The sequence below is a fragment of the Stegodyphus dumicola genome, chromosome 4, assembly GCF_044657685.1.
Source record: "Stegodyphus dumicola isolate Sdum_Otavi_A_Nest chromosome 4, ASM4465768v1".
Lineage (NCBI taxonomy): Eukaryota > Metazoa > Arthropoda > Arachnida > Araneae > Eresidae > Stegodyphus > Stegodyphus dumicola.
In genome coordinates, this window is record NC_140771.1 from 68,459,769 (window position 1) to 68,603,947 (window position 144,179).

Consider the following 144,179-nt stretch of genomic DNA (forward strand, 5'->3'; position numbering starts at 1 on the left):
TTCTTCAATTTCACCAAAAACTCTAGAAAACATTTTAATTGCTAATTGTTATGACAGGAAATTTTCCAAAGAATTTTTGGCTAATGCCAAAAAATGCACTCTAAATTCTTTGCAATAATTTTGTGTAACATTACGTTTTTGTTTTATGTTTCCTAATAAATTTTTTAGTTACTACTTAATTAAGATTTACTAATGTAATTTTTTAGTTACTACTTAATTGAGATTTACTAATGTAAGTACAATTTTCTTTTTGTATAAATTGTTTTTTTTTTAATATCAAAGTATGATATTAATTCTTCGTGTTCTTCTGAATTTTTATCTTTAGAGGTTGGCAGTTATGCATTCACTGTAGTAAATTGTAGGAGATCTTTTTTATCACAACAAAATTTCATATATCTTTTCCTCATACTTAAAAGCATATCAATAGTTATTAAGTCTGAATTAATTTGTACATTGAATATTGTTTTCTAGAAATTTAGCATGAATAAAAGAATATAAATAAAAAAATGTACCTTGCACTTTTTACAAAATGCAAATTAATCAGATTTTTCAAAACATGTATAAATCCCATAAAACTAGTTTAAGGAATAAGGCTGGAAGTAATATGAAGAAACAGTCTTTATTCTTTGGAATAGATTTTGTTTTTGACATCAACAAAGGGTAGGGTTACAGGATAAGATGATTTAAACTATCTAAACACTCTATAACATCATGATATACATCTGACAAATTTTACACCAACACGAACTTGTTACAAATTTCAACAAAAAAGGCAGTATTTTTAATACGATAGGAATAGATTCCCAGCTTAAATGGGATGGCGGAAATTTGCTCCAGCATATTTAGCAGCAGCTCCCAGTTCCTCCTCGATACGAAGAATTTGGTTGTATTTAGCCAAACGTTCAGAACGACATGGTGCACCTGTTTTGATCTGTCCGGTGCTCAATCCAACAACAAGATCTGCAATAAAAGCATCTTCGGTCTCACCACTCCTGTGAGATACCATTGTTCCCCAGCCATTACTTTTAGCCAAGTTGTGCCTAGAAATAAATAAGCAAAATTAAGGTAATTTGAACTAATGAATTAAGGGATTCTATTAGTCTCAAACTACACATGTGCCAAATATGTATGATTTCAAAAAATCTGACAAGGCAAAACTAAGAAAAGAAAATTACATAAATTTAAAAAAAGTTTTTTTATAATTTTTTCTTTCGTTTTTCAAACAGATTCCCATCTGTCTGAATTATTTGATTATTATTTCCCATCTGCACTTAAATTTGCACTTAAATTTAGATCACCCCCTCTCTGCAAAAACCCAACATTTCACTAATTATTTTAAATGGCATAATAATTTCTGTAATTCCTTTCCTTCTCATTTCAGTTCCACAAGTATTTGAGCCAAAAGAAAATTTCTTCCAACTTCAAAGAGATCATCTGTCAATAATGGAGACATGAAAAAACTATCAGTGTGTAAATGGTATCCTTCAGCAGAAAGTTCTTCAAGCAGGAGATTTAAATACTCCCCATATAAGCCTGAAGTTTCTTTTCCTATGTAAATGATAAAATTAAAAAAATAACTTGATTTAGACGATATAATTTGTTGACAATTTTCTATGCTCTGACATTGTAATGCACTAACATAAACATTTTATATAAACAAGGTATACTTCCTGATTAGAAAATGGACTGCAAACCCAAACACCAAATATGCTCTGGAGGGGGGGGGGAATCTGCATCTCATTTATCGATGAGTAGGTCACATGCACATTTTAATAAGCACCTAATATTATAAACCCTCCCCCCCCAAAAAAAACTCAGGCATTTATTAAAAAATATCTGCACATTTAAAGAGCTGTCAGAAAGCTTGAGTCAAGAACATGTCTTATGTCAATATAATGAAAATCCAAGTGCATGTCCATTACCCTTGTCTCATTTCGAGTAGAATATGTATTTAAAACATCAAATCTACAAGTATCTCAAATCCTATGGACATATAATGTCATCATCTGCTAAAAATAATAATTTCTAAAACGTTTCAAAACTGACACAAATGCATGACAGGTAGGGATGGACAAGAAAATTGTGTCACTTCAGCATGCCAGCTAGGAAGTCGGCTCGTCTCGGTACATGCAAACTTGTAATGTCCATTACCTGAACGACGGATGTGGAGTTTCAAAGAAGTTACACAAAAATGTTATCATTTACTAAAACTTAAATTTTCATAAGATTAATAATAATAAGATTGAACAAAGTAAAACAGGATATGAAATCAGAAAATTAAAGAGCAGTATAATCTGCAATGCTAGCTGAGCTTCTCTTTTTGTGGTGCCAGCAAAAGAAAACCAATATGTGCAATATTCTAATTCAAACAGACATGGGTCTAAGGGGTTCACTTCCTAACAAAAACAAAAATTACTGCACCCCCCCCTCCAATTATTCAATAACTGAAAATGAAAATGGGTTGCTTAGCTGACATGCATTCAATGGCAAAACAACATGCGAGATGATTCAGTACTGATACAAATAATATTTCATCTAAAAGAAAGAAATATTTATGACAGTCTAGCTTCTTTTGAAAATCATATTCTCCACTTCTACAAATAGGAAAAAAAGGTTTCTTGAAAAAAGTTATGGGAGGTCCACATAATATTTTTGATTATCAGACATCCAGGTTAATTTAAGTTAGGTTCACTGATTAAGGCAAAGTACTCAAGTGCTATTTGCATAAAGGAAGTGAAGCCTTCATGACGACCCTTTAAGGGAAATTGACTCGTATCCACATTACACATAGGAGAAACCAACCATGCAGCCAGCCCATTCGCCGGGATTCGATCCCAGGTAAAACTACCAGTGTTAAACAATGTTACTACTCAGCTACTGGTGGGCCATTAACATCCAAATTTCAGATTTTATATTGCAATAATTTAATGATCTTTGCATTCTTGTTAAATTTTGCATGTTTCTAACAGAACTTAAAGTATACATGGCATTCAAAGTCTTCCAATGGCTAAAATGGTCTTTGTGATTATCGATACACACAGAAAGAAACAAAAAAGAAACAGTTTTCACAGACGATTGAGTATTTCTCATTCAATTAATTCAGTTCTCACTTCGCGAGAAGGCAAAAATACATAAAAACTCAAAATATCTGTATTAAAAATTACGAAGTAAATCTTAAACACTTACTTCCTCGAAAAAATTCCAGAAAGGATTGAGCATGATTTCACAATAATAAATGAAGGCGTTATCTTTCTCGTTGTGAAGCTTAGTTTCTCTAGATTGGCAACAAATCTACTATTCTGCAGTTTCAGATGTAAACAAATATGTTTGCCATGTTATTTAAAACTTAACTGCACTTAAACAGCTTCTAAATTGTTGATAATTGTACAAATATTGCTTCCAGATTTACGGAACGCATAAAAACCTTGATCGGAAAATAAGAACATAATTCAATGATTTTTAAAGCAAAAAATGTACAATTTACATATAAGAGTAAAGAAACTGAGATCACTGAGCCGAGTAACAGAGTGGAGATATATATAAATATATTTATATATGTTTGGTGCGGCCGATTGCAACCAAAATACGAGGTGCACATCTACATGTTATAGCAGTCCTATATACAAAATTTCAACATTCTGAAGCTACTCGTTTTTGAGTTATGCGAGATATGTATGTACATACATTCGTACAGATGCCACAAAAAATTCTCTTCAGAATTCATTTTAAAGCGGTTTTATAATTTTTTTTGGAAGAAAAAGTCTTTTATTCTGTCCTTACGTACAGATGTCACGCAAAAACATCGTTAAATCGCATTCGATAGCGGTCAAAAATGGATATTTTCGTTGAAATATGCTGCCTGAAACTTTTTGCAATTACAATACTTATTTTACTTCGTACAAGGAAGTAAAAATGCAGTTCTACCACGTGGAAAACAGGAAGTGCAAAGTATAGACATTTTTTCGATGCGAGAACACAAAAACAAACATTCCAAATTAAAATTAATACTTACGCTTTAATTGCCTCAGTAACACTACCAATCTGGTTTACTTTCAGTAACAAGCAGTTACACGCTTTCTGTTCAACAGCCATCTGGATACGTTTAGGATTGGTAACAGTAAGATCATCTCTAAAAAGTTGAAAATTAAACATGAACATGTAATTACAATATGCCAACATTAGATATTAAAAAGTGTAAATAAGGAATAATTTAATAAATTTAGAATTTAAAACTTTGCACGCTTAGTAACGACTTTAAAGACTTCATAACCATACTTCATTTCTAAATCGAATACATGCACATCCAGAATGTGATCTGCTTATTAAAACTGTTCAATTAGTGCTATATATTAATTATTTCACAGTCACACTTTCTGTACTTTTTACCTCTATTGAAACTCAACTACCTGCCGTTCTGAGAGAGACGATGTTACAAACAGACGCGCAGATTATAATAGTATAGATACTAGAAATCAGTAATCCATTACACTGACAAGTTGGCTAAATGATAATGTAATTGCAATTGTTTTTCTTTTAACTTTTATTTAAAAAAAATTATGGTAACTTATTTAAAAATATGCAATGGGGATTGCACAACTTTCTCTTACAGCTTATTAAATCATACAGACTTTTTGCTGCATGTGCAAATATATATTTTCAATGAATTGCCAGAAAATATTCCACCAAAATATTATTTTACATATATAGTAGTAATAAAAAATAGACAAATGTCAGATGATTAAAATTAAGGATCCTTTGCCAATTCTGGCCGAAATTAAGGACCAAAAATCACAAAAAACCCAAGGTCTCATAAAGTCCACATGAACCCTCATATTTTGATTGAAATACGATACCCAAAATTTTTAACAATTACAATATTTCCTTTATTTTTCAAAAGGAAATAAAAATAGTTATGCCCTTAATAATTCAGAAAGAAATCTCCAATATCGAAAAACTGGAAATGAAATGAAAATTAGCTTAATTGATTGAGCTGTAGTTCTTTATTAAAATTTAATAAATTGTAACAATCTTCAATTAGAATAAAGTTTTTTATTACATTCTTTATCCTTAAAATTACACTAGCAAAAATCTACGTTCCATTAAGTGTTAAAATATTCATTATATCAATTAATTTCTTGCTTACATAAAGCATAAAAACTTCAACTTACCCAACAACTTGGTTTGTAACTTGAGAACAATATTTTGTCCAAGCCTTCCAGTCATCCTGATCAAAAGGATCTTCAATGGAAACTATCGGATATTCTTTGATCCAATTTAAGTAAAGCTGACCCAGTTCATCGGGTGTAATGAATTTTGATTGGTCTGAGTTAGGATTTTTGAAATCCAAGTCATATTTTCCATTTTTGTGAAATTCTGAAGCTGCTACATCCATGCCAATTTCAATTTTCCCAGTGTATCCTGCTTTCTCAATAGCTTCTTTAATTAATTCAAGCCCTTCTTTGTTTTCTTGGATATCAGGAGCAAATCCACCTTCATCTCCTACACCGGTTGCAGCAAGACCAAACCTGAAAAGAAAAGGTTACGTAAGATACAAAAACACAAATTTAACTTTGTTGAACTGTTTTATTATTTTAATGAATTCTAGAATTTTATCAAAATCCTATAAAAAAGCTTGGACAAATTTTAAATACATTAAGTTAACAAATATGAATACACAGCAGTATTATAAATATTACCTTATTTTTTAGTAAAACAAGATAAAATTAACATTCTTTATATGAATAAAATAGTTTTTACATAAGAATAATGTAAACTTTAGCATTTTTCTAATCTGCATACAAAATTTATAACATACACTAAAATGATATTGAGATAAAATTTATTCTTTCACTCACTTGACAGCATTTCTTTGATATTTTTTAACAGCATAAAAATAAGTCAAATATTCTTTAATAATAAGGCAGTTACCAGAATCCACTATACTTTTTTCATACTTAAAAAAACTTAATCTAAAAATTCCTCAAAAGGCTGATGGTACGACAATCTGTGAATATCTGAAATCCTTGGTTTTTTGGTGTTTGCAATGCTGTTCATCAAAACTAAGACGGAACTTGCAAAAGTAGTTTTCTCACCAGAGCCAAGACTTAAGGCCACTGACAGACACTTTCAGCCCTACTCGTGAGCATTTACAAGATCATTTAAAGGACCGTATAGCCCTACTTAAGCATAAGCATCACAATAGCATTAAACTTATAAAGATGCTTAATGCAGTTTTCAAATGTGTTCAAGAATACAGGTCTATTTTTAAATACTGTCTCAAATACAAAAAGAATAATTCACCTCCTCTACAATTTAAAAATTTCCCAGTTCCCCCCCACACACACACACACACTTGCCTGACAATGGTCAGTACAAGTCTACGACATTCATTGTGGCAAGGAGTCAAATGCACCTCTCGTTGGCATGAGCCTTGGAGCGCCATATAGGTCACAGCCCAACTTTAGCTAAGTTCTGCCCCCAATTTTGAGGGAAAACACCCCGAAGATACGAGTCTGAACGTCTCCCACCCCTCTTGCACTGACACCAACCTCTCAAGAAGACTTTTGGCTTGTCATACATTTACAGTATTCTTATGCTGCATAGACACTATACATTTACTAACACATATGCCTTCTACGATATTCGAACTTGGGTCCTTCGGTACGGCAGTCAGAGTCACTAAACACTATCCTGGTAAATGGTAGTTCTTTTGTTTCTTTTTTAAAATCAGTCTTTGATAAAAGATTAATATTTGAAATGTTTGTTACAATTATTATTTCTCAATACACTTTTTGAACCTATATATAAAAGCAACTGAACTCAAAATGCTGCTAAATTGAGAAGTAATAAGAAAGTGGCACATGAATAATAAGAAACTGCACAAGAATAAAAACGTCAAAATTTTTTTTTCTGCCATATAAAATAAAAGGAGGGATGAAAAATTTAAATAATCACATTTTTATGATTTAAAAACCTGTTGAAAGTTGATCAAATTATTTCATATAAATGTGTAGATGACTTACAATTCGATAATATTAAGAAAACAAACACTATTAAAAACTACCAAAAATTTAGTTTCAAAAACTCAACAGCCAGGAATTATTTTTTTAAATAATGCTATTCATTCAGCCATTTCCATCATAATGTGAAACACTCATTTATTATCCAGAATAATAATAATAAAAAAATGGGTTGCTGAAAGTGGCAAGTTAAGTAATTTCCTTTTAATTAAAAAAGCACATTAAAATTTATTTATATAAAATATATTAGATAAAAGATTACTTCTTTTTGATGACATTCTTCAGATGGTGGTAAACTTCACTTCCCATTTTCATTGCTTCAGTAAAAGTTTTAGCACCGGTAGGTAAAATCATGAACTCTTGCATAGCTAATTTGTTGCCAGCATGACTTCCACCATTAATAACATTGAAGGCAGGAACTGGAAGAACAATATCTTTGACACCAGCCAGATCAGCCAAATGCCGGTACAAAGGTACTCCCTAAAAAAAAAGTTTTTATGAACAAGTATGTATAAACCTAATAGAATTTTACAAGATATCTTGCAAATGTAAGAAGAAAAAAAATTAGGGGATAAATTATATCTGACATTCAAACACTCAATATATACAAAAATGCACTCTAAATACAAATTGTTTATCCAATTCTACTGTAATTAGAATTTACATTCCAAGTATTGCTAAAAATTTCTCCGAAGCAGAAAACTTAAATCGGTACTTTTCTGTTTCGCCAGCGCAAATCTCGTCAAGCAGACTATATTGTACAGTACAGTATAGACATAAAAATGTTAAGAAATGTTAGTTCTAAGAATTTTTTAATTTGAAGGAATAAAGATTTTAATATAGTTTACAATTTTGTAAGAAGCTAATAAATAAAGACAAATTTGTAAAAGGATATTAATTTTAGAACCTACTGCACTTTCATGGTTCAACATCCTGATTCGCCGGTTCATATCACGTGACCCCAAGTGATCTCATCTCGTGTAAACTATGCTACAAAAATCTAATTCTCTCAGTAATTATCCTACATTAATTTCAAGTTAAATCTTAATTTGGGATACAAGTTTAAATGCAAGAATTATTTCAATCTGTACGAATAGTTTACTCAGAAATTATGTAAAACCGTAATGCTTCACTTCGCTAATGCAGTCTCATTAGAATTGACGAATTTAATCCTTAACTTTGCCTTTTCTACGAGGGCCATCCAGGAAGTAGATTACGTTTCCGTCTGTGTCCGCTAGGGGCGGGGCTAGCGCGGCCATCTTGGGGTCAGAGCGTTGCGCAGCTCAGTCTGCATCTAGCCGTGCTAGTGAGAGGTTCGTGCTGTGCTCCGTTCAGATACTGTGACGGTTTGAAATGTCTGCGTTAATTGAAAATCCCGCGAGCTGCGAGGTGCGCTCAGTAATAAGGTTTCTGACTGCAAAAAACTGTAAACCGATAGAAATCTATCGGCAGCTTCGTGAAGTGTATGGGGACAACATTATCACTGAAGGTGGAGTGCGTCAGTGGGTCATAAGATTTCAAAATGGCCGAACCAATGTTCACGACGAAGATCGAAGTGGGAGACCCAGCATAGTGACCGCCGAACTTCTCGAAAAAGTCGATGCTAAAGTCCGTGAAAATCGAAATTTCACAATAACGGAACTTTCTTTGAGTTTCCCACAAATTTCGCGAAGTTTGTTGCACGAAATCATCAGCGAAAAGCTTGGTTACCACAAGTTTTGTGCAAGATGGATTCCAAAAATCTTGACAGAGGACCACAAAAATCAGCGAATGGCTGCAGCATTGAACTTTTTGGACGCTTACCATAAGGATGGTGACTCTTTACTCGATTGCATCGTTACTGGTGACGAAACATGGGTGAAACATGTGAACTGTGAAACGAAATTGCAATCAATGCAGTGGGGGCACACAAGTTCTCCCCAAAAACCCAAGAAATGCATGCAAACAATGTCGGCAAGGAAGATGATGGAGACTGTTTTTTGGGACAGAAAAGGTGTAATTTTGGTGGACTTCCTGGAAAGAGGCACTACAATAAACTCTCAAAGGTATTGCCAAACTCTCCAAAAACTCAGAAGAGCAATTCAAAACAAGCGCAGAGGAATGTTGAGCTCTAAGATCTTGTTGATTCACGACAACGCCTGGCCCCACACGGCAAATGTCACTCGTAAAGTTCTTGAATCTTTTAAGTGGGAGTTGTTTCCTCATCCGCCGTACAGTCCCGACCTGGCACCGAGCGACTTCCACCTATTCCCAGCAATGAAGAAGTGGCTGGCTATGCAGCGTTTTGATGACGACGCACAGCTGCAAGAAGAGGTAACGAAGTGGTTGAAAGCGCAGGCGGCCGAATTTTTCGACGAAGGAATTTCCAAGCTCGTACATCGCTACGATAAATGCCTTAATTTGTATGGTGACTATGTAGAAAAGTAGTATTTGAGTGTGGCTTTCATCTGTATATAATAAAATTTGTTTCCTATACTTTGTTTATTTTTTTATTCCAAAACGTAATCTACTTTCTGGATAGCCCTCGTATATTTTCACCTTCGAGTGAGCAGTGTGATTGCATCTTAATTGGCCTAATTACCACGAATGGCCTCAAGGTATAAAATTGAACTATCTGGTAAAAATTCTATATATGCCAATATTGAAAGAAATGCCAGTATTCTATGTGTATACCAGTATTGAAAGAAACAATCAATCTGATAACAGCTGCTACTTGTTTCGAAAATGAGGCATAAAAGGTTTCCAGCGAGGATATTCCATTTGCCACCAGTTGTACCATTATTGATGATTTTATCGTTTGCGCCGGCAAAACGGAAAAGTACCCTTAAATCATACTAATTTGACAATACATCATTTCTTTTAAAATATATTAGCTTCTTTTTCTTATCTCAACAAATCCCAAAATTTCATAATTACTCTTCAAAAACCGCACAGAACATAATCAAACTTTAACTAAAGCAAACAACTGCATATTAACAGCTGGATTCGCCATAACAAAATAGCCGATTTGGATATCAGAATCTGATAAATATATTAGAATACGCAGGTAATACAATAACTATGGTAGATTTGAATTCATTAAAATCTTTAAATATGTAAAATCCATAAAAATAAAAAAGTTCCATATAAAACAATCTTATTAGTCCTTAATAAAAGCCATTTTGAGTTTTAAGAATGTTACTTATAAACATAATATTCTCACAAACGGTTTTCTATGATTAAAAACAATTTTAATTTCTTTGATTTGATTCTTTTCTCTTGAGCACATGAATAAAATGAAATGTTTGAGAGTCCTTGAATAACTGAGCATATGCAGCTGAAGAGTTCAGTTTAAATTCAGCCTTGTAAAAAAACTAATTTTAATACACTTCAAAAGAATGGAAATTTAATAAAAAATTACCTTTTGTGCTGCTCCAGCTTTGGCTACAGCAATAGAAACACCTAGGATGGCATTTGCTCCAAGTTTAGCTGTTATAATACACAAAAGTAAGTAAATGTTAGTTTAATTGGTTTTCAAACATACTGTAATATAATTTTTCAATAATTACACAAAAATCTTTTACAGTAAATAAGTGAAAATAAAAGAAGCTAAGAAAACAGTCTTTCAAAAATTATATAATCATAAAATACTTACATTTGTTTTCTGTTCCATCAAGTGCAATCATCAAATCATCGATTTCCTGTTGCTTGGTTGGACATATATTCTATATGAAAATGAAAAAAAAGGTAAAACACTAAAATGATTTTAAAATTAATTTAATAAAAGCAATTTAGAGAAGAAAGAATATATGGCTACACCTAATTCTATGCTCTCAAATGAAGCATTTAAAAAAAACTAATATTCATATTATGGTGCAAGAATACAGAATAGGGCCTCTTTAAAACAAACTTTCTAAAGAATTTCATGCACCGATCCATGTAAGAGTAGATAAATGATATGTTGATAGATAAATGATCTTTCCATAAGATATGTTGAAAATACCTCATAATTACAAGCTGTGTTTTAACAGCTGTTATAAAGTACTGGACAAACTACAAATATCTTTCAATAGGGGAAAAAATTTTTGATTAATAAGGGAAATGCAAAGTGAACTTGCTAACACAATCAAATCAATTTTCATTTAGGGAAAAAAATCAACATGGATTACCTAAGCTTAATATCTTAATTATGAGCTAATGCAATTTAATGTATAATCTTGACAGATTATCTTGATTAAAGGCATTAATGTAAACTAAAGAACACTGTAAAAAGTAATAATTTTTCTCAAGTTCAAAAATGCATAATGTAATTAAACAGAATTAATGAAACTTTATCTGGCATGTCCATGATGAAAATCCTTTGTTGTGTGTAAGAAACCAAGAAAGTAAAATTTCATAACAATATGCACAATACATGACATTAGAAACCATCTAATTAACCAAATTAATTAAAAATTAAGATTTTGCCAATATTTATAAAATTAAAAATATTATAAAAGAAATTCTTGAAACTAATATTTCTAATATCAGTACTTCATAACACATGCAATGTAAACATACAGGAATATTCTGTTACAAACTGTGCGATCTGATAATCTGAAGTTATGCTCACTCACTGAAAGATGTATTCTTCAATAAGAGAAAGCAATATTCTGTTTAAAAAAAAGCAAATATCATCCTCAAATATTTTACATTTCACCTGCTACTTTCTATTTATTAACCCTATTTAAAATATATTACAGACATTTAAAAACATTTTTAAAAGATCATTTTTACACACTTCTTACATGCTTGACAATAATATTAGGCTTGTAGCAGATTTTCCAGCATGCATATACTTGCATACAAGGCACGGCTGATTTGTAATTTTCCAGTTGTAACTAAAATCTGTTATCATATAAAACCCAAACTTCTTGTACCTTGGAGTACATTCTAGGGTACCGTAGGAATGGTGGGCATATTTATTTTTTCAAGATAAACTGATAGGCTGACATAGTTCATTATATATATATGATATACAAAAATTATTCCAAAATTATAATTTTAAGACATGCAAATTACTTATTATAGTCTTACACAAAATAATCACCAAATAACTGACAAAAGTTTACATATTCTTAGGTTTATTCATTAACAAAAATTGTTTTTACAATTAAGTAGGAGATACACATACTAAAAATATGAAGATTTTAACTTGCTATAAATATAATATAGCATATATGGAAATACCTATTAAGTGAGGATTTTTCTTCCTATATGACAACACACACTGGTGTAAGAAATTAAGAGAATTTTCATATTTGATCTACGATCTCCAGAACTACTGGACAGATTTTAATAAAATTTGGTGTGAACATAGGTTGATATAATACAACCAAAATAAACAGTAAACAGTTATAATAGACACACATGTTAATGTGCAACACTCACAGGAGTCTGAAAGTCTGAAACAGCAGTTGCATAAGACACAAAAGAAATGGGTTAATAGGGAATATGGCCCCCTCTTACAGCCATATAGGCTTCGCAGCATGATCTCATTCTGGAAATAAGGCAGTTCATAAGTGCCTGTGGCAATTGGTCCAACTCATTCAACAACGCTGTTTTCAGTTCCTGGATGATTCTTGGAGGGGGGTTGCAAGTTACAATTGCCCACCCCAAAACTTCTCAGACATGCTGTATAAGGTTGAGGTTTGGAGAGCTGGCTAGCCAATCCATCTGACAAATATCCCCACTCTCGAGAAATCAATCGACCAAAAGAGCTCCATGTGACCTCACATGATCGTCCTGTAAGATGAATTCGTGGCCCACTGCACTCCGGGAAAGGTGACCATAAGGCTCCAAGACCTCATTCCTATACCTCACACCACTCACACAGCCTCTGTCAAAGACGTGGAGAGGTGTGCGGCCTTCCAACATACCAGTCCAGACCATTACACCAGCACAATTGTTGATTTCGTAGACATTGGAGGGTAGGTAGCGAGTCCCTGCCTCTCACCGTATGAAAGCACGGTGAGAATCGGTGTTTAGGATAAAACAGGACTCCTAAGTTAACAGAACTGTCGCCCATTGCTCCGTATTCCAATCACTATGCTGCCTGCACCATGCTCATCAGACTCTCCTGCCATAGATGTGAGCAGGATGCAAACAGCCGGTCTTCTGGCAAACAATCCTCTCTCATTCAGACTTTTGGAAACAGTCACCCTTGTTACACGGGTTCCTGTAGCTGCATACAGGTCCCAAGAGAGCTGAGAAGATACAGCCCCTCTGTAATGCCTCGCTAAAATGGACAAATAGAGATTTTCTCTGGCCACTGTAGCTCTTGGACGACCTTGCCCAGGCTTTCTCTCGATGGATCTAGTATCCTGGATCTGTTTCTATAGGTTACACACGACGCTACACAAACTCTCTGCATAACTGGACTTGCTATTGGCCTGCCTCTAGCCTCCCTACAATTTGCCACCTCATTCTATCATCTAAATGGTGGTTACTCATTTTTACTGTTCTGATGTGAATTTAACCGATTGCTGCAAGATAACATCAAGAAATTCACCGAGCTATGCTAGCGAATGCAATTCGGCTTACAGTACATGCGCTTATAAAGCCTGTTTTTCTGCTGGCTCCGTCTACACACATGTGCATGCTTACATATTTGCCATACAAGATTTGCATTTTTATCTGGAAGCGATGGTTTTCCCTTCAGTTCAGTTCTTTTCATGCAATTCAATAAAATATGCAAATTCTCTTAATTTATTTCACCAGTAAAGTTCAGAATACAGTGTGAATCATGCTCTGCCTATGAGGGCTATCTACAAACATTGGTACTGTTATTTAAAAGTACAAAATATTCCCCCACTCCACTAAAAAAATTTTTTAATCAAATTAATTTCATTCTCAAGTTCAATATCAGGCTGTCTAGCAGATCTTGATTCAATTTCTGTTACAACAAGAAGCTTTACTTGTTTTCATGGAATTCAAAAGAGATATATGCAAATATAACTGACTGTTACAACTTTTCTCCTCACAATAAGTTATGCCATTCTAAAAACCTTAAAACATCTACATTGCTCAAGCACTATTACTCAGCACTCTCTAATATTAGTTTGTGATTTTGAAGCAATCTCTCTCCTTCCCCAACTTAAGTATGATGGAATTGTACTTAACATCAGAGGAGAAAAGTTTAATTGGGTTTTCATATCTATCCACATCTGGAAATGACTTGTGGAGATCTGAGGTTTGTTTTGTCTTGTGCAGATTCTCTTTTACTGAAACAGAGAGGGGGGAATGTTTTTGTTTGCTTGATAATCCATTTCTAAAGAATAAATATTCTGTATTGGTCTTACGTCACTGTTTCTTGTTTTTACTTGAACAACACATTTACATATCCATCATTCCCTGCATACAGCTTTATTATTCTTCCTAGCTGCCAATCAATCCATCTGCTGTTTACATTCCCAACTCTCCTAATATCCTAATTTTATCTGTTCTTTGATTTTACTGGCTTCTTTGAAATTTTCGAGTTGGCCTAAGTATACAAATCTGAATCTTTTTCTTAAATCTTCTTGCAATTTTTGAAGATACTGCCAACATTTACTTAGCTCTGTTCCATTTATGTTATCAAATTCAATTGCAGAGCCTTCTACACTGTTCCTTAAAAACACGTTTGGAGTTAAAGGCATTAAATCTTGAATGTCTTCTGATATGTATGTAAAAGGATGAGAGTTAATGACATTTTTTCAACTTAACTGAGTGTGTATCTTTTCACAATCCAGGCTTGTTCTCCCTAAAATTCTCAATATATCTTTTATAATTCTAATCAATCTTTTTCATCATGCCAATGTTAGAGAGCTGAATATCCATTTAATATTCTTAAAAATGTCATTTTCCTTCACTTCTTTCCAATTTATTTTTTGGAAAATGTTACTAGTTCCTATAAAGTTAGTACCATTAATACTACCATTAGTACCATTACTGAATATATCATACTTGATCTTTTTCTCTAAGCTACGAGTTTCTTCAGTACAAATGCTTCTGTGAACAGAGTAGTAACAACTTCAATGTATATTATTCAATAGATTACGCATATAGAAAAAACGTTATCCATGCCTCGAAGGAATAAAGGTTCAATTTAATCGAAACCAGTAATCTAGAATACTGCAGAATCTGCTACTCTTTCCTCTGGTAAGGATATAGGGTTCACATCAAAACTGGTTACCTTAAAACACTGACCACAATTTTTTATCACATGACAAATCGCACGCCAACATTTGAGAATCCAGAATTGTTTTCTCAGAACTGCAATTAAGGCTTGAATACCTGTATTAGAAATTAACTCGTATTTTTCCTTGATAAACAAGTTAGTAATATAACATGGTTATTGGGAGGAATTATCGGAAATCTAAAATTTCTATTGTCGTTTCTCTGGGAGATTTTTGGCATAGTCCGTACAAGTCCCTTTCTCATTCACAAAAGGTTGCAATGATACAACTGTCTTGTCTCCATGAGATTTCAAACTTTCTTCTTAAATTAGTTTTAAAAGAATTTTTTCCACTTATATATTCATATATTCAAAAGTATTGTTACCAAACACAAGTTCTTTAGGTAAATTGTAGAATTATTTTGTTCAAGCTATCATGTTTACTATCCTTTTATACAAAGAACATCTGTTGTAGAATGAAATCCTCGTATTTATGACGTTAGTAGCTGTTATAGTACATTTTCTTTTCTCTGACTTTATTAGAGTCATCAGGTTGTACTAGTTCATAACAAGTATCAATATTTAAGTTTTCTTTCTAGCCACTGTGGTCCATTTCACCACTGAGCCTTCACCAATTGTTGTATTGTACATCCTTGTGAAGCTGCATCTGTTGGTTCTGTGTACCCGAAACATGATACCAATTATTTGCATGCCTCAGTTTACTAATATTCATTCACTCTATTGGCCATAAAAGTAGCCCAAATATCTTCTTGTTTAATCCAAAAAAGAGCATTAGGGGAATCTGTCCAGTAAAAGATTTTAATGTCCATTAAATGTAAACCTCTCCCTACCACTGCAGCTAGTAAAGCACCAATAAGGCAAGGTAATAATTCTGAGTGAGGTACTGCCACTTTTATTGGAGCTGTTCTGTACTTAGCTTGTACTAGCTGGCAATGTAAGTCTTCATTACTTTCTATCCTAAGAAATATGCATGTTGCATAGGCCATTTTGCTAACATCACAGAATATGTGCAAACTGCATTTTTCAGGTTCATAATATTGAGCGTTTTGCAATCCAGCAAGGAATGTTTTGATTCAAGAATGTTACTATGCCATAAACTAAACTTCTGAGCTTTTCTCTGGTACTTCTCGATTCCATGAGAGTTTCATTGTGCAACATTCTTGCAATAGTTATTTAGGAAGCACAAAGGAAAAAAGAATCCAATCGGATTGAAAATTGCTTGAACTAAGCATAAAATTCTCCTTACTGATGGTACTTCTTGTGCTGGACTATTCTTTGTATTACAGCTGAGAATACCTTCTTTTATGTCCCATACAAGGCTATATAGAAATACAAATTTTTGAATTTTCATTTTCCTTAAAAGAATGTGTAGTTTCTGAGAATGATCTAGACTTTCTCAAGTGTATTGTACTGCCAGCCCCAAAGATCAAATTTACCCTCTGACAATTTCCTTTTCGTTAAATTTATAAACTTCTTCAAAATTGTCAAAACTAGTCATGTATATCTACCATCTTCATCTCGTTCTATGGCTTCTTGAAATTTATCTAATTTTCTCATTACTGTCCATCCTAAATAAGTTCCAACTGCCGTCAATCGACACTTCAGTTTTCTCACTCTGCCAGTCATCAATTTGCTATCAATATTTGTCCCAATAAGAAGTTGTATTTTTGCAGATTGCCTTAGAGGATTCGAATCATAATTATAATCATTCAGCCATATTAATTGTCATCTAAGTTCTTTTATCCACGTTCTTTTTATCACACTTTTTACTGCAGCCTCCATTTTTTTTTTTTTTTGGTCATCAACTTCAAAATTTCATTTACATGTACCCTTTATATTGCTTATTATCATTCAGTATTTTTTATGCCCCTGAACTAATTCTTTACCTCTAAATTCCTACCTCCTACCAACTAATCCTTATCTCTTTTTTTTCTTCACATACTGGTTCATACCTCATATCGGAACTATCTTAAACCCTTGTCTGACCAAACCAGCTATCCTTCAAATATTCGATAGCTTTATTAGTTTTCAGAAGTAGGTGGAAAACTCTATACAAGATCTCTAGGTTTTGATCCAAGTTCTGTACCACTGTAGTAAATACTGGTATTTATCATCCGTATATTCAATATTCTGATCTTCAGGAATTTTTCTAAATATCCTCCAAAGATCCAACCATTCTTTTACTTTGCCAATAAACTTTCTTAATTCACTTTTAGGAAGTTTAAGTTTGTTTAACAGCTTCATTTTTATCTCTAGAAAAAATATAATATCCCTTTAATTAAAGTTCTGTTCAAGCTTAGTTACTTTTGTTTTGAAATATAAAAATTTATCACTATGATTCAATGGTTTCGATTTATTTTTCAAATTAGTCTTTTAGAATATTCGCCGTTTTACTATTCAATAACCTGTTTATACAAAGTATTTATTTTGGTGCCATTTATCATCAAGTTGATCAAAAAGAACTGTAATCTTGTCTAAATCTAATGTATTAACCTTTAAAATTTCATTTAAATTATATGCAGTCTTGGTAAAATTCATTCTTAAACAACCTCTGAAGCATTTAAATCCCTCCACACTTGAAATCGAAAGAAGTGTTATTACTTACTGTCCATAAAGCAAATTCAGACTTCAACAAATATTCATTATAGAATCAGTCATTCATCTTTTAAGAGTAGCACTTTATTTCCCTTCTCTAATAAATTTCATATCAAAACTACCTGGCATCCTGTCACGGACATCATTTTAATGTTAATAAGAGTACAAAAATATATAAAAACGTTAAATCGAATTTACTTTGTACTTACGTTCAATGAGGTTCCTGAATAGATCTTAATCAATCCATTAGTTTCTGTTACAACAAGGAACTTTACCTTTTCCCACAGAATTCACACAAACACACACACACAAAAAAAAAAAAAAAAAAAAAAAAAAAAAAAAAAAAAACTGACTGTTGCATTTTTTTTCATAGTTAAATTATGTCATTCTCAAACCTAAAAAGATCTACATCACTCGAACACTGTTGCTAAGTCCTCTCTAACATTATTTAAAATTATAAACAAATAAATAAGTTTATTTTTCTCCAATTACTAACTACAAAACATTTTACATATCTCATTGAAAACTTAAATATTGTTTTAATCGTGGTCGTACAGCAGCAGACACATATAAAACCATTGGCAGGTGCAATGGTGCCTGTGGTCATAAGGTTGAAAACACCTGATGTAACATAGATTCCCCAAGAGATAATGTAACATCTCTATTACAGTTTCCAAGTTGCAGAAATTATCTGAAAAATGGTGTAAAGGGTTAATACTTTCATTAATATTTAACATAAGAATCCGAGTTTTATTTTCTTTTAAAAAATTATGCACTTTATAATGAATACAAAATCACACTTTAGCTAATTCACACGTAAAAGTAAAGGTGACAAATAGTAATGTGAATTGAAAAAATTAAATACACAGGAACATTTTAAAAATATTAATATGCTAGTGAATTAATAAATCCAAAAGGTACTTTTCTGTTATCAGGGCCACATTCAAAAATATATGTATGCCATGTATGCACACAGACACATACGTGCATATATATAGTTTGACTGCCTCACTTTCTTGCCCTCGAGCATATAAATTATCTCTTTCCGGAGAAGAGAAGACTCGAGCATGACCTTTCACATCACAACAAGCAATTAAATACATTTACCTGATGTTACTTTAATTAAAATAAATTTATTATATATTATAATAATATAACATACATCATAAAATTTAGTTACCTTTTTTATTAATTCAGGTGCAATAATATCATTCACATTAGCAACAGCTTTTAGAACACTTTTGCCGTGATAAGAATTTTTATCTCCATCTCTCATTTCTAAGGCTTCATAAATACCTGTTGATGCACCGCTAGGAACACCAGCACGGAATAATCCTAATTTAGAACATTTGCTTTAAAATCGCATAAAAAAACTTTCTTATAAATCTGATTGTTACTGTTAAGCATCTGAAATATTTCAATAATGCAAACTTAAGATAAAATGATATATAAAATAACAGATTAAATTTTAGCATAATGCTTATAAATAAAAGCCAATCATTAAAACAGATCAATAACAAACAAAATGCAATACTTTTTTAAAAAATACTTTTATGGATAAATGTCATAAACCTTTAATAATTAATATTTTCAAAACCTCCAAGAACAAATTAGAAACAGAACAATTTGGATAATTTGAGTCTGTTTCCCAAACTGTGTTCAGCAACAATGTATGAAACTATGGCTAGAAAACTATGCAACATTGTCTGCTTTTATATATTTAACACAATTTAAAAGAACTCTTAAGAAATATTTAAAGAGAAAATAACAATTCTACTTCCTTTTATGATAACGTATTCGTACCAGACAGGTTTTTCATATACTACAACAAAATTTAAATACAGAAACCAACTTACAGCTGCATCTGATATAAGAATTCAGATTTTTCACCATGTCCTGACATTAGAAGAATTTGCAATTCAAAGGCTCAAATACATCAGCGTCACTAAAAACTAAAAAACGTTCAATTTTTTCGGCACTATTCTTATATATGCCCTTAGATCACCAAATATATTGATATGTGTTCTGCGCTGGTTTTTGGAACAATGTTGTTTGTACGGCAGCCCTTTTGACATTGAAACGATTTTGCTTTCCTGGTTGGTTTGGTGGGCGTTTTGAAATGGCTTATGGCTGTCACCAAAGTTCAAGATTTGGATCATAGTTTTCGTGTAGTAAGTTAACTTTGGAGGAAATTTTGAATCTCAGAAAGGCGTGCGATATAGAAAAATCATGGCACTTTTGTTCACAGACATCGTACGACTGGCAAAATTTTATTCACAAATGTATGCTATTTGTCTTGGAAGATTGGGAGAAAGGGATAAAATGGTGGAAAATTGTTGAGTTTTGTTGATGTTTGAAATTGATATTTCTGCTGTTCGAAGAAGCATTCACAATGGTAAGTGCATTTTATTTTATTGTTCTTATTTTGTAGAATGTTATGTATATTTTTTTTTTAGCTATGAATTTCTGTAGTTATTGTTGTTTTTTGAATTGTTTGCAATTTATTTTATTTTTGATTTGTGCACAATGCTGTGTGCGATGCCTAGATTGTGGAATTCGCTGATGTTTTTTTAAGTTACAACAGAACGCTGTGTACATTGGATTGTTTGAAATTTATTGTTATATTAGTTTATTTTAGCAAGGTGTGCTTAGTTTGTAGATTCCTTTGCTGCATAGATTGTGCAATTTGTGATTTTTTTTAAGTTAAAACATGTCGCTGTGTACATGGATTCTTGTCAAATATTTTTGGTTAGAATCTTTACGTTTTGGATATCTAAATTTTTTGTTTCGGATTTTTGTCATAAATTGTGTGTTAAAAATGTGGTTTTTGCAGACATTTTAGGCTTAGTAAGTTAACTTTAAAGTTGTCTGCACTTTTGAGTTAGTAAGTTAACTCAAAAGTGCAGACAAAAAATTCAGATAGTAATATGCTGCCGTACAGTTTCTCATAAAAAATGTTTGACGAGGAATTTGTCGCCAAATAATTTTTTTTTTTTTTATTTTGCTTATCTATAATATTTTGTTAGCATTTATTATAATTAAAAATATAAATTTACCAAGTTTCTAAAATATTTCAGAATTTAAAAAGTGTTCTGCGATGAGAAAAGTTTTGGAAACGCTGTTTTAAGTATTTTTTTTTTTTTTTTTTACAATAGAAGAACAACACTAGGATTCTTTACTCAGTGTACAAACGCCATTAACCCCTTAATTGCCACGGGCGTATATATACGGCCTTCCATAATGCTATCATTTGCTTTGTGCTGCTACCAGTGAAATTATTCGCAAAGCTTTGTAATGCAATACCACAATGACCTTGACAAAGTATGCAAGGAGGATACTATTTCTAAGAAGGGGGGAGACCTAGAGAGGGGGACGTTTCTGAAATGCTGAAAGTAATGACTGTCCAGTTATTGGTCGTGTTCCTGTTTGAGTGATACGCATGTTTTTATCGAGTCTTCAGTTTTTGTTTACTGTTTGTAGTAGGTGCTTTTTTTTTAATGAATATGTACGACAGTGAAATAGACGATTACTTCAGAATTGGACACCTCAGAATATGATATTATGTCGGATGAAGAGTGCCGAGACTATTCTCCGCATGATGCTCAACGTTGAGTAGGACTTGATATGAAAAACTGGCTTATGCCGCCTCCATACTTTCCATTTAGGTAGGTATACTAATTTCCCAAGGTATATCATGAAAACCTGATATTACACATTACTGGTTTAAAAATAAATTGATCGAAACTCCATTTTGGGAATCTTTTAGATTATCTTTTTTTGGTACTTTTCCATTTCGCCTGCGCAAATCTCGCCAAGCAGACTTTATTGGCGACAACATACAATATCGACAAATAAAAAATGTTAATGAATGTTAGTTCTAAGAATTTATTTTAAGGACAACATTTTGGGGAAATTGCAGAATTGCCCACTGCTTGGCACGTTTTTAAGAATTGCACACTTGATATCCATGTACACATCGATTTGTTTTCACTTTAAAAAAATATCCCAGAATTGCACAAAAATGGCATTGTGCACTCCCTTGACGTTATCCATGTACATATCGACCTATTTTCACTTAAAAAGTCGAAGAAAATTGACACAAATCCAATTCTTTGTACTCTTCTAAAAAGCGGCAACCAAACGCCAAAAAAATATGTGGGCGATTCTGCACTTTATCCGAGCTTTCATACAAATATCATATTTGCGTATTCTTTTCGGTAATTTTCTGTTATCTGCACCAGATTCAGAACTGTATGTATGTATGTATACATATGCCAAAAAAAAGTCAAAGAAAATGGACAAAAATCCAATTCTTCTTACTCTTTTAAAAAGTGCCAAACAAATAAGTGGTCAATTCTGCACTTTAGCCAACATTTTAATACAGTTTAAAATTTTGTAAAAAGCCAATAAATTTGTAAAAAAGACGTTAATTTAAGAATTTACTACGCTTTTATGGTTCAACATCCTGATTTGCTGGTTCATATCACTAGTCCCCAAGTGATCTCATCTCACATAAACTACACTACAAAAATCTAATTCGCTCAGTAATTATCTACATTAATTTCAAGTTAAATCTTAATTTGGAATACAAGTTTAAATGCAATAATTATTTCAATTCGTACGAATTGCTTACTCAGAAATTATGTAAAACCGCAGTGCTTTACTTCGCTAGTGCATCCTCATTAAAATTGATGAATTTAACCCATGACTTTGCCTTTTCTATATTTTCACCTTCGGGTGAGCAGTGTGACTGCATTCTAATTGACGTAATTACTGCGAATGGTCTTGGGGCATAAAATTGAACTATCTGGTAAAAATTCTACGTAATCGTATGCCAGTATTGAAAGAAGAAATCAATCTGATAACAAATAGCTGCGATTTATTTTGAAAGTGACGCATAAAAGGTTACCAGTGAGGATATTCTGTTTGGCATCAATTGTACCATTACTGGTGTAACTATTGCTTGCGCCATCAAAAAGTACCCCTTTTTTTTTATACTTGCATCTTTTTTATCACACTTTTACTCTAAACAATAAATTTTGTATTTTCATTTTTTCTTTTATTCTTTATTTTGTGGAATTACTTGGAAGTGCAGGAAAACTTGCACTTATTTCCACCCTAATACATTGCATAACTATGTGCACCTGTGTAAAAAAATGGTACTGGGGAGTGAATCTTTTATGCTTTCTGCAGCAGTTAAGGGGTTAAGAAATCAGCCAATATCAAAAGTGTGAGAAGTGAGAACATTACTTCTCACTCTTTTGAGAGTGAGAACATTACTTTTTTTTTTTTAATTTGTAATACAAAGAAATCTTGCAAGATGATAAATAATATCATTTAGCAATGATGATAATGTAACACAAAAGGTTTGAAAATTATATGAAATATCTGATAAATGGCTTAGGATTGGACATTCAAATCAGTCCCTCTAATCTTGGAAAAAGATTCAAACAGTCTAATATTTGTATTTTTTGCATGTGAATTCAAATTTTAACTTAAAACTTTAGAAAGACTACTTTGTTAAATCCAGCAGAAATATTAATAAAAAAGAATACGAATACTGAAATTTCAGTGGATCTAAATCCATTATCTTGTGGCTGCCAGAGCACACTTTCATTTTCCGGAGAAAACTCAGCTGTTACTTCATTTTTTTAAAAATTATATAGAGAAAATGAACTTCAAGGATTTAATTATGTACTTCATTTACTAAATTTCATTTGTATCTTAATAAATATAGTTGTATTTTGGAAACTTTCATTAAAGACATTTGCTTTAAAACCTTTTATTTAAATTATTATTATTACATGAAGATTTCCAGAGAAGATTCGATTTGAAACTTAAAACCTAACTTAAGCATTAGCAATCACACATGTGAACATAATGAAAATTTAAGAATGTCTACAATGACATTAAATTATTCAAAATATATGATATGAATAAGTACTACCTTAGTGCAGCTAGAATTTTTTTAATGATATTTTCTAACATCTTTTTATTAATATATTTCATAGATTAATTTCATTCCATGGGAATATATATATGTTCTATCTATGGTAAATAATGTTAATTACATAATAAAACTAATGTTAGGAGCATAGATCCTAGAATTCTGAAAATCTGTAAATTTCATTTAACCTTTGTTAATACAAAAATCTTTACCTTTTTCTGTGACAACATCAACTTCAACTGTTGGGTTACCACGGCTGTCAAATATCTGCCTAGCATGAATTTTTGAAATTGGCATGATGAATAATCTAAAAATAAGATTTAAATACTATAATAAAAGACAATTTTACATAAAACATTATGTTTATCTGGAGTAATATATATTTTCAATGCAAATAGCTTTTAAAATAATTTTATGATAGAGACATACGAAATAACCAAACTTATATTTTAAAAAATAATTCAGTTGACTATATGCAATACTTATACTTTGTAGATCTACTACAAAAATAATTATCCGTGAATAAAAAAAACTGGGTTTTCTGCATAATTAAGGTTAAATGCAATTGCAGTCAATTGCCATGAAATAGCCATGAAAATGGAACTGATTAAATCGTGACGACAAAATTTCTAATCTGTGCTTGTGTTAACATTTTTTTAATTCATGAAATTTGTTGCTGTTAAATAAAGTTTTTCATTGCTAAAACTTCCAATATGTTTACTATTTTCAATTTCCTATACAGCTAGCTTCCCCCCCCCCAAGAAAAAGGCATTTTATCTTTTGAAAGAATTTGTGAAAATAACCATATTATGCAACCATGTTGGGAATGAAATAGTCTGGAGATAAAAAATCAGCAGCTTCAAAAAATAGGAAGCTGCCTATTTACGTGGCACACAGTTTCAGAATATTTTTTATAAGAAAATTTTCCTTTCCAGCATTACAGATCATGCATCACTGGAGTGAAAATTCGATTTCAATTCGATGGTGTGACAAACAATTTATCTTGTTATAGGTAAATTTGTACTTAATTATATGACTCCTTTTAAATGAATTTATTCAAACATATAATAGGTAAAATCTCTCATGGTTGATTTTTATTTTTAATACAACAACGAAACTGCTGCACACAGAAAAAAAAAAAATTTACATGGCTTGGAGCATCACGCATGTATTAAAAAAGCAGTCATGGATGCAATATCACTTCCATCTTTTAAATGAACGGCATTACAATCAAAACTTCTATTCAACATCAGTATAAATTAATATAAAGTACAACTGTTCTTAGCATACCAAATAAATATACCAAGTTACACAAGAATAATATTAAATTTTAATAAGCCAGAGTTCACATCCAGTTCTACTGAAATTTAACAGGTAATCTAACACTGCTACAATTTCTAATGGTTATCTCTCATGGCTGTCAGATTATTTGGAACCAAGGGATGTTCTGACTTCAAAAGCAATGACAGTCAATATATCTAGATCAGAAACAGTCAGAACCTGTTGTATGGTTGGTAATTTTGGATCTGAAGTAATAGCAGTGTCAGTATCAGAAAAAACTGAATTACATTCTATCTCCAATGGATATATTTTCCAAAGCGGTTGAACTATCTCTTTAAGTTTCAGTTTTACCACTCGGATGTTACCATCTTTACCTGAATTAAGCTCTAATGCCTCTGCCAGCGGTCAGAAAGTTTGCCTTTCGAAATCACTCTCAATAAGAACTATATCACCAATGTGGATTTGAATACATTTTTCACCCTTTTTGCATTGTAGCAGTTGTCCGAGATACTCCAAATGAAATGACTTTCCAAAATTGTCTCTCAATACTTGAAGGTACCTTCATTGTTTCTTTAAATCATGTTTGTTAATCAGATCAAGTGTGTTACACTAGCTGTCTGAATATTCTACAAACACATAGAAGGCATCAGTAGAATCAATTCATCAGGATCTTCAGAAATATATGTCAAAGGCCTTGGATCAACAACAGCATCACATTCGCATAAAATACTCATCAACTCTTCATAATTTAATGAAGCTTTTCCTAAGATTCATCTTAAAAGACTTTTCACAATTCCAGTGAGGCATTCCCAACACCACCACCAAGCAGCTGAGGAAAAACTGAACTTCCATTGTATTCCTTTATGCATTATGTCTTATTTTATAACAATAAATAAATTGAAATAAATTTGCTATGCCAAGAAAATTCAAGCCATTGTCACAATAGATGATTTTTGGATCATCACATTGAGCAATAAAATTCCAAAAACTGAGGGGAAAAGCTTGTTGATAAAGATGTGATTAACTCTAAATGACAGAACGATACTTGCAAAAGTTTATAACACAATTCATGCTATCAAATTATTCATGCAATATCAAAGGTCCAGCAAGATCAACTTCTGTAGCTTCAAAAATTGAAGCATCCATAATTTAGTCCTCTGGCAAAGGTACTAGTGCAGTTTTTAGAGGTTTGGAATTGTGTCTTACATTTTACACATCTTTGGACTGCTTGGTAAACTGATTTTCTTCCATTAATAATCCAGAACTTCTGTAAACAAGATAATAAAATTTATATTCCAGGTACATCATTTTCAAAAGCATTTCCCTGATAAAAAGCTCTACCATTTGATGCTTTACCAGAAATAATAGGAAATTCGAAGTCTTGTGCATTATTTCTCTCCATTGCCTTAATTCTATAAATTCCTTCTTTATCCTTGAAGATATTTAATGACTTCAAACAGCTCTTAAGACATTTTGGATTTTTTTAATACTCTTCTCCACTTTATTTATAGTTAGATCACCTTTTCTTAGATCATTTCTATTCTTTGAAATCATTCTCAAAATCAAGTGCAACATTCTGATAATTTCTGTATAACTTGAAAAGATAAAAATTTGTCACATTAAATTCATTTATCACCAAAGTAATATGTTTCAATTTTTCTTTTATGACTTCATTTTTATCACATTATCTCTAATTTCAGCTAATTCTTCTCATCAAGTCGAAACCATATGGGCCTTTCCCACCATTTTGACAAAAGGAGTTTTGTTGCTGAACATCCTCTTGAAAATAAATCATCTAGATTATACGGTTCGGGAATGTGTTTCCAATCAACCTATCATACACTTTTTTGTACAAATTTTCCCCAGGCATTACTTTCGGTTATCCACTGTAAGCTACAGTTGAATCTGTCTAGAAATATTCAATGATGTTTTGATGTTTGACGCTTGTTTTCACAAATTCAGCTATACATGAACTGAAACAACAAGATAAAAGTTCTTACCTGAATACAGGTATTTCCTGCAAAAGCACTACTTTCGATTTTGGCAACAATAACTGTGCAGAAACTCTTTGGTTATGATGACATCTTAAGTAAACAACAGCAGCACAAGAAATGCCACAGGCATTTGAAAAGTTGTGTAGAATCACTTCTGAGCACTAAGTATGAAAGACATAGCAGATGTAAATTCTCTACCTATTTTAGAAGTTTTGTTTTAATATCATCAGGTATCTCCGAATTCCACCCAGCTCAGTTCAGATTTCTAGACTGCCTGAAGCATAAGTTTCAGGGTACTTATGTATTAACAAGACCGCAGCTGCAGATTTGGCGGTTTTTAAGTGCCGGCAATCTATACCTAAAATTTTTGCGACAAATCATAAATTAAAACACTTTATTTAAAATAGAAGTAGTCAATCAAATTTCGGTGGAAAATGGGCCAATATAGAGTTTAACATGCATTCAAAACAGTTTTTTTTTTTTTTTTTTTTTTTTTTTTTTATCTGATGCTGTCGCCATATGAACTCTGCTAAATAAAATTCTAAATGATGTCTCTTGTTCCTCCATTTAGCACTGCCCCAATTTCTTTCATCTGTTTGTGTATGAACTCCTGTATCAGAATCAATAAAATTGTATTCATGATTTAGCATGTAGGAATCCTTTTTCTATTCTATTTGTTTGCTAACCTTTCCAACTGTCAGAAGAAATTTTTGTGCTACCATCTGCAATGTTTTCAATAATTTTATTAAGAAGGTTAGAGCCAGTTCTATTAGGAACAGTGAGAACAAACGAATCTTCTGTTTCTGTACATATACCACCAAACACCCACTGTTTTGGTAAAACTCGACCACAATTATTTTTACGCTTAGTAAACAAACTTTTATCAATTTCCACAATGCAAGCTGGTCCACCTACCTTCTTGTTTCATTTATTCTCCATATCCAAGACACATAATTCATGCAGTAATTGTTCCAATCTATAACAGTTTTATCCAAAAAATCAAGTTGCTTTTCACAAAATTTAATCGACATCAACTCCTCGCACCAGCAGTATATGAATATCAAAGCTGAACAAAATGGAATTCTGCTTCCTTCAAACCAGATATCTTTTCTAAGTCCCACTTGCTGATCACACTGTCTTAAATTACATTTCCAAAACGTACATTACCAAAATAAAGTTTCATATCATGCGAATTGGTACATTTTTGTTTTTTTGGTAAAATATTTTGCTCCTGAAAAAATAAAATTGCATTTTCTTCTGTATTAGGCAAATCCCAAAGATGCATTGTCATAGCACTAAAAAATGACATCAAAAATCAACAAACAAGGGAAAAGAGAATCCAAATGATAACTGCGAGTGAACAACAGGATTGCTCTTTATTGGCACATCAGCACAACTTCTGCGGCAGTGGCATTAATAAATAAGTGCAGTGGCCTTAATACGTAAGTACCAGTTTCAGTAACAATGTAACTGGACAAAAAAATCCAACTGGATCAAAAATCTTTTGTATGAAAATAAGTATGCTCTATTTTGTACCAGTGCTGATTTTTATCTATGGTTGTAAAGCAAAACAGCATTGAAGACATCTTTGAATTAACACATAAATTATCAGAAAATCCTTTTGATTCTTGCATACTGATTATGCTCCCACCCTCTTAGGTTAAATTTAGCATCTGTCGTAACTTTTGTTGAAATCTTTAAATTGCTTTAATTCTTCTCTTTAACTGAGGCAACAAAACTGTACATATAAAAGGAAGTATCAAACTTTGAACTTTACTAGGGAAAGATATCGAGTCAAGGGAGAAACATACTTTTTTTAAATGAAATTGTAAAACTGTACTTAATAGAAAACCGACTGCTATCTAAGCCAAAAATAACTCTACAGTGTTAAAACACCTTTATCTGCCTATCTCCCATCCACCAGAGAAATTTCCCACATTCAAGATTTTGTTTTGCTTATTAAATTTAGACAAAAGCTTTCTTCATACCAGATATCACTCCAAATTCCTCTTGATGAAACTTCACGAGTACTTCGGAATTGGTTCTAAATAGATATGGCTTTCAATAAATAATAATTTAAAGACTTTCTTTTTGTTTGTTCAGAGGATACACTGAACACAGGGCAGACCTTTCTTGCAAAATTTTTTTTTAATACCTCACAGTGAGGCAAATTGTACCCAGGACCTTTTACACCTTCTTCAATAACATCATCAGCTAGTTACGGTCTGACTACACTGTCATACTGCATTGTATTTACCATCTGTTTTCAACTTGGAAGTAATAAAATTTAAAAGATTTTCTGTTATTTCTGTATTACTTGCTAGGTCCACTTTACTTTCTACCCAGAGAAAGTAAGGTGGAAGACTTTTACACCTTCCATCATTAATACGAACAGTACTTAAAATGTTTATTTTTCTGCTAATGTGGATTGATAATATCCATTGCTTCAAGATTTCACAAATTAATGATATCATCACTTCGAACTAAGAGATGCGACAACAATCAACCCACTTCTCTTCTAGTTATCCCATTATCAAATGTGTCTTGATAGCAATAAAGCCATATTTTAACTGAAATATCAAAATAGAGCAAAAGGTTTTCCTCCATAATCACTCCTTATCAACAGTTCTATATGAGGAGAATTCATACCATTCAGTCCATGGAATTTTTAGGCATAACATTTATGATTTCTTCCTAAAATATTACCACCAAACACTATTATTTAGAAACTCTTATCTTTACGATTTTAAGTTTTCCAACCAGCAAATTCAGGATGCAAGACTGTTGGGCACCATTGTCAATAAGAGCTCTGATCATTTTCTACATACTTCTACTGTAATTAGCAACAATGGCAGAAAAACCTCAGCAGAAGCACTACAATTTGCGAGCATTAAATCTGAATCACATTAATGCTCATCTTCTGATTAAGCTCTCAATTTATGCTTCATCTCCGATCACATAATAGACCAGTATTTCTTACCACAAATAATGCATTGAACATGTTTTTTAGTTTCTTGATAAATGACCTGGCTTCAAACATGAAAAACAACTTTCATTTCTCTTCAAAATATTTTTTTCTTTTAGTAAACAATCTTTCATCTAAAGAGACTTACCACAAAATAAACAATGCAAAACAATTCCTTTCTTTACATTAGAAAGTAAATCATTAGCTGCAAGACATGATTCAACATCTCTCAATTTTACCTTTCTCATGGAAATATTCGGTTTAATCCTTACTTATGTAAGTGAAATCAATTCTTTGCTTTCAACTTTTGTACAATGAAACACCAATAACTGTGACAATTTATTAGAATAGCAACTTTTACATTTGTTCAACACGGAATTCCTCACCCAAACTCTAAGTAATTCTCCCCAAATTCAAGATTCAACTACAATGCATAACAAAAACTTTTCTCTTGCCAATGGCATTTTCTCTGTATAACATAGACTGCTATGAAACGAAACTGTCAATATAAACATTTCACTAGAACCATGCTTGTAAGACAAATTTAAATAGCTGAATATCCACAATACAACAGCAAACAAACATACAAATTTTCATTTAATTTCTTCTTTCATTCATTAGAATGTTCTCAATACAAGAAGTAATAAGGAAAGGGCAGCATTTTTCTATTTTATCATTCTATACTTGCATACACAATAAATGAAGCCTGAAGACCTACATTTTAAGTAGAATGTTACATATACAGACTTTTTTTGGTAACATAACAATGAAGAAAGAAGTAATGCGCTGACATGATGCTGCTAATTTTGTTCAGTTTTATTAGAAATCTTATCAAAATAAATGCTTTAATAATCAATCATTTTTCCTTTAAAATGGAGTTTTTTCATTCAGTTAACAGACATCAGAATTTTACGTACAGCGAACTTCAGATATAAGCCATTTTTTTTAAACTGATGCAGTAATGAAACAAAATAAGAATTCTTGAAATACTTTAAAAAAAAACTTGTACAGGCTCATGAGAGGGCATCTGAAAGATAATGAAAGAAGCCTTGCTCATATCTTTTTAAATGTTTAGCATAATTTATAGCTAGATGACACATTTCAAGATGGTGATAGTCATGAATTTGAAGGTTTTCAGACATTAAAAGTAAAAAAGGAAAATTTTTTGATTAACTGGAGATTTGAAGAAATGTCATATGAATGTGATATAATTGAAGTTTCACAAAGCAATAACAATGCTCTAATCATCAGTCAATTAAAAGAATGGCAATATCTGTCGAATGATATTAAATCTACAAAACAGAGCCATTTCGACATCAAGTTGCATTTTAATTTCATAAGGAGGTTAACTTAAAAACATAATTCTGCTTTTTAAGGAACATTTTTTCCTAAAAAATAAGATAGCTACTTGTTCATCTTTAGGTAAATCTGAAATCGTGAAAAAATGCATTTAGGGAGACCCCTCCCCCCCCCCTAAAAAAAAAAGAAATCACTATTAGATGAAAAGGGGAAAGTGCAGAATCACCCACCGCTTGGCACGTTTTTAAGAATTGCACAAACTCTATCCATGTACACATCGATCTATTTTCACTTAAAAAGTCAAAGAAAATCGACAAAAATTCCATTCTTCTTACTCTTATAAAAAGCGCCAAAGAAATAAGTGGGCGATTCTGCACTTCGTCCGATGAAAAACTTTCAGCATAAACCAAATTGATGATACCTGAAGCTGAATAAGTATGCCTTCCTCCAAAAAAAGCTCATGCAAATACAAGCCCCAGGCTAACCTTTTTATTTCAAACAAGGACATAAAATGGTACTGCTGGTGCAACCACCTTATGCCAATTCTGATAAAGCACAGCAGTAATTTTAAATTAATAAATAACTTATTACAAGTTTAGAGATTAAGTTGCAAATTTTGCTGCCAGTTAACTTATGCACTTTTACAGGGAAGTACCAGTAAAGCACGCTTTACATTACTGCAATAATAAGAAAGTCCTCAAATTAACTCTTTAACACTTTCTTTTGTTATCAACAAGCATACCGAACTGCAGATTATACAAACTCTTAAGAGTTCCTCCCATTTTAATTCTAGCCCTGGAAACTAATTATACAACAACAACAAAAGAATAGTTTTTCACTTAATCTTAATATCTGCTCACTGGCTTCTACAAATCTAAAGCTCCAACAAAATACAGACTATACCTACACTACCCGAATTTCTTCAATCTCAAATTTAACTTCCTTCAAATAAGTCTTATGCTATATTACAAACATTCGATACGATAAAGAATCATATAATTTTTAAAGAAACAGGTTTCAGTTACAATTCTGATACACTTTTTACCCATACATATCACTGAAATGCCAGAGACACAAATTTCATGAAAAGGCTTCTCTTCTTATATTTTAATTCTTAAAATTAATTAATTGAAACAGTTTCTATTAACGCTGAGCATTTTCAAAAGCATTCATCAAGACATTAAGGTGCTTAATGTAAATAAAATACAATTAACTTACTAAGAATACAAACAATGCTTAACGAATACAATTTAGCCAAATAAATTATAAATTCGGACAATTTAAACGATTATATCATTTAAATGATTTATCTCACGTGCACTACCAAACACAGCAACCGGTAGTGTCATTCGCAAGGTCATACAAAGTCAATCATACAGCCGCAATATGTCTTAAAGAGTACCATAAAATTTAAAAACAATGCATTTTAGACAAATTTCTTTTTATAACGGCATATTAACAAAGAAATTTTAAATTCGGACAGTTAAAATTCTGCATATGATGCCTTACAATTGCAAACGCGGGATTTCACCTGAACTCCGAACGACGTACAACTCTAACACCGGAAGAGCAAATGCGAAACTTGAAGGGCAGACAGCAAAGAGGTCGAAATTGATTTCAAATAAATAAAAAAAAGGGAGATTTCATGTTGTCTTCTTACATGTCGTCTGAGATGCGTGCTGCACTTATGATAGAGGAAGAAGGAAATTAAAAAATGTATCGCATAATTATAAAAAACAATGACATTTTTTAGAATACTAACAAAATCTTAGTACCTTTTTTTTTAAATTTTTACACTTAAATGCATTTTAATATTGATATTATACTAAAAGAAACAACTAAATATGATAAAATCATAAAATAAATTCAGCGTAAATAATAATAAGAAATACAACAAATATTTAAATAAAGAATTTTTTAGCACTTGAAAACTAGAAACGTTTGTCTTTATTTGTTGTCAAATCGAATTGTCTAGCCGTCCCGACGTCAGACGGTTAACCAATCCAAGAACTCCGAAAACTACACCACTAACACTCACTACTGCGCCATTCGTTCACGAGCCGCCGATCAGTAATGTTGCTGCTTTCTGGTAGTTCTGTTCTGGTTCAAATCCCGGGAGAAAAAGTTGGCTGCATGATTTTCCTTATATGTAGCAAGTATGGAAGCCAGTTTTCAGAAAGTCCAAAACGAGTGCAACTCTCTCTGTAGGCAGATAGTTCTGGAGTGCTTTTCCATAATTAAATAAATCAAACTAAATCTCCACGCTGAAAAATAATCCTAAAACTTTTGTTAGGAAAGAAAGCGCATGCGCAAATTTCAAAAATATATCTCTGCGCTACTAGTCGGACGCTTTACTTCAATAATTGCGTGGCTCTCACTATAAAGAAAAAGCAAACGCCTTTGCAGAACATTTTGAAAATCAGTTTAAACCGAACGAGAGTCCTTGTGACATAGACTTCGCCTATGATGTAAGATTCTGCATTAATGACTGGTTTACCTCACAGGAAGACTTAGAAGACAATCTGGAACTCACCTCTCCACATGAAATCCAAGAAATCATACGAAAACTAAAAAACAGGAAGGCTCCGGGCTATGATGCAATAACCAACCTAGCGATCAAGAACTTACCGAAAAATTGTATTGCAAGATATGCCAGTATTTTAAATGCTTGCATAACTATCAGATACTTTCCGCTTGCCTGGAAAAGAGCCAAAATGATTGTCTTACCTAAAGCCGGCAAGGTTACCACTCGCCCAGAAGGAGTTAGACCTATCAGTTTGCTTCCCGTTTTGGGGAAAATTTTTGAACGCATCATTTATCACAGAATCCATCCATACTTAGAGAAACTACCAGAAGAAAAGTTTGGTTTCTGAAAAACGCTTTCCACCACGAAACAATTGGTCAGACTTTCTGAGTTCATCGGCAGTGCATTACATAACAGACAAAATGTGGCTTTACTCATGCTAGACGTGGCCAAAGCTTTTGACCGCGTCTGGCACGAGGGTCTAATTTTCAAGCTCCGTTCCCTTGGCTTCACCAAAACTTTAACGTGTCTCATCTATTCATTCCTGAAAGGCAGAAGTTTTCATGTTTCTATTGGAAATGAGATATCTGAAGTCAAAAGAATTCACGCCGGTGTCCCGCAAGGGTCAATTTTAGGTCCGATCTTATAACTTTTCTTTGTGACTGACTGCTCTAAAACAGGCTTTAACTACAATTACTTCATTGGCTGTTATGCAGATGATACGGCGTTTGCTGTAAAATCTATGTGTCCTAATCAAGCTGTCAGGAAACTTCAACAAATCATGCCGCAAATAGAATTTTGGTGTACCAAATGGCGTATTTCATTTAACGCAGATAAATCCAAGCTGCTCATTATCCGAAAGAAGAACTCTGCCACTGAAATCACGGAAAAGCTTAAACTATTTAATACAGAAGTTCCTGGAGTACGCAAGGCGAATTACCTTGGCGTTATTATTAATGATAAATTTTCCTGGAAGGATCACCTGACTCATGTCAGGGGAAAAACACTAGGAGTCATTCAAAGTCTCAACCCACTTATTAACGAGCACTCTAAACTGGACTTAAGAAGAAAACGGCCCTTATACATCTTTGTTATACAGCCAATCTTCACGTATGCTTCCCCTGCGTGGGCATCAGTTAGAGACAGGGACATATCTAATTTACAAATTACACAGAAAAAGTTGCTGCGCACCTTCACGAATGCGCATTATTTTGTATCTAATAGGACTTTACACAAAGATTTGAAAATTGAAACTGTCATAGAGCATCTTCATCGCCTAAACTCCAGTTTTTTCCAGAAAGCAGTTATATGCCCTCACATGACAAAATTACATGTATTTAACTACATTCCACTACCGGAAGATAAAGAGTTACGACCGCTGGCAGTCCACCTAGCCAGAGATCTGAACTATCCTACATAAAGTAGAACATTCCTGTATATAGTTGTACATATTGTATATAGCTTTTATGAATACTTTTCTTATTATTTCATCGAAACTTCTATATGATTTCTGATCTTCCAAACTGCATTTTTGTCACTGTAACTCTATATTTGCAAATGTATGCCTTTGAGAGTTTGTATTCTTACAAACTCGTTCTGTCATGTAGTATACTTTCACAGAATCTTATCTTAAAAACTCATTATTGCTTTACCTTGCACAGCTCCGTCTGCTGCACGTCTTCTTGTCTGGCCTAATTCCTAGGCTTGCGGCATCTTTCTCGCCTCCCTTCTGCCTCACCTCATTCTCTTAACTCCTACCACGTCAGACTTCCTACCGTCATGTGCCTACTGGCTCTCCTCATGAGCTGGAAACAGCGCGCTTCGCGCGCTACTCCAGCCAGCCATACTTGTTCGGATCGGATCGGACTAGTCGGACGCCTAGCATATCCCAAAGAATCTGTAAGGATTACAGATTCTTTGCATATCCTCTGTGGATACTCCTTGGGCTAATCGCCCGACGTCGGACGTGTAGACACTTTAGTGAAATTGCTGGCAGTGTGACGTACGGTGTAAACACTATTTGCAAAAGTACTGTAAAAATTTCTTTATCAGAAATATCTTTGATAAAAATAATTTAACACGCTGCATCATAATTCCGTCTTGATCCCTTTCATTTATCATATATCTTATTTATTTTCTTACTGTAACTTCTAATAGTTAAATATACGTATTAAACATACCGGTGTATGTATGACATTTAATTTTGTGTTAGATACTGTAAATTGTTTTAATAATTTTTGCTTTTTCTGTAAGTGAGCATTTTATTAATGCCTTAAATACTAATAGTATTTGTGTATTTTAAGAACATGATTTATTTTTAAATGTGCTTCAGACTAGCTACAAGGGCTCGCATTTGTTTTCCGACACTTGTGTTTTTGAGTTTTATTTTCAAAAATAAGCTATTAAATATTTACGAATGGCGCTTTGTTTTTCTTTCACATATACCCTTGATCATCTTTTTTAAAACCTGTTTGTTTTCAAAAAAGTCATTTAAAATGTTTTAGGTATAAGAAATAGTTTATTCAAAAAGTTCTGAAAAGGAATTAACATAAGTATTTGGACACTTTGAACAAGCATTTTATATTTAATAAAAAGATAAAAATAAGGGAATATTCAATACTTCATTGCTATGCTTCAAATGAAACTACATTTTTAATGCAATTTAGCATGCATTTAACTAATTTTTATGTGAGAATGTTCCATTCATCTTTAAGAACTGTATTTTATAAAGTGTTTGGGAAAAGTGCAGAATCACCCACTCCTTGGCGCGTTTTTAAGAATTGCACATAGTCGCTATCCATGTACACATCGACCTATTTTCATTTAAAAAGTCAAAGAAAATTGACACAAATCCAATTCTTTGTACTCTTCTAAAACGCGGCAACCAAATGCGGAACAGTTTTAGTATTGGTCCTTTTGGCGATTTTTTTATTTGGCGACAAACTTCGGTCGCCAAGGTAGACCCGGTTTTGAAGATCGGAAAAAAATGGCGGATTATCAACAAAACCCGATCTAGACTAAATAACAATACTAAAAAATAAGCTCTTAATCAGAATAAACAGTCTTTCTCTAATTTTCAATATTTCTAGTACTGCTATGATAAATTCTTGAAACACTACCGTAAATGAATTTATGACAATTATCATGTTATGACTAATGAAATTTACAAAATGTTAATATTTTTAATTACAAAATATAATGTATTAAACATTAATATTTTTAGTAGTTAGTTCATATTTATATTTTATTATATTAGTACTTAACTAATATTTTAAATTTACAAAAGGTTAATTTTTATGTTTATGAATAATGAAATTTACAAAAGGTTAATAAATGCATTTCAAACTAGTATATGTTACTTTAGTTTCTTAGATTCTGTTATTAAAAGAAAATAAAAAAATATTTCAAAGTGAAGGAAATCAAATTCAATTATAATGGGCAAGTTTTGTACCAGTGTTAGAAATATTTTTTATGATTAAATATTGTAAATGGTAAAAATATTAAGAAATGTGTATTTTTTAATCCCTCAATTTATTACAAGTAATTTATGATTATAATTTAAAAGCTAAAATTAAATTATCATAATGAGTAAATTTTGTACCAATGGTAATAATACAACAATCATCGTAAATGATGATTTCTGTGAAAAATTCGAACAGTCATTGGAATCCACTAGTGGTGGAGTGATAGCCACTGAACAGTGGTAGTTCAGGCTGGCTATATGGGAGTTTTAGTAGTTTTCCGTAGATGTAATGTGAATCTGAGCCAGTTTCTCTTAAAAAGTACTTTATGAAGGCATCCTTCTTCTGCTAGCCAGCATATGTATTTATTTTCTATTCATAATTCTCTCTTATTTCTTAATTCTAAATCTTACTTCTGAAGAGAAGAAGTGTTGCATCTATAGGTCAAAAAATATGGTCAATATGTTTGCAAAATCCTGTCAGTTTTGGAAAACATTTAAATAAACTAAATAATTTGTATATGATGCAAACAAAAGTGCATTACACTATTTCATGTACTGAATAATTAATCAAGGAACAAAGTATATTGTAACGTTCCTTTATTTTGTAACCAGAGTTATTTTATTCTTGGGATCTTTACTGTCAATTTCCTCCATCCATTTTCTCACCAGAATCCAAATGAAGTTTTTATTTTATAAAACAAACCGTGTTTTGCCTTTTGAGGCCACATTAATAGGCTGCTAGATAAGAAAAGATTTGTAGTCTTCAGCCTTGCATTATAATTGCTGATAGTTGAATTCCATGCCAGTTAAGTTTTTAACCAACTTTGCATTAAATAGATTTGTGCAGCCTTTGGGCTACAAATTTATTTGAATTTAAATTTTACATTTGAACTTAATTGTTATCATAAGTTATCTTGCCACAAGTGGTTAACCGAGTCGTAAGTACAAAGTGTGCCTTCTGTTCTGTACATCTAAACTTTATAATAGAATAAAAGTATATCTTAACTTAATAAGAATATATCTAAACTTTATGACAATAACATTTAAAGACATTGAAATCAGTATCTAAGTGCTTGCCATGTAGTCAAATTTTTATATATAAATTGTACTCTTACTTTTATTATAGAGTTTTTATTACAAAAAATTCAGATTTCTGTTAGATAAAATGTTTAAGTAATGTAGAAAATTTGCATAAAATTTAAAATAAAAAGTCGACTGTTATGTCAATGTACTATTAATGAAAGTAATAATACTCAGTGAAGGTTATTCATATGCAGCTGTTAGGTTGTAAGATTTAAAAAATTAGAGAACTCTAAATTATAAGCAATATATTCCATAATCTAAGCAACATTATATTTTTTATAGTCAGACAAATTATGAAAATGTTATAAAAGCAATAATGAAACATGATTTAAACCTATGAATTCATCAATTACACATCCATATAGTTCTAATATGAGGTATACAAGTATTTTTAGACCATGGTAATTTTGATCAAAGGAAACACCAAGAGTTTACCTCATGCTACTGAAAATGTGTTTTTTTTTTCCTTGGGGGGGGTGGCGTTTATAATAATATGCAGAGTTGACATATGAAAAAATGTCAAGATTCATGTGATGTAATATTAAAAGCACTAGTTTTAACTATCAAAAATTTGGCTTTTTAAAAAATATTTTAAATGTTGTGCTTTCCTAACACAAAAGTAACATTAAGAAAAACACACAATTTATCCCTCCTGCCATCAAAGCTCCGATACCTATCAAATTCGTTAAAGTTACGTGGACAGAAATGGCAGCTCAGTATTTAGGGTTACCAAGGTTATCATAATTTTTCATTTATCGCTCCATAATGTCGCCAAACAAATTTTTCGCCAAAAAGGACTAATACTAAAGCTGTGCCCCAAAGGCCAAAAAAATATGTGCGCGATTCTGCACTTTATCCGAGCTTTCCTAGAAATATCATATTTGTGTATTCTTTTCGGTAATTTTCTGTTATCCGGACCAGATTCTGAACTGTATGTATGTATACATATGCCAAAAAAAAAAGTCACAATTCTATATCTCCCGTTCTACTGGGCCGATTGACAAAATTCAAGTTGCGTTTTTCATGTCTCGAAAGCGCGAATTAGTACAGTCAAAAATCATTAATCCGGACTCGTTGGGACTTCGGCGATTCCGGATTATAGATCATCAGTTTAAATCTGGTAAAATAGCATGCAGAAATTATAAAATTAAAAATATGAAACCGTAATTTATGAAATAAAGATCAATTATGATCTAAAGGGTATCAATATTTACAAAAAAAAAAAGAGCTTAATATTTATTTGTTTACTTTATTAAACATTTCTTTCAATGTAAGTTGTTTAAGTTGCTTCGTTTTTTTATGTGATAATACATTCTCTTTAATTCTATAAACAGACATAATTTCTTGTTCAGTTACAAAGTTCCGTTGTTCAAGTCCTATAATATAATAGAATACCGACTAATTTGTCAATCGAAATTTTTTCGTTTTCAATAACCTCTGTCACTCTCTTCGCTATCGGAAGCAAATTATAATAACGAAGAATTTGATTTAAATCATATCAAAGACGGAGTACATTGAGATGAAATACAGTCAAAAGTCTTTAATCCGGATTCGGCGATTCCGGATTATCGATTTTTCCGGATTATAGATCATCATTTTAAATCTAGTAAGATGACATGCAGAAATTATAAAATTAAAAATATGAAACTGTAATTTATAAAATAATGAGCAATTATGATCTAAAGGGTATCAAAATTTGCAAAAAAAGAAGCTTAATATTTATTTGTTTACTTTATTAAACATTTCTTTCAACGTTCGCATGCGTAAAGCATACCTTACGTATAGCCGAAATTAGAAAATTGCAACCAGGAAACTATTTCATTTGTATTTGTGATATTTATAATGATGAGGAATTTGATTTAAATCATATCAAAGACGGAGTACATCGAGATTAAATACTACATTTAGTAAGGAATTATAAGCCGAATAAAATAAAAACATCTGCCCTGAAGATAACGATAGTGCTGACAGATCAACTTCCAGTTCATTACATGCCGGGACGTCCCCCCCCCATGTGCAGAGCAGCGTGAAATTGATAAACAGATTTCGGAATGATTAGATAAACAAAGGATATGCCTTTATCCATTTTTTGTAGCAATTCGTTTTTTGTTTGATGGACATCGAAACATACTTTCGTTTTCTAGATCCTTTGGTAGCTCCAGCATCGGAAATTCTATTTGACATAATCGAAAGTTCAAGCTTACTTTTATAAAATTGCTCTTACAGTCTGCAAAAAATAATAAGCCGGATCCAATTCGAAGATTAAGGAACAACGCAATCATCAACATTAACTGAAATAGATAATTAGATAATTTTAGCTTATAACATCCGTTATACATTAAACGCGCATGCGAAAACGTATTCTGCGCTTGCGTAGACGCTTATGCGCAGTCGTAAAGGTCTTGCATGCACGTGTAAACGCCTAAGCGCATGCGTCAACGCGGCACATGCACAGAAAGATTTTAACTTTGAGGTCCGGATTATGGGTGTCTGAATTAACGACTTTTGACTGTACTACATTTAGTAAGGAATTATAAGCCAAATAAAATAAAAACATCTGCCCTGAAGATAAGGATAGTGCTGACAGATAACTTCCAATTCATTGCGCGCCGCGGCGTTAAAGATAAACATAGTTTAGATAAACAAAGGATATGCCTTTATCCATTTTTTTCAGTAATTCCACTTTTTGTTTAATGGATTTCGAAACATACTTTCGTTTTGTAGATCCTTTACATATTAGTAAATATATATCAGAAATTCTATTTGACATAATCGAAAGTTCAAGCTTACTTTTATAAAACTGCTCTAACAGCCTGCAAAAAATAATAATCCAATTCAAAGGTTAAGGAACAACGCAATCTGCAACATTAACTGAATTAGATAATTTTAGCTTAGCTTATACCGTCCATTATAAATTAAAAGCACATTCGTAAACGTATTTTGCGCACGCATATTCGCAGCCGTAAAGGTCTTGCGTCAAAGCGACGCATGCGCAGAAAGTTTGTAGCTTTGAGGTCCGGATTATGGGTGTCTGAATTAACGACTTTTGACTGTATATATATTAGATTTAGCATAGTTCTAACATAGGTATTTTGACACAAAATCGGACATTTTCTGAAATAACATATAAATTGTTTCCCATATTTCCATTCTACAACTCAAATTATGCCTAGATATTAAATTTTGTAAAATTTACGGAGAAATTCAAAAATTTATCTTGGCACAAATTTTTCAGTTTGCGCCAAGAATAGTTCACTTGGTGAACCTCTTAATATGTGGTAACCAATTTTCCTTTTCCTTCTGTTATGCTGGAGCAGAAAAAAAGCACCTCGTTCTTACCTTTTTAGATTGTGCATGAGCGGAAAAAAAGTCACTACATTTCTAGTTCCAAATAATTTTAGCAAAGTGTCTAAACCACATTTGATGTTTTATCATTTTCAACAAATATGCCAAATTTTAAAACATACCAATGCATAAATTCGCGTATATCTTTTTTCGCGTATCGGAAATTTGAATAAAAAACTAATTTTTTGCAGGTATGCTTAGAAATGCATCTTCTTTAAGATGATGGTAAAAATTTTATAGATTATAATTCAAAATTTTTTTTTTGAAAAATTTATAAAAATAAATCATAAAAAATGGGTAAATTTTATTTGGAATGAACCTAAATTTCAAAATGTGAAAGGAAGAATCAAATAAGTTTAATAAAAAAAAGAGAGATTAATAAATATATACCAAACTCAATTAAGATGAGGAGCTAAAATTTTGAGAGCTAATTTTTTAAAAACTATCTATAAAACTTGGCAGTTTGAGTCATAGAATCGAAGTATGGAAAAAAAGTGTATGTTATTTCAGAAAAAGTCCAATTTTATGTCCAAATACCTATATTAGAACAATGCTATATATAAATCTAATACATATCCTAAGTCCATTCGAGACACGAAAAACGCAAGTTGAATTTCATCAATCGGCCCAGTAAAACAGGAGATATAGAACTGTCCCCCCCCCCTTTTTTTTTTGCCGCAGTGTACATATAGATACATATATACATACACAAGTATTCTACAAATAATAGCAAATCTTCCAACTCATTTTATAGCAAATGTTGTAAAGCAAGGGGATCACACTTAAAGAATAAGCAGAATCTACCTGAAATAAAATTAACCTGAGAGATAAAGAAAAAAAAATTAGAAAGGATTATTTTTAAAATTACCTCGTATTTGTGAATTTTAGGCTTCTTTGATGGCGATTATCTGCTCTAAAAGTTACCAGTCATGATAGCAATTGGCAGAAATGGAATTTTTCGCAATTTTGTTTGTTGCTCTGAGGATAATCCTGTGGCAGACAGTTTTAAATCGATTAAATTATTACACACATAATATAAGAAATCAAATTACCTAGTAATAAAGAAACATGTCATTGCATGGTTTTTCTTTCAAAAAGGAATTGCATTTAAAAAAATTAACAACTGTTTGTTGCAAACAAGTTGCATTTCAGAGAGCAAAGGGCAGCAAGTAGCTCGTGAGCCACATTTAAGGTGCCGAGAGCCGCAGTTTGTTCATGTCTGCTATATAAGAAGAAACTTCATGTTCATTGGAAGATATCTGTTTACGAATTTCTTTCCTCTTGCATATCTCCATGTTGGAATTTCCTTAGCAAAAAGTTCAAGAATTGCTTTGTTACAAGGCATGTTGATTTAGGTGTTTTTGATAGACAGTATATTGATATATTTTTTGAGAATAAAAGTTATGACTAACTGCTCACTGTAATTATGAAATCCGTTGTTTTACCATCTTACTTTCCATGAGCTCATCATCTTTATAAGTTACTAACTAAAGAATGTCACAGATACAGTCCATAATCCAGACTCGTCGAGACTTCGTCGATTCCGGATTATAGATCATCAATTTAAATCTGGTAAGATGGCATGCAGAATTGATACAATTAAAAATATGAAATCGTAATTTATAAAATAAAGAACAGTTATGATCTAAAGGATATCAAAATTTACAAAAATAGCTTAATATTTATTTGTTTACTTTATTAAACATTTCTTTCAATGTTAGTTGTTTAAGATGCTTACATAAAAAGTTCCTTTGGCTAATCTTTGGAATATGGTAATGGGTAGTTTGGCGACATTTTGGTAAGGTGATAAAAGTTACTAACTTGGACTTTAGCAGTGTACATAAATAAGTCAAGAGTGTGCGCAATGCCATTTTTGTGCAATTCTGGGATTTTTTTTAAGTGAAAATAGCTCGACGTGTACTTGGATACCATGTATGTGCAATTCTTAAAAACGCAGCAAGCAGTTTGCGATTCTGCACTTTCTCCCAATTTCGCACCTAATCTTCGTCATGATTAAGCACTTTTGTACCATAAAAGTTCTAGCATAAGCGTAATTCGGCTAACAGATTGTTAGAAAAAAAAATTTTGATTTAAAAAAAAAAAAAAAAAAAACATGCCTTTACTTTGTGAAAACAAAATGGCGTCCAAACAAAAACTAGCAGGTTGCTGTAGCAGGGTTGGTCGCCAAAAAATCGCCAAGTTACCATAATCTAAAGATTAACCGTTCCTTTTTCTTGTGTCATATATACTGGACTTTCCAATGCCGTACATCTCGCATAATTTTGAGACAGATAAGCCTTTATCCATTTTTTGCAGTAATTCCACCTTTTGTTTAATGGACATTAAAACATGCTTTCGCTTTGTAGATCCAGAATTGGAAACTCTTTTTGATATAATCGAAAGTTCAAGCTTAATTTTTATAAAATTAACCTTGAACTTTCACCACGCCGCACTATGAATTGGAAGTTGATTTGTCAGCACTATCCTTATCTTCAGGGCAGAGGTTTTTATTTTATTTGGCTTATAATTCCTTACTAAATGTATTTCATCTCGATGTACTCCGTCTTTGATATGATTTAAATCAAATTCCTCGTTATTATAATTCGCTTCCGATAGTGAAGAAAGTGACACAGAGGTTATTGAAAACGAAAAATTTCGATTTACAAATTAGTCGGTATTCTCGACACAGCAATTATAAGACTTGAACAGCAGAACTTTGTAACTGAACAAGAAATTATGTCTATTTATAGAATTAAAGAGAAAGTATTATCACGTAAAACGAAGCAACTTAAACAACTTACATTGAAAGAAATGTTTAATAAAGTAAACAAATAAATATTAAGCTCTTTTTTTTTTTTTTTTTTGTAAATATTGATACCTTTTAGATCATAATTGTTCTTTATTTCATAAATTATGGTTTCATATTTTTAATTTTATAATTTCTGCATGCTATCTTACCAGATTTAAACTGATGATCGATAATCCGGAATCGCCGAAGTTCCGACAAGTCCGGATTAATGACTTTTGACTGTATATATTTTCCTTTTTGTTGTAGCTACACTCTTGTCCAAATTCATCTCTAAATACCCTGAAATATTTGAGTAATTTCGGCAATGCAGCTTTCAATTTCAGTGTCTAAGGACTCAAAACAATTTGTTGTGCCTCTGAAGTATCATTGGGAAGAATCTGTGAAGTGGCAAATCATCGGCCATTTAGAAGTAGGGTAGCCAGTCGTAGAAACAGCAAGATGTGTAAATATTTCAGGACAGTATGTATGCTATCGAAATAATTTGAAGACTTTAGAAATTGGTGTAAAGAGGCCTGGTCAAGGCTATACGCAAATAACTTGTGCTTCTTAAGATCAATATCTGACTATGATTGCCCATTGTAACAAAAAGTGTGCTCAACAGTTCAGACTTTGCAGACGCCACTGAAATTGTAGTATCGTAGCAAACTGTATACAGAAGCTTTTTTTTATTACTGTTTTTAATTTACAACTGCACTCATCTTGAATCCTTGCTGGAAATTAACAATACATAAAAAATAATTTTAAAAAAATTAATGTATTACCTTTTTGCAGAAGTTGAGCTAGGCTGACAGTTCTTATGTGTGTTGCCATTTTTAAATAATAAAAATTCCTTTGGAAAATCCTCTGTAAACAGGTAGTTTTTAAATACTTTATAATGATTTGAATATTAGATCTGGGTGAATCTACGGAGTATGGTAATTTGGCAACCAGACCTGCTACAGCAACCTGCTAGTTTTTTTTTTTAATGCCATTTTGTTTTCACGAAGTAAAGGCATTTTTTTTTTTTTTTTTTTTTAACTCAACATTTTTTTCCAACAATCTGCTAGCCGAATTACGTTTATGCTAGAACTTTTATGGAACAAAAGTGCTTAATCACGACGAAGATTAGGTGTGAAATTGGGAGAAAGTGCAGAATCGCCCACTGCTTCGCACATTTTTAAGAATTGCACATACGCGGTATCCATGTACACGTCGACCTATTTTCACTTAAAAAATATCCCAGAATTGCACAAATATGGCATTGCGTACACGCTTGACTTTATCTATGTACACATCGACCTATTTTCACTTAAAAAGTCAAAGAAAATTGACAAAAATCCAATTCTTCTTACTCTTGTAAAAAGCGCCAAACAAATAAGTGGGCGATTCTGCACTTTAGCAGCGAAATTGTTTCTAAGTGCTTATTAGCTAAAATCACGATTGGAATTTTCCGGAAAATGTCACGTGACATGTCTCATGATATCTCATGTCTCTGAGATAAAATAATCTGTGATTAAACTGTGTACTTCTCAGATTATTGCTAAAGTCCTACCTAGTAACCTTTATCGCCTTACCAAAATGTCGCCAAACTACCTGTTACCATATTCCAAAGATTAGCGTAGATCTGCTTAAATGACCCTTAAGTAATAAATTATGTCTGTTTTAGAAGGGCTTGCTAGTTTGACATCATATTTTAGTTTTCAGATACATAATGTATTACTTTTTTAATTAATTCATATTTTTCATATAATAGATAATGTCAGAAGAAGAGCATGTCATTGAAACTGATGAAAGTGAAGAAGGTAAGAAACTGCAAATTCAAAATTTAAAATGATTATGTTAAGGATATGTTTTCTGTTTTGTTTGTTTAATACTTCTTTGTACAAAGTAAAGGAAGTATTGTAATAACAAAATAAAACTGATTTAAAATGGATTCAGAAGAGATTTTTTTGTGGCGTCTGTACATATGTATGTATGTATCTCACATAACTCAAAAACGAGTAGTGTGAGAATGTTGAAATTTTCTATATAGGACTGCGATAACATGTAATTGTGCACCTCCCTTTTTGGTTGCAATCGGCTGCGCCAAAAGTATATACCTTACTGTTACTCGGCTCAGTGAGTTCAGTTTTTTTAAAAATTCTTATATATTGGAATATCTTATATATTCTTATATATTGCACATTTTTTGCATTAAAAATAATTGAATTATGTTGTTCTTATCTTCTGGCTAAGGTTTTTATGCCTTTAGTTAATCTGCATGCAATAGTTGTAGAATTATCAACAATTTTAAAGTTCTTTAAGTGCAGCTGAGCTTAATTTTTCTTGCCATACACTGAAGTGACAAAAGTCATGGGATAGCAATATGCAAATATACAGATGGCAATAGTGTTGTGTAGAAAATGTATAAATGCGAAGTGCTTTGGCAGGGCTTTCATTTGTGTTCAAGTTATTCATGTGAAGAGGTTTTGACGTGATTATGGCCGCACGACGAGAATTAACAGACTTTGAACGCGGAATGGTAGTTGGAGCTAGACACATGGGTCATTCCATTTCGGATATCGTTAGGGAATTCAACATTCCGAGATCCACAGTGTCAAGAGTGCGCCGAGAGTATCTAATTTCAAGCATAACATCCCACCATAGACAGTGCAGTGGCCGAGCACCTGCACTTAACGACCGAGACCAGCGATGTCTGCGTAAAGTTGTCAATGTTCACAGACAAGCAACACTGCGTCAAATAACCACAGAAATGAATGTGGGACGTGTCCGATAGGACAGTGTGGTGAAATTTGTCTTCCTTGGACTATGCCAGCAGAAGACCGACTCGAGTGCCTTTACTGACAGCATGACATCGCCTGCAGCGACTCTCGTGGGCTCGTGAGCATATCGGTTGGTCCCTAAACGAATGGAAATCCGTGGCTTTGTCAGATGAGTCACGATTTCAGGTGGTAAAAGCTGATGGTAGGGTTCGAGTGTGGTGCAGACCCCACGAAGCCATGGACCCAAGTTGTCAACAAGGCACTGTTCAAGCTGGTGGTGGTTCCATAATGGTCTGGGCTGTTTTTACATGGCATGGACTCTGTCCTCTGGTGCAACTGAACCGATCATTGACTGGAAATGGATACCTTCAGCTACTTGGAGATCACTTACAGCCATTCATGGATTTCACATACTCAAACAACAATGGGATTTTTATGGATGACAATGCGCCATGTGACCGGGCCACAACTGTTCGCGATTGGATAGAAGAACATTCTGGACAATTCCAGCGAATGATCTGGCCATGTAGATCACCCGACATGAATCCCATCGAACATTTATGGGACATAATCGAGAGGTCAGTTCGTGCCCAAAACCCTGCACCGTCAACCACTTTCACAATTATGGAGTTCTATAGAGGCAGCATGGCTCAATATTCCTGCAGGGAACTTCCAACAACTTGTTGAGTCCATGCCACGTCGAGTTGCTGCACTTCGCCTATCAAAAGGAGGACCGACAAAATATTAGGAGGTATCCCATGACTTTTGTCACTTCAGCGTATTTTTGTACATTTGAAACTTTGCAGGATAGAGAATGAAGTCTTTCTGCACCTACAGTGTCTTTTTGCAGAGTGGGACCAAAAGGAAAATTTAGTTTTGTACAACAAAAAATCAGCCTTCTTGCCTGCAGGCCGAATTGCTTGTTTTTGCATAGAAACTCTAATTTTAATTGTGCAAAAAGAAGTTTGTTTTTAGCTGTATTTGGTGTTAATTTAGAAGTCAAAAAACAATTTTTGTTGTTTATTTTTTTTTCTATATCTTTAAAATTTTAATAAAGATATTTTGAGTTTATGTATTTTCGCCTTGCTGCGAAGTGATAACTGAATTAATTGAATGAGAAATATATCTGTAATGAAATTCAAGGAAATAAGTATAAATGAAGTACAGGAAAAAGTGCGTATAATATAATATTCTGTACAAGGAATTCACGTGGTGTACACATCTTTTTTTTTTTTTTTTTTTTTTTCTGTATAGATACGTATTTTATACTTGATTGTTAAATTTGTTTTATTTTTCAAAAAAAAAAGTCTTTTTTATGTAAAAACATTTTTTTAATCCATTTAATTAAAAAATATGTATCCTTATTTTTTAAAGATATCCATAAATAAATATTTTTTTTAACTCTTTTCTCAATTTTGTTTAGCATAATCTGTGATATAATAAATATCTGATATGTATTAAACCTGCTTACAAATAAATTAGCTATAGCTTTTGAATTTCTGCATTTTTTTAAAAATGAATGCTGATGTAAAATAGTATATTTACTAAAAAAATCATCTGTATACACTATTTAATTTATATTTCAAATCAACTGTTCTTGTTTTCATAAGATCAAAGGTAACAGTTTACATTTTGGCAAGAAAGAAATTGTTGCCAGTGGGGGAAACAAAAAATCTTTCATTTATTTTCATATGTTTATTGTAGTGTAAAGTGTACAGCGTGAAAAGTGAATCATTTAAATGTAATCTATGCTTCATTTTGCCTTAAGTCTTATTAATGTTTATATTTTTATTATAATTGTAAATGTCATTTCCAGCCCCATATAATGTACCTGAATTTTAAAATTTCTAGCTATGCTGCTTATATACTCTCTTAGACAAAAAAAAAAAAAAAAAAAAAAAAAATGTACCAAGAAGATATGAAGCAAATTGGACACAAATTGATATGCATACAGGTTTCGATGGAAAGTGCAAAATTTTACATTTCGGCTGCCAATGAATGAACGGTTGTCACTACAGCACGTCTGATCTGCACAACTGGCAGGATATTTAGGAGGAGAAATTATGATTCCAGGTCATGAATTCTTCATGGATTTCATTTCTTGTACTCTGGTAGACAGTAACTATGCCTCGCATACAGGTGCACGAACGATATGCGCAGATGTCAGAATTTGAGAGAGGTCGTGTAGTTGGGCTCAAAGAAGCCGGTTGGTCTTATCAGCGAATAGCTCGACATTTGAGCAGGAGCGATACCACTAGACAATGTTGACAGGAATGGGTGAACCATGGCCGCACACAGCATCAAGAAGGAAGTGGTAGGCCTAGAGAAACGACAGATTGTGAAGACCAAGCAGCCCCAGATGCAACATTATCATCAATTGTACGTGCAGCTAGTGCTTCAGTGACCACAAAGATTATTCATAGACGGCTCACAGAAAAGGTGTTGAGGTCATGGCACCCCTTGTGCTGACTACCATTGACATCTATACAATGTCAAGCCCGTTTGCAGTGGTGTCGGGGTCATTCGCACTGGAATGTCACTGACTGGAGTAGAATAGTTTTCAGTTACGAGTCCCGCTTTGAACTGAGCCCCGATGACCAGCGAATGCAAGTCTGGAGACGCCCCGGACAGCGGTGTGTTACCAACCTGACTGTCTTCCGGCAGACAGGCCGACAACCAGAGTGATGGTCTGGGGTGCCATTTCATTTCATAGTAAGACCCCTTTGGTTGTCATCCATCATAACCTTACAGCACAGCGGTACGTCGACGAAGTTCTAAGGCCCATTGTGTTGCCCTTCATGTCACACCACCCTGGGCTTACATTTCAACAAGATAATGCCCGCCCCCATACTGCACATGTTTCTACTGCTTGCCGAACATTACCTTGGCCGGCCAGCAAGGTCGACAGATCTCTCTCCCATTGAGCACATTTGGAGCATAATGGGCAGGGCTCTCCAACTAGCTCAGGATGTTGACGATCTAACACGACAGTTGGACAGAATTTGGCACGATATCACTCAGGAGGACATCCGCAACCTCTATCAATCGATGCCACGCAGAAAAACTACTTGCATAAGGGCCAGAGGTAGACAAACACGTTACTGACTTTTTCACTTTGTGAAGCTCTATTACTTCAATAAATCATCCAATTTTTCTCAAACTGTAATCATTTGTTTTTCTGTACATGTACATCACTTCTACCGATTTTCGTCCCATTTGTATGACTCCTTGGTGCTTTTTTTTTTTTTTTTTTTTTTTGTCTAAGAGTGTACATTAACTAAGCATTTAAATAAAAGCTAATGCTAGTGATCAAATTTTCTAGTGTTCTGTAAATTATAATTGTATACTTTTTCTTCTCTAACAGTAATGTGCTTTTTAATTATACGCTCACTTCTAAAAGTTAAACACAAAGATATAAAATGCAAAAAAATCAACAAATACTGCTTTGATTGACACAAAATTCAGCAGGAAAGTAGCATATATATTTATGCATAAAACAAAATCAATAATTATATACAGAAATGAAAACAATAATAAATTTTTGTAAGTTATCAGATAATGACATACTGGAGACTGTATAAAACAGAATTATGTATAAAGTGGAAATAAACAGCATAAAATGAAAAAAGGACATTAATATTGTATGTGATCCCCCCTCAACTGTATACAAAGTTTACACTTTGGGACCATGCTTTCAATTAGAACTGCAGAATTAAGCAATTGCCATTCTTCTTGTAGAGCAGTTTCCAGCTCAATAAGAGTGGCTGGAGGTGGGAAATGTGAAGATACAGCACGGCCAAGAGCATCCCAAAAATTTTCAGTGGGATTAAGGTCGGGCGAATATGCGGGCCAAGCCATACGCGCAACCCTTCACTCTTCAGGTAGTCATCGACAATGTCAGCTCTACGGGGACGTGCATTATTGTCCATTAAAACAAACGTAAGGCCAACTGCTGCAGCGTACAAACTCACAATGGGTTCTAGGACTTCATCTCGATGCTGGACAGCCGTCATAGAACCCCGTTTAAAGATGTGCAGGTCGGTGCAGTATCGTAATGAAATCCATGCCCACACCATAATGCTTCCGCTTCAGAATGCATGATGTTCGGTGATGTTTTGGGACTGATTGCATTTTCGTTGTTTATGCAATATCCTTATACGTTTATCATCTGGCTCCAGAGCAAATCTTGACTCATCAGTAAACATGACATTGCCCCAGTCAGACACATTCCAATTGACATGTTCCCGGCACCACTATAATCGTGTCCTTCTTGACTGGACGAATAGAGAAACACAAACTCGAGGTATCTGGGCTTACAGTCTACTCATATGTAATCTTCGGCTTACAGTACCTGCGAATATCGGCTTACCAATGGACGCTGTAAGCATAGATTTCACACATGTGGAGGTCGCTCTGCGATTCCGCTTGGCTACAATAGCAATATATCGAACTTCCGTGGGGTTGTAACCCTTGGGTGACCGGCTACAGGCCTTCAGACAACTGTCTGTGTGGTTTGGAATTGTTTTCATAAATGTGAAATTACGGAATGATGAACGCCGAAGAAAAGAGAACATCTGTGATCGACTGTCCTGCTTCAATGCATCCCACAGCATGCCAGCACTCGGAATCTTCCATTCGTCTTCTGGAAGTAATAAAAAACAAATTGGAATGTCTTGAAAACAAATTGTACGAAAGTTTTAAACACCTTCTATCAGCACTTACAATCAACTTCTGTAACCATTCATAAAGCTGGCTTCTTATAAAACTGCCTTTTTTTGCATATTTCTTCACAATGAAAGCGCGATTGGCTGTTACCTAACATATTTGCATACTTCTATCTACCTCTGCAATGAATTGCATCCTCTTTAATTCTGACTGACTTCCGGAAATTAGCATTTTTTTCTCCGTGCTTAGGGTTTATGCAGTTCTTAGGTTTTTTTTTTTTTTTTTTTTTTTTTTTAAGTAATGTTTGGTCCTTAAAAATTCTTAATTTCAACCAAAATTGGCCAATGGTCCTTAATTTTACTTATCTGATATTTCTGCCTGTTTTTTATGTCTGCTACTTTGTATGTGAATTAATATTTCGGAGAAATGTTTTCTGGTGATTCATTGTCAAATATGTATTTGTTGTGTTATCATTTGAATTTGTTTCTGCTTTTGATATAAACTGTGTTAAATCTGTACCTCGATCGAAACATAAAACATTTTGAAATTATTTCTTTTTTACTAATGGAGGGTTCATAAAAATTATATCCAAAAACAACATTTTCCTTTTTGGAATATGAATTCTTTGCTATGTGGGACTCAATTTAACAATTTATCACAGCATTATTGCAATTTTAAGATTAGTATATAAAATTTTTGATTCGGGGATTTGCGAATTCATTGCCAATTTTTTTAAGCAAACATAGCATTGATAAATATTATTAAAATAATGATAATTTTAATTGTATTTAAGAAATATTAAAATAAAACATTTTTATTTGCACCTGTCAAATTTTAAAGTGGCATTACTTTCCATTTTGTTGACTTCAGAATATTTTGATTCTGAAAAATAAATGAGATAATAAAAAAAAAAAAAAAAAATCTGAAATGTTTCAGATTTTAAATTACGTCCAAAGGGGCGTTTTTTTAACGTTTTGAGTGTTACCTTTATTTATTAAATATCATGTTCTTTCCACTTAAACCATAAAATTCAGTTCAAGAGCAATATCGCAAAATAATGTTAAATTAAGCATATCTTTAGAATTTCCGATATACACAGTCTCGCGAGCTGGAGATAAAAGTATTTTTTTTCTATATAATGTTGCCATTTCTCGCTTTTAAAGCATTGAGTTTGTAAATCAAAAATTCGTTAAAGTTTTACAAAATATAAAATCTATAATAAAACAAATTCCAAATTTGGGATTTCAGATGCCCATATTCGCAGTAGGATTTCGTCATTCAAAATTTGATGGCTCTATGTACCATTGTTTTATCACAATGCGAGAAATAGACAATCATTTATGCAGATTTTTCATTATTTAATTTCTTCAAATATAATGCAGGACTTTAACATTTTGTGGCAACAGTTTGAAAAGTGAACCGACGTTTATGAGTCCGACGCAAAATCGCAAAACGAAAACAATAGTCCTTCAGGGACAAAGCCCCTTTGGAATAATAAATGCTGTAACCGTTTCTGAAATACTTATTAAATAAAGCAAAAAAAGCTACTGTAATTATTTTTTAAGTTTAATTGGATTTATCTTTTTTTAATATTTTTTCATGATAAGAGTATTTTTCCATGTAATTACGTCAGAATATTCAAACATGTATTAGTTTCCTGTGTAAAATTCACTTGACACTTTTTTTTATTTCCCAAAATAATCTTCTGGCATTTTGTTCTAACGGGGAAGATTCCAGAGAAATGTGACAAAATGAAAGGTGTCTTCATGGTATTAACACCTAGACATGTTTTACAAAAAGTTTATGATGGTGATTTTTTTTTCCCTTAAATTTTTTGTAAAACAGTGAAAACAGAATTATTTGAATTTTAACTTTTGAACCTAAAAGTCTTACACTTGACATGCTTATCTTTCTTCTATTTTCTCTATTTTTTGCCAGCTATAAGCATAAAAACTTGCAGAAATGTTTCTAATCTTATTACATAAACTTGCAGCTCTAGAAAGGGATTTTTCTATCAATACAGAAACTGAAAATGGACAGTTTAAGCTAGGGATCACGAGCAAAAATTAATTCAGATACATGAATTTAAAGAAACATTAGTCTTAACCCCTTCATTAGCTTTTAATTTATTATACTACATTATCTGTACAACAGAATTATAAAATTGTAATAGTGTATAATCATACGCTCTATTGAAGTTTAGCGACAAAGGTAATTATGCAGACGGTTATGCAACAGTCTGTTCAAGCAGGACCTAGTAATTAGAGCAAGACATGTAAGATGCAAAAAGAAAATGTGATGAGACATTTTCTCCTTTTGATTTTAATTTCATCAACCCTAGTGATAATGAGCAACCTCATTGTTTAATTTGAAATAAAATTTCGGCTCTGATGAGCATGAAATCATCAAAATTAAAGAGGCATCTCAAATCCAATCATCCTTCATGTGTCAGTAAACCAAAAGAACATTTTGAACGACTATTAAATCTTTAAATAAAGGAAAATAATATTTTAAGAAATTTATGACTGTTATTGAAAAATATTTTATCATCCTGAAGTTCCATATCTGAATGCTAAAAATAAAAAGCCATACACCATCGTAGATCACATATTACCTGCTACTAGTATTAAAATGGCAGAAATACTGTAAAGTAAATAAGGTGAAAAAATTTGGAAAATTCATCTATCGAACAACACCGTCAGCAGTAGAATTTCTGAAATTGGCAAAGAATAATTTAAACAACTTATTACTAGACGTAAGGAAAGCCGAAAATTTGCTACTCAATTGGATGAACCAACTGATATTTAAAAAATAGTTCAGTTGTTAGTATGTATATGATATATTTATCAGGAAAATATTGAAGAAGAATAGTTATTTTAAGTTCTTTGAAAGAAAATATAAGAGGAAAAGACATGTATGGTAAAGTTAGTGGATGTTTTTAAACTGAAGGCTTCAAATGAAAAAATAGCGTTGGAGTGTGAACAGGTGGTGCAAAAGTGATGACAGAAGAAAGTGGTCTTTTTAAATCATTTGTTAACGTTGTTGATTATCATGAAACTTTCATACGCTGCCTGATCCATCCAGAGGCCTTTGCAGGGAAAAAAATAAATAAAGGTTTTATTAAAAAGACCAATATTTGAAAGAATTGGGTAGAATATGATTAGTTGAAATGTTTTTGACTATCAAAAATTTTATAATTGAAAAAAATAATTGTAAAAGATTAGTTACAGATTGTTTAAAAACTGTAGAAAAATAGTTTCACAAATACCTAACATTGAATTTTCAGTTCAAAAAGTTATCTTGAATTCAAAAGCCACTTTTGATTGACATCAGTGAGATTAATCACTTGACTAAAGGTATCAAATATTACACCAAAATTTAATTTGTTATGCAGCAAAAAACAAGTATATCTATCCCATTAGCCCAGTGTTATTTAATTTAATTAATATTTGAAACAAATCCAAAAGCTACTTCATTTCATATCTCTATTGTTTGCCAAAGAAAAGAATTATATATGCAAAAATATTCATATTTTTATCTTTCTTCTATATTTAATGCGTGAAGTCACAAAAAAATCTCAATGATTAAAAGGGGTCATCAATAAAAAAAGTTTAAGAAGCACTGATTTAAAAGATTCATCTTGTATGTCTCAGTACACACCATATACAGGGCTGGCACCATTCATTTTGCCTGTTGGTCCAATCTCTCTGTTTCCTAAATTTTGCTGCTCATTGTCCTAAATTCTAAAAATTGTATCATTCCTAAATTTCAAAATATTGTTTTAGAATCAATGTCATAAAGTATATGAATGTCATTTTTAAATGTTCTTAGATTGAGATTTTAAGAGATATTTAAATTAGATAATTTAGACTTTTTTAATGAATACTTTTTAAATAAAAAAAAATGTTAGTAATGTAAATCTGTAACAATTAAATGTTAAATTCCTAATTTAATTATTTGCAACTGATTGCTCACCTTTGCAATTGACTGCTGTTTTAATACAAGTTATCACTTTCCTTTAATCCTTACTATGTATGCAATATATAACCCAAAATTAAAAAAAAATTAACATGAAACACTGTTCTTTACAGCTAATGAATCACAAAAAAACTTATCATCTCTGTTACTTCAACAGCTTATTGGAACTTTAAAGTACTTGGTTACAACGATAGCAACAAACTTCCTCAGACATACAAAACGCAATTAACTTTCAACATTTACTTAACACGCCAACTCTGTCAGCTGCTTTCTTTCTTTCTGGGAAAGAAGCAGTGGTGACAACAGCTAAGCTTCTGTTACGAATCATGCTATTATGATTTTACTTCTCATTTTAACCTATATCACTTGACATCCAATCTCCGTAAACCTCTGAACTGAGTGAGTACGTGGTAAAACAAGGCATAAAAAAATAATCAATATAAGGCTAATTGTAAAACTTAAATAAAATGTTACTAATCTTATTTAAAATAAGTCGAACTATTATAAATATAAAATATAACTGTTTCAAGAATTTGTGTAACGTAATGCTAATTACTTGATAAATTTTACGCATTTGATTTTATTCTCAAATTTGTTTTATAATTATTTTAAATATTAAATTATGTTTAATAATAATGCATTCTACACTGGTGAAATAAATTAAGAGAATTTTCATATTTTATCGAATTGCGTGAAAAGAACTGAACTGAAGGAAAAAGAACTGCTTCTAGATAAAAATGCAAAAATTATTGATTCAAGATCTATTCGACATCCTGATTGAACTTGAGAATGAAATTAATTTGGTTTAACATTTTTTGGGGTGGGAGGGGGATATTTTGTACTTTTATATAACAGTACAATGTTTGTAGATGGCCCCTATAGGCAGAGCATGATTCACACTGTATTCTGAACTACACTGGTGAAATGAATTAAGAGATTTTGCATATTTTATCGAATTGCGTGAAAAGAACTGAACTGAAGGGAAAACCATTGCTTCTAGATAAAAATGCAAATCTTGTACGGTAAATACGTAAGCGTGCACATGTGTGCAGACGGAGCCAGCAGAAAAACAGGCTTTATAAGCACATGGACGGTAAACCGAATTGCATTCGCTAGCACACCTCGGCGAATTTCTTGGTGTTAACTTGCAGCAATCGGTTAAATTCATATCAGAACAGTAAAAACGAGTAACCACCAATGTTTAGATGATGAAATGAGGTGGCGAATTGTGAAGAGGCTAGAGGCAGGCCAATTGCGAGTCTAGATATGAGTTTAATTTAATGCCCAGCGTCGTGTGTAGCATATGGAAGCAGTTCCAGGATACTGGATCCATTGAGAAAAAGCCTGGGCAAGGTCGTCTACAAGCTACGACAGTCAGAGAAGATCGCTATTTGTCCATTTTAGCGAGGCGTAGCAGAGGGACTATAGCTTCTCAGCTATCTTGGGACCAGGAACTCGTGTAACAAGGGTGACTGTTTCCAAAAGACTGAATGAGAGAAGGTTGTTTGTGTCCTGCTCACATCTACGAACAGGAAAGTATGATTAGCATGCACATACAGCATAGTGATTGAAGTATAGAGCAATGGGCGACCGTTCTGTTCATCGATGAGTCCCGTTTTATCCTAAACACCGATTCTCACCGTACTTTTATATGGAGAGAGCCAGGGACCCGCTATCTACCCTCCAATGTTGGCAAAATCAATAATTATGGTGGCGGTGTAATGGTCTGGGAAGCCATCATGTTGGATGGCCGCACACCTCTCTATGTCTTTGACAGAGGCTTTGTGACTGGTGTGAGGTATAGGGATGAGGTCTTGGAGCCTTATGTTCGCCTTTTCCGGAGTGCAGTGGGCCCCGAGTTCATCTTGTTGCTGAATGAGTGGGACCAATTTCCACAGACACTGATAAACTGCCGTATTTCCAGTATGACATCACGCTGCAAGGCCTGTATGGCTGTAAGCGGGAACCATACCCTTTATTAGCCCATTTCTTTTGTGTCTTATGCAACCACTGTTTCAGACTTTCAGACTCCCATGAGTGTTACACACAAATATGTGTGTCTATTATAACTGTTGAATGTTTATTTTGTTTGTATTATATTAACCTATGTTCACACCAAATTTTATGAAAATCTGTCCAATAGTTCTGGAGATCCTAGATCAAATATGAAAATCCTCTTAATTTATTTCACCATTGTACTTGCAGGTATGTTTTATTTTTAGACTGGTATTACAAAAGTAAAGTTTGGAAGTAAATAATTGCTATCATTTCCCCTGTGCTGAGAGGGACTTAATTTTTTTCATTTATGGTCCTTAAAAGTCTTTAATTTCTATGTGCAGAAATGCATAAGAATACTGAGATATTATTTTTATTTAAAAACTGTGGTACTTATTACAACAGCCCCAACCTTATTTCGTGATCTTAAGATTACATTAAGTTGGCAACTATGATTTTACGAAGCTTGCAAAGTGCGAATATAAAAACAAATAACGCAATATATAATAATAACAAGAATACTTACGTGTTGTTCCCTATGAATATTTTAATAATTGTTATGACATGGCCATATTTCCGAAATTGCTATCAACAATTCATCAAAAACGTAATTTTTTCCAATGTACTTTCTGCACATAAGTTCCAAAAGATATGATTTGAGGTGATGCCGAGCCGTGTTTTTATTACACTACTTGGCTAAATCCTACATTCTTCCCTATTTTTGGTGTGAGCTCCTGTTGTTAGGTCTACAGAATTGTACGTACTGTTCACAGTAAAATGACTGTAACCAACTTCTTACTCCATTTTATAACTTAAGTTATAACTAAACTTAAGTTACTCCATTTTATTTTCCTCCCAACATTCTGAATAGATTGTTGATCCGTTTTGCATATGTTGAATAATTACAAAACCAATTTCCAACACAGAGGCTATTTTTTTTTTTTTTCCCCAGTTTTAAACACTGCACCTCCAAATGGTTTCTTCTTAACATATACACTACCTGACATTTAAAATGCAACACCAAGAAGGAGTAGCCCAAAAGTTATGCAAATTTCGCCCCACCACATGACAGGTTTGGGGGGCTATTGTGTATGATTCCAGATCACCTCTAGTTTGTGTTCAGGGCACTATGATGGCCCTGCAGTATGTGGATAATGTGATGCAGCCTGTGACACTTTCCTACCTTCAGGGAGTGGCTATTGCCTTCATCAGCATGATAATACTTGACCACACACTGTTTGCATCAGCCAACAGGCTCTGCAAGGTGTACAGATGCTTCCCTGGCCACCGTTTAAACAAAATATGTGTAAGTCTCTAATAAATCAGACTGGATCGAATGTAAAGTAATAAACGGAGGAGCGTTATTCCACACAGCGTTTATTGACGAACACCAAAACCGAACTGATACATATACATAATTATGACATCACAGTTTCTTTTTACAAACACTACCGCCATCTATTGGCAATCTAAGGATACATAAGCATAAACTTAACTTCCCCCCCCCCCATGCATCCTTAAACGGATGCATTACTTTACTGAACTTCAAGATTATAAAGTCTTTCAATTGGTCTTCTAACAACACCCTTATCCAACTGAATCTCACAAGATCTAATTCTATCATCTCTTCCGTGAAATAATTCCTTATTCCTACCTATCTTCCAGTTACAGCGTTTCACATTATCTCCTCGTACAAGTACAACATCATTAATTTTAAACACGGGAGAATTCTTCGGAGTTTTTGAAAACATGACTAATCTTAGTTCCAACAAATATTCTTTATAAAACCTTTTCCAAAAATGCTGTAATAATAATTGCCTATGCTTCCATCTCTTAATCAACTGAGAGCTTGTAGATTCTAGTTTAGATTCAGGTGAAGGTAAAACAGTCAATCTAGATCCAGTTATAAAATGAGATGGTGAAAGAGGATCAGGTTCATTTCGTTCATTGTATACATACGTTATAGGTCTAGAATTAATAACAGCTTCAACATCAACTAAGACTGTACACAGTTCTTCATAATACAGTCAAAAGTCGTTAATTCGGACACCCATAATCCGGAATGATCTATAATCCGGACCTCAAAGCTACAAACTTTCTGCGCATGCGTCGCGTTCACGCATGCGCACAGGCGTTTACGAGAGCGCGTAAGACCCTTACGGCTGCGAATATGTTTGTGCGCATGCGCGTTTAAATTGTAACGGAGTTACACGCTAAGCTAAAGTTATCTAATTCAGTTAATGTTGCCGAGAATACGTTTTCGCATGCGCGTTTAATGTATAACGGATGTTATAAGCTAAAATTATCTAATTATCTATTTCAGTTAATGTTGATGATTGCGTTGTTCCTTAATCTTCGAATTGGATCCGGCTTATTATTTTTTGCAGACTGTTAGAGCAATTTTATAAAAGTAAGCTTGAACTTTCGATTATGTCAAATAGAATTTCCGATATATATTTACTACAAAGCGAAAGTATGTTTTGAAATCCGAAATCTGTTTATCAATTTCACGCTGCTCTGCGGCAGAGGGGGGGGGGGCAGAAACGTCATTATTAGATTATGATAGATTAGAAAGATTATGTCAAATAGAATTTCCGATATATATTTACTAATATGTAATTTGTATCTACAAAACGAAAGTATGTTTTGAGATCCGAAATCTGTTTATCAATTTCACGCGGCGGATTGGAAGTTGATTTGTCAGCACTATCCTTATCTTCAGGGCAGATGTTTTTATTTTATTTGGTTTATAATTCCATACTAAGTGTAGTATTTCATTCTGTCTTTGATATGATTTAAATCAAGTTCCTCGTCATTATAATTCGCTTCCGATAGTGAAGAAAGTGACCCAGAGGTTATTGAAAACGAAAACATTTCGATTGACAAATTAGTCGGTATTCTCAACACAGCAATTATAGGACTTGAACAGCGGAACTTTGTAACTAAACAAGAAATTATGTCTGTTTAATAGAATTAAAGAGAAAGTATTATCACATGAAACGAAGCAACTTACATTGAAGGAAATGTTTAATAAAGTAAACAAATAAATATTGGAGCTTTTTCTTTTTGTAAATTTTGATACCCTTTAGATCATAATTGTTCTTTATTTCATAAATTACGGTTTCATATTTTTAATTTTGTAATTTTTGCATGCCATCTTCCTGATTTAAACTGATAATCTATAATCCGGAAAAATCGATAATCCGGAATCGCCGAAGTCCCGACGAGTCCGGATTAACGACTTTTAACTGTATAAAGAAGCTTTACCTAAGATACGTTTTAAACAAGTTTTTACAGATTTTACCAAACGTTCCCAGAATCCGCCCCACCAAGGAGCACCTTCTACAATAAATTTCCATTCAAACCCATTTTTTCCAAGGAAATTTAGAACTTTTTCATCTTTACACAATTCATACAAATATTTTAATTCATGATCAGCAGTTTTAAATGTTTTAGCATTATCAGAATAAATAACTCTACAAATACTCCTACGTGCAAAAAATCTACGTAAGGCTTGAATGAAACACTCTGTACTTAAATTTGATAACAATTCTAAATGGAATTCTCGAGTCACTGCACAGGTAAACAATGAAATACAGTCAAAAGTCGTTAATCCGAACTCGTCGGGACTTCGGCGATTCCGGATTATCGATTTTTCCGGATTATAGATCATCAGTTTAAATCTCGTAAGATGGCATGCAGAAATTCTAAAATTAAAAATATGAAACCGTAATTTATGAAATAAAGAACAATTATGATCTAAAGGGTATCAAAATTTAAAAAAAAAAAAAAAAAAAAAAAAAAAAAAAAGCTTAATATTTATTTGTTTACTTTATTAAACATTTCTTTCAATGTAAGTTGTTTAAGTTGCTTCGTTTTATGTGATAATACTTTCTCTTTAATTCTATAAACAGACATAATTTCTTGTTCAATTACAAAGTTCCGCTATTCAAGTCCCGTTAATTGCTGTGCCGAGAATACCGACTAACTTGTCAATCGAAATTTTTTCGTTTTCACTAACCTCTCTGTCACATTCTTCATGTCTTTATCCATTTTTTGCAGCAATTCCACTTTTTGTTTGTTGGACATCGAAACATACTTTCGTTTTTAGATCCTTTGGAAGTTCCAGCATCAGAAATTCTATTTGACATAATCGAAAGTTCAAGTTTACTTTTATAAAATTGCTCTTAGAGTCTTCAAAAAAAATAAGCGGGATCCAATTCGAAGATTAAGGAACAACACAATCATTAACATTAACTGAAATAGATAAGTAGATAATTTTAGCTTACACCGTCCGTTATACATTAAATGCGCAGGTGAAAACGTATTCTGCACTTGCGCACACGCATATGCGCAGTAGTCAGGGTCTTGCGCACACGCATAAAACGCCTGTGCGCATGCGCAGAAAGTTTTTAGCTTTGAGGTCCGGATTGTAGATCATTCCGGATTATGGTATACACTTTTGACCGTATACACTTTTGTACCATCCTTTAAATACAAAGGGCCAGCAAAATCCCTCAAATGGTTGAGCTTTCTCCACTCGGTCAGCAGGAAGAGGAGCCGATATCTCGTGTCCAGCTTTAGCATTATATTTCTTACAAAATCTACAATCATGTAACACAGATTTTACAAGACATCTAGCTTTTAAAATCCAAAATTTCCCTCTTACTTGCACTAAAGTTTCATTTACACCACTATGAAGTACCTTTTCATGACAATTCAAAATAGTTAAACGAGAAAAATAATTATTTGGTAATATTATAGGCTGAATTTCATCGACATCTAATGATGATTTTACTAATCTACTTCCAACTCTTAAACAACCTTTTTCATCCATTACTGGATTTAACCCAAACAATTTGGAATTATGAGGCAATGGTTTTTTACATTTAACATCATTCAACTCTGCAAAAAAATACTCACCTTGTGATAAGATAATCCAATAACACATAGCATCTCATATTTCATTTTTGGTGACAGGACCAATCACTCTATTCTGTGACTTTAAATTATTAATGAATCTAAATACATATGACATTACTCTTAAAAGTTTACCTAAGTCACTAAAGTTTTCTATTTTTAACACAGGTTGTAAAGGTTGAACACTGCTAGTAACTTGAGTCACAACTCTTTCTTCAACACTATCTACTATGTTACAATGCTCATTCACTTTAGGCCAATTTATTTCATCTTGATGAAGCCATGGAGGTCCATGCCACCACACTTGATCTACTGCTAGATCACTCACTTTAACACCGCGTGTGATTTTATTGGCCGGATTATCTGAGCCAGGACAATGATGCCACATACTCGGGGATGTTTTGTCTTGAATTGCAGACACTCGATTTTGTACGAATGTTTTCCATCGCCGTGGTGAGTTCTTTATCCAGTGAAGCACAATAAGAGAATCTGTCCATAAATGAATCTTAAATGGATGTAGCACTATCCTTAAATGGATGAAGGAAAATGCACACGAACTGTAGTTACAAGTCTTGCACCTGACACTGCTGCCATAAGCTCGAGTCTTTATAAAGATAATTTTTTCAGCGGTGCCACTCTGGTCTTGGCTATCACTAAACTTGCTCCAGAATATTTTAAGCTACGGAATTTCACGTACACTGTTGCTGCGTAAGCACTTTGAGATGAATCACAAAAACAATGTAGTTCCAGTGTTTCAGGCGTTTCATCAGCATCACGAAAATACCACCGAGGTATTTGGATATTAGGTAGATCACATAGTTGCCTATACCATTTGTTCCACTTGGCTTGCAATTCTGGTGGTATAATTTCATCCCAATCAACACCTTTCAGCCATAAATCCTGAAACAGAACTTTTGCTTGAATAACATATGGAGCAAGAAACCCAACAGAATCAAAGATATTTGAAGGGGCTTTTAAAACACAACGTTTTGTTTGGTCATTTGACTGGATGAAATCAATAACGTCTTGAGCATTAAAACAGAATATATCCTTAATTGTATCCCATTGAAGTCCAAGAATCTTTGAGGGGGAATCAAAGTCAGGCAATTTAAAGGCTAACGAAGTTGTCACTTGATTTATACTGGTTTTTTACAGTATCCGAATTAGAATTCCATTTGGTCAAAGTCATTGATGCCTTTTTCATTATATCATTGGCTTCATGATATATTTATATAGCTTCCTCCTCCATATCTGATCCACAAATAAAATCGTCAACATACATGAAGTTTTCTAACATTTCTACAGTTCTGGGATGGATGTCTTCAAATTTCTTTAAATGATGCTTAATGCAAGCGCTCAGCAAAAATGGACTTGATTTTGCTCCAAAAATTACACGACACATCCGATAAACTTGAATTCTCGGATTGCTCAAACTTGAATTCTCATCGATCCACAAAAATTACATTGAATCTCGATCTTCAAGTGCAACAGAAATTTGCAAAAACACCTTCTCAATATCTGGCGTAAATGCAATGAAAATTTATTAAAACTTTCAAAAGTTCAGGAAGAATATTTGGTTCTTGTAGTAAATTATCATTTAGAGATTCATGATTTTTTTCCTTTGAAGAAGCATCGTAAACAATGCGAAGTTTTGTAGAATTATGATCTTCACAGATGACAGCACGGTGAGGTATGTAAAAAGTTCGTCTCCCAGATGGAGTACTAAGATCGACCTTTTCTATGATTTCTTCCTTAAACTGATAGTCAATCACTTCTTTATATTGCGCATAAAAGTTCGATTTAAATTGTTTAATCAGATTTAAAAATCGTCTTTCAGCATTCTTAAAATTGTCCCTTAAAGTCACATTCTGATCTTTCCATGGAAATCTAACTTCGTATCTATCACCCTTTTGTGTAATTGAGTTGTTAAATATTTGCAAGGCCATTTCATTTTGTTCTTTGTCAGAAATATTTTTAATTCCTATAGATTCAATATCCCAAAACGATTCAACGCTTTTTATAAGTTTCTCTTCTACATTTACGTTTAAACACGCATCATGGATTTGAAAGTCTGATGAAGAAAATTTGCTTTGTATACACCACCCAAACAAGTTTTTCATCGCTACGGCATTTCTGTTTATCCTTTTTATATCTTCGCTTGCTATTTTCCACATAATGTCCGCACCGATTAAAACGGAAATATGACTCATTCCATCGGCGCCACAGCAGTCTGTCAAAGTGATGCCGAATGCTTGGAGGTTGGATTTTATTTCTACATCTGGTACTCGTATATCGGCATTTGTTATGACTGGTACTTCAATGACTTTGATATTTATGCATTTTTCAGGGTCATTAATATTTTGGAGCGTAAGTTCAACTTTCTTTTGACGCCAGTGCTTCCCTTTCTTTTCACCGAAGGTATGCAGATTTAAAACAGTTTCTCCTTTCACTGGTAATTGTAATTTTCTTGATAAATCTTCTCAAATTGCAGAGATTTGGCTACCGCCGTCAAGAAGACATCTCACAATATAATTATTATTTCTGCCCTCAGCCACAGCATATACCATTTGAAACATAATATTAGATCCAGTTTTGGCAGAATTTTGAACAATTTCCGCCAATGTTTCGGTTTCCATATTTTTTACACTGGAGACAGCTGATGCGGGATTTACACACACACTTTCATGATGTTTACCGTGGCAATTTTTGCAGGAAAACTGTTTGTTCTTACAGTTAATAGCTAAATGTTTGCATCCAAAACACGGAAAACATTTTCCTGTACGTTTCAAAATGTTGCGTTTTTCTTCAGAGTTCACCTCAGTACATTTATATTTCGTATGGTCTTCTTTATCACAAAATATACATTTGTATCCAATTGTTGATAAAGCTGAAGCAGTCGGAACTTTCGGTTTATAATTTGGATATACTTTCGTGCATTGTTCATGTTGACGAATGTATGGTTCCTGATTACTAGTTTTCGCAGAGTTCATTAAACTTGCAGCTTCTCGACAATTAACTTCCTTTTTTAAGAATTCTGTAAGTTCCTTTATATCAAATCCTGCTTCCATTTTTCGACTTCGATTAAATTCTAAATTCAATTCCTCTGGAAATTTCTGCAAAATAATAGGACGGAGAATATTTCCATAACTTCGAGAAGTAATGTTTAACGATTCTAAACTTCGAATGTTGACTTCGCATTCATCGTACAGCTTACGTAGTGCTTTAACATTTGAAATGTTCCCCACTGGTTCAAGAGATAATAATTTATTCATATGTGATGTGATAACAACATCTTGTCTTCCAAAATGTTCTTTCAATATTTCTATTGCAGAATCATAATTCTGGTCACTTAAAGTTAAACCGGAAATGGCAGCTAAAGCATTACCACCAAGTAAGGATTTTAGGTACGCAAATTTTTCAGTTTTCCTCAATCCACTATGATTGTGAATTGTATTTTTGAACTGGTTCCAAAAGTCCAACCATTTACACGAATCTCCGTAATAAGTTCCGACTTGCAGACGTGGCAACTTCACTGTTTTCGCTTCAACTGGAAGTGCAACATTAGCCGTTTCGTTCTGATGAACTGTTCTAAAAGATTCCGAATTCTTTTTTCAAAAATCGTTGCATTCTTCCTCTCCATATGACAGTTTTATCCTGGTATTCTTAACTTAGCATAACTTCATTTACAATCTCTTCCAAAGTTACTTTTGTTTCGATTTCGACGTCTAAACTTTTCAGTTCGTTGATTTTTTTCAATTAACTGTTCATACAAATCCTTGATTGTTTCAATTTTCTCATTTAGCAGAATATTATTTGCTAAATTCGTTTCGACTTTGGTTATCAGTTTCGTTGTTAATTGTCTTAAAACCGATCGTTTCTTTTTCAATTTTTCAAGAACGCCCTCCATTTTCGAACTATTCAGTCTGTCGATTTTCTGGTTCGTAATAGTCCCGGGTTTTGGCACCATAAACAAAATATGTGTAAGTCTCTAATAAATCAGACTGGATCGAATGTAAAGTAATAAACAGAGGAGCGTTATTCCACACAACGTTTATTGACGAACACCAAAGACGAACTGATACATATACATAATTATAACATCACAGTTTCTTTTTACAAACACTACCGCCATCTATTGGCAATCTAAGGATACATAAGCTTAAACTTAACACCGTTCTCTCCTGATCTCTGAACAGTCGAACACATTTGGGATGTGATTAGACTCCGTTTGCAGACCCTGCCATTGACACATTCAGAAGATGAACTGTGGCAAATGGTTGACAGGGAATGGAGAGCCATTCCTCAGAACACCATCAATTGTTTTTGTACCTAGATGCGTTGCTTCGTGTATCATTGTCCAAGGTGGTCCTACAACCTAATGAGCCAATGCTGTTCTCTGTATTGTGCATATCATTTCAAAATAAAGATCACTTATTGTCCTTTGCCATCTCTCTCTGTTGCCGAATTTCATCCTTTTTAGTGTTGCATTTTCAATGTTGGGTAGTGTAGTTTTATGTTATGGCCACTTTCACGTACTCATTTGTCAGGTGAAAGACTTGACAAATTTCAATACACATTTGTCAGGTAAAATTTGAATGCCATATAATTTTCTTAAAAAAATTATATGGCATTCACCTCTAATTAAAGATTGATAACCACATATTCACAAAAAAGCAAGAATACTTTTAGAAAACCAATGCAAATTCAGAAACCTTAGCAAAACCAAAATATGATGCTAATATAAGAACATGTGGCAAAGGCAAAAATGTAACACAATGCTACACATGGCAAGATTTTGGCAACATACCTCATTGATTAGAGATTCAATCTCGGGGACTCTATAATAAGGAAGTACCAAAATTGCTTGTTTAAATACCATTAAATATGCTTGCTGTATTTTAACTAAGCTCAAGTCACAGGCTTTATAATTCTTACTGTTTAGTTTACATAATGTAAATATGTCTGAAGAAATGTTTGTTTTGTTTCCATATTAAATGCATTTATGAGTAGATATCCTTTGTTTCCATATTATATACATTTATTAATAGATATCTCTTACTGACATTTTTTCAATCAACTTCTAGATTTTTGTTAGCACCCCGTGTGGAGATCTGAAATAGTACCCCCCTTGCAAAAAAATAAATAAATAAATAAAATAAAACTTCAGAGAATTAAATTTCTGATAATTATCACATTTGCTTACATATTTCTCTCCCTTTATTTTACTAATTTTACCTCTTGAAAACTGAGAGAAGAGTCAAAAATAAAGTCCAACATTAAGAATCAACGTAAATTTTTAAAAAATTTTTTGCAGTACTAGTTTCAATAGTTTTTGAACTACGTTCTTCAGCTGCTAAGTGCAAATGAACCAAGTAAAAGTTCATTTGGTTCATTTATAATCCTAGGAAATTAAGGATTAGGTGTATGAGTACACTTGTGTGAAAAAATTAAGGATGAGGCAGAGGAATTAGCGTAAAAAGTGAACAAGGCAACAGAATGGACCAAAAGACCAATTGGGACATAAACTTAAGACAGGTTCATTAGCATATGCACATATATAGCACATGATACAGGGGAAACAGTGTTGGAAGGGTTTAAAATACATGAGCATTGTATACTCAGCAACTCGGTGAAAGCTGTTGCATGTTTAGTGATTTCAATGAAGTTATGTTGCCCTACAGTGTGATACAGCCACTTGGAAGTTGAGGAGAAGGAAGAGTTGCAATCTAAGGTTGCTTCATTGGAAAGTTAGAAGAAATTTCGAGCCTGAAGAGCATTTCAAATAGCAGGAGCAGCTGTGGTCATCCGTTATTAAGAACAGCTGACGACATCTGGTATATTGTCCTACGGGCAAGAAGAAATTGGCAGCAGACTTCAGGTGAAATCACAAGGCATATGCAACAGACTACTGAATGTCCACTATTACATTTTATTGCTGCCAAACAGATATACGAATGTGGTCTTCTTACACAACACTATGAGTGAGGTCGAGTTTTGTATGGATTAGAGCCAATTTAGTCTGATGAGCAATTCTTAGTAGCTGCCAAACAGATATACGAATGTGGTCTTCTTACACAACACTATGAGTGAGGTCGAGTTTTGTATGGATTAGAGCCAATTTAGTCTGATGAGCAATTCTTAGTAGCTTTCACTTTGACCTCCACATCTTTGAAGAAGGTTGAGTTTTAAGGTGCCCGCTGATGTACCGAGGTTCTGCCTCACATGCATTTAGGGGTACTTTGAGTCCAAACTTCCTCTTTGTGAACGTCAATGCAACATTTCATCATACAATAGCATTCTTAGAGAGTGAAGATATTCAATGCATGGATTGGTCTGCAAGGTCCCCAGACCTAAATCTTAAAAAAAAAAAAAAAAAAAAAAAAGGTGGGAACTTTTGGGAGACGCTTGGCAGCACATGACTAGCCACCAATAACGGTTCTGCAGTTAAAATCGGTGCTGTAAGAGGAATGGACCACAATGCCTCAATAGCTCCTTGACAACCTTGTCTTCAGCATGGGCAGAACACTAATTCTTGCATCACAGTCAGAGGTGACCTATCCCTTTCTAAAGACTGGATTTATCTTAGTTTGGCATCTCAACCTGGAGGTTTCTATCTTATGCCCAGCTGTGCTCGCAGCTACCTTTTTGATAAAGTGGATTATTATTCTTTTGATTCCTTGCTTGGATGGTTTGGCTCACTTGTCTCATATTTCCACATCTTGGGGATCTTACAGTATGATATGGGTCAATGTGAAATACTTCACAACTTTACATTTAAAAAAAAAAAAAAAAAAAAAAAAAAAAACTCGTCTTTAAATTTTCCACTCCAGTGCATAAAGGCTGCCAAAAAATTGAGGTAACAAAAGTTCTCATTGGTTTAGGTGCATAGCTAGAGGGAGGTAAAGGAGGGCATCTGTCCTTGGGTGCAACCTCTGGGGGTGGGTGCCAAATTGATGTTATAAAATTTTAGAATTAAATATTTTCCATTCTTGGCAAATGGGAGGGGGCATGAAATCATCAGTTGTCCCTGGGGACTAAAAACCCTAGCTGCAACTCTGCATGAGTTTCAAATCTTATTATGTATCCGTATGTTACTGGTAATGTAAGAAATGTCAGTATTTTCTGGAATACATACCTAGGCATTTTTGGCAAAGTATGAAATGTGAGAATTGTTATGTACTTTCCGTAAATGTTATGTATAATACCTAGGCGTTCTCTAGAATGACAAGTGCTATTTAGGCAAAATATGGAAAAAAAGGTCATGACAAGGTTATAGAAAGATATGCTCATTTCATGCTTTGCTTGTTTGTTGTGTGGCATTCTATAGAATACTTTGGAAATGTATGAAATATTAATCATTTCATACATTGCAGTCCCGTTTTCAGCATACTTCCTTTTGATATAAAGCATAGTAGAATGCTATGCACTATAGAATGCTAGCTTTCATACATTGCAGGTTAACAGATGTATCTCTTTGTGGATTAAAATTTATCCCTGAGCCTGTTATTTTACTTTTAGTTTTGTCATTCTTATGATGACACGTATTACAAAGTCCTAAATCTGGATTGATCTAATATCCAGACCTCTGGATCATCAGCTTTTTTTTTTTTTTTTGTTTGTTTGTTTTCAAAATTCAAAATTTATGCATAATAAAATGCAGGTGTTCTCCAGAAAAAAAAGATGTGTATCAAAACAGTAAATTTTCTCCTGATTACCTGAGATTCCCACATGTCACTTTCAAAAAATTGCTATGTTAGGGAATCAACCATGGCCAATGATAATACATTGACTGAAGGTAACCATGACCACACTTGTGGCCCTTGAGTGCTTGTGACGGTATGGAGCGGGATTAAAATTTTTCTATCTTACCTAAACAATAAGTGAAGCCTCAAACAGGGTGTTGTTCATACTGTTTTTTGTTCATTTGCATAACAGCAGGAAGAGAGAAAGAATTAAATTTGGAAGAAATTTAGTTAACATAGCAAATTATGCTCTTCCTTATCTATTATTCAGCTTATTATTTTTTGCCACCTATCATTATTACAAATATGCTAAAATTAAGGTTTGAACATTATAAAACATTCTGATATGTTGTATCTGTGATATTGATGAAATGAAGTTTTTCGGCATTGCAGGTTGATGTAATCTCAAGTTCTCATTTGTTTTGTAAATACAGTTGAAGGCTATTATCTGATACAGTAGGGTATCGGGTTATTGTGAATATCGTATAGCATGGAACCCACAAACCAAAACATTATGTTTTATTTATACTTGATGCAATAAAAGATTAATTACTGTACAATGAAATCAGTATATAGTTATCTCAGTACATCTTTTTAGTGCAATGTTGTAGAAAAGTTGTTTCGTAAAAAAATAATTTGATCCATTGAGAGATAAATAAAAATTGAACTAGAAAAGAAATGTATTGTGATGGCCTTTTAAGGAAATAATATACGTAAATATGTACGAATTAAATTTTCTTGGTATGTTGATAATGGAGATACTATTATACCTTTAAATTTCATTTAGATTTTATGAGCAGTTACTGTATGGATTTATTAATATTTTAGATGAGGAAAAAATGGATGAAGATGGTGAAGAAGTTGCTCATGCATTTGGTCCAGAAGAAACTGTATGTATTGAAGATTTCACATCAGAAATCTTTTATATATTATCATTATGAGAATCAGTATAATTCCATTATAACAATAATTATAATACTGATGTTAATAATAAAGCATTTCAGTAAATTTTAATTTCCAATAATTTTGTTTGCTTATTATCCATAATATATATAAATATCGTTATTTTTCCATTAAAGCCAAATCATGCATTTTCAGCATCATTTTGACTTGTTTCTTTACCCATGTTTCTGTCTTGATATTAGATATCCTCTGCTTTATTTTTTCAAGTTTTCCCCCTTGTTTATGAAATTTTTGTTCATAAGTTTTTCCTTCTCCCTTGCTTTCTAATAGCTTCATTCTTGAAATCATCTCACCCCCCACCACCACCAAAAAAGGAGAAATGTGAAACAGATATAGAAAAAGGCACTTATATTTATTGCTTCTAAAATAACTAAATAACATATACAAAATTAAAATAAAAACAGTAAATAATGAAGTTTGCACTAAAAAAGAATCATACAAGACTAAATAACAGACATAAAATTAAAAGTTGCTTTAGCAACAGGCATAATATTAGAAATGGCATTTAGCATAACAGAAAACATTTCTTATTTGAAATGCAAGGTTTGACACCTCATGAATTTGAATAAATAAGTCTAACTATTGGTGAATTGTACTTTCTCTATAAGCTGAGAGTCTTTAACTATTGGTGGATAGCTCTTTCATATTTCTTGCACTAACAAGCGTTCAACAAATTGTATATGACACCTAGTGTTTGGATCAATGAAATCATAAGAACTATTGTAATCTCTCCACACTTAGAAGAAACTTGGCCTTCCCTTTTAGGAAGAGAGTTAATTTTTACTGAGAGGAGAAGTGCAAAGAATGTATTCAAGATTGCAAATGAATGAATCCAAATTATATTGTTATAAAGCATGTGCTGTTAATCCCAGTTTACTAATACAAAGTGCTGGGATTGCCCCATGTGATGTAGATGTGGCCAAGTCTCTTATCGTTGTGCGTAGACTATATTGAAAAATATTCCAAATCCAAATTTCTGATTTTTAAATTTTCTATAAAATTTCTTACTCCAAAAAGAAAAGAAAAGAAATCTATAAATATTCAGATTTTAACATTGAATCAAAGCTTTTTTATGCTTTTGCTAAGTATGCAGTTAACCTGTTCATTGTTGAGTTCTCTTCTACTAATGTAACTTTTTTTGTGCTAACAGTTACCTTACATTCTTCTTTCTTCTTCTTCTCCCCCCCCCCTCAGTTTTATCATATCAGTGTTCAATTTTCTTAAAAGATGACAAACTTTTTTTTTATCTTTTTAGCTTTCATTATTAAAAATCAGTTTTTCACTCTCATGCTACACAAAATTCAACTGCAAAATCAAAAGATTTTTAAAAGCAACATATGTTTAGAATTCTTAATATAGTGTTAAATATTGAAATTAATTTTTTCAATCTTTTCTCATTTCGTCATATCATATTGTTTTTCTTAATAAGATGAGTTACACATTTTTAGTATAAAGGGGTGAAATAGTTTATTATTGAACAAATAACTATATTTATTATTGGAGTGGCAACGCCATATTTGTATCATGTAACCGTTGCTTAGCAACGAAAGAAATTGTTAAAAATTGTAATTCTGGAAGTTTTACCAGCTAGTAGATGTATGAAAAATTTGTAACTAAAAGATTGTATTCAAATTATATATCTCCATAAACTAAAAATAAAATTTATGTTTTAATAAGAAGATCGTCTGTTATTTTGCGTTGAAAACTTTAAAAGGTTGTATCACTCTTCAAATCATTGCCACCAATTACTATCGCCCTGTATTATATTTGAAGAAATTAACTAATGAAGAATCTGCATAAATGTATGTATGTCTCTCACATTGTGATAAAACAACAGTACCTAGAGCCATACAATTTTGAATGACGTAATCCTATTGCAAATATGGGCATCTAAAAGCCCAAATTTGAAATTTATTTTATTATTGATTTAATATTTTGTAAAACTTTAAGGAATTTTTTATTAACAAACTCAACGATTTAAAAACGAGCAATGGCAACACTCTACGGGGGTGGAGACATTTTTATCTCCAGTGCGCGGAAATGTGTATCAGAAATTCTAAAGATATGCTCATTTTAAAATTATTTTGTGACATTGCTATTGAACTGAATTTTATGGTTTAAGTGTAAAGAACATATTTAATAAATAAAGGTGACGCGCAAAATGTTAAAACGCTCCTTTGGGTGTAATTTAAAATCTTAAACCTGTCAAATTTTTTTATATTTTTATTTTGTTATTATTATTAATGTTTTTTTTCTTTAACTTTAGTCCTTAAACATCACTTTCTTCACACTTAAGGCACATAAAGCTGAACGCGAAAATTGCTGAATATTTAAAAACAACCTATTTTTAGAATTCCCAATAGTGTTTTAAGTGTTGCCATTTTTTATAATTGTCATATTTCCTTAAAAATAGTGCATGGCAGTAACATTTGGTAGCAACATCTTTCTGTTTGTGTAGAAGTATTGGGAGTACAAATAAGTCTCCACCATTTTTTATGAAAAATTGGGCATTTATTGTGAAAAAAATGATACATTATGTTTTATTCAAAGTATAGTTCACTACTTTTTTCCATCTTTCTGGCAGCATATGGATACCATGTCGGAAGAATGCTTCATCTTTCAAGGCTAACCATAAATCAACCCAGTTTTTTGTATCTTCATATGATGTGAAGCAATGTTTGGACAGACCATGTGTCATCAATTGAAACAAGTACTAATCAAAAGAAGCAATGTCTTGTGAATACAGCAGGAGGGGGAAACTCCTCAATCAAATGTTTCCGAATAGTTTTTTTTTCCAGCTCCGCAACATGTGGATGAGCGTTATGATGTAGGAGAAGTTTTGTCATGTTTGGAGTAGTAGGGGCCACATTTTAATTTGAGTGTTCAGCTCAATCTAATCAACTGTGTACAATAGAGAGCTCCAATAATAGTTTCGTTCAGTTTGAACAATTTGTAATACATGATACCAAGTTGATCTCGCTATATACACAGTGTGATTTTTTTTTTTTTTCTATGAATATTCAACTTCATTGTCGATGTTGAAATATGGCCAGGGGATTTCTTCTTCTTTGGGTTATTGTAATGGATCTATTTTTCATCACTGACTATACAATGCAAAAAACAAACCTTTCATTTATGCCTGGTAAGCAGCATTCCATGTGTAAAAAATTGGCATTAGACATTTCTCAGTTACATTTCATATGGAAATCAATTTCCTTGCTTTTCAGTCATACTCAATGATTTTCAATTATGTGAAATTGCTTGTTGAATCAATCTGTGCAAGTTTTGCTTTTGTTTAGCAGTGAAATTGGAAGCATCCGATAATGCTTCCAATTCCACATCTTCATACACTTTCATCCTTCCACTCCATTCTTTCTCTTTGATATCAAGTTTGCCATTTTTAAACTTTTGAAACCACTCACAACAACTTCTGTTACTAAGGCAACCTCACCTTATGCTTCTGCAAGCAATCGATACACCTCAGCTGCAGAGTTTTTTCAAATTAAAAAAGTAATGTCTAAAGTAAATCAAAAGTTCCTGCAACTTATGTACATTTTTTCAAAATTTGATGTTTCCAGACAAAAAAAAAAAAAAAAGTATGATGCTGTTGTAGGGATTTATATTTATTTTAACTATTAATTTAAAGTTTTATTTGAAATTTTCCTATAAGGCTTCATTTCTATAATTGTCAGTGCCAGAATAGTTAAATGTTATCGCGCGAGTGAACGAATGCAAATTTTCTATTGTGAAGGAAGTAGTTAAAAGCCGAGTTTCAGTAGGAAAAAGAGAGAGGCTCTAGCTGCTGTCTCTGCCGTAGGTACGTTTGCTTATTGCTGGTTCAAGTGGCTTAATTGTATTGCTTTGTTGCCACTAGTTTAGAAGGGAGTTGAAATTACGGGATCTCGCTGAACCCTGTAGGCTAGTTTTATCACTTGTTAATATTCCAGCTTTTAGTTTCAATTATCTGACCCAGTTACCATCCAAGTAGAGGCGAAGTTTGTTAGCGCCGAGTTGACACATTGTAAATTTTAAAGAGTTAATAAATGGTACGTGAACCCTTCTCCTCTGTAGTTTTCTGCTACTCCAGTATATAGATAGAAGTTAATCCACCTGGACTCTACAGTGGCACCTGAACTAAAAAGGGTATTGGATGATGATTCTCCTCATCCAGGATTTGGCGATTGGGTTCCCTAAAAACCCCAGTCGTCCTTTAAAAAAAGGGGGAGTATATAAGGTATTTCTACCACCTTCCTAGAGTGCCTTCGTGGTGTGGCACACTGGGCCAGTATTCCAGAGGTCCATGGTTCAATTACCGGCAAAGGCGATTGCTCAATTTTCATCTTGTCTGCTTCCCCCCCAAAAAATACCTAATGTCTCTACACTTACAAAATTGCAAAATATGTCAAGGTTATGTTGTTAGCAGATGTCCAACCTTACAATAAGACATTTTACATCAGACAGTTTTAACCAAAAAGTACTAGTGGCACTACTTTTTGTCAAAGAGCAAAGACTTCTTTTTTCTCCCAATAATTTTTTTTAATATTCGCTATGTGATTTCTTTACATATTTTTCTTTGAAAAGTGATACACACAAAAAAGAGAGGATTAAGACTAATAATATGTCTGGTTCTGAAAAAGAAAAGAAAAAGGGGAGTGTGATTAGATGAAAAGCAAAGCATGGTTGTAAAAACGATTTTATCACCAGAAAAGAAATCAAATCAAACTTATGATGCTTAGTGTCAAGAAAATATGCCAAAACAAAAAATAAGTCTGTTAAAACAACTTCATAGTTATTCATACTTAAAGCAGGTACAGTATTGACTCAAATATAAAATGGCTTTACATACAAGATTAACCTAGTTTTTAAAATATTTTACGCGAATAGAAAAAGGCTTATATCTGAAAATAACTGTATATGTAAGGTTTTATGCTAAGTATACTTTATGAAGAAAAAAATGGTCTAAACATTGTATTACAGAGGTAAAGTCGCTGAACACTGGTAGTTCGGTTTGAAGTTCGGATCCCTTGAACGAGCTGGCTGCATGGGCGTTTTCATGGTTTTCCTCATGTGTAACGTGTATACGAGCCAGTTTCCCTTAGAAAGTCCTCCATGAAGGTGTCCCTCTCCTTAGGCAGATAGCCCCTGAGGCTTTGCCATAATTACACAAACCAATGTATTACAGTACAAAGTCCGAAATCCAGACTCGTCGGGACTTCGGCGTTTCTGGATTTGGGATTTTTCTGGATAATAGATCATCAATTTAAATCTGGTAAGATGGCATGCAGAAATTATACAATTAAAAATATGAAATCGTAATTTATGAAATAAAGAACAATTTTGATCTAAAGAGTGTCAGAATTTACAAAAAAAATAATAATAATAATAATAATAATATTTATTTGTTTACTTTATTAAACATTTCTTTCAATGTAAGCTATTAAAGTTGCTTCCACCAAAAATTCAAAAAGTTCTTTTTTATTATGTCATATACAGCTGACTTTCCAATGTAATACTCCTTGCACAATTTTGAGACGGATATGCCTCTATCCATTTTTTGCTACAATTCCACTTTTTGTTTAATAGACATCGAAACATGGTTTCGCTTTGTAGATCTTTTGGCAGCTCCAGAATTGGAAACTCTTTTCGACGTAATCGAAAGTTCAAGCTTAGTTTTTATAAAATTGCTGTAATAATAACAATCTTCAGAAAATAATAAGCTGGATCAAATTACAAGATTAGGAAATGTCGCAGTCTGCTACATTATGGATATGCCTCTATCCATTTTTTGCAACAATTCCACTTTTTGTTTAATAGACATCGAAACATGGTTTCACTTTGTAGATCCTGTGGCAGCTCCAGAATTGAAAACTCTTTTCGACCTAATCGAAAGTTCAAGCTTTAGAATATACCTTAGAATCAGTAAAGATAATTTTAGCCTAGCTTAATAGCGTCTATTATACATTATTGGCTGTGTATCACAAGATTGGCGACGAAAGCCAAGTTGTTTCGCTAAATTTTGTGTTGCTCCTATTACATACTGAATTAAGCCTGAATTGTATTAGTTTATTATTTACTATACCTACATTTATTTCTTGCACATGCTTAAAACTAATCTGAATCCTGAATAAATAAACTCCCACGTATACTTAAGGCTTTATCTAGGGATGGCGCTAGATACCGCCAGGTGCAGTCTTTACGGGTTTTAAATTCTGCTACAAAGCGCCTAAGTTCTAAATTTTCACCGTGTCTAAACTTTGAATCTCAGTGCTTTCCCTAAATCATAAAAACTTCTCATCCCTTAATTTTGCCGCTCGGTCCTTCTTCAAATTCCAAAAATTTCATCTTCCCTAAATTCTGCTGTCCAGTGCCGACATATTCTGCCGCCGCTTCTGGGTTTATTGTGAATAATGTATCAGTTATTCTTAATTAAAATATCACTAAATGTAATCTTTTGGCCTATGAGTTTCATTAACAAAATCTATTTTTAGCATATGAAAAGAAATTTTTGTTGAAATTTTCCTCGTCAACATTTCTTAGAGCATTTAAAAATCTATAATCATTGTTAATCGTAATGTTAGCATAAAAGGTTACCATACTCTTGTTATTCAATTCCTGATATAAAAAAAAAACAACTTACGACAACCCTACGTGTTATACGTAGTTTTTCGTAAAGAAATTATTTTTCTTACTGGTTAGATTGAATGCCCTGAAATACTTTAACTATGGGTATTTGGGATCTGCCTGCGAGTGAAAAAGATGCTGTTGAATTGTTGCAGGGATATGGAATTATACCGAACGAACGTACTTGTAAAAATTCTCATAAAATGAAACTGTATTTTGGAAAGCAAATCTTCTGGAAATGTAACGTCGAAGAGTGCAATCAACATTTGGGTGTGAGAACCGGAAATTGGTTTGAAGGTAGCCGAATTTCATTTGTGACAGCGGTGCGCTTCATTTATTGTTGGTGTAAAAAGTTAACCTCAATTAAATTTTGTGCAGAAGAGATGGGAATTGCTGATAAAACTGTTATAGATTGGAATAATTACATGTGGGAGATATGTGCCCTTGAAATGGATGAAAAAGAAAGAAAGCAAATAGGTGGCGAAGGACTTATTGTGGAAATAGACGAAAGTTTTTTTGTAAAAAGAAAAAATAACACTGAGCGTGTACTACACAGCAATGGGTTTTCGGCGGAATTTGCCGAGAAAAGAAAGAGACTTTTTTGGTTACTGTACCTAACAGAAGCGCCGTTACCCTCATGGAAAAAATTTGCGAAAATATCAAGGAAGGAAGCATCATTTATTCGGATTGCTGGAAAGGATACAATACAAGTGAGTTCGAAAATGCTGGATTTCTGCATGGAACTGTTAATCACAAATATAACTTTGTAGATCCCAACACGGGCATTCACACACAACATGTAGAGCGCATGTGGGGCTCAGCCAAATGGCGCAACAAAAAACAGAGAGGAACAGCCCGTCATCATCTTGACTCATACCTTATCGAATTTATATGGCGCCAAGCTCAAGCTGTTAATGGCGAAGACGGTTTTCAATCAGTGCTAAAAGCAATAGCCAAAAGATTTCCGCCAAAAAAATAATTCTGCAACTTATTCAAATTCGAAACCGGAAGGGTTTAATTGCTATTTTATATTTTAAAACAAAATAATCTAAAAAACTGTATTAAAAATTATCTGTAATTAATAAATGTACATTTTCTTTCTATTCACACTTTTTTACTCAAACTTACAAATCGCGCCAACCTGGTTGCGATAATACATAAGTACCGCAGACACTTTGCTACAGAGCCAAATTATTAATCTCACAAATTTATGCTTACATGATTGTTTTTCCATAACGAGGTATTTTATTTAGTGCTTAAGTGAAATTAAGAATAGGAATTTTTAGGTGAAAATCTCCACATGTTTTATTCTGGAAGGAAAAATCAAATGCGCATGCGTAAAGCATACAAACAAAAATGTTTATGGCTTTGAGATCCGGGGTTTAGATTATTCCGGATAATGGACGTCCGGATTTCAGACTTTGTACTGTATAAGATAATTAAAGTAGTTCTATCTCATTTAATACTTAATTAAGTAATAAGTGATGTATCTTAAAATATGTAAGTCTGAGGTAAATCGTGTAAGAGGGATGGGGTTTTCACTAAGGCATTTGAAGGGAGAAAATATCTTACTTAATTAAGTAATAAGTGATGTATCTTAAAATATATAAGTCTGAGGTAAATCTTGTAAGACGAATGGGGTTTTCACTAAGGCATTTGAAGGGAGAAAATATCTTATATTCTGGGCTGTGTAGTAATTATTTTTTTATATTAAATAAGTGATATTGAGTAAGAATAAATGAGGTACTTTCTAATTATCCGTTCTGATAGTCAGTAGAATCAAGTTTTGCACGCTTTGTTTAATATATGCATTGACAATAATCAACCCACATATGTGTGTATAAAAGTTCAAATATATATATATTTACTTGTTTTATAGCTAATTATTACTTTATTAATCACAATTTACTCATTATTATTATTATTAATTTGAATTGTGAATTTTTACTCTTTTTAGTCCAAAGGAACAATTTGCCCAGAAGTGTTATTAGTTTCATTTTTGCATTTTGCATTGATTCACTATAAACGGCAAATCATTTTTTAAATTGTTGCCTCCAGATATTAGAGCCCTGTATTATATTTAAAAAAATTAATAATGAAGAATCTGCATAAATGTATTTATGTTTCTCACATTGTGATAAAACAATAGTATTAGAGCCATCAAATTTTGAATAACGTACTTCTCCATCCAAATTTGGGCATCTGGAAGCCCAGATTTGGAATTTGTTTTGTTATCATTTCATATTTTGTAAAGCATTTATGGGTTTTTGTTTAAGAAACTCAACAATTTCAAAGCGAGCAATGGTAACACTGTACTGGGGAGGGGTATCTTCAGTGTGCGATACTGTATATCGGAAATTTTAAAGATATGCTCTTTTAAATATTTTGTGATATTGCAGTTGAATTCAATTTTATTATTTAAGTGCAAAGAACATGATATTTAATAAATAAAGATAATGCACAAAACGTTAAAAAAACACCCCTTTGGGAATGTATAATCTAAAAATTCAATACTTCATTATTTGGCCTCTAATGCTGCAATACCTATCCACCTCAGAGAATTTTCACTGGGCCTTTCTGATCTGGATCCTGTTCATTTCTTCATTTAAGCTCCAAAGTGGGAAGTTTGGGCTGGTAAGAATGTCAATATAATAGAAATATCTCACAAAGCAGTTGTGACCAGTTTCAAGCCTAAAACTGGCCACAGCTGTTTTCCATGGTTTGTCTGGTAATTTCCTTTCCAAGATGTCCCTCTAGCTCTTGGTTGAGACATGCATCATAGGTTCACCTCTTCATTTTTGTTTCAAAAATTTATGAATGTATACTTTTGCAGAATGATAAGAACAATTTTTAGATATCTTCTGAATGCTTTCTGTGCTTTTTTTGCAAGTTTGTCAGCCTGATCATCTTCATAAAAGCCACAGTCACCGTGAATCTGATGTAGTAGTCTTTTCACTCCTTAGTCTCAGTTTCTCCAAAAGAATCAGGGATTCAAAGATTTCCTTGAAGCTTGGACAGACTCCTCATCCAATAAACTGTAGTTCTGCCCTGGAGTTCAAGAGGATGCCCTGGAGTCCAATTCTCATTAATTTCTCAAAATGCAGTGCAGCTTTCCTATTAATAATAGCTTTAATAGGTCTTTTGCTTGTAAAAAAAGGAGCATTGCATCTATAGGGCCCCAGTAATTAGTCTTAAGGCCTGGTTTTGTTCACTTTGTTAAAACTGAAATATTGGGCATTAATCTGTCTTAGGGTCACACAAATAGCCATTATCTTACCATCCAAAGCAGTTCTGTACATATCCATGTGTAAGTAGAATGAAAACTGGATAGAATGCAATGACCTTTAGTAAACCTTTAGTGACTTTTAGTAAATGAACTGTTCCTATAGATATGAAACCAGTCAGGTTCAGGATAAAGTGTATATATAATCTCAGAGGTAAAAATTTTTAAAGTGTCTTGAGATATTTGATGTTTCAAACTACATTGAGTAGATTTAAGTAGATCTTTCTCCAAATCAACTACAAAGATGTACTGTGTTTCTGAAAAATCTCATTTTCCAAAAGATGTACTGTGTTTCTGAAAAATCTCATTTTCCAGTTCATGGTTGGATCTGTTTCATCATCTGGAGGAATCCATCTTGAGTTATAAGATTCATGTGATTATTTCTGTAGTAATGCCAAAAAGGAATTCCAATTCTCATTAATTTCTCAAAATGCAGTGCAGCTTTCCTATTAATAATAGCTTTAATAGGTCTTTTGCTTGTAAAAAAAGGAGCATTGCATCTATAGGGTCCCAGTAATTAGTCTTAGGGCCTGGTTTTGTAAGATTTCCAATCTTTTAATTAAGTTCTTTGGAGCTGTGATCAAAATCTCACAGCATTAGCAAAAGACCAGTAAAATAAATGCTTTATATATTTTAGTGTTGACCTGGAACAATCCCAGAGACAACCTGCCAAACGTTTTAACATTTTCAATCTCTTTTTAATTATCTTAGCTAAAGATTTTATTTGGAACTCTCAGCTGAGTTTATTATAAAAAAAACACTCTTAAGTTGGTACATTTATCACTATTAGTCAAACAAAACCTCTGATAAAAGATCTCGTGGGTAATATTTCGGTGCATAAGGGTAGAAGATGCATACTGCTGTTTTTGTTAAATTTATCAACATATTATTTTTTTTCCTACAATTTCTAAAAAGTCACAAGTGCTGCATTTTTTCCCTTCTCAGTTCCAAATTTATAAATTTTATAAAATGCTTCATTTTATTATATAATTTTCTAATAAATATAGCCAAATGAGCACTTTTTACCAATTTACAAAGTAGCAACTCTTCATAAGGGTACAAATAATTAGAAAGTACCAAGTACCAAAAATAATTACAAATAAAAGATATTTGTCAGTTTCAACATGATAAGAGTATATGAAAGGTAAATATGTATGGTACTTTATTAATCATTTTCTAAAGTAGCACCATACTTAAAATTTTAGTTTAAATTACATTTGAATTTATTCAATTTCTTTCACTTCCTGAATCAAGTATCTTTGCCCAGAAAACTGTGCCAGCCTAGCTTTAAACTTGCGTTCTGTTGAATTATTTATTTTTTATATCATTTTGTCATATAGTCATTGTAGTATTTTACTTAGTTTTATTATATATCATATTGAGTGCCGCCTAGACAATGTAGTGGTTATGGGAGCTTACTGCAGTACGGAAGGACCCGGCTTCGAATCCCGGAGAAGGCCTGGATGTTTGTAAATATATAGTGTCTTTGTGGCATGGGGGCACTCCAAATATATGGTGAGTCGAAAGACCTCTCATGTGGTTTGGTGATAGAGGAGAGGGGTGGGAGGTGCTCGGACTACTCCCCAGGGTGCTCTCCCTCAAAACTGGGGTGTAAGTAGAAGTCCAGCCTCCTTGAGGCTCTGGCTACCATTCTTCCATGAAAACATGGAAAAGACAACAACATCAGATTCAGGGTTTCGAAAGTGTTTAGTCTTGTAATGAAGGTTGATTAAAATTTGTCTTGATTAGCAAAAGTTATGGTACTTACATATTAGAACAACCATCTTGCTATCATAAATGTCAATTATAATTTCAAAAATATTATTACATACATATTTTGCATTTTAATTAGGCATTTACATGAAAATCAATCAATAAAACTACTTACAAGTATATTGTTGTTTTGTGGAAATTTTGTGGAAGAACAAATTTAAAATTTTTTGATATGCTTTAAGAATAAATTCCAAGCAATTGTCCCTTTTAACAATTTTGCAGTAAAATATGCTGTTCCTATAAAAATTGTATAGCAGTTTCTTCTGTTGTATACATATCCAATAAGCACATAGCTTAAAATTGAGTTCAAGTCAAAAATATGATATTTTATCAATTAAAATATTTGAACTTGAAGTGAATATATAAAAATTACATTTTTTGTTAAAACTGAAAAATTGTTCTGCGCATAATTACTTGAAAAATTATAAAAGGCATGATTGACAGAGTTTGGCGCATTCTGAAAATTTAGCAATTTCCACGAAAATGGTTGTGCTAATATGCAAGTACAAAAATTACTCAACCATTCTCTGAACAGCTGTATTATTAGAATTTTATAAACTCTAATTATTTATTTCTTTCAAACAAATTTTTGTTTATTAATAAGCTACTAATTAAAATAACTGATATATTAATTTCATACTGTTTCATATTATTTTAGTGTTGTCATAATCTTTATTGAAATGTTGCCTTGTCTTTTTAATATCTCTTTATCATAATCTCTGAAGTAAATTGTTTTATGCTATAGATTATAATTTTTTCCCCCAGGATATTGATCTAACACATTGTAGAATACGAAGAATTGAAAATTTTGAACATCTAACTGCTGTCACAGTAAGTTTTTTTTAGTCCAAAAGGGCTTTGTCCCTAAAGGACTATTGTTTTTGTTTTGCGATTTTGCATTGAATCACTATAAATGTCTGTTTCACTTTTCAAACTGTTGCCACCAAATGTTAGAGTTTTGCATTATATATGAAGAAATTAAATAATGAAAAATGTGCATAAATGTATTTATATTTCTCGCATTGTGATAAAACAACAGTACATAGAGACATCGAATTTTGAATGACGTAATTGTCCTACAAATATGGGCATGTGGAAGACCAAATTTGAAATTTGGAATTTGTTTTATTACCAATTTCATATTTTGTAAAATTTTGACGAATTTTTCGGTAACAAACTCAACGATTTAAAAGTCAGCAATGGCAACATTCTATGGCGGAAAGGAGGGACACCTTTTTATTTCCAGCGGGCACGGAACTGTGTATCGGAAATTCTAAAATTCTTTCATTTTAAAATTATTTTCTGACAGTGCTACTGAACTGAATTTTATGGTTTAAGTGCAAATGTCATGATATTTAATAAATAAAGGTAACACAAAAAATGTTAAAAAAATGCCCCTTTGGACGTAATTTAAAATCTGAAGGGGGATTTTTTTTTGGGGGGGGGAATTTTAAATTATGCAAAGTATAAAAATATTATTGTGTATATTCGGTTTTTTAATAGATTGCAAACACCTGTAGCTGATGATATCTTGATAAAATTTATTTTACAAAAGGAACACTTTGCAGTTTTGGAACTTTCCACAAAAGTACATGTCCAGTTCTTCTCAGTATCATGAAACACAATCAATAGCTACACTACTAAGAATATTAAACACAATGCAATGCAAAGTGCATCTAAGAGCAAAGCTCACGTGGAGGTATCTCAGTACTGCGCAGTCGACTCTGAACTGAGAAACTGATGCTGTCTTCAGTCTTATATAGTTTTTCCCTGGCCACCAAAAAATGTCTATTACCTACAGTGGCGTAGCAAGCGTAGCTGGCGCCCCCCCCCCCCCACAAAAACACTTATAGTAATATAATGTATAGAATATATTCGTAATAAAAAAATAATGCAAATAATATTAAAATGCTGAATCTGCCATAAAATACTCTAAAATATATTAAGAATAGTCGCTACCTAACTACACTAGCATTGGATTCAGAAATGTATCTGTGTCAGCGGAAAAATCAGACATACGATGATCTAGAATTAGTTAAAAAAATATTATTTATTTTACATATTGTTTTTAAAATACAATTACATGTCATTGTTTTTAAAAAGTACAATTTTTAAACAATTAAAAGTTTATATTATAGATAAGTAGATATGTTTATTAATAATAATATAATATTATAATACATTAATACAATTAATTACTGTGTATACATTTTTCTTGCCTTGGATGAAGCAAATTTATCAATTACTTCATCAAAGTCGATCCTTTTAAATTCTTCTCTTTCCACATTTAAAAGTGCCAGATGACTTAGGGGATCTTGTCCCATCGTTGATTGTAAATATGTTAAAATTTATTTTAATTTTCTGAACGAACATTTGATAATGAAATAGGAGTATTTGAAGTGCGACTGTTAGGTTTGGAAAAACATTTTCTCTATAGATCTGTAATGGAGTTTTAGAACATCTTGCTGGCATATTTACTGCTCAAAACAATTAGGGGATATTGTGGTTCGGTATAAAATAACCATATAATCGACAACCTTTTTAAGAAAAGGAAATGGAAGAGATTATAAAGGAAAATTATAATGCTTACAAAGTTGGGAATATGCAAATTTAGCCTGTGACCTTGAAAACTATGTGTTTTACATAAGGAGTAAGGAGCAACCTGCAGCATTCCTTTTGTAGTAGGAGATTAAAAACAATTGACACATGTCAACAGAGTTGTAGCTAGGGTTTTCAGCACCCAGGGACAACTGAAGAATGCGCGCCACCTATTGCTTGCCAAGGATGGAAAACATTTAATTCTAAAATGTCGTAACATCAATTTGGCGCTCCTTGGATTCCGGGGACAGATGCCCCCTCTAGCTATGCCACTGCATGTCAAATGCTTTGTAGCAATGAATATACGATGACTCAACAAAATGACTTAGTTGAATCGCTAGCTAGGAAGGCCATCAGTCGTTTACAGGAGAGTCAAACACAATCCTTTGTAGCGGAAGCGTTAGGAGTTTTTTAAAATGTCATTTCCAGACTATGAAATCGGTTTCTGAAAACTGGATATGTTTGAGAAATTCGGGACAAGGTCGTGTTATCGTTTCAAAATAAAAAGTGGGAGCTATACGTGCATTTTGTTTAAAAAAGTAAAAATATATCTCTATTTTAGAGAAATAAAGTGTTTTGTAAAGAATGTTTTGTATACGGAGATATTTGGTTCATGTACTGCAAACATTTTATTACACATTTTATCAGGCAATACAAGGAAATAAATAATTAATTATATTACAATGATTATTAATTTTAAATACATTTTTCAGAAATCGATCAAAATAAAAACTTAAATTTTCTGGAAAATCTTGTTTTCGTTTTGTTTGGAAACCTTGTTTGTTCGCAAGGAGACCATTTGGCGGCCCCTTGCGAGCAGCGCTCGGGGCATCATACACTCCCTTGCCCCCCCTCGCTATGCCACTGATTACCTATCACTTCTCAGAATTACTGGAAGTCATATGAGGGCCAGATATGGTTACAGTACATATAGGAATCAATTACATTTATTCAATCACAGTACCAATTACAGTTATATAGGGACCAAACTAAAATGTCACCAAGTATGGCAACAAAATTTAGACCCCAATTCCTTTGCCACCTTGGCCAGTTTAGTGAGATAGCAGTTTACTCCATGTTCAATGTTATATTATACAAAAAAAATACTTCAATTTCACAGATAAATAATTTCAATAAAATTATTTACAAATGTCCAAAGTTCATAACATTACTCCATTCCCAAGCATTGCAAGTTCCGGGCAGTACAATCCCTGGACAGAAAGCCATACTTACAATTAAGGAAAATCAATGCAGTACTAAAACAATTTCAGTAAATAGCAGACAACAAATCAAACACTAAATAAATACATGAATTTACAAAGCTGTATACAAATAAGACTATAGTCTAAGTTTAATATTTACAATATGTACACTAAGAGGATTATGTACTATGGCTGTAGTAAGAGACTGTAGTCTGTCATAATATATGAAATTATACACATGTTTTTGCTGCACTTCATTTAAACTTATTTCGTTGAATTATTCTAAATTAACTAAGCCTTCAATGCAAATTGAAAATGAAATAAAAAATGCAAATTTTGAAATTAAATATCCTGATCAATTTTTGTTGTATGGAAGTGAAACTTCTTATAATTTTATTTTTTCATAACGAGTATAAAGCTTTCCCAAATATAAGTATAGATACTGAGAGACTGTTTTAAAAGTTAAATTTTGTTATTTGTCAAAAATTAATTTCTTTTAAAATTTGACGTTGCCAAAACAGGAATACTTTCATCATTTAAAACAATTCTGCAGTTGGAAGTATATGACTACAACCAATGATTGTGAAAATAAAGACAGCCAGGTAAGAGGAGTGGCTATATATATATATGTGTGTGTGTGCATTGTGTATACTTATTTATTTTTATTTAGTGCTGCCAAATGTAATATAAAAGGAGGTGCGCAACTAGATGTTATAGCAGTATCATATATAAAATTTCAGCATTACACAGCTAATTGTTTTTGAGTTACGTGAATTACATACATACATCATAAAAAAATCCATTTTGCAATCTGTTTTGTAAAAAAATAGTCAGAATGGATATTTTTAGTCATGCAAGATACATGCCTATGTATACTGCGCAAGAAAAAAAGGGGGGACGGTTCTATATAATCCCATTCTACTGCGCCGATTGACAAAATTCAAATTACATTTTTCCTGTCTCGAGAGCGCAACTTAGGACATATATTAGATTAATATATAGCATTGTTCTAACATAGGTATTTGATACAAAATCAGACATTTTCTGAAATAACATCCAATTTTTTCCATATTTCGATTATACGACTCAAATTATGCCTAGATATTAAATTTTGTGCAATTTATGGAGAAATTCAAAAATTTATCTTGCCGCAATTTTTTCAGTTTGTGCCAAGAATAATTTACTTGGCAAACTTCTTAGTATATAGCAACCAATTTTCCTTTCCCCTCCATTATGCCGGAGCGGGAATTTACACCTCGCTCCTACCTTTTTACATTGTGCATGAGCAGAAAAAAGTTACATTGTTCCTACTTTCAAATAATTTTAACAAAGTGTGTAAACCACATTAGATGTTATTATCGCTTTCAACAAATATGCCAAATTTCAAAATGCGCCAATATATAAAATTGCGTGTATCTTCGGAAATTTTGAATAAAAAACTGTAATTTTTCCAGGTATGCTTAGAAATATGTCTTCTTTAAGATGATGGTAAATATTTTATAGAATATAATTCAAGAATTTTTTTTTGAAAAATTTATAAAAATAAATCATAAAAAATGGATAAATTTTATTTGGAATGAACCTGGATTTTGAAATGTGAAAGGAAGAATCAAATAAGTTTAATAAAAAAAAGAGAGATTAATGAATATATACCAAACTCAATTACCTGTGTGGTACAAATGTCATGCAAAAAAAAAAAAAGTCAAAATGGATATTTCCATTAAAATATGATACTTAAAATTTTTCGTGATTCCAATATTTCCTTTATTTCATGCAAAGAAGTAAAAATAGAAAAAAAAAACATTCATAACAAAACTCAAGAAAATTGGCACTGCATACACTGTCATTTCCCCATGTACACAAGATCTGTTTCCGCTAAAAGAAATATCAGAGAATTCCACAAATTGTGGCATTTGTACACAAATTTGATCATTTACAAAATGCAGCTCAGTGGAATATAAATTTTTGCATTCTCTGCTGTTAGGCAAAAATAACATATTTCTGAAGAAATCTAATGCTTTCGTTATCATCAACTGTAGACTCCACAGTCCTATTAGGATGCTTTATGAGGGGAGAATGCATAGTCTTATTAAGCACTGATGAGAAAAATGACCGCCAAATTTGAAAAGCCGAAATCTGCACTTTTGTGCTGTATATATGCACATACCTGGGTTGCTACATAAATATCTTTTCCTGAAATTATAGGTTTCCTGTTTTGGTGGCACAGTGCATTGCATTGCAAGCTCTTTTCAAGGGTTGAGTAGATATTCAGAAAGTGCTTACATTAATTTGCAGCTTTTATATTAAAAATTAACATTCAAAATTATTTTAAGATATCAACAAAAATAAATGCATTTTAATTTTGTATTGTTGTTTTTACTGATTTCACATTTTTTTACATTCAGTTATTAAATTAGTGTATTTTTATTATGATATTGTATTTTATTTATTACAAATAATGTTTATTTCAGACTTTGTGCTTGAGAAATAATTTGATTAAAAAGATTGAGAATTTACACACCCTTACTACTTTAAGAGAGCTTGAACTGTATGACAACCAAATCACAAAAATTGAAAATCTTGATGCTTTGGTTAATTTAGAGTAAGCAACTAATTATATATTTTCTTTTAAAAATATGTTTCATATTTGTATAGTATTCTTACCTTTCTTTTTTCATTAAAAAAAAAAAACTCAATTTTTCCCCCCTCTTTATAGAATACTCGACATTTCTTTTAATCGCATTACAAAAATTGAAAATTTAGATAACTTACTGAATTTGAGAAAACTCTTCTTAATCAACAACAAAATCACCAAAATTGAAAATGTGGGGCATTTAGAAAATCTTGAAATGTTGGAACTTGGATCAAATAAAATAAGAGTAAGTCATTTTAATCTAAATTTCAGTATACATTTATACCAGAAATAAATTCTATTACCAGATTGTATTATTATTTAAGTAAAATAGTCATCGTAAAAGTAATAAGTGGCTTTTGAAAAGTTTTAAATATTTTTTAATTAAAAAAAATTAAGTATTTAGTTTGTATGTTTTCATAGGTATACTTAAGTTATCATTTTTTCTTTTACTTATTGGTAACCTTTTATGTATAGAATAATAGTTTTCTTTAAAATTGTGTTATATATTTCACATATGGTGTATGCTTTGAACCCTTTTTGATGTAGAGAATCTGATAATCAATATTTGTACAGAATAGTGAATTTTGTGAATTATAGGTCTGTCTTTCTGAATTTTGTTAACATTTTTCTGTTTTTAGTTCTTGCATTAAATTTGATCTGTTTGCTCATAATAAATAAATAATTAAAATATGCTCATACCTTAAGAATTAGTTAAGATTTATTGAAAATACACATATTAAGTACTGTTACATGCAAAGAAAATAATGTCAGTTCAATGGGAAAATGTAACAGAGAAATGAAATATGGAAATATTTGAAGAAAGTAATGATCTCTTTTTGTAAAAATGCATTAAAGAATTTTATGTAAAAAAATTATGTATTTACCAAAAAAAATAATTTTTACACTCTTTAACAAGAGAAAATTAAATAAAACCCTGTTTGCAAAATTTCCTATAAGATTTTCTTTAAATTTAATTCCTATGCTAATTCTGCATTGTATTTCATACATGTGCAGTTGGATTAATAAATTGCAAAAAATGATAGAAATGTAATTTTCAATTTATTATGTGATAATTTCTTTGTTACCCCCTTTATTATCTCTTCAGTTTTCAACTCCAGAAAATTCTTTATACTGTGTATTATGACCTGGTTCTTGGTTTGATCAATTATGTAGTATTTGGGGGCATGAAAAGGATATTATCACACAATAAAGTAGTTGCATCTGGATGTGCAGAGCAATTGTCTAATTATAGGAAAATCTTGCAATTTGATGATAATCCCACACTGTTACTTTTACTATGATGTCAGTGATTTAGTGTTTCCATTATGATGTCATTGTTCGGTACGTACAGTTGAACTCCAATTATTCAAATCAATTGGGACAGGATCTCATTCAGATAATCAAAAATCTGGATAATTGGATTTTTTCTGAAGAAAGGGTCTGTGTACACTTTAATTAATTACTGTATGTTGAAAGTGGGAGAAAAAGCTATTTTTAAACAAATAGAGGTTTTAATTAATTAAAATCAAAAGGCAGCACTTTTACACATGTTATATAGCATACTGTACAGCAATTATAAGTACTGAAAGTCATAGCTTGCTGAACAGCTCATTCAAAGTGAGCTGTTTGATTGGCTTCATCCGTTTTCGGAGAGCCAAGTCACACATCAGCTTCACAGTGAGAAACTGCATGTGGACTCACTCGGGCTGACACTCCATCTGCTTCAACACCAGCAAACGCTTCACTAGCTGATGGTCCCATGTCTGCTTCAACTTTGACGTTAAGGTCATCTTCTTCCTTGACACATTCTTCTCCCACAATTTCAATTAGTTCATCATAATTTAGAATATGAAACCCAGGGTCTAAGGAACCACACCATCCATTATGTTGTATCCTCAGCACTAACTTCTGAACATCCAGGATTTTTCAAAAGAATGTTTCTGAATTCCTCAAGTGACATGTCATCCTCATCTTCTACTGTCTCTTCTCTTTCCTTTTCCAGGGTCCTTAAGAGTCCTTAGATTTTTTTGAAATTGATTGTTGGGCCTTAAAAGTCTTTAATTTTGGCCAAAAGAAGCAGAAGGTCCTTAATTTTAATCATTTGAAATTTCTGTCTGTTTTTACAACTGCCATTTTGAGAGTGAATTAGCATTTGGGAGGAATATTTTTGGCAATTTGCTGACATATATGGTTATTTTTTTAATGGATTCATGGGTTATAATTTGTTTCTATTTCTAATATAAATGATGGGATACTTGCATTTCTAAATAAGAAGTGAAACGTAAGCATTTTGAAATGCATTTTTTCTAATAAAGAGCTCTAAAACAACTTTTCACTTTTTGTGATGTGAATTCTTTTATTAAACGGTTCTAAATTTCGCAACTTATCAACATTTTGGCGATTTTAAGGTCAGTTTCTATAGAAAAATTTTAATTCCGAGATCTGAGAATTTTTCAACGATTTTTTTTAAAACATCATAACGTTGATAAACTTCATTAAAATAATGGCAATGTATTGAAATTATATTTAAAAAAATAACATTAAAATAAAACATTTTTATTTTTCGCTGCCATATTATAGTTTCATTTTGGCAACTTTATTGTACAGTATTTTGAATCTGAAAAAATAAACAAGGTATAATGCTATAAAGCACAATTTATGAAACAGCTCTTAAAAAGCAAAATTAGCTGTGTAATTAATTAAAATAGGGATAGTTTTTCTTTAGGATTTTAGACATTGCAGCTTGGAAAGTTTAGAAGGATTTGAAAGCAAGATTTATAGACACACGATTCTAGAAGATTCGAGAAATATGTGACAAAATGAAAAATGTCTCCATGGTATCAGCACATAATGAGTGTATTTTACAGAAAGTTTGTGATGAATATCTTTCTTCTTGGAGAACTTCTGAAAGAATAATGAAAATATAATATTTTAACGTTTTACTTCTGATACTAGAATCTTTTTCTTAATATGTTTATCTTCCCTTTATTTTCTCTACTTTTCACTAGACACAAGCATGTAAAATATCAAAAATGCTTCTGATCTTATCACATGGCCAGGGATTTTTTATTAATAAAGAAATTGAACACTTACAATTTAAAAGATTCGTCTAATATGTCTTAATGCCTCATACACAGAGCTGGCACTAGGCATTTTCCACCTGATACAATCTCTATGGATCCTAAATTTTGCTGCCTAGTGGCTTTCTAAATTCTGCTTCCAATGCCTGCTCTAAATTCTAAAAGTTTTGCCATTTCTAGATTTGTTGTTCTGTGTGTCATTAAATTTGAATGTTCATATTACTAATGAAGTAAAATTAGCCAATCTTTCTATACATTCTAAATGCATTTAGTGCTTTTTAGAATAACAGAAATCCTTAATTAAATCCAAAAATTCTAAAATGGAAAGGAAACGTGTTCAAGAAAGAAACTGAATACATAAAGAAAATTATTCTTCAAAGATATGTGCAGTTATTATTATGTAAATTACCCAATGGTGTATGATTTCAGCCTTTACCATAATTTCCCATTTCTGTTTCCTCGTAGAGTTACTGAACCAGATAAAATTAAAATTAAATTATATAATCTTTGACCACTAGTCTACATTTTTAGTTTGAATTTGACTGTTCTTGTTTAATTACGTCACTGTGAGCTGTAACTGATTAAGTTAGCATCAGAACATGCCTTTATTTTCTATGTTCGTTTTAAATAAGAGGTTTATTTAAACCTTTGTCTGATATTGTAGTTACTTTCATTCATATTGATAATTTGCTTCACGTCTGTCGGGGGTTTTGGACTATTTAACTTTTACCATATCAAGTAAACCCTCATAGGTACAATGTGGAGAGGTTGACAGGTTAGTAGATAAAGCACACAGAAACTAGAGAGAGCATTGTTTTGCATATTGGAACAAATCTGTAATTGTTAGAAAAGATGATTAAAGAGAAGGAAATTGATATAAAATAGCCAAAATGTTTGAGAAGGCTTCAAATTAAAATGACGGATAAATATTTTGTTCAGTTTTGTTGGTACAAAACATCGTTTAAGCTACAAACATTAAAAGCTACAAAACATTCATGTTTTGTAGCTTTTAATGTGTAATTATCCTAATATCGTTTAAGAATCAATGTCATAAATTACATGTATTTTAAACTGTGAAATTTTATTAGATTTTGATTTTAATAGGGCTTTTGTAACAAATATTGTTAAAAAAAAATAAAATTGAATAGTGGCCATGTAATTCCATAATGACTAAGGTTATTTAACTACCTCATTTAATTATTTATAACTAACTGCATACTCTTAAAAATTATCTCCACATATTAAAGTGAGTTATTGCCTTTCATTAAATACTCACTGTGGTCACAAGATAAAACACAAAGATGTAAAAATTATAGTAAAACTTATTCTTTGCATCTAGTGAGACTTTTAATACAAAACAACTTATCACCTCTGGTGCTTTACCCTTAAAGTATATTAACTGGGTTACAACCCCTGGAACTCTACACAAAGTTACGACACTAACTACATCAAACAGAGCCTGACTAACTTTCAACACTTGGCCAACCTTGCCTACATAAGGCCTTTCAGATTTGTTCTAATCAGCAGATCTCTCCCTAGACAAGCAGAGGTGGTGAGAACATTAAGTTTTTTTGTTATGAATCATGCTGATTGTGATCTTACTTCTCATTTTAACCTATGCTGTTTGACATAAAATCTACCTGCTATTTACTAAACCTCTAGATTGACCAAGTATGTGACAAAATGAGACATAAAAAAATTCAACATAAAGCTTACTGTTAGTAAGACGTAAATGTCACTTTTTTTTTTCAAATATGTCCAACTATTATAAGTGTAAAATATATAATGCTAGTTGATAAATTGCATAAAGTTTAGTTTATTCTCACACTTATTAATAATTATCTTAATTAATTCATGTTTAGTAATAATGCATACTGCTTAAGAATCTATTTTATTTTTAGGATGGTATTACAAAATTGAAATTCAGGCATAGATAATATTTTTAATTGAATTTATTCAGTTCTCATTTGCTCATAGATCCTTAATTTTTTTTTCATTAATGGTCCTTAAAAGTACTTAATTTCTGTGTGCAGAAATGTGTGTGAACCCTGTTTTCTTGAGCTTCTTTTTCCTTTTTCTCCTTTCTCTTGTCTTCTTCAGTTGATTCTGAAAAATTCTGAAAGCGATTCGGATAATTGGAATTGTACTGTATTTCTCTTTTCTTTGATATTTCATTCTCCATATTGCAAGGCCCACCAACAGTCGAGCGGTAAAGTCACTGAACACTGGTAGTTCGGTCCGAGGTTCGAATTCCGTGAACGAGCTGGCTGCATGGGTGTTTTCGTGGTTTTCCCAATGTGTAACGTGTATACGAGCCAGTTTCCCTTAGAAAGTCCTCCACGAAGGCATCCCTCCTCTTAGGCAGATAGCCCTCGAGGCTTTGCCGTAACTAAAGCAAAGCAAAGCAAACCAAACCCTCCTAGTTTCCTGAGACAATAAAGTGAATGTTTACATTTTGAGAGGTTGTGCAGATTTTTGGTATTGGACCTTGCAACATAATTATAAAATTAATTTTCTACACAATTCCAGATTAATATCAAGAAAGAGCAGAATATGCACTGAGAGTAGGAATTTATCTAAAGTAAAAAGTATGCTGATATTTATGATGTGCATTTATTTTGAATAAAGTATACTGATACAGATGCAGAAAATGCTAAATAACCTTAATAATAAAATTAATTTACTTCTTCAACCAAAATATAAATGTTGTATAAATATAGTGTATTTTTTGTTTAAAAATTTAATTTCATGTGTGTATTAGAAAAAAATTCCTTTCTATAAGCCATAATGAATTGTTGTAAAATCAAAATTTTATCCATTTGCATTCAAAACTGAATGTAGATTACAGACATTTGTAGATTAAGCAGTTGTGGATTATTATAATTCTCTTGTATATATTTTTAATAACTTATTATATAGCTGTTTTTTGCCAGCTTTGTTCATGTACTTTACTTTCCTTCCCATTTTTAGAAAATTGAAAATTTAGAAGGATTGAAAAATCTGACAAGTTTGTTTTTAGGCAAAAATAAAATTTCAAAAATTGAGAACCTGGATTCCTTAGAGCATTTAGAATTGCTGAGTTTACAAGTATGAATATTTTTATATTTATTACCTTTGTATGTGTGTGTATGTTTATGTTAATAATAAATATAAAATAACATGAATTAAAAAGTATGGAATATAAAGCAGTAATAAATATGAAAATTTCCATCTAGAAAATTATTAATGTATAAAATAAAAATTATAAAATGTGTGAAATCATCTTGAACCATATCGTGTATATATGATTCTAGTAAAAAATACTAAAGATTATTAGTTAATTTAGAAATTCCTGCCATGTAGTTTAAATTATTATTTGCTATATTTATCATAATTTGTGGGAAAAAATATGTATTTAATCTAGGTGTTCTGCAAATCAATTTTATAAAGGATTTAGTCATGGGTTGATGCTAGAGCTGGGGTACTGGCATTCCATTTAAAATTTATGTGAAACTTTTGACATCTCTAAAACTAAACTACTACTACTGTTTATCAGAACCTTTTCTGATAGTATAAATAGTTGATGTATTCATATTTTATGTATTGTATTTATACTGTGCTCAAACAATAAAGTAAATAAAGAAAAAGAATATATTACTGAGAAAATTGTTGAGGAAAAATTGTTAAAAATGCTCTGTATTTATTTATACCTAAATTTATTCTGTTTACTGGTCTGCCAATATGTAACTACATTACTGTTTTTCTTATTAAAACAAGTAGATGTTATTATTTTCTGATGCTAGATCCTAAGAATGAAAATTTTCTAGATAAATTTATATATATTTTATGGAGGAAATGATAAAATAAATTAATGCTATGTGCATTTTATGTTTTCGTGATATATCTCTGTGTGCAGCTTGACAGAAGAACTGATACACCAATCTAGTAGATGTCTTATGGTAGTGTAGATCTGCAGAAAATAAGACAGGATATGGACTCTGTGATTATGGGAAAATATTCTAGAATGGGTGCAGTATATGAGCGAGTGTAATTCATCAAAAAAGAAGCATACTTTGCATGCAGATGTGTGTATATGCAGATGCTCTTATTGAATACAAACTAAGTAAACTGCATAACATTATGGTGCCTGCAGAACTTATCTGTGTTTTACATGAGGATTTTATGGCTGTGTGAGGTTTTCTCCTTACTCAAATCATTTAGTCCACCTTAAACAGTTGAAAGTGCAATTAGTCAGACTAAACTACTCATTACTAGTCATCCAGTGCCTTGTGATGGTATTTTCAAACCGAGGACAGCTATATAGTTTTTTTGCCATGCTTTCATCAAGGGTTTGAGTCATGTTACAGAGAGAATATTCCTCACATTTTTTAAAGGCTTAAGTATGTTTTTGAAATGATTGTATCTGAAAATCCAAACTTCATCTCTGTCTCCAAAATGCTGTGATGCATCTCATGATTTCCAACTATTAAATTGTGTTAAATAGTGACTTCAATTTTGATTTCGTGCCATTCAAGACAAAGTTAGCTCTGAAAACTTTCACAGATGTAGATTACTTTATATATGTACTGGTTAATACAGCCAGTGACGTGCATAAATGGCATTTCTATATATTTTTCTTAGATTTCTTTGTATTAGTTTTTTTTGGCACTTCAGTGCATATATATCCAGGCCCTGTGATTCAATATCATAAACTGCTATTGACTAAAAAATATAAGGAAAGTAGATGAAGCTTTCAAATAACTGTGGGCTGGCAGGTTAAAAATAAAGGCAATCCACCAGTTACAGAAGAAAATTTAAATCAAGGGCAAAAATCCATAATAAAAATTAAGAAATTAATTAATATAAGAAAAAACTAAAACAATCGATTTTTTTTCAAAAAATCTGACACTGATAACAAGTGCAGTATTGACACTTCTTACAACGTAGCACTGGAAACTGTCAAAGCAAAGAAACATTTTGTGATGGAATGCTCATTAAAAATTGTGCAATCAAAATGGCAAAACAATTCAATGAAACAAAACTTGCCAAAAAATTCGAAACAGTCTCAGTGTCACATCAAACAATTGCAAGAGGGGTGGACCATATTAATCTAATATGTATCCAAAAAATTGCATGACATGGTTGACAAATGTAAATATTTTTTGCTATGCTTGGCTGAAAGTACTGAAAGTATTGATCTTCCCAACATTAGCGAGCTTGTAATTTTTATCCAAGCTATTCATGACCTCAGTGCAGCAGAGAAGATGCTTGATCTTATTCCTCTCCATGGTACAACCAAGGATATGGATATTTTTGAAGCTGTAAATAAGGTGGTGGCAGACTATGAAGGATTCGATAAATGTGCCTGTATTGTCACTCATGGAGTCAGAGCTATGATAGAAACTGAAATTGAATTTGCAGGACTCTTGAAACAAAACAGCATCATCTGTCCTGTGATATGTTCTATTGTTCACCAAGAGGTCCTATGTGGAAAATCCTTATGTCAAATTAATGTTATGAAAGTGGTTGTTAAAATAACTAACATCATTAGAGGGGCCAATCGTGCTTTGACTCACAGAAAGTTTCATGATTTTTTTGGCCTAAGTAGATGCTATATATGGGGACTTGTTACTTCACAGCGATATTCGTTGGTTAAGTGGCAGAAACTGTTTGCAACGATTCTTCACTCTATGCAAGGAGATTCCTATTTTCCTTAAAGATGAAGTGAAGTCTAACACAACAGAATTGGAATATCAAATGGCAGATGCACAATTTTTAGCAGGCCTTTCATTTTAACAGACTTGACATCTCACTTTAACGAATTGAATTTAGAAGCTACAATGAAAAAGCAGAATATTGCCAACTTATTTGAACACATAAATGGGTTTAAGAATGAAATTTTTTCAAGTCTTCATTAGAAAAAAAAATATTTTTCATTTTTTCAAAGTTGTAAAGAGCATGTTGAGGAAGTGTCATATTTATCTCACATAAAATACATTGACATAATTGCTGAAAAATTAGAAAATTGATTTAGGGACTTTAAAAAAATCGAAAGAGAGATTTCAGTTTTTACTCAGCCTCTTACAATTTCTATTGAGAATGTAAACAGAGCAGACCTTCAACTGGAATTGTGTGGTTAGCAATCAGATACTTTTTACCAAGGAAGAACTGAAACTGTATTGGACTTTTTCAAGTTGCTGCTAGGAGAACGATACCTGAACTTGCAAAACCTTTCAGGTAGCTTATTCGGAGTTTCTTTTTAATTTTAGAATTATTTGGGTAAATTTAAAAATTATTATTTGTTACTGATTTTAGTTGCTAAGTTACCTAATTTTTTGTTTGTTTTTGTTTAAACTTGTTATTTTTGTTTCATTTTTATAAATAAATCTTCTTAGATCTTGTTTGATCTTTTATAGAGTAACAGGATTTGCAAAATTGAAGGTTTGGAGAATTGTGTCAACCTTGAACATCTGTATCTGAGCCATAATGGTATAACAGAAATTGATGGACTTCAAAACAATGTAAGAAATGAAGTATTTTTTATTTTTTTATTCGAAAGTGTCTTTAGAATGTTGTACGAAATTTATTAAAAATACATGCTAAGCTTATACAGTAAATATAAAACTGTAATATATTATAAAACTACAAAATTTGTTGTAATACATGTATATACAAATTTGTTGTAATATATGTATATACAATTATTATATTATTATGTCATGAAACACATAATACATTTTTAAATACATTATAAAATTGTTTATTAAAAATGTCTTAATTCTTGTAGAAGTTGTTAAGGTTTTAATTTTTTTTTTTTTTTTTTTTTTTTTTTTTTATGTGTGTGTGTGTGTCTGGATAGTATAGTTACATTTTTGTAGATATAGGTTCTAATTAACAACATATTGATATTAGCATTCATACGAACTGCTAATTATATTATCCCAAAAAGAAAATATACATATATACATAAGAACAATTATATATAAGAATGTGTGTATTTTCATAAGAATATGTATTCAGTTTGTTGTTTAAATAAGTGGAAGCTTTTATGAAAACATTGGATTGTATAAGTAAGCTTAAATGTTAAAATTTTGATATCTTCATGGGTTTTGCTTCTGTTTTACATTCAGATGCTTTTGTGATAGATTTATCCATGAACCTGATATGACGGAGAAAATTATCTCCCTTTGTACTGTTTTTCTTTTTGACCACTTTGCTTTTTTGTCACAGTTTAAAAAGCAATTATTATATCAAAAGAAGCTATTAGTTAACCTTAATTGTGAAACAATAATTAGCACTCCTGCAGATAACTGATAATGCATCATTTTCAACATAAGAACTTCATGAATTAAAAAGAGATATAACACAATGAGAAAAACAGTAAGTGAAGAATTTACAACTGTGCTTTATAAAACAATTGTGCTTCAAGAAATTGATTATTTCTTGCATTTAATAAAAAAACTTTGAAAGACATTTATAATGCAATTGAGAAAAATTATTTTATAATTTACTTCCATATTAAATTTTAGTGCAGTAATTAAATGTTAAAGAGTAATTAAAAGTAATTATAAGTTAAAAGTAATTAAATGTTAAAGAGAAAAGAAATCTTAATTTTCATTAACTAGCTAAAGCTGATGGTTGAGAAAAATTAACATTTTTTATTATAGGTAGTTCTTAAAATCCATATTGTGTCAAAAATTGAAGATCTTATCCATTAAGCACACTGCCAAAAAATGCACTTTATTACTTGAGTAAAACATTTAACCAAGAAGATGGGTATTAAAAAATAGCATATGTTCTGTTTATTGACAAATGTCAAATTTATTATTTTGATTCTTATTTCATCTAGTATTTAAAAGCCATTTCTTTCAATCCTAGCTGTGCAAACAAGTTATAACCATCAAATTTAGGCATAACAAAAACATTTAATTATATTTGATGAAATTATTGTAATAATTTATATAAAAAAATAAATCATGGGCATATGGAAAGAACAAAATTTCAGAAGTTATGAATTTCATAATCACAACCTGGTAAAATGTGCAATCTGAATCTCAAAATTATTTTGTATTTTCTAGATCTTTTTCCAGGTTTTACTAATATTCCTTTTTGTAATCTCTTTTTATGCTTAAAGAGTGAACAGACTTGCATGGTGATGTTGACACATTTGGAGATTATAATAAGATGTGTGTCACGTTTTCTTACATCATTGTGTGTAATTAAGTCACATTTTCTGACATCATTGTGTGTATTTAAGTGGAAGAAAAACACAACAGTCTAAAACTTAACATCAAACAAAAAAGCAATTTTTTAGGGGGGGCATAGAATTTTGAATAAAATTTATATGTGCGATTTTCAAGGGCAGTCCACCAGTGGCTGAATGGTAAAGACTTTTAAATAGTAGTAGTTCAACTTGGGTTCGAGCCAAGGTAAACAGGATGACTGCATAATTAATTTTTCATAGGTTTCCCCTATGTGTAACATGAATACAAGAGAGTTTCCCTTAGAAAATCCTCCACTGAAGCATTCCTCCTCTTAGGCAAATGGCTCTTAAGTAATTATTTAGTTGGTTATTTGAATAGTGCTTTACCATATTCAAATAACCAACCAACCTACCTCTTCCACATTTTTTTTGCAGCTGAAAAGATCTGTGTCTGATCACCTTAAAATCTAAGGAGTTTTATTCAAAACCTATATGAAAAAAAGATTGCTTTTTTTACCTAATTTTAGAGTTTGTGTGTGTGTGAACATCATGTTAAGTATAAGCAGAATATTTTAATGGTCAGAAGAATTCAAAAGCAGTAGAAAAATTAAGAGATAGTAAATGTGTTGAAATCTAGTTCTACACTTGCCTCATATGTGTGTAACAGATACAGTGATTCAGAGCATCTGCTCTTGGTCATGTGGTGCATAAAGAATTGTGACTTAGCCACAAGAGCTTTCATTCCTGCTACGAGTCATGTGATCAGAAAAATTCAGTTAACAACTTGTGCAAGTACTGTAGCAACAGGATGGTTACTTTTATATTTGTCTGTGTAGATTTAAATGAATAAAATACCTGTGTTAGAGTTGACTTTAGGGTACCCCTTGTATTATCGCGAAATTGTTGTTTCATTTATCGCCAAGTTGTTGTCTCATTTATGACAACCTGAGTAGTTGAATGCTATGGAAACCTTATTATGACGTAATTGGTTGCGGTGAATTTGAATTATGGAAAAAAATTTGGAAAGTGTGTGTCAGATTTTGGGTAAGCGCTTGTGTGTGGTGGATTAGTACGTTGGTTTTTTGTGGTTTACACGGTAAATTGGTTGAATGTGGTTAGATTGAAGTTTCTGTAGGATTTAAAATGAAAGGGAAAAAAGCATTAATTGACTGGTGTGTAAATGAAGGTTTACTTAGTAGCCATTATTAAGTGTCCTGTTTGGAGGAAGGAAATGCGTATGATCGAACATCGGATATTTTCGAACGGAGGATATTTTTTGCACTTATTTTTGTGAATTTATGTGGCGACACCAGTATACAAATTCTAGTTCAGATAATTTTAAGAAGTGTTTGGATGCTATTAAGGAATTGTGTTTCACTGAAGATGCGTAAATTCATATATAAGGTAAGTGGATATTTCCTTCATATAGTGCTAAGATAAATTTCCTTTTTTATGTTATTTCATTGTTTGATTTAAAATGTAGTTTATTCAGATTATATATTTTTTTGTTGGCTGCTGCTTTGACTTTTTATGTGAATATAGTTCGATGTGTACATGGACAAAGTCAAGGGAGTGTGCAAAGCCTAGTTTGTGAAATTCTCTGATTTGTTTTTAAGTGAAAATAGGTCAATGGCTAAAGTCAAGAGAGTGCACAATGCCATTTTTGTGCAATTCTGAGATTTTTTTTTTAAGTGAAAATGGGTCGATGTATACCTGGATACTGAGTTTGTGAAATTCTTTGTCTTGTTATTTTGGCTTTGTATAGCGGCGATTTTTGCAAATATTGCCGCTATGCAAGCCAAAATAACAAGTCAAATAATTGCACAAATTCGGTATCCATGTACCGCCAAAATCGCCAAGTTTCTCCAAGGGGTACCCTAAAATATACTATTACCAATACCTGTATCATGCGATAATAACTTAATTATTGGCCTTGAGATTTCCTAACTCTGAATTTTTTATAACAAAAAAATATGTTATATATATGGTGCCCAACATGGGATTAGGAAACCTGAACTTCAAAAATGAACACTTGAAATGAATATCCAAATTCAGAAGTGAAGACAACAGCTAGTGTATTTTAAGATAAGTAGACTTGGTAAAGTTTGATGATTTGTAGGACTGAAAGAAAAGAAGTTAAGAGTTGATCTGACCTAATTTTTGATCATCTGGTCATCTGGAACAATTAAATGCAAGAATTCTGGTTGAACTGACCTAATTTTGTTTTCGCTGATCACCTGAATCAGTAAAGCGTTTTGTTCAATTAAAATTTTTTTATGATGATAATGATCACATCATTTGTGTTCTGTTGCATACCAGTTCCTTTAGTATTGAAAGACAAATTTTGAAGTGTACTGTATTCTTATATCAGACTTGCCAACTCTCCCGATTTAGGCGGGAGACTCCCGATTTTCGACCGCTCTCCCGCCAATCCGATTTACAATATATTTCTCCTGACTTTTTCTTATTCTTAAAATTTCTCGCGATTTTTATGGAACTTGGCTTAATACTTTGTTATATGAACAAAAAAAGTGATTTTGGACGTCCGAAGCAAATGAATTTTCTCTAGATTATATCTAAAACAAAACCTTGCGAATTAGATAACTTCTGCTTTGTGAGTGAGAGCATATACGTATCCAGAAACGTCCTTCTCCAGTTCTCCAATGGGCATCGTGCTCCACTGCGTGTCATCTGGCATATATTAGCCAATGAGGACAAAACAAGCTATTATTTGGATGTTCTTTAGTTATTTCGGTCATTTTGTCCTGAGTTGTGTGAGTACACGTGCCTTTGGGAAATAGTTTTAGAAATTATCATCTTTTGTTATGTCTGCGAGAAAGGTGAAATACTCGTTTACGTTTCAAAAATCGTACACAGTTGACTTTCCTTCCATTATTTTCTCAAGGAAATGTAATAAATTTGCGATGTGTACCGCCTGTCGTTGCGATTTTTCGATTTCGCATGGTGGAAGGGCGGATGGTCTCAAACATGTGCGTACACAAAAACACAAGGGCAACATGAGCTGTTTGGGGGAAAAAAAAAAAAAAAAAAACGAAAAATTGAATTTTTCTTTGGAAACAAAAAACCAAAAAGTTATTAATGCAGAATGTCTGTTCTCTGCCTTTTTACTGGAGCACAACCTGCCACTGAATGCATCGGATCACGCTGCAGCTTTATTTAGAAAAATGTTTCCTGATAGTGAAATCGCTAAGAAATACTTAAGTGCAAGAACCAAAAGAGGTGCAATTGTTAAAGAAATGGATTTGAAAAATAAATCTTCAGTTATTGATCGCATTAAAACAGCTCCGTTCTGCCTCTCTACGGATAGAAGCAATAATACCGATTCAAAAGTGTATCCAATTGTTGTTTCTTTTTTTAATCCAGAGTCTTCAGAAATTGAGTGCAGTTTACTTTCTGTCCCCACTTCGGAAGGACATTTGACAGGCTTTAATATAGCACAGCTAATTATTAAAACTTTAAAAGAAAATGCAGTTCCTCTGGATAATTGCTTAGCACTAGGTGCCGATAATGCACCAGTATTGGTAAGCTTGAAGACTGGTGTTGCAGGCATCTTCAGAAAGAAAATTTCAGATTTGCAGATTATGAGGTGCACCTGTCACCTCTTAAATTTAGCAGCTGAAAAAGGAGTAGTTTCTTTACCAATAAATGTGGATGAACACATTGTTGATATTTATTATAATCTTGAAAGGAGTTCTAAAAAGGAGGAAAAATTGAAACAGGTCCAACAGCTGCATAATAGCAGTTTACAATTAGAAAACTTGGATGAAGTTATAAAATCAGCTAGGATTGACACCCAGTGGAGTTTAATTGGAAAACTGAAAGATGCTGATGGAATTTTAAACTATAGAGAACTGTCTAGAATTATGTTGGCCATCTTGACAGTTCCCCATAGTAATGCAGAGTGTGAGAGGATTTTCAGTGTTGTTGTGAAAACGAGGACTAAATTTAGATCTAAAATTAGTGATGACACATTAGAAAACTTTTATTAGTGAAAGCAGGCCTACGTGGCAATTGCTATGAACAAAATTATGAAGTCTCTTTCTTAAAGAAAGCAAAATCTGCCACTGTTTATACTATTTGTACAAAAACTGATTAAAGGTTTTTTTGTTTTGTTTTGTTTTCTTTTCTTTTCTTAAACGATGCAAGTAATAAAAATGTTTTTTATGTGTAAGGTATTTTTGTGTTGCTTGCATTTAAGAATTAGTTACTATTTAAAGTTAATTCATTATTAAAAACTATATTTTCCTCATTTAAAAAGTCTTTTTAACATTGTGAAAAATCTCCCGATTTCTTAAAAAAATCTCCTGATTTTTGAGTGTCATAGGTTGGCAAGTATGTTATATACACTCACGTTTGTGAAAATTGCAACACCAAGAAGGAATCGTCATAATTGAATGCAATTTAATACACAGTTGAGTGGTAGTGGTACAAATAAATGATTAAATGTTCAAAGCAAACAAACAATAACAAGAGATCAGAATCAGTATTTTGTGTGGCCACCACGCGCCGCAATAAGTGCTGCTACACGACGTGGCATGGAGTCAAACAAAGTTTGAATGTCTGACTGAGGAAGAGCATTCCATATCGTTTGTACGCGTACCCAAAGTTCGTCTGCAGACGCAACAGGACGAGGATCACGAGCAAGACGCCGACCAATGACATCCCACACATGTTCAATTGGCGACATATCCGGGGAACACGCAGGACAAGGAAGAAGCTGTACCTGCTGCGCTGCAAAGAAGGATTTAACAATCTGAGCAGTATGAGGGCGGGCATTGTCCTGTTGAAATACAGCGCCTGGCAAGCTTTGAAGGAAGGGAACAGCTTCGGGCTGTAGAACTTCACGGATATACCGGTTGCTGTTCAGATTGCCCACAATTCGTAGCAATTGAGATCGTCTATGATATGCTATGGCGCCCCAGACCATAACTCCGGGTGTTCGTCCACTGTGGCGTTCGATAATGCACTCCGGAAGGTGGCGTTCACCGGCATAGCGTCTGACACGAATGCGGTCATCATGGTACCACAAATTAAAGCGGGATTCGTCAGAAAACACGACATGCTGCCAATCAGCATGCCAGTCTCTATGCTGATTGGCCCATTGTAGCCGCAGGCGGCAATGGTCGTGCGTTAGGGGGATCCTGTATAAAGGAGTCCGTGCGCGCAGTCCACACTGCAGCAGACGTCTACGAATTGATGAAGCACACAATGAAACACCTGCAGCTATTGACCACAGTGCTGCCAATTGTCTAGAGGAAGCTGTACGGTCCGTCCGCGCCATGCGGACCAGGTGTCTATCATCGCGAGCTGACGTCACATTTCGGGGTCCACTCCCGGATTTCTGAGTTGTCCGACACTCGTCCGTCCACTGCTTCCAAACGCGCATCACTGTGCTGCTGTTACGCTGCACACGAGAGGCTACTGCACGATACGACAATCCAGCTTCACGAAGGCCGATGATTCTCCCTCGTTCAAACTCTGTAAGTTGTTCAAATCTCGCTCTCTTTTGTCGACGAGGCATAAGTACAGATTGAGTTAACGTTTACCACTAGCAGATAACCACCGATAACCATACACGCCTCGCTACAGCCGTCTATTTATTCGGATCCATCAGCCGTTCAGAGGGCGCTGCTCAGCATACGCATGCGCTACGGATTTGCAATTCTAATCATTTGCATATCATGCGCTACTTTGCATTTCCTGAAAATTTCAGCTCACTCGCGTAAGTCCTTCATGATGTTGCAATTTTCACAAACATGAGTGTATATCAAGTATAATAAATTTGTTATTGTAAACTCAATTAAGCAAATACTGGTTAAATTCAAATGTGGAATTTTGTGGTAATACCTGCTACTTTGACATTTTATATAAATAATAATTGAATGACAATTTATTTAAAGCTGAAGTATTTTCTTTTATGCAAGTTTCAGTTCGAAGCAGCAAAAATAAATGCAAATGCAATCGATATATGTTGGACAAATCTTAAATTTTGTTTTGAAGTTATTGAAAACAGAACAACAGAAAAGATATAGAAATATATCTCAAATGTTTATATTTTGCCTTAATGCAAATTGCTAAACAACTGTCCATTGAATTAAGATCATAATTAAATGAATTGTTGAGTCCTTATTTAGATATATTTCAATCAGGAAAAGAACCTACTCCCAACTCCTCCAAAGAAAGAAATATTGAGAAAGATAATGAATTGCAATGAAAGCTATAGTTGTGGAAGAAGTGGTCACATTGCTTAAGACTGCAAAGAGCATGTGAAAACTTGTTACATATGTTGAAAATGTGAACATATACGTAGAGATTGTTCCATCTACAGCTCACATGTACAGTGTTTTAATAAGATAATTACTTTTATATTTGTATGTGTAATTTTATGTGAATATGTGCATTATGTTTAAGTAACTTAATTATTGGCCCTGATAAGTCTTTTACTGATTTTTTTATAACAAGAAAATGTATTATAGACTTACTTAACACTCTTAACATTTATAATGTTAGCCACCTAAAACTGTTATTACAAAAAAGAAAAAATTGTTTAATGCTTTTAGCAAGTAATTTCATCATTGTATGTAATTTCATCAAAATAGTTATTGTTTTTAATTATATATATAACATGAATTTATAAATCACTTTATTTGTTAATCAATAACAGACAGTCTAAATTTTTGGGTTGAATATCTTATGCTTTGCTGAATGGCAACACATTAGCAAATAGAAGATAAAAATATTTTATTCTTGGCATTGGGAACACTTATTTTAAATCACTGAGTTTGTTGATGAGTTGAAGTTTGTTACGAATGGTTCTTGTACTTTTTCAAATGGTAACCAGAAGATAAAAATGTTTTATTTTGTTCAGCAGAAACATACTCTTTTTATACAGCTTACTTTGTTGAAAAACAATTCTTCAACTTTTCACAAAACATAAAGTAAATAAAAAAGAATTTAAAATTTGGGCTACAAGGAGCACATGTCTCAATTTAATAAATGGCAGTATATGAGGTGTGACACACACACACAAAAAAAAAAAAAGACTGTGTAGCTTGAAAAAAAGAGTGGAGTTGGCAACAACTGTTTTGGTAGCATCATGCCACACATCTCCTCTATCCATGTGGCCAGTTTTGACTTAACTTATCACACCATTTGGAAGGACTGTGTCATTGAGTGAGCATGTGCAACTGCATTCTGCCAGAAAAATGACTAATGTAAAAAACCGAACAGCGAATCAACATCAAGTTTCTTGTGAAACTTAAAAAATCAGCCACAGAAACATTTCAAATGTTAACTGAGGCTTATGGAGATGAAACTTTGTCTCCTGCACATGTGTTTGAATGGCATAAGCGGTTTCAGGGGCAAGGGACAGTGTGGAAGATGATGAACGTCAAGGCATGAAAGTTCGAGGCAACGTTAATTGTCTTCTTCGACGTTAATGGAATTGTAATGATTGAGTGGGTTCCCAGTGGACTGTTAATCAACACTACTACATTGAAGTACTAAAAAGACTTTGTGAAAAAATTAGGGAAAAAATAGCCACAGTTGGGAAGTGATGGATGGCTGTTGCACCAGGACAGTGCACCCACTCACACGGCCCTATCTGTCAAGCAAATCTAACCAGCAAAAACATTACTGTCATGGGATATCTTCCTTATTCATCTGATTTGGTTCCATGCAACTTTTTTTTTATTTGCTGAAGTGAAATCTTGTGTAAAGGGAACTCATTTTACCTCAGTTGAAGAGGTTCTGGCAAAAATGGAGAATCTCCTGAAGGGCCTTCCAAAAACCTCATTCCAGAACTGTTACCAGCAATGGCAGCACCAAATGCAGAAGTGTGTGAACGCTGAAGGATGCTGGACTACTTTGAAGGTGATAATGTCATGGAGAACTGATTCTGTAAATACAATGATTTATTGGACCAGTCTCTCTTTTTTGTGTCACACCTTGTGTTAAACAATTTTGACGTTACAGTAAGCTGATAGTGAATCCATTTCTAACTTATAGCTCTGCCTTTCAAAGGTCTATTAAAGGTAGGCTAAGAATTAAAAGATGGCTAAATGTTGATTGTTCCACCACGGACCTCTCGAATTCACGTTGAGCGTGCTGACCATTGCACCACTGAGACATGCTAAGAAGGTGGTAGAAATACCTTATAATATGTTGAGCATGTGTGGAATGCTGCTAGGCTGAGAGGCATGTTGCTAGGCTCCAACCCCTTCCCCAAATCCTAGACAGGCTTAGAACTGCTTTATGAGATCAGTGAGCATTGCTATCCTTGCAATTCATTGACAACATAATAAACAGCGTGAGATATCGTTATCAAGTCCATACTGCTTTTCAGTGTGATCATATTCACTATTGAGAAATTATTTTGTATTTAATTTGTATGTCTGAATTTCGAAGAATTTACGTTCCTCTTCATACCACAAAATGCAAATATTCTGTATAACATTTTCTTCTGTTTTTAAGTTAGAAATGGTGTAATGACTATTATCACCAGGTTTTGTCCAATTTGCTTGCATTCTTTTTGAGTTATTATCAGTTTTCCATATGTTGGTGAACTTCTGGAAACTAGTATACATACAGATTCTTCATTTTTAATAATAAGGATTTAATTCATTTTAACTTGCAATGAGAATATGAAAATGATATTAATAATAATGAAATATGGAATTTGTGCTGTTCCCTTCAGAAAATCTAAGATATGCTATTTAAAAAGCAGTTAATTGTTGAATTTTTTAGTTTATAAAAATACTTAATAAAAATAACCAGTATTTTAATCATGATTATAAAACTATTTTAAATGGAAATTAATTTATGTGTTAGCCAAATCTACTCCAAGTCCAAATTGTGCAAGCCAAATCCATTCCTAGAAAATTTTAAATACTGAAAATTAAGTCAATAAAATTCGAATATGCTTCAATCATAAGTATTTATCTCCTTTATTATTTTTATTTTCTTATGCATGCACATAGAAGTATTTAACATTTTTCGAGGATAGAATCTAGTTCAAATTTTATTTATCATTTTTCATATGCTTGACCCCAGCAGAAACATATGAATGAGAATTTATTATATTACATTCATATGAAAATTTTGAGAACTTGTGTCTCTTTTTCTGGGGGGCGAATGACTTTCTAATGCAGATTGAGGGCTAGAAATTAAAATAAATTTATAAGGAGACAAAAAAAATTTACCGTCTTTGCCGACCTATAAGACATAACCCTTTTTTATATACATTTTTGAAGGATAAAACTTTATTAGTGATCATTATAAAGAATTTATAGTATTTTAAATATAAAGTAATACAAATACAAAGTAATACTTTCAGCAAATACCTAAATGTACGAGTTGCTGTTTTTAGATTCTCTTCCTGATTCCACCAAGTTCATATCATTTTCTCAGTTGAGGGTGGCCCAAAATGCCTCTTTGCAGCTCTGTTTTCGTGTTCTTTAGCATATGTAATCACACATAGCTTGTATGCTGTGTTATAGCAATGCCGGCATTGTTTTTAAGCCATAACTTGCTAACAAATTTAAGAAAATTGAACAGTAGAAATTTCACACACTTAAGTCATTCATGAAAATTGGAAAGTTTAAACAAACTTAGCTGTGATAGTCTATGATAATGCATATGCATTCACTGAACTCTATGTACCTGTAATATTCTCGCACTCTGCAAGGAAACAAGAAAAAAAATCGCATAACTCCGAATACAGGAAATTTCCAGAAATGAATGTAATAAAAAACTGAGTATTGACGCATAAGATGTAGTATCAACGTATAAGATGCACCCCATTTTTCAGACCTATTTTCAAAGTGCGTCTTATACACCGGCAAATATGGTATTTATCAAATGATGAAATAGAAGTATTTAGTTTTATATCAAAGATGTATACTTTTTGAAACTTTTCAAATAATGTAAATGTTGTATCTTGTTGCAGGCGAAATTGAAAACTCTTGACATGACCAGTAATAAAATAAAGAAAATTGCAAATGTTGAACATCTAATTGATCTAGAAGAATTCTGGGTAATTTTTTTAAAATTATTTAAATGCATTTTACATAACTCAGTATGTTATCCAGGTCATAAAGGAGCTAAAAATTTTAAATGTTTTTAATTTGAACTGTGTTTTATTTTTTGATGCCCTGAATAATTTTGTAAGATAAGTAATATAATAAATTGTGCTTATAATTCAGCATGATTCCATTAAAAGGTGCTTTAAAATTTCATCTTTTTTAAAGAGATTATTAAATTCTTATTGCATGTGTTTATTTAAAGATTCTGCAAAAATCCATGTGTAGTTTTAATAATCCATATGTGTATGTAATTTTTTTCCATCATTTTCAGTTCAATGATAATGAAATTGACTCATGGGAATGTCTGGAAGTTCTGAAAACTTTTGAAAAGTTGGAAACTGTATACCTTGAGCATAATCCAGTCGAAAAGGATCCAATGTATCGTAAAAAAATTATGCTTCTTGTACCCTGGATTAAGCAGATTGATGCAACAATGGCACAAGCTTAAATGTCACTGTTTTCATTATTTATCTTTATGCAGGTTAATTTCTATGTGTTTTTCATGCAGAATTCTCATTTTGTATATGATCAAAACTTTGATTTTTAGAGGAGTATATGTCTGTCTTTATACTGTAAATATTTGCATTGGAAATTAAAGTGCTGCTACTTCTTTATTTAATGTGATACTTTCAATAAACCTTAAAGTCTCAATTCATGAATTTTGAAGAAATCAGCAGGTTGATAAAAAGGTGTTGGAGTTTTTTGTGAGTGATTTTTAAGTGTTACTAATGAAAATGTCGCTGTATAAATTACATGGAGGCCAATATAGTGCTTAGCAGGAGTAATTTTACTTTTATGCCTAAAAGAGTGATGAACTTTATATTTATTTTTCAAGGCAGAAATGCACATATAATAAGAAAAATGTTAAGACTAATTTTAATGTATTCCCAAATAGTTAATGAAAAGCTGGAACATTTTGATATGAACCTCTCACTGCTTAGTGATAACATGTTGAATTCATCAATCAATTTGTTCAGTAAAAAGTATTGAATTTGATTGCATTATTTAATTACAGTCAAAAGTCTATAATCCGGACCTCAAAGCTACAAACTTTCTGCGCATGCGTTAACACATGCACATAATACCTTTATGCATGCGCATATGCGTCTACGCATGCACATAATACATTTACGCATGCGCGTTTAATGTATAACAGACAGTATAAGCTAAGCTAAAATTATCTAATTACAGTCAAAAGTCGTTAATCCGGATTTGTCAGGACTTCGGCGGTTCCGGATTATAGATCATCAGTTTAAATCTCGTAAGATGGCATGCAGAAATTCTAAAATTAAAAATATGAAACCATAATTTATGAAATAAAAAACAGTTATAATGTAAAGGGTATCAAAATTTACAAAAAAAAAAAAAAGCTTAATATTTATTTGTTTACTTTATTAAACATTTCTTTCAATGTAAGTTGTTTAAGTTGCTTCATTTTATGTGATAGTACTTTCTCTTTAATTCTATAAACAGACATAATTTCTTGTTCAGTTACAAAGTTCTGCTGTTCAAGTCCTGTTAATTGCTGTGCCGATAATACCGACTAACTTGTCAATCAAATTTTTTTTGTTTTTACTAACCTCTCTGTCACATTCTTCATGTCTTTATCCATTTTTTGCAGCAATTCCACTTTTTGTTTGTTGGACATCGAAACATACTTTCGTTTTGTAGATCCTTTGGAAGTTCCAGCATCGGAAATTCTATTTGACATAATCGAAAGTTCAAGTTTACTGTTATAAAATTGCTCTTACAGTCTGCAAAAAATAATAAAAAATAATAATTCGATCCAATTCGAAGATTAAGGAACAACGCAATCATCAACATTAACTGAAATAGATAGTTAGATAATTTTAGCTTATACCATCCGTTATACATTAAACGCACACGTGAAAACGTATTCTGCGCTTGTGCACATGCATATGCGCAGTCGTAAAAGTCTTATGCGCACGCGTAAACGCCTATGCGCAGAAAGTTTTTAGCTTTGAGGTCCGGATTATAGGTGTCCGAATTAACGACTTTTGACTGTATATGCAATTAGATTAGGAGAAGTTATTTTTTCTTTGTTTATTTTTTATTGTTTTAAAAGGAAACTAAACTATATTTCAAAAAGGACTTCAGAAGAATATATTTTTAATGTTATTATGAGGGGAATTCAGAGAACAAGTGGTATAACCCCATTCTAACCAGTTTTGTAGGGGAAAAAAGACATCTTCATTTAAAATATTAAGAAAAAAAAAGAAAGAAAAATTATGAGACTATCAAAAATACTTTTATTGACACTGTATATGATAAATAGAAACTTAGAACATCATGCAGGAACATTATTAGGAAAAAATATGTTAAGTTGGTTGGTTTAATGAATATTTTGCTCATTGTTGCAATCATTTAGCTTAATGTAAATTAGGAAAAAATGTTTCTAAATTTCCTCCTTGGATAGATAACTAACATCACCTGGTGAGAAAAAAGTAGAGAAAATTGGTATGTTTTTAAGATGAACATATTTCACAGTATCAAACAGCTCTCTATAAGAATGTGTCTCTAATGAAATATGTCTGTCTTTTAGAATATTTTATCTTCTGATTCTCTAGCTAGACTTTAATAAGTATTTTTTATAATTTATAATAAGTATTTTATATATTTATTTTTTATTTAATAAGTATATTTTACTCATGTTTATGAAAATCTACTTAATAAATGTATCATTTGGTTTATTAGCCATTTGTGCAGCTAGCTGTCTAAAATAAATATTATAAAGAAGAAAAAATGTATATAATGATTGTAATGAGTCCAATTAGTGTAATTTCACTTTTCCAGTTAGTAATTAATAATAATAGAAGTGAAGAACTGCCTTTATAGCTTTTCAAAGCTCAATTTGTTAATGTATTTGAAATGATTTTTAATAAGTCCATCTAGTGTCATTTCATGTGTTCAGCTAGTAATTAAGAGTGATAGAGGTGAATATTTCTTATTTTTTGCTTTTAAATCACTTAGTTTGTTAATCAGTTTTGAACTGTAGCACACCAGTGTGTGGAAGATGAAAATTCATACAAAATATGAAATTAATAAAAAATTTCAAAATTTGGGCTTTGAGGTGCAGATGCTCTGAGGAATTTTTCCATAATGCAAGGAACATGTACATATGGACATTCATATGGACAACTCTTCATTATTTAATGAGAGGAACATAACTTTCTTTAAATTTCATGGCGGGCAGTATCTTGCCTTCAAGTTGCATCTTTAAGCTATGTTTATTATAGCAGATGTTCTTTGGAATTTTCATGCCCTTTAACTAATGTTTCTTTCTCTGCCAACAGCAGTGGCGGTTTGTGGCTAAAATTAGTGGGGGTGCTGTTCCAAAAAAAAATTTAATATTTGTTTTAAAATTATGAAAAGGAAACAAACATGTATAAAAAGAAAATTTATTTTGAAACTTCATGAAATCTTACAAGAAAAAAATTGAACATTTAATTACTTTAACCAAAATTATTACAGTTCAATCTTTGTCTAGTCATTTAAAAATGAAATCCATTCCTCTTGTTTTTATTTGCACGAAAAGATCAATAATTTTCTCCTTGATCTCTGGATGACAAGTGACGAAATTTTTCTGTATTGAAAGCAATGCAAGCGCATTTAGTCTTTCCGAATTCGTAGTGCTTCTTAGAAACGTTTTCATTCTTTTCAATGTTGAAAAGCAGCGTTCTGCCTCTGATGTAGTCATGGAAACTCTCAAGAGAAATTTTATCAGTTTTGTAATTTCACTAAGAACATCATCTATTTCAGTAGCTCAATTAATTTGCAGTATTCACGGATATCAGACCTACAATAAAATACTTTTAGTTCAGTTTCAAGCTTTTCTTTTCCAATCATTGGATATGCTTCAATGGTCAGTACTATTTCTTCTGTAGAATGTTCATTCCTAAAACCAAGCATTTCTTGTTAAACAATTTAGCAGCTGCTAAGTGTTTAGTGGAAGAATATATGTGCATTATATCAATACACAGTATAAAGTCACATATTTCCTTAGCTTCTGCCATCAGTGTCTTTGAAAAATTCTTACAGTACTTTGAGTTTCTTAATTCTAAAATAGCAGTTTTGAAAACTTTAAACACACTAATTTCTCTGGATTGCATTTAGTTGTATATTATTTCAGCATGAGGTATCTGATAAAAAAATCTCAATAGTTTGATCTGCATTTGATGTTAACTGAATTTCAGTAAGGCAATTTTTTAAAATTTGCAAATTTTCATGAACTCTGTTTATGGTTCGTATGATGAAGTTCCACCTTGTGGAGGAATACCACACGCACGGAGTAAAAATAAATCACGTTTTCAGCAACATGCCAGAATTTCGGCACTGCAAGAGCGACAGTGCTCTTCTCTCTACCCGGCTCACGTGCTGCTTTCTGTGTGCACATGCGCAGAACAGCCAAACACCACCTTGCTGGAAATGTGAAGCCCGCAGTTCCAAACAAAGACTTTCGTACCTTTTTCAGAAAGTGGGGGATAGCTACTGACATTAAGGTTAAGGATTATGTATTGCAGAAGTATAAAGAAAGAATTAAAGACTAAAGGGCCCACTATATTAAATATTAAAAATAATAATAAGTGGAAATAGGGGGTGCTGCAGTTCCACAGTGCTCATTACGAGCCGCCACTGGCCTACAGTCAAAATTTTATAAGTCGAAACTATAGAAAACACCAAAACATTTCAAATAATATAAAATTTAAGATAAAATTTGCCAATGTACTTAATGTATAATATTCTGCTTAGATATCCATATAAATGTATTTAGCAATACAACATGGAGGTTGCACACATTGAAAATTATAATTATGTTGATACATAAAAATCTGCAACATAATTAAAATCAAGAAATCAAAATCTTTTATTCCTTATTTGCTTTACAACAATGTTCCAAGCATGGGCTCAGATGGATCTGGTGAAGATTTAGCTGTTATAAGTGTACTTGAAAATGATGATAAAATGTTTTCTTTGCATCTTGTTATAAGAAATACAATTGTAAGCAATATAACAGACACAAAGTTATTTTTAATTTATTTTAATTACTCAAAGGAAATGTGTATATTTTAGTCTACGTTTTAAAACACAATGTAAAAATAGAGACTAGATTATATAGCGTCAAACCACTTTACTTTATTCCAAATAGCCACAATTTTGCTTTATTCCCAATAAAAGTATAAATGTACAGATTTTATTTTTTAAATACACTGCTCGACATTGAAAATGCAACACCGAAAAAGAGTGGTCAGAAAGTGATGAAATTTGGAAAAAAGACAGCAAGCAGCAATAAGTGATCTTTATTTCAAAGTGATAGTCAGAATACAGAGCAAGAACAGCATCAGCTCTGTAGGATGTAGGACCACCATGGACAGTGATGCACAAAGAAACACGTCTAGGCATAAAGTCAATAAGAGTGTGGATGGCTGAGGGATGGCTCTCCATTCCCTTTCAACCATTTTCCACAGTTCATCTTCTGAACGAGGCAGGGGCAGAGGCTGCAAACAGCATCCAATCACATCCCACACATGTTCGATTGGTGACAGGTCAGGAGAGAACGGTGGCCAGGGAAGCATCTGTATACCTTGCAGAGCATGTTGACAGATGCGAGCACTGTGTGGTCGGGCGTTATCCTGCTGAAAAATTGCATTAGGCAGTCCCTGAAGGTAGAGGATTGCCACTGGCTGCAATACATTATCTAAGTGTCGTTGGGCCGTCATAGTGCCCTGAATATGAACTAGAGGTGACCTGGAATCGTAGGCAATAGCGCCCCAAACCATTATGCCACGTTGTCATGCGGTGGGACGTTCCACAGTTACTGCCGGATTAGATCTGTCTCCACATCGACGCCCCACACACGTATGCAGCAACTGTCACTGGATAAACAGAAGCATGACTCCTCTGAGAACACAACGTTTCGCCATTCTGTCATCCTCATCGCTCCAGTCCATCATCATTTTAAACATTGGCATCTATGCTGTGAGGTCAATGGCAGTCTTCTTAACGGATGCTGTGAGTGCAGGCCATGTTCAACGAATCGACAGGAAATGGTTCTGGTCAACACGGGAACATCCAGGGTATCTTGCACATGCTGCAGAATCACAGTACAAGTGACTTGCAGGACAGCCACAGCTTTGTGGTGGATGTGTCGATCCACGTGTGCTAACGTCACTCTGGCTGCATATGTACCCCTCCTTCTTCCCAGTTTCCTTGTTCCAACCATTTTCACCATAGCCGATGCACCGTGCTCGCATCCATGTGGGTATCAGCTGCGATTTGATGTAAGGATCAACACGCCCTTCTCAGTCCAATCACCATACCCCTCATAAAATTGTCTATCTGCTGGAAGTGCCTTCGTTGACGGCGGCCTGGCATTCTCTCCTATTACACGTATCCTCCGGGACAAAAACCAGCTTTCTTCGATTATTCGCCTGCCAGAAATAACGACATGAATATTGCCCATTCTGCACATTCCTTCCCCTATATCGTGCATCGCAGAGCTGCGCATTTCACATCATTCGCATAAATCAGTGATGTGCGTCTACTCTAAAATTTGCATAAATTTCTGACCACTCCTTCTTGGTGTTCCATTTTCAATGTCGAGCAGTGTATATTACATTTTTGTGTAAAGTATAATTTTAAATATGTACTATAGCGAGTTGCAAATAGGGAAGATTAAATGATATGGAAAATACAGGAGTGTGAATTATTTTACATTTAAGACTTTTAAATTCTAAATTTAAAAGTCTGAGTTTAAGATTCAAACTTTAACATCCAAAGTTTAAGAGCCAACTTTTACAGTAACAAGCTAAATCTAAATTATTATTATTATTATTATTATTATTATTATTTTTTTTTTTTTACAATAGAATTTGCTTTCTAGAACACTACATCAATTCTTGCAACAGATTTGTCTCCTTCCAAACAATCTGGCAGGAAAATGCCACAGCAAACAAACTACCACCTGAACATCTTTCCTAAATGTTAAACAACTTGACTGTCTAGACCTCGATAACACCTTACGTTCAAAACTACATCTAATGCACTAAGCATGAAAGTGCATTAAAATTTTCTGTGTAATCTGGAGAGTGTAACTTAAACTTCATTCACATTTTTCACTTGCTTGAAAGTAATCATTTAAATTCATCTAAGATACTGAACTTTCAAACATTTTATTTTTAGTGTGAAAAACATTCACTTTTGAAATATAAAAATATTACAATACTTAATGCATATTTTCACAAACTACAAAGAAATTTTCAATGTTCAGTTACACTTTACGTCAATTAATACATAGTTGCTTTAAATTCTTTACAAAATTTTGCCAATAATTTTAGTTTTGATTTTCAAAAATGCTGAGTCTTTTTGACTAAAATCAGCAATACATTAAACTATCGCTAACTTGCAAAAACAATTTCAAGCTTCTTGCTTTTAACAACTTAACAAAAATTACCTCGTTTGAGGTAAAACTAAATTACATAACAAATTGTACACGTGATATAAAATCAAACTGAGTTTTCAAATAAGAAGGAAAAAAACAAATTTTATGTATCTCCTTTGAAGTCCGCCATTCTTTTCACCAAGAACTGCTACCAGTTTGGATAACTCTTGGTGTCTTATTCTCCTTTGAAGTCGACCTTCAGACCCATAAGTGGAAAGTCCTTATGCTTGGTGCTTTTCTCAATGAACCGTGCACACCTTCTCCGAGTCTGTGGAAACTGGAACTCTGGCTTCCTCTTCATAGCCTGCGGACTCCTTTTTGCCGTCTTGGACGCGTTTTCTTCTGAAACTTCCTCAGGACTGACTTTCCCTTTCCTTGCCTCATCTGCCGTGGATAACTCCTGGAGACTTATTATCCCTTGAGGCTGACCTTCTGACCCATAAGTGGAGAGTCTTATTCTTGGTGCCTTTCTCGATGAACCGTCCACACTTTATCCAGGTCTGTGGAAACTGGAACTCTTAGTAGCCTGCAGACTCCTTTTTGCTGCCCTGAGTGGGTTTCCTTCCGAAACTTCTTCAGGACTGACGTTCGCTTTCCTTGCCTCATCTGCCGTGGAGCCGTGAACTCAACTGGGCACTTATTCCTCCAACACCTACTAGAAGAAACTTCTCTGAACGACGCTTGACCTTTTTCCTCCCCACTTGGAACCCGTTTCTGTGGTTTTATGGGAACGTTTGGTGGATGCTTTCTCCTCGTTGACATCTACGTTTGCTCTCTTCTGGCGCTGATCTGAGATAGAAGTTGCTGTTCTTTTGTTCTCTGGAGTGTTTTGAAGTTCTTGCAATACTGGCACTCGGTTCTCTTCCAGTTTTCTGAAAAAGATCTTTCAGTACTTCAAAATCATTTCCATCAAAGTATGGCTTAACCTGATTAATATTTGCCACACTTCCCTCTCCACTTTTGTCTTTGAGGTACAGTATAATGTATCTAACATTTTCAATTATAAATGGCTCCTCAGATTTTCCGAAGAAGTTTGCAACCTTGTTTTCTTGAGCAGACGATAATGTATGTTTCACTTTGAGGCCTTTCTGCTCAATGTTAAAATCCACCTGCCTTCTGTTCTGATCATAATAAAGTTTCTGAACTTCAAATAATTTTGGCTGTATTTTTATTTACTTGTTCCGCTATATTAGACTGCATATGATATGGAACCATCTTTAAATGTTGTAGGCCAATCTCTGCACGTAAGTTTTCAAAGTTTTGACTCCAAATTGTTAACCATTATTTGAAATTTCTTTTAATGAGCCCCCATATTTTAATATATATTTATTAAAAAATGATTCAGAATCAACTTTTACGGAGTCTCTTTTGAAGGGAGCTATCTTACCCATTTGGAAAATGGTCCATGATAATCAGGAGAGATCTATTTTTATTTGACTTAGAGGATATGGACCGAACTAGTCAATAAGGGCTAATACTGTTTAGGTACCCGATCGGGCTGTAGTTAATATTTTTCAATGAATTGACTCATATGGCATGACCTGACATACACACTTACAACTTTCTGTAATTGTGGAAAATAAACTGCTTTGCGGACTCTTTGGACTGTTTTTCTGATTCCAAGGGGTGGCCTGAAATAGGAGAATAATGTAACTCATGTAGAATATTTAGATAATTTCATAATTCGCTGCTCTGTTTCTAACTGCATTAATGTTTTAACTTGGGGTCTGCTTTCAATTCAGAAATAATTGTGTCTCAGGAATAAATTATTTTTTATGTTAATTTATGTTAACATGATGCATTTGACCTTGTTCTCCTCCCCATCTAGCTTTACTCTAGATAATATATCTTCAGCGATATTTTCCTTTCCTGGTGTATGCTTGATAATAAGATTAAATTCTTGTAGTTTAAGAGTTCACCTTGCGAGCCACAGAGATAAATACAAACAACCGATGGCAGTGTGGTCTAAATAGACTGTTATTTCGGCTTTTCCAAAGCATACTCGGAATTTTTTAACTCCTAATAGCACAGCTAATGTTTCCTATTCTGGAGCGCGTAATGGCAGACCGCACATTGAGTTGAACAGCGTTAAGCGAATTTCGCTTACTGCACATGCTTGATGGTGTACCTTTGGAGCGAGGAGAAATATTGGCGACTAAGCAACCCTACGCTAGCTTATTCGTGATCTCCATGGCTGTCGAGTGTGTTCGAGTTATCGTATGTGTGAATGAGTGTCTACTATAAATTAATTATAAATCTAACTCTGAACTACTTAGTATGCTTATGCACTAATTTTTGCATTTTCTTAATTCATATATTTAATTAGCATTATTACAAAATTAAATAATGTCTGTAATAATTGTCATTGAAACAACTGTATTTAAAATTTCACCTCTTTCATAATAACCAGAATTGCCTAGTACATATTCATTAGCAAAGCATACAATTAAGTACTTCACAGTTTTATTAACATTTACTTACATCTCAGACATTTACTTACATCTTAACATTCCACTTCCAGAAACAACGGTCAAAATTTTTCAGCTGCCATTCACTGTGCCAATGCCTAAAATTAAAATAATTTTATAAAAAATCTTTAAAATAATGATTTAAGTATTGAAAAATCTTAGATCATAACTTGGTCATACACACAAAATATTTTATTTTTATGCCAATGAAATGATATGTTGTTCAGTGCTGACTGAATTATTTAACAACACGAGAGCGTCAATGGTTGTGAAATCACATCATAATAATAAGAAAATTTATAAAAAATGAAATAAGGGGTTATTGTATTTAAATTTTACAAAGAATGATCATCTACTAACTGTAATTTATATATTCATCTCTGGTACACACTTTCCACAAATTATCTTTGGCTACTATAGTCTGTATAGTCAGCTTGACAGATACAAGCAAATGATGATTGACAGTCATAATTGTTATCTTGCCTTCCTGCTACTTGTGCAGTACATGTACATGTTTTCCTATAACTTTCATGATGGCATACAGACTTTTCACTGCAGAAATATACAATTTTATGAAGAAATAATTTGCAATAATATATAGCGTGCATGAAAACAATCCAAGCATACTTTGTAATATTTAAGTGCAATGTTATGTAATAATGGAACTACTCTGATATGCGCCCTCAAGTCGCCAAATTTCTCGCCAAACATTTTTGGCGAGAAACTTCACGCTGCCATATTACTATCTAAATTTTTTGTTTATATTTCGAACTTTAAGCCTAAAATGTCTCCAAAAACTACGTTTTGATCACACGATTTAAGCTAAAAATCCGAAACAAAAACAAAAAATTTAGATAGCAAAAACATAAAGTTTCTAACCAAAAATATTTGACAAGAATCCATGCACACAGCCACATGTTTTAACTTAAAAAAAGTATACGAATGGCACAATGTAGGCAACGAACGAATTTACAAACTACGCACACCTCGCTTTAATAAATTAGCATAACAACAATAAATTTCAAAGAATACCATGTACACAGCATCCTGTTTAAACTTAAAAAAACATCTACGAATTGCACAATTTAGGCAAGGAACGAATCTACGATCTACGCACACCTCGCTTTAGTAAAATAACATAATAACAATAAATTTCAAATAATACCATGTACACAGCGTTTTGTTTCAAAAACAACAACGACAGAAATTCATACTAAACAACCAATGAACATAACATTCTACAAAATAAGAACAAGAATAAAATAAAATGCACTTACTATGAATTAATGCTTTTTCGAGCAGCAGAAATGCCAATTTCATACCGCCACGTAATTACTATCGTATTTACATGACAGCCAGACACACTCCAGAAAATTCATACTATGGTTCACAAATAAATAAAATCACAAATCCCTACTTCTATCATGCACCGGCATTAAAAATAATCTCCCAGACCCTCCTTCCACACCTCCAAATACCCACTACTCCTCAACAGGATGGCCACAATGATATTTCCTTTTGCCGAACTTCAATTCAACAACTTCTTTATCTTTCCCTCCCATCTCCTCAGACACAAACGCGAATCAACGAGCTCCAGCTAAAGATTGTTCAACGTCAACAGGGTTGCCATAGAACACGCAATCGCGCCAAAAACCAGCGCAGAACACATATCGCCACATTTGGTGAAATTAGGGCGTATATCAGAGTTGTACCAAAATGATCATCAACTCCTACATGCTGTACAATCATCTGCCTTTTAAAAATAGAACTTGTTACATTTAATATTTCATCAGGTTTTCCTATGAAATAGATATTTGATAGTATAACGAGTTAAGTAAATTTAAACCAATCATATTTTATTTTTACCAATTCTTCACAGTTATTCCACAATTCATTACATTACGAGTTCATTACATTATTTTATATCATATTAACTTCAACCAAAACATTTCAACACATTTGGAGATAAAAGACTCAAGTACCTTGCATCAGTTTTAGCTGTAATAAAATTATGCTGTACATACTAATAACTTTCTTCTTGAAGTTTCTCGAAAATGATGTTTCTTTTCGAAAAAAATTAAAACAGTAAGGAAACAAATTATTTCTTAAAACATCTTTCTTAATGCTACATTATATAGAAATTTAGGAAATGTTAATGAACTGTATATGTGTTAAAATACAATATATCACATATTGCACATATAACATATCAAATTTACTGAAATGGGAAAATATATACATACCTGAAAGCAATCTTGCAATAGCATTTGGTTTGAAGCTCGTGCTATCCACTGGAGCATCTGCATTTACGCTGATTTCCTTTACCCATTTTTTGCACTCTTCAATCGAATTTAAACTTGATCGTATCGTTCAACTTTCCAGTTGTTGGAGTAGTACAGGAAAACAATCTAATTTTACACAGTAATTACATTGCACATATACTCTACGAAGACTTAAACGGCGGATTTGTTTACAATCAGATGGCGGTACATTTACCACATACCGTATTTATCCTCTTTTCAAATCGCGCCAACATAATAATTACGCCAAATTTGTTTCTGGGCATGCGCAGTATGCGACATTCGTTTAACACTGTTCAACTCAATGTGCGGTCTGCCATTACGCCTTCCGGAGCGGTATAGTTTCTTTTGTTGGGTTCAGCGTTTCGTTAAATTAAGATACTGGTTGACCGTATTGGGACAGAACGGCGCCAACTGCATAGTCCGAAGCATCAGTGGTGGTTTCCAAATTCTGATTCCCTCTCCGGAATTTCAGTAACGGAACTTTAATTAATGCTTGCTTAAGTTGCTCAAATGCCGTGTTCACTTCTGCAGTCCAAGCAAATCTTTTTTTTTTTTTTCCTTTTTTTAAAAGCAATAAAGGTTTAATAATTTTTGCGAAGTCTTTTCTAAATGATCTGCAATACGAGCACATGCCGTGAAATAATGCCAGATTCTTTGCTGTGTTTGTAATTTTTGATTGCTTGAATTTTATTTTATTTACTTACTTTTTTTCCCCCATTACCTTTTTGTGAAATTTTATAACCGAAGTAACGAAGTTCTTTTGAGACAAATTTACACTTCGAGGCGTGTACTTTGAAGCCAGTTTCGTTTCACAAGAAATACTTCATTTAGATGTTGAGTATGCTCATCAATTGATTCACTATTTATAATTATATCATCGAGATATATAAAAGTTCTTTTCCTAGTACGGGCCTTGACACAATGTCCGTCATACGTTGGAATGTTGCCGAAACTTCGCGTAGACCAAACGGCATTCTTAAAAAGTCATATACGCCTGATTTAGTACTAAATGCTGTTTTCTGGAAGTCCTCGATTTTGCGCCAATTTGAAAATAGCCTGACGTTAGGTCTAAAGTAGTCATATACTTCATAGATTATATTTTTCTAATAACATCGTCTTTTATTAGCAGGGGATGTACTGGATATTTAATAATACTATTTAGTTTACAATAATCGACGGAAAATCGCCATGCTTGGTGATCCGAAGTTAGAAGATTATTTTTCTTACGCCATAATACTACAGGACTCGCATAAGGACTGCTTTTGGGGATTATTATTTTATTCTTTAACATCTCTTGAATGTGTTGCTCAATAATTTCTTCCTTGGTCTTTTCATACCTATATCGCTTCCTTTTTACAGAGGCAGCATTACCCGTATCGATTTCATGGCTAATCACCTGACAAAACTCGGGCTTAGAATCGAATAATTTATGAAATATTCTTACCAAGGTTTCCAACTTCGCTTTTATTCTTTGGGCAGGTGGCTGAGATCGAAAACTTGGCCTTCTTCCTCCTGGACTCTTTCCATTTGAAGCTGTAAAGTAGTGCCTTTAAAGTTTAATTTTGCGCCTGCCGCGCGTAAAAAATCAATACCCAAAATTACTGGCGCTAGCAAATTTTTGGCTATGAGGCAAGAAACTCGTAGCTCCTCGTCTTTAATTTGAACGTGCAGGCCCACTTTCCCAAAGTATATGCACTGCTTACCCTGGGAGGGGATTACTTTAAAAATACGATGCCGCTTAAAATATTTTATAAAAAAAATCTTGTGACAGGAGGCAGCATTAGACACCAGCATCTAACAATGCAGTCGTTGGAACATTATTTAATCGGATTTGGATTTGGCAAATCCAAATTTTTCATGACCACAGGACTTAATGTAACGATAAAGAGATTTTCCTTCATCAGGGGTAGATATGGAGCTGTCCACCCTCCTGGAAAGTCCAGGCTCGTCTTATGGCTTTTTTAAACCGGCCACGAAGGAAAACATATAGGACAATACAACATGAATAAACGAGGTCTCCTCCAACAGCCATTTGGGTGTTCTTTGTTTCTGGTCTATTCTAATTGCGATCAGGTTTTTATTAATTCTTTTCATGATCTCATTTGTTATTTTTTTGCTTCATTTCCGGTATAAACCAGGTCTTTAAAGTCCATCTTCCTATTCCTAAGGTCTTTTGTTAATTTACATTCTTCCACATAGTGCCTGCTATTTCCCAGCTTTCCGCATAGTAAACAGTCTGCGTTTTCTTGAATTTTAAATCTGTTTAGATAAGCTGGGAATCTACCGTGACTTGAAAGGATCTGACAAAGGTGTTTATCGGTTATGTTTTTCATTTTTTTTTTCGAGACTTCAATGTTTTCTAAGTATTCCTTTCTACGGTTTGAATCTCTCCATTTTTTATTCCATTCTTTATGTACAATTAGATCCGTTTTCCTTATTGCTTTCCGGGATTATTTCCTTATTGCTTTCCAGGATTATTTCCTGAGTGCTTTCCAGGATTATCGGGGACCTAAAGATCCTCGACAATCTATTCGTTTTACATTTACCTCAGTAGCAGCCTCTTTCTCAAGGTTTCCGCCCGCTCATTTCCCTCATATCCAACGTGAACCCAAGAAAATTGTATTTGTTTTGTGGAAAGATCCCTATGAAATTCTTTCACTTTTTGAGTATATCGAAACTCAGCTGGTCCGGGCTGAAGAGTCTTTCTAATACTGATAGGGAATCAAAATAAATCTGAATTGTATGCTGCCTTGACAAGTTTCTTATCCAATTCATCGCTTTTAAGATGGCGGCTAATAAGGCTTGATTAAACAGAGTTAAATTCCTCTAGTTTATATTTTTTTATTTTCTATTTCACTTCCATGGAAATACACAACAAAAGCCAGTCCAGTTTCCTCTCCAATCCCTGAGCCATCTGTATGTATGTCAATTTTTCCTATTGTTGGTGTCATATTAATATAAGGGATCGATATGCTCTCCTTTGGGTGAATTAAATTCGTATTTAATTTTTCAAAGACGCTTCTTGTTACAAAATAATCTTCGTAGATTATCAAATCTTTCTTGCTATTCTTTATTAAACAATTTTCGAAAAAGGATTTATAGGATAAGGAAAGGGGGGATGCCCGCCAATACGCATAGCACCTCTGTGGAGATGGTTCTAAATGTTCGGGTCATGCACAGCAGCCAGCTTCTCTGTATTGTATCTAATTTCTTTATTAGGCGAGTTCCGACGCTGTGGTTCCCCGCACCCCAGTACCAGTTGTTATCTTTGGAACTATCATGTTTTTATAGATTTTGCGTATTATATTATTTTTTCATACTGAAAACGTCCCGTACAAAATTACGTTTATATAAATTCAAAATTCCCTCACTTATCTTATGAATGTAGTTAAAATGTTCTGTAAATGTTAAGTTGTTGTGTATGATTACTCCCAGGTATTTCATGCTTGTTACGAATTTTATTTTTGTTCAATTATACAGGAGTCTCGGATTTCTTATGCGAGTTTTTCCTCTGGGATATAATATTGCCGGAGACTTGTCGAGACTAAATTCCAGGTTTTCTACTTTCTTCCAACGATCCATCACTATAAATATTTCTTAAAATTTCTTTTCTAGTTTTTCAAGTGAGACTTCTTTTCAGGGGCGTAGCTAGAGTTTCCAGCGCCCAAGGACAAATGAAAAATTTGCGCCCCTTTCTGTGTGCCAAGAATGGAAAACATTTCATTAAAAAATTTTGTAGCATCAGTTTGGCGCCCCTTGGATGCTGCGCCCGGGGACAGATGTCCCCCTTGCCCCACCCTAGCTACGCCACTGCTTCTTTTATAAGTAGCATGAGATCGTCAGCAAAACATATCATTTCTACGTCTTCTGGTAGATCTTGTGCGATCAATTTATTCATGATCAGGTTCCAAAGCAGCGGCGAGCTACATGTCCTCTATGGACATTTGCGCAGATCAAATTCTACTGGATTATAATCCATAGAAAATATAATTTTCTTTTCACTAAAATAACTTTCATCAGGGGCAACAGTACCCTCTAATCATCGGTCACCCACATGAGTTTAAATTCTGTTCCTTTTCCGCCTCTTGTTTTTCTTGCTGCATACTCTGGGCGATCGCCAAAACTGCTCTTTGTCTACCACCACTTTTTGCAGTCTTTTGCACTTCTACTGCCATCTTTTCCTTTCGCATGTGTTTGCCCATAGGGATAGTGCCTATTCTGGCTACCCTGTTGTCTTTGTAGGGGCGAAAACCTCGAATACTGACCAGACGACCTTTGCCCATAACTCGACGTTCGCATTTTCTCTGATGCTCGCCAAGTTCCTAATTTTATGGCAAGTTGAAATAAACTTCCGAGCGTGTTGCGATTCCTGACCTCGAAAAAATCCTGAATCGGGAAAAGCAGACTTGATACAATTACTTCTATTACTTCGGCGTCTGCGTGTTGCCGTACAATAAATTAAACACTTGAATCTTTCATCTTACCTAAAATGAGATCCGTCAGTTCTTCCACCTTCGTTTGATATTTACTAAAACGTTCAATTTTCAGCTTAGCGTTTCTTTACTACTGGTAACGCCTTTAACAGCGAATTTTAAATGTTTGCCAGGTGTATGTGTCACTTTCTGATTCGCTTAGCAGGAACTTGTCTGTGCAACCTTTAAATTTGCCGTGGCAATAGTGACTTGTAATTCTGGAACAGGATGCAGTGTAAAATGTAATTCCAATTGCTTCAGAAACGACATTACGAATCCTTTTCCGTCAAACATAATGGTAGGTTTCAAGAGCCTTCGTGGCTTTAATTATGAAACTGAAACCCTCCACTGGGTTGACTGGTGCCGGTGGAACTTGAAGCCTTGCAGCAGCCAAACTTCCCAGTCTCCTATGACACGATTGGAACAGTATTCGGGCGCCAGTTTTGATGTTCTAACTAAAATAAATACTTGCGTTTCGCGAAGTTAACTTTCTATAGAAAAAATGGTTTAGGTATATTTCAGATTCAGGAAGTATGTATAATTTTTGGAAACCTAAATATTATTTTAATTTAAAGAGAAAAATGAAACGAATGTTAATTGAAATGATTTTTAATATACTTGATAAGTGCGTACCTGACGCAATTAAATTAAATATACAGTGTCTCACAAAAGTGATGGGACACCTGTCCTTTACAAAGGGAAACTGTAGGAAAATAAATTAAAAAACATCTAAAAGTTTTTTGTGGGTGTGTTTCATACTTAAATTTAGTAACAATTATTACATAGCATACATTTTCTCAAAATATTAAAATATTAATTTAATAAAAATACAATTGTTCAGAATGGAGCAAAAAATGGCTCACATAAATGATGGGACACTTACTTTTCCATCAAATATTTATCCAAAAATTTTACTTTTTAAAAGGTTTTTAATATTTTGTTGGATTTCCCTTTACTTTTAAAACATGATTTAATCTTCTTGGGATGGATTCGACTAATTTTTTTGTGATTTCTGGAGTGATTTTACCCCATTCTTCTTAAAGCACCAATTTTAATTGTTGTTTTGAAGAAATGCTGTGTTTGCGAATTCTTGATTCCAAATCTTGCCAAATATTCTCTATGAGATTTAAGTCTGTAGATTGTGGTGGTGTTTTTATTATTTCAGGACAGTTATACAGCAGCCAGAGTCTAACGTTCAAAGCAGTGTGCTTGGAGTCATTGTCGTGGTAGAATTTAAAATCACTATGAAGGTTCAATTTTCGTGCTGAAGATTTCAAATTTTAATTTAAAATGTCAGTATACTTGTACTGATCCATTATACTGTCAATAAAAACAAGATTACCAACTCCAGCGGACGACATACACCCCCATACCATAACTCCCTCCACCATGTTTTACTGTTGGCATCAAGTTCTGTTTGCAAAATTCTTCCCTGGGTTTTCTTCACACCAAGATTCTACCGTCAGAACCTAATATATTAAATTTACTCGCATCAGCAAATGTAACTTCATTCCAGTCATCAGAATTCTTATTTATGTTGGATTTTGCGAAAGCCAATCTGAGTTTTCTATTCTTTTCACTTACGAAGAATTTTTTCCTGGCTGCTCTACTTTGATATCCAGCAAATCGAATTACTATTCTAATAGTCTCAAGATTAACAATTACTTCATATAATGCTTGTAAATCAGCAGCAATTTAGGAGCGTTCATTCTTGGATTTTTTTTAATATTTCGAACGATAATTTCCTTTACTCCATTGGATAGCTTTGATGGTCGGCCAGGTCTTCTTTTATCCTGAATCATATGATTCTTTTTATATCGTTTAATGATATTGAAAATTGTTGACTCAAATTAACTGTTTCAGCATGTTCTCTAATAGATTTCTCACGTTCAATAGGCAAATTAATAACTAATTTTCGAATTTCAGGCAAAGTTTCTTTTCGTTTAGCATTCATGGCTGCACAGAGCTAAAAAACACAAAAATTCCAAAACAAACTGGAGAGAAATACTGCAGATAATTTTATAAATTATTGCCAATTGCTTTTGATTAAAAATAAAAATCCCAAAAAATATTTTTATTGTAGTACGTAGTAGTATCTGATGGTGTCCCATCACTTATGTGAGCCAATTTTTGATCCGTTCTAAACAATTGTATTTTTATTAAATTAATATTTTAATATTGTGAGAAAATGTATGTTATGTAATAATTGTTATTAAATTTAAGTATGAAACATTTGGTGAAATTAGGGCGTATATCAGAGTTGTACCAAAATGATCATCAACTCCTACATGCTGTACAATCATCTGCCTTTTAAAAATAGAACTTGTTACATTTAATATTTCATCAGGTTTTCCTATGAAATAGATATTTGATAGTATAACGAGTTAAGTAAATTTAAACCAATCATATTTTATTTTTACCAATTCTTCACAGTTATTCCACAATTCATTACATTACGAGTTCATTACATTATTTTATATCATATTAACTTCAACCAAAACATTTCAACACATTTGGAGATAAAAGACTCAAGTACCTTGCATCAGTTTTAGCTGTAATAAAATTATGCTGTACATACTAATAACTTTCTTCTTGAAGTTTCTCGAAAATGATGTTTCTTTTCGAAAAAAATTAAAACAGTAAGGAAACAAATTATTTCTTAAAACATCTTTCTTAATGCTACATTATATAGAAATTTAGGAAATGTTAATGAACTGTATATGTGTTAAAATACAATATATCACATATTGCACATATAACATATCAAATTTACTGAAATGGGAAAATATATACATACCTGAAAGCAATCTTGCAATAGCATTTGGTTTGAAGCTCGCGCTATCCACTGGAGCATCTGCATTTACGCTGATTTCCTTTACCCATTTTTTGCACTCTTCAATCGAATTTAAACTTGATCGTATCGTTCAACTTTCCAGTTGTTGGAGTAGTACAGGAAAACAATCTAATTTTACACAGTAATTATATTGCACATATACTCTACGAAGACTTAAACGGCGGATTTGTTTACAATCAGATGGCGGTACATCTACCACATACCGTATTTATCCTCTTTTCAAATCGCGCCAACATAATAATTACGCCAAATATGTTTCTGGGCATGCGCAGTATGCGACATTCGTTTAACACTGTTCAACTCAATGTGCGGTCTGCCATTACGCCTTCCGGAGCGGTATAGTTTCTTTTGTTGGGTTCAGCGTTTCGTTAAATTAAGATACTGGTTGACCGTATTGGGACAGAACGGCGCCAACTGCATAGTCCGAAGCATCAGTGGTGGTTTCCAAATTCTGATTCCCTCTCCGGAATTTCAGTAACGGAACTTTAATTAATGCTTGCTTAAGTTGCTCAAATACCGTGTTCACTTCTGCAGTCCAAGCAAATCTTTTTTTTTTTTTTTTTTTCCTTTTTTTAAAAGCAATAAAGGTTTAATAATTTTTGCGAAGTCTTTTCTAAATGATCTGCAATACGAGCACATGCCGTGAAATAATGCCAGATTCTTTGCTGTGTTTGTAATTTTTGATTGCTTGAATTTTATTTTATTTACTTACTTTTTTCCCCCCATTACCTTTTTGTGAAATTTTATAACCGAAGTAACGAAGTTCTTTTGAGACAAATTTACACTTCGAGGCGTGTACTTTGAAGCCAGTTTCGTTTCACAAGAAATACTTCATTTAGATGTTGAGTATGCTCATCAATTGATTCACTATTTATAATTATATCATCGAGATATATAAAAGTTCTTTTCCTAGTACGGGCCTTGACACAATGTCCGTCATACGTTGGAATGTTGCCGAAACTTCGCGTAGACCAAACGGCATTCTTAAAAAGTCATATACGCCTGATTTAGTACTAAATGCTGTTTTCTGGAAGTCCTCGATTTTGCGCCAATTTGAAAATAGCCTGACGTTAGGTCTAAAGTAGTCATATACTTCATAGATTATATTTTTCTAATAACTTCGTCTTTTATTAGCAGGGGATGTACTGGATATTTAATAATACTATTTAGTTTACAATAATCGACGGAAAATCGCCATGCTTGGTGATCCGAAGTTAGAAGATTATTTTTCTTACGCCATAATACTACAGGACTCGCATAAGGACTGTTTTTGGGGATTATTATTTTATTCTTTAACATCTCTTGAATGTGTTGCTCAATAATTTCTTCCTTGGTCTTTTCATACCTATATCGCTTCCTTTTTACAGAGGCAGCATTACCCGTATCGATTTCATGGCTAATCACCTGACAAAACTCGGGCTTAGAATCGAATAATTTATGAAATATTCTTACCAAGGTTTCCAACTTCGCTTTTATTCTTTGGGCAGGTGGCTGAGATCGAAAACTTGGCCTTCTTCCTCCTGGACTCTTTCCATTTGAAGCTGTAAAGTAGTGCCTTTAAAGTTTAATTTTGCGCCTGCCGCGCGTAAAAAATCAATACCCAAAATTACTGGCGCTAGCAAATTTTTGGCTATGAGGCAAGAAACTCGTAGCTCCTCGTCTTTAATTTGAACGTGCAGGCCCACTTTCCCAAAGTATATGCACTGCTTACCCTGGGAGGGGATTACTTTAAAAATACGATGCCGCTTAAAATATTTTATAAAAAAAATCTTGTGACAGGAGGCAGCATTAGACACCAGCATCTAACAATGCAGTCGTTGGAACATTGTTTAATCGGATTTGGATTTGGCAAATCCAAATTTTTCATGACCACAGGACTTAATGCAACGATAAAGAGATTTTCCTTCATCAGGGGTAGATATGGAGCTGTCCACCCTTCTGGAAGGTCCAGGCTCGTCTTATGGCTTTTTTAAACCGGCCACGAAGGAAAACATATAGGACAATACAACATGAATAAACGAGGTCTCCTCCAACAGCCATTTGGGTGTTCTTTGTTTCTGGTCTATTCTAATTGCGATCAGGTTTTTATTAATTCTTTTCATGATCTCATTTGTTATTTTTTTGCTTCATTTCCGGTATAAACCAGGTCTTTAAAGTCCATCTTCCTATTCCTAAGGTCTTTTGTTAATTTACATTCTTCCACATAGTGCCTGCTATTTCCCAGCTTTCCGCATAGTAAACAGTCTGCGTTTTCTTGAATTTTAAATCTGTTTAGATAAGCTGGGAATCTACCGTGACTTGAAAGGATCTGACAAAGGTGTTTATCGGTTATGTTTTTCATTTTTTTTTTCGAGACTTCAATGTTTTCTAAGTATTCCTTTCTACGGTTTGAATCTCTCCATTTTTTATTCCATTCTTTATGTACAATTAGATCCGTTTTCCTTATTGCTTTCCGGGATTATTTCCTTATTGCTTTCCAGGATTATTTCCTGAGTGCTTTCCAGGATTATCGGGGACCTAAAGATCCTCGACAATCTATTCGTTTTACATTTACCTCAGTAGCAGCCTCTTTCTCAAGGTTTCCGCCCGCTCATTTCCCTCATATCCAACGTGAACCCAAGAAAATTGTATTTGTTTTGTGGAAAGATCCCTATGAAATTCTTTCACTTTTTGAGTATATCGAAACTCAGCTGGTCCGGGCTGAAGAGTCTTTCTAATACTGATAGGGAATCAAAATAAATCTGAATTGTATGCTGCCTTGACAAGTTTCTTATCCAATTCATCGCTTTTAAGATGGCGGCTAATAAGGCTTGATTAAACAGAGTTAAATTCCTCTAGTTTATATTTTTTTATTTTCTATTTCACTTCCATGGAAATACACAACAAAAGCCAGTCCAGTTTCCTCTCCAATCCCTGAGCCATCTGTATGTATGTCAATTTTTCCTATTGTTGGTGTCATATTAATATAAGGGATCGATATGCTCTCCTTTGGGTGAATTAAATTCGTATTTAATTTTTCAAAGACGCTTCTTGTTACAAAATAATCTTCGTAGATTATCAAATCTTTCTTGCTATTCTTTATAAAACAATTTTCGAAAAAGAATTTATAGGATAAGGAAAGGGGGGATGCCCGCCAATACGCATAGCACCTCTGTGGAGATGGTTCTAAATGTTCGGGTCATGCACAGCAGCCAGCTTCTCTGTATTGTATCTAATTTCTTTATTAGGCGAGTTCCGACGCTGTGGTTCCCCGCACCCCAGTACCAGTTGTTATCTTTGGAACTATCATGTTTTTATAGATTTTGCGTATTATATTATTTTTTCATACTGAAAACGCCCCGTACAAAATTACGTTTATATAAATTCAAAATTCCCTCACTTATCTTATGAATGTAGTTAAAATGTTCTGTAAATGTTAAGTTGTTGTGTATGATTACTCCCAGGTATTTCATGCTTGTTACGAATTTTATTTTTGTTCAATTATACAGGAGTCTCGGATTTCTTATGCGAGTTTTTCCTCTGGGATATAATATTGCCGGAGACTTGTCGAGACTAAATTCCAGGTTTTCTACTTTCTTCCAACGATCCATCACTATAAATATTTCTTAAAATTTCTTTTCTAGTTTTTCAAGTGAGACTTCTTTTCAGGGGCGTAGCTAGAGTTTCCAGCGCCCAAGGACAAATGAAAAATTTGCGCCCCTTTCTGTGTGCCAAGAATGGAAAACATTTCATTAAAAAATTTTGTAGCATCAGTTTGGCGCCCCTTGGATGCTGCGCCCGGGGACAGATGTCCCCCTTGCCCCACCCTAGCTACGCCACTGCTTCTTTTATAAGTAGCATGAGATCGTCAGCAAAACATATCATTTCTACGTCTTCTGGTAGATCTTGTGAGATCAATTTATTCATGATCAGGTTCCAAAGCAGCGGCGAGCTACATGTCCTCTATGGACATTTGCGCAGATCAAATTCTACTGGATTATAATCCATAGAAAATATAATTTTCTTTTCACTAAAATAACTTTCATCAGGGGCAACAGTACCCTCTAATCATCGGTCACCCACATGAGTTTAAATTCTGTTCCTTTTCCGCCTCTTGTTTTTCTTGCTGCATACTCTGGGCGATCGCCAAAACTGCTCTTTGTCTACCACCACTTTTTGCAGTCTTTTGCACTTCTACTGCCATCTTTTGCTTTCGCATGTGTTTGCCCATAGGGATAGTGCCTATTCTGGCTACCCTGTTGTCTTTGTAGGGGCGAAAACCTCGAATACTGACCAGACGACCTATGCCCATAACTCGACGTTCGCATTTTCTCTGATGCTCGCCAAGTTCCTAATTTTATGGCAAGTTGAAATAAACTTCCGAGCGTGTTGCGATTCCTGACCTCGAAAAAATCCTGAATCGGGAAAAGCAGACTTGATACAATTACTTCTATTACTTCGGCGTCTGCGTGTTGCCGTACAATAAATTAAACACTTGAATCTTTCATCTTACCTAAAATGAGATCCGTCAGTTCTTCCACCTTCGTTTGATATTTACTAAAACGTTCAATTTTCAGCTTAGCGTTTCTTTACTACTGGTAACGCCTTTAACAGCGAATTTTAAATGTTTGTCAGGTGTATGTGTCACTTTCTGATTCGCTTAGCAGGAACTTGTCTGTGCAACCTTTAAATTTGCCGTGGCAATAGTGACTTGTAATTCTGGAACAGGATGCAGTGTAAAATGTAATTCCAATTGCTTCAGAAACGACATTACGAATCCTTTTCCGTCAAACATAATGGTAGGTTTCAAGAGTTTTCGTGGCTTTAATTATGAAACTGAAACCCTCCACTGGGTTGACTGGTGCCGGTGGAACTTGAAGCCTTGCAGCAGCCAAACTTCCCAGTCTCCTATGACACGATTGGAACAGTATTCGGGCGCCAGTTTTGATGTTCTAACTAAAATAAATACTTGCGTTTCGCGAAGTTAACTTTCTATAGAAAAAATGGTTTAGGTATATTTCAGATTCAGGAAGTATGTATAATTTTTGGAAACCTAAATATTATTTTAATTTAAAGAGAAAAATGAAACGAATGTTAATTGAAATGATTTTTAATATACTTGATAAGTGCGTACCTGACGCAATTAAATTAAATATACAGTGTCTCACAAAAGTGATGGGACACCTGTCCTTTACAAAGGGAAACTGTAGGAAAATAAATTAAAAAACATCTAAAAGTTTTTTGTGGGTGTGTTTCATACTTAAATTTAGTAACAATTATTACATAGCATACATTTTCTCAAAATATTAAAATATTAATTTAATAAAAATACAATTGTTCAGAATGGAGCAAAAAATGGCTCACATAAATGATGGGACACTTACTTTTCCATCAAATATTTATCCAAAAATTTTACTTTTTAAAAGGTTTTTAATATTTTGTTGGATTTCCCTTTACTTTTAAAACATGATTTAATCTTCTTGGGATGGATTCGACTAATTTTTTTGTGATTTCTGGAGTGATTTTACCCCATTCTTCTTAAAGCACCAATTTTAATTGTTGTTTTGAAGAAATGCTGTGTTTGCGAATTCTTGATTCCAAATCTTGCCAAATATTCTCTATGAGATTTAAGTCTGTAGATTGTGGTGGTGTTTTTATTATTTCAGGACAGTTATACAGCAGCCAGAGTCTAACGTTCAAAGCAGTGTGCTTGGAGTCATTGTCGTGGTAGAATTTAAAATCACTATGAAGGTTCAATTTTCGTGCTGAAGATTTCAAATTTTAATTTAAAATGTCAGTATACTTGTACTGATCCATTATACTGTCAATAAAAACAAGATTACCAACTCCAGCGGACGACATACACCCCCATACCATAACTCCCTCCACCATGTTTTACTGTTGGCATCAAGTTCTGTTTGCAAAATTCTTCCCTGGGTTTTCTTCACACCAAGATTCTACCGTCAGAACCTAATATATTAAATTTACTCGCATCAGCAAATGTAACTTCATTCCAGTCATCAGAATTCTTATTTATGTTGGATTTTGCGAAAGCCAATCTGAGTTTTCTATTCTTTTCACTTACGAAGAATTTTTTCCTGGCTGCTCTACTTTGATATCCAGCAAATCGAATTACTATTCTAATAGTCTCAAGATTAACAATTACTTCATATAATGCTTGTAAATCAGCAGCAATTTAGGAGCGTTCATTCTTGGATTTTTTTTAATATTTCGAACGATAATTTCCTTTACTCCATTGGATAGCTTTGATGGTCGGCCAGGTCTTCTTTTATCCTGAATCATATGATTCTTTTTATATCGTTTAATGATATTGAAAATTGTTGACTCAAATTAACTGTTTCAGCATGTTCTCTAATAGATTTCTCACGTTCAATAGGCAAATTAATAACTAATTTTCGAATTTCAGGCAAAGTTTCTTTTCGTTTAGCATTCATGGCTGCACAGAGCTAAAAAACACAAAAATTCCAAAACAAACTGGAGAGAAATACTGCAGATAATTTTATAAATTATTGCCAATTGCTTTTGATTAAAAATAAAAATCCCAAAAAATATTTTTATTGTAGTACGTAGTAGTATCTGATGGTGTCCCATCACTTATGTGAGCCAATTTTTGATCCGTTCTAAACAATTGTATTTTTATTAAATTAATATTTTAATATTGTGAGAAAATGTATGTTATGTAATAATTGTTATTAAATTTAAGTATGAAACACACCCACAAAAAATTTTTACAGGTTATTTAATTTATTTTACTATTACAGTTTCCTTTTGTAAAGCACAAGTGTCCCATCACTTTTGTGAGACACTATAGTAGTTCTTGCTTGGGATAATGTCTGAAGCAACTCATCAAACGTTTCATGGTAAGGATTTCCAAAGTTTTCAATAGTGTTACTCTTTCTTCATTTTCATTGTTATGACAATTTTAACAATTCGTTTAAGGGGACATGCGACATATCGACTGGCAAAATGCAATTATTTCGAAACAGGGTATAACTTTTCTCAAAATATACGCTCAATTCTTTTTTTTTTTGATATAAAATACACAGATTGTAGATTATATAAAACACATAAAATTTAAATTAAAGGCCTTGTTGCTGCTTTAATTGTAATTTCGCCAAACTTGGCGATCTTGCACTTCGAATTTGAAATTCGCCAAGTAGGCGAGAACAAGTGTTAGTTCGTTCGTCTGCTGGCGCCAAGTCGCATCGGTGTCAATTGTCGAGAACTTCGGTTCTAAGTAATGTATCCATGTATTGTTGTTAATGTATCGCATATATTATTGTTGTGTTTTTAAATAAAACTAAAAAAAGACATTATTGCCTCATACCAATCCACAATTAGACAAAAACATTTTTGGTCCATCGAGCCGAGTCTTAAAAATAAGTATTACGGCTGTTTGGCGATCAGCAAAGCGCACTTGACAGATTTCGCCTCTTCTCCCAAACAGGGTTGCTATATTTAGAAGAGTTGAATAATTACCGCGGAGGAACGAGGTGCTCGATTATTGTTTGTTGTAGGAGCGATGTAGTGCTTCGAGTTAAATTTATATGCCTTCATGTTATTTTAATAAATGTTCTGCTGTTTCGTCCTGTCAGCTGGTGCCTTCTTAACCTCGAAGCGATTACAACACGCTCTGCATAACGAGAACAAGAGCTCAGTGCGGTGACAACGAAATTGGTCTAACTTTACGCCTAACAAATGAAAGAAGTTCGCATTTCCGAATGGGAGTAAAAGCATGAAATTATTTAATAGTGAAGTTTGAAAAGTTTGCTTAAAAAAAAAGGAAAGGAAAATAATCAAATAAGTGAAGAAGGAATATTTGGTAACTATTTTATTGGAAACTGGCGAAGAAGCAACTACTGCTATTAAAACTGAAACACAAACTCCAGAACGGCAGAAAATACATCGAAGATGCTTATTTCGTGAAAGAAATTCTGATTACTACAGTGCAGAATAGAAAAAGAAAGGAAGAAATGGAAAATGAGAAGAGAAAAAGAAATCGAAAGAATACAAATGGAAGAAGAGAGATTGAGAACAGAAAGAGAACACGAAATAGAATTAGCGAAGATTCGAACAAGTCAAAATGAAGGAAATAGAAGTCAGACACCTTCAATCCAAAACACAGGACGAGAAACCAAAATTTCCCTCGACAAGATGATCAAAGGAGTAGAAACACTGACTATACCAGTACCGAAGCGAGTAGAAGAATGAAATGTATTTTTTGATTTTATCGAAGGCGTATTTAAGCACAAGAAAGTTATAGAAGAATTCAAATCGAAAATATTATTGAAACTAATTGGAGAAAAAGGCTTCAAATGTCCTCGTTTATATAAAGGATGAAGATCTGCAAAATTACGAAAAAGGGAAGACTCTTATTCTGAAGGAAGGTCAATCTACTCCTCCAGCCTGCTTAGAAAATTGTAGAAGAACTAAAGGTTATTCCGGCGAAACGCATATCCAGTTTGCTTCACGATTAACAGATACATTGGGACTATTATTGTAAATCAAGAGAAGTAAAAATTTCGACGCTCTTAAGTTAATTATTTCAAGCTTTAGATGGAGAAACAGCTGCACACGGGGCAATACGTCAACGAAATAAATGGTTTAAGCCGCAAGAATTAGCTAAAGAATGTGATATCTATTTCACAGCGAAAGGAAAATCTTTCGACAAAGTCCGAAATGAAATTAAATGATTGCCGAGATTCCTGGATATAACATGTACACAAAATAAATATATTCCTCCACACATGAGAATTCTCAAATCAAGAAGGATATTTTGCGAGAAGAAAAGAATGTTTTGTGGGAATTTGTGGGAGCTATCAACACATCGTAAGAGATTGCCCAGACAAAAGAAGAAAGAAGGAAATTGCAGAAAGAATAAGGGAACGGATGGTCCCAAAACTCTTATAAATTCAAATAGAACATTAAAAGAAGAAGCTATAGTAGCTAAGTACACTCATTCCCATCTAGAATCCAAATTCGAAGAACGTATCGTTGCAAAAAGTAGATGTTTTTATTAACTCTGAGAAAATCGAAGCTATCGTGGAATATCGCAAGATAAAAAAAGGAAAGAAAAAAGCCCACACAAAAAAAAGAAATTGCAGTAAAGAAAAAAGAAAAATATGACCCCATAGGTTCTAGAAATTCAAATAGAACACCTAGGAAAGAAGCCGTAATAGCTTGAGTAGATTCATCCCATCTAACGACCCGAGTTTGAAGAAAGCATCGTCCAGTTATTATAAAAAGTAGATGTTTTTATAAACTCTGAGAAAATCGAAGCTTTCGTGGACTCCGGAACGGAGATAACGATCGTACATTCATTGCTTATTCGAGATTTAGAAGCCAGAGAAGGAAGTAAAATCGGTACTATTCTGTTTTGTGGGGCGTAAAAAAATCGCCAAACTATTGTTGATGCCAGTGCTGCCAAAAATAATTGCGGTAACCCTAACGCAAGAAAGAAAGATAATAGTAATTAACTATTTAAGATTGATGTTTTAATTGTGATGAAAAGTTAATTTCATGTAATACTTTTTTATTATTATAATTTATATAAAAAAGGCTAAACATGACTGAATGGAATCATAAGAGTAAGTAACTATTTCAGATCATTATTATAATTTATATAAAAATTGCTAAACATAACTGAATGAATGCCTGCATTGCTATTTCGCTACCGAGTTATCGCTAAAGCATAATTTCATCTCGTTGGTTGTTCAAACATAATTTTCTATAATGAATAATGCCTTTTCTTTCTTTCTTTTCTCAGTAAAGTGCAGAAAAAATTCTCGGTAAAGTGCAGAATCGCCCAATTATTTGTTTGCCGCTTTTTACAAGGGTAAAAACAATTGTATTTTTGTCAATTTTCTTTTACTTTTTGAGTGAAAATACGTCGATGTGTACATAGATAAAGCCAAAGGTGTGCGCTGTGCCATTTTTGTGCAATTCTGGGATTTCTTTTTAAGTGAAAATAGATCGATGTGTACATGGATAACGAGTATGTGCAATTCTTAAAAACGCGTCAAGCAGTGGGTGATTCTGCACTTTACCCAAAATTCTATTGCAGACTTTTCGTCACGGGCAATTCCCAAATTGTTAAATCCATAGGATATCAAAAAAGGGTTTAAAAATTAAGCTAGTATTTCAATGATGTATTTAAGAAATATAGAACTATATAAACTTACGCAATCTTAAATCAGCGCGTACGCTAAATTTGGCGCTTTTGCGCATACATTTTCGCTGCAATTTTTTTACGCAATTTTTTTCCTCAAAACGGAAAACGGAAAAAGTTTGCCGTATGCCTATTTATTTTAAGAATCATGGAAGTAATTTATTTAATTTTGCGGATACTTAATCTATCCGTAATACTGCAATTAATTTGCAGTGACCGATAAGCTAAACGTGTCTTTTTTGGTAACTTCAGAAATACGCGAACTATCGATTAATCCTGCTGGAGGAGAATAAAACATCGACATTTCAGAAAAAAAAAAAAAAAAAACATCATTTTGAAGGTGAACACTTGCAAGTCCGTTACAATTATGCGACTACAAACGCTGACTGTTTACGGAAGTTAGCGGGTCTCACGTGACTGGTGGCAACAATACGTCACAAACTATTTGTCTGGGTTACTATAATTGGCTGTTTTCCACTTTTTTATGTGAATTTCGAGAAGTTTAGTTTATAGAAAATCCTTAATATCATGATGTAAACAAACACCGATGGCAAAAAATTATTTGGTAACTACATGCATTACGTATTGATAAATGTTTCGACATGATTACATATAACTGCATTAATAACCAAATAAAACAAACTTAGATTACAAATGCGTTATGTAATGGAGCATGTAACTAAAACTTCAGAATTGTAGAATCCGGAAGATTTTTTTTTTCCGAGTTAGAAGTATAACAAAATACGAGCAGTGTTCTAATAATTTTTAAATCTTCATATTCTTTAATATTACTGCTGTTTTTGATAACATGATCATAACATAACTGATGATCATAACATCATTTAAAATGAAAGCACGAGAATATTTTAATGGGATTATTAAAGTATCTGTAATAAAGAAAAAAAAAAAAACGTAGGTTAGGAATAAACAGTAAGTAAAAGGAAGATTACTAATAATATATATTAACTATTGTATATATGTGTAATTTTGTGAATTATGAAATAATGATATTTGTTCATTTTATAATTTAATAAATAAAAATTGTGAAAAAATTATATTTGTTCATTTTATAATTTAATAAATATTATGAAAAAGCTACGTACGTTTTAAAAAATCATTTGCACTTGTTTTTCATTACTGCATTTAAGTTTTATTCATTATTTGAATCAATATATATAAGAATATAAGAGAATCGTATACATTTTACGAGTAAAATATTATACGCAGTATGAATGGAGATATGTTACTGTAAGATCCTAAAGTCTGGTAAATCCTAGGTTTTACCAGTAAAACCTAGCTTTTACCAAAGTAGCTTGTTAAAAGCTCGAAGTATGCTTTAATATGATTCCACTTCAGCCTTTGAGGTAAAACCGAGGAGTTACCAATGCCTTCTGGTAAAATCCTGAAACGAGGGATTTAAATCAACCTTGAATAAGCCTCCGCACACCAATTCCGTCATGACACTTTTCTGTTATTGCCTCTCCTTATTTGCACCATTCGCAGTCTAACTTGGACATAATTTAAACAAGTGTAAGCAGCTACGATCTAAAAAAGAAGAAGTTTGGGCGCAAGTGCAGAATCGCCCACTTATCGATGTTCACATGGACAAAGTCAAGGAAGTGCGTAGTGCCGAGTTTGTGTAATTCTCTGATGTTATTTTAAGCAAAAATAGGTCGTTGTGTACATGGACACTGAGTTTGTGCAATTCTTAGACTTGTTATTTTCAAGTTGGCGATTTTGAGAAATGTGCTAAACAGGGGTGATTCTGCACTTTCCCTGAAGTTTGTTTCCATTTTTACATACTTTGCTTTTTTTATTTTGCTGATGGGAAATGAGTGATGTTATGCGGAAAAAGATTATGACATTTTGTCTGAATTTGTAAAAAATAAGCCTGATAACTGCTTTTATTTAACAAGTGAGAAATATGTGATGGAGAAACAAACAGTTCATTACAGAAGGTTGAAATGTTGTCGTATTCTAATTGGAGGAAAGGACAAACTTATAATATCACTATTTGCAAAAATCCTATATTATGTTACAACTGATGAAGTATTCAACACAGCACTCATATTGCAATTGGCCATGGTGAAAGAACTTGCATGATTAAAGAACTGAATCGTAAGTACAAGAATGTAACAGTAGAACCTATTTTCACATATTTAAGACTATGCGAACCATGTCAGAAGAAACAAAAAACTGTGAAAGATGGGATTGTAATTAAATCAGTTGTGCATAGTGAAATGAATTCTCGATGCCAAGTCAACCTAATAGATATGCAGTCCAATACTGATCATGATATGAAATTCATTTGAGTGCATCAAGATCATCTTGCACAATTTGTCCTACTCCGATGTTTACACAGTAAAAGAATTGTTGAAGTAGCATATCACTTTCTGGATATTTTCATAGCTTTTGGAGCCCTGAGCATTCTTCACTCTGATAATAGGAGGGAATTTTGAAACCAAATCAAATCATAAACAGTTTATGTGAAATGTGGAGTGATATAAAAATAGCTCACTGAAAACCGAGACACAGTCAGTCACAAAGTTCTGTCGAACGGGTGAACCAAGATGTTGAGAACATGTTGGAAACAAATAAGATAGGAAATTGGTCAGAAGGATTAAAATTTGTTCAAAAATAAAAAACAAAGCATATCAGGAAGGATTCAAATGTTCATCTTAATGAAGCTATCCTGTGATGTCCTGCAAAGTTGTCTTATGAAGCTAGGACTTGCTAACTCAGTTTTGCCACATAATTTGATTAGTAACATGACCACTGAACAGGATTTAGAAAAAAGTTATAAGTATGTATTACTAATGAATGTGTGATTAATACAGAAAATGGGAAAACTAATCTCGAATCAACAGTTGATTTAGAATTGCAAGATAATAATAATGCATATGAAAAATAATCAGACATAACAATGGAAGCAGATACTAAAGTTTGAATTGAAATGAAAGAACCAGATATATGCTCTGACACAACGGGTGCAATTATCAAGAAAACTCAAAATGTGAAAGTGTTTCGAGAGACAGTTAAGGAAGGACTTCAGAAGCAGGCAAAGAAGATGAAGACTGTGTCTACTAAAAACTTTCCGAAACCTACATTTGGACAAATACTTTTGGAAAAATGTTAAAATAAAAGTACCTGATATTGATAGATCAAAAATGGATCCAAAATCAATAATAGCCGTTATTAGAGATATTTAAGATGATGAGTTTTTATGTTTTTGATAGTAAGTTCGGTAAATTAAAATCGTTGTAAACAGGAAAGCAGTTTATTTTTTGTAAAGAAAAATTTTTTGAACATTGAAGAAGTTGGTATAGAAGAAGTAAGTGTATGTGAAATAGTAAAAAAAAAAAAAAAAAAAATTCTTTAGTTGGGGTACAAGGACTTAGAAAATGCAGCTGTTAAAAAAAGTGTACTACGAACATCTGTTTATGCAAATCAGCTGAT

The 144,179-nt window shown here is 32.9% G+C and overlaps 2 protein-coding genes across 9 annotated transcripts; one reads left to right on the plus strand and one right to left on the minus strand.

The window, feature by feature from the left end:
• Positions 1 to 600: 600 nt before the first annotated feature.
• On the minus strand, positions 601 to 32,865 carry Eno (alpha-enolase). Of its 2 annotated transcripts, none has more exons than XM_035374419.2 (9): positions 32,804 to 32,865; positions 23,968 to 24,062; positions 18,989 to 19,143; positions 10,654 to 10,723; positions 10,420 to 10,487; positions 7,282 to 7,499; positions 5,169 to 5,525; positions 4,013 to 4,129; positions 601 to 1,040 (listed from the first exon to the last, which is right to left on the minus strand). In XM_035374419.2, the coding sequence occupies exons 2-9, from the start codon at positions 24,050 to 24,052 to the stop codon at positions 809 to 811; spliced, it is 1,302 nt and encodes a 433-aa protein (XP_035230310.1). In that variant the 5' UTR covers positions 24,053 to 24,062; positions 32,804 to 32,865; the 3' UTR covers positions 601 to 808. The 2 variants fall into 2 exon arrangements, with proteins under 2 accessions (XP_035230310.1, XP_035230311.1); XM_035374420.2 differs by having other exon boundaries at positions 32,826 to 32,844.
• Positions 32,866 to 35,627: 2,762 nt separating this feature from the next.
• sds22 (protein phosphatase 1 regulatory subunit sds22) lies at positions 35,628 to 111,613 on the plus strand. 7 transcript variants are annotated; one of them, XM_035374415.2, is made up of 11 exons: positions 35,628 to 35,846; positions 46,251 to 46,299; positions 71,388 to 71,449; positions 83,965 to 84,030; positions 87,521 to 87,601; positions 89,471 to 89,601; positions 89,716 to 89,878; positions 95,685 to 95,801; positions 99,110 to 99,214; positions 110,864 to 110,950; positions 111,271 to 111,613. In XM_035374415.2, exons 2-11 carry the CDS (start codon positions 46,254 to 46,256, stop codon positions 111,445 to 111,447), a joined length of 1,035 nt encoding a protein of 344 aa, XP_035230306.1. In that variant the 5' UTR covers positions 35,628 to 35,846; positions 46,251 to 46,253; the 3' UTR covers positions 111,448 to 111,613. The 7 variants fall into 7 exon arrangements, with proteins under 7 accessions (XP_035230306.1, XP_035230307.1, XP_035230309.1 ...); XM_085815040.1 differs by lacking the exon at positions 35,628 to 35,846 and adding an exon at positions 36,826 to 36,938; XM_035374416.2 differs by lacking the exon at positions 71,388 to 71,449.
• Positions 111,614 to 144,179: the final 32,566 nt, after the last annotated feature.

Coding starts and splice junctions, on each gene's coding strand:
- Eno (XM_035374419.2), bottom strand. CDS start 24,052: ATGCCAATTTCAAAAATTCATGCTAGGCAGATATTTGACAGCCGTGGT. Junction 5,526..7,281: donor AAGAATGTCATCAAAAAGAA/GTAATCTTTTAT, acceptor TTTTCTTTTCAG/GTTTGGTCTTGCTGCAACCG. Junction 4,130..5,168: donor GTTACAAACCAAGTTGTTGG/GTAAGTTGAAGT, acceptor TCAACTTTTTAG/AGATGATCTTACTGTTACCA.
- sds22 (XM_035374415.2), top strand. CDS start 46,254: ATGTCAGAAGAAGAGCATGTCATTGAAACTGATGAAAGTGAAGAAG. Junction 71,450..83,964: donor CATTTGGTCCAGAAGAAACT/GTATGTATTGAA, acceptor TTTTTCCCCCAG/GATATTGATCTAACACATTG. Junction 89,602..89,715: donor GATGCTTTGGTTAATTTAGA/GTAAGCAACTAA, acceptor CCCTCTTTATAG/AATACTCGACATTTCTTTTA.